The sequence below is a fragment of the Micromys minutus genome (assembly GCF_963924665.1).
Source record: "Micromys minutus genome assembly, chromosome: 22".
Taxonomy (NCBI): domain Eukaryota; kingdom Metazoa; phylum Chordata; class Mammalia; order Rodentia; family Muridae; genus Micromys; species Micromys minutus.
In genome coordinates, this window is record NC_137957.1 from 26701548 (window position 1) to 26845726 (window position 144179).

Genomic DNA, 144179 nt, shown 5'->3' on the forward strand with positions numbered 1-144179 from the left:
AGAGCTCACCTTGAGTCTCAGAAGAGATGTTGGAATTTTGACTTTTAAAATGTGTTTAGCCTAATATATTTTGAGAACTTTTGTGTTTGCATTATGATATGACTGTAAGAATATGGGTGCCAGGAAAATGGAATGTGGTTTCTGATTAGAAGGTCTTACATATGCTTGAATACTTGGTCTGCAGTTGGTAGAACTGTTTGAGAAGAATTAGAAACTGTTGGAGAAGGCATGTCACTGAGTTTTGAGGTTTCAAAAGCCTATACTATTTTCAGTTAGTTCTCTACCTCCCTCCCCCACTCTCTTTCTCCAACTTGCAAAATAAAATATAAGCTCTCAGCTGTTTTTCCAGGATCATGTCTGCCCTCATACCTACCATGTTATCTTCCCTGTCATGATAATTATAGATTACCCCAACTGAAACTATGACCCCCCCCAATTTAAATCTTTCTTTATTTTGAAGTTGCCTTGGGAATGGTGTTTATTATGGCAATAAAAAAAAAAACAGGACTGAACATCTTCAACTCATTCTGTATGTAGTCTTCTTGGATCAAAATCCTTGGACAGACTCATCTCCAGTTCTGCCATCTGTAGCATGTAAATCTTCTCTCTTAGACTAGCTCTATTCTCTATAAGAAATTCACCTTGGAAGATACTCCAAGTCCTAACTTCTCTAGTAGCCTGAGGTATCTGGTTGGACTGCATCTTTCCCTTCACCAATGGCTCCTGCTAATCTCTCCATAGGCATGTTGACCTAACTATACTATTCCTTAGCTTTTCTCTGGGACGTCTTCATGCATTCAAAAACCATTCCTAATTACCAAATTCTGTTGCAAGCTTGTAATGTAACCTGGTAATCTTGGACTATAGCTGTATCAGCTCATATGTGCTGTTGTTGAGTAAATATATTCAGTTGTACCAATGATGCACAGGTTGTTTCAGCTCAGTTTTGTTGGTCTCTTATCAATCACAAATGATTCTTTAGCCACAGTCTTATGATACATACCAACTATGGTGGTTTGCCTATGCTTGGCCCAGGGGTGGCACTATTAAACTGTGTAATCTTGTTGCAGTAGGTGTTGGCCTTTGTAAAGCAAGTGCTCACTGTAGCGGTAGGCTTTGAGGTTCCTGTGTTCAAGCTTCACCCAGTGCAGAAGAGATCCTTCTCCTAGCTGCCTTCAGATCAAGATGTAGAAACATAAGCTCTTCCAGTACAATGGCTACTAACATGCTGCCATTCTTCCTGTCAGGTGAATAATGGGCAAAATCTCTGAAACTTAAGCCTGCCTCAAGGCTTCTTTATAATTGTTGCCTTGATCATGGTATCTCTTCACAATGATAAAATCCTTTAAAAAGGACACCAACTCTTAAATTCCTGACAAAAATCTCTCTTTTTCACTAACGAAATTTGGGCATCTATTTACTGTGTAACTCCCTCAATCCTTATCTACTCAATACCCATCACACTTTGAGCAGTCAACGGCTTTTACAGCCACAAATTCTGAACTCCTCTATTTAGATAGATTCTCCAAAAGCAACCTGGCTGACTATCCTCGGAACAAACTCACTTCCTCAATGTCAGTTCTGTTCTAATTTCTTTCAATGTCTGTGACAAAATACCATGACATAAAAGGTGGCATGGGCAGGAAAAGAATTGCTGATCATTATTTCAGAAAGTCAAGGCAGACATGTATAGTACTATACTCACAGTCAAGATCAGAGATTAAATACATAACCATGTGTGGGTGCTCTCAGCTAGATTCTCCTCTGTTGTATTGTTTAGGACACCCTTCCCAGGGAATGGTATAGTTTACAATGGACTGGCCCCTTGTACATCAATAGAGATATCTACCACAGGCATCTCCACAAGCCAACCTGCTCAAATTAATGCCTCATTGAGACTCTCTTCCCAGGAGGCTCTGCATTATATCAAGTTGATAGTTTAAACAACACACAGAGCAACCCTTATTCTTCAAATTTCAGCCCTGATACCAACCTCTCTACAAATGATTAAATATCCCCAATTGAGTTTTATGTTTTTCAAGTTTATTGAAGGTGTAACAAATGTGTTTCCAGTGTGAAGGAATACTTCATCATTATACTATGAATTAAACTGTAACAATAAAATATATTTTTATACATAGCTCACCCATTAAATATTTAATTCATATGGCTTGTTCATCTGCTTTGACTCTTAAACAAGAGCCATATGTTTCTTAATCATTTTAATATAAAAGTTTACTTTTATTTGTGATTGGTTTAAAAATAACCCTCAGATGATTTTAGTTATATTTTCTGTTGGGTCTACATTTTAGTGATTTCTTTTGTCTGGGATAAAAGACTTGCCAGGTAGCAACTTACGGAAGAAAGAGGTGCTTCGGCTTATAATTTGAAGCAATAAACCCCAACATAGTTGGAAGCACTGTGGCTAGAGGCACCATGGCGTGCAGCTACAACTCCCTGCCTCCTCACATTCAGACAGACTGGGAGGCAGAAAAGGACAGAATTTAACAGGTTATTAAGCGTCAGTTCTGTCCTCCAGTGACCCATTTCAGACTGGGGCTTTGCATCAGCTAAAGGTACCACAGCCCTCCAAACAGTACCATCATCTAGGTACCAACTATTTAAACCAGTGGTTCTCAACCTTCCTAATTCTGCAACCCTTTAATACAACTTCCTCATTTTGTGGTGACCCCACCCATAAAATTATTTTTTTCTGCTACTTCATAAGTTAAATTATGCCACTGTTATGAATCATATTATAAACATTTTTGGAGATAGAGATATGTGAAATGGGTTATGATCCAGACGTTGAGAATTCTTGAATTAAACACACAAATTCTTTCTATGGGGGCTATTATACATTCAAAAAACAGAAGGCTACCACTGGTTAGTTTTCAATATAATTGTATGGTTAATAATTGTAGATTTATTCCATTTAATCTCTATTTAATGTTTAAAATTTAAAATATTTGTATATATTTTAAAGGACAAATATTCAAATAAGTAAGTTTTATAATAAATATCAAAATAAAACTTGAGACAGTATTTTTTCTTGTAACCCAAGAGGTAAATAAAACAGATATCATATAGTTATTTTCTTAGTAGAGGGTTTTGTTATGTCAGTGGAAATGATTAGTATTTATTTCTTTTCTCCCTTGTCTTATTTGTCTCGATATGTTTTTTTTTTCTTTTCTTGGCTTTCAAGCAACAGTTAGCATTCTGTCAGGAGGCGGTGATACAACATAGCTATGGACTGAGACGGATAGGCTCACCCAGTCTGTCCTCCAAACTTAATTAAACTCAAAGTAATAATAAGAGTTTCCAAAGTCCAGGCTAAGTTTGATCTGTCAACTGGCTGGTCCTTCCCACTGACGTATGTTTTTGATACTTTTCTTTCATCACCAGCAGATCCAATATTCCCAAAATACTCAGTAGCATCAATCTTGGCTTGTTCTCTTAGGAGTTCCTCTCATTCTGAATGTTCTATAAACTTGGTAAAGCTGTACATCTTACAGTGCTTCTGCTGTCTTAGAGTTTCTAAATCTCTTTCAGATTGTAGCACTACATAGACTTCTCTATATACTGACACATCTTGACTCTAGGCTCTGACACACTACCATTTCCACCAGGATATACCAGGACTCTCTGGAACATTTGCCAGGAATCAAGTGATAGCTAAATGCTATGTATTAAAAGACATAAGTATCTATTAAGCGCATTATAGAATTATAGCATTATATATAACAAATTTGTGCTCACTACTTTATGTCAATTTGACACAAGCTAGGATCATCTGCAAGAAGGAAACTTAACTGAGAACATGCCTCCATAAGAACAAAGGTTCTAACCATTATTAATTACTGAATAATGGAGGCCTGGATGATTGTGAGTAGTGCCATCCCTGAACTTGTGGCCCAGTGTTGTACAAGAAAGTGGTATGAACAAGCCATGAGGAACAACCTAGTAAGCATCACCCATCCAGGCCCCTGCATCACAAACAGGTAAGAAAAACAGACCATACATGCAACCAATTTAGGAGCTAAAGAAAGGACTGAAGGAGTTGAAAGGATCTGTAACCCCATGGGAAGAACAAAATTATTAACTAACTAAACCTACCACAGCTCCCAGGGACTAGAACACCAACCATGAATTCTCTTTGATGAGAGGAGAGACTTTTGGTCCAGGGGAGGCTCATTTTTCCAGTTTAGGGGAATGCCAAGGTGCTGAGGTGGGAGAGGGAGGTTCGGAGAGAGAACACCTTCATGGAGGTAATGGCATGGGGAGGGGGAATGGGATTGGTGGAAAGGAGATAACATCTGAAAGGTAAATACACAGAATATCCAATAAACCCCCCAAAGAAATAAATTTAATAATCATCGTTGCAATAAACTCCACTTGTGAACCATTTTATTTTCAAACTTGACATATATATACTCTGCCCCTTTTTTAAAGTTGGAAGGATTCCCTTTTATATAACAAATTGCTGATGCTCTTTCGTTTTAGGCATGTGGGATTCTTATATAATAAACTATTGTTTATATAAAAATCCAAACAGTGCAATTTTGCATTTATTGGATGTTGGATTTAGCTCATTAACTAAGATATATGATTCTGATGTTGTTGGACCAAAGACAGCAGAAAATTGGTTTTGATACAATTACCTAGTGTATTATAAATACAGTTTAAAAATTAGAAAATTACCATTTGTGAACTATAAAACTACTTCTCACATTCTACACTGTGCATATTTGTTATGTATTGTAATAAGTGAAAATATAAAATTTTATGTTTATTTGCATATGCCTACATTTAAATTAAATATACTTAGGTATTTCTTCTTTTTCTTCATATTTTATTGTGTTTTTTTCTCAGTAAGTTGTATTATTTATAAAATAGGTTATTTGTATGACTCTTAGCAATATTTTTAAATACATTTCTCACATACTAAATACAACTAGTATCATAAAATAAAGATAGATGCTCTTAGCAATTACCCTCCTCTGATAGCCAAAGCTCAGAGTTAGTAGAATAACCACATGCTCCATTCATTCTTATATCATTTAATCAGAACAGCACCATTAGTAATTACTTATCTTTATTTCACCATGACGTATAAACACAAGTGGGAAATATATGCATTCCACTGCCTACCATTGACTCTCAAACTCTGTCAGCTGAGAGGCATTCACACAGCAGTTACTTATTTAATATCATGTTGTATAAGGTACAGGGCCTTTAATATCACAGTGCCAAATTTGTGGATTGTGATCCTGAATAATGGTACTTTGATATTCAACTACTAATTTATATAATCAGTAAAATGGCTGTTATACATTGTGGGGCAAGTAGAAACAATACCACCAGACAGAAAACTTGGTAAGCTCAAAGCAGATTCAAAAAGTCCTGGTAAATCTTATAATTGGAATGGTAAGTGTTAGAATCAGCTCCTGGCCATTCTGCTTGTCCTGGACCATCTGACCATGACATTTCACTAAGAGGACCATGGCAACTGGTCATATAGCATAAAATCCTAGAGTTCTCCATGCTAATGAGGTAGATAGATGAGCTTTCTTTACTGGGCACTCCTTCCTGCAAAAGGTTCACCCTGCCTCTCTGTTTCTCCCTGAATAAGACATAGGAAACCTTATCTGCTATGCATAAAACAATTTGTATGAGCAAGAACTGTCTCCTTCATCAAGGACAAGGATGGGGCTATTGTGGGGATGCGATCCCTATCTTAGACTGCTTTTCACCTGCCCCGAGCAGCATACTGGTAGCCCAGTACACTAGCAGTTAGGAAAAATTGTAGCCTAATGCTCCTGCATTTTGCCTCCCCTGAACAACATATCAGAAGTATTCTGACACCCCATCAGCAAAGCAGAAATGCAGACAAACAACACATTACCTAGGAAGTTACTTTTAATGATCTCTTGTGGAATATTTTGATTATGAATACATATGAGACTTGATTTTGGCACCTATATTATAAGCAGATTAAATAATTAATTTGTTTTCTATTATCCCTCTCATTTGAAACAGTCTTACTTTATCATAGTGGCTGACCTAGAATTTGCTACATAGACCAAACTCACAGAAATGTGACTCCACAATATGTGTGAATCCAAATATCAGTAGAAATATTAATTGATCTATGTTAATACTGAAATTAATAGTAGCTTCATAGGAAATCAGTGTTTCTGTTAAAATAAATTTCTTCTAATTTAGGAACGCTACAGAAGTCCATGACTTTCCATTTATCAAGTGACCTTAGGTGAGTCAATACATGTCAATTTCCTTATGTTGTGAATGCAGACAGTGACAGCATCATTATTCCTACTGTTATTTTATGTTCCAATGGTAACATTTAATATATTAATCAAACAACCTAGAGAGTTACTTTGTTTTAATAAACATTTTAGTGGTATAAAAAAGTTTAAGAATTGGTAATAAATCCAGAACACCACCATTAAATTCTATACCAGACGATGGGGCTGTTTGAGTTTTATTGTGGCATCTCTAAAGCCCCCAAGGTGCTTTACACTTGAGGTAGGAAAGTAGGTATATAGGTAGACAGACAGATAGGCAGGCAGGCAGACAGATAGATACAGAGATAGATACACTGATAGAATAATGAGCCAATAATTCAGGCTACTTGATCAGGTTGTTGGGGAGGGGCTCCAGTTTGCTTTAGTTGGGATAATGTTTGTTCCCTCACATTAACTGTTTTTGAGTTAAATCAAAACTGAAAACATAATTTTTCTAGTTGGCTTTTCAGACTGCTAAAAGTGATGACTTCATTTTTTGTTGAATAGCAGCTGGCAACTTCACAAAACATGCAAATCAGCTGGGCCACTGTTATTACTTTTCTTCTCTCCTTTCAGTGGACATGCAGCCTTCCTGTTGGTTGGAAATAGAGTTCTGGTCATTAGTATACAGAGTCAACATAGGGGTTATCACGGGTTATCATAATCAAGTAGATTATGCTTACAAAAAGACAGAATTCTTAGCTGGAAGAGTAAGAACTTGGCACTTATTTATTATAGAAATTTGAGTTTGCGTTGTAACTTGGCATAATGTTTTTTTAACGTGATAGATTGTTTTAATATTGCATGGCCTGACATTTGTCATCTGAGATCAGTATATTACTCTAAAGATAAAATTTAGTTATATTTCATACCCCAGAAAAGAGTAACAGAGATTTTATACTTGGTGATGCCTTTAGTATGAACCAAAAGACTGCCCCTATCTTTACATTTTAAGTTCAAACCTACTTTTTATAATTTTTTATTAGATACTCTCTGTATTTACATTTGAAATGTAATCCCCTTCTCCCATCCCACTCCCATCCCCCCTTCCTCTCTATTTGTATTACTAGTGCATTAGCTCCCAATCACCCTCTCTACCTCAGTGCCTTGGCATTCCCTACATTGGGAAAATATGCCCTCACTGGACCAGAGGACACTTCTCACATTGATGCCAGACACTGCTCTTCTCTGGTATATATGTAACTGGAGCCATGGGCCTCTCAATGCGTGTTCAGTGGTTGGTGTTCCAGTTCATGGGAGTTGTGGAGGATTTGGTTAGTTGACAATGTTGTTCTTTCCATGAGGCTGGAACACCCTTCAGCTCTTTCATTTCCCTACCAGCACCCTCATCGGGATCTCCATGTTCAGTGTGATGGTTAGCTGCAAGAATGCTTAGCTGCACAACTCTAGCAGAGCCACTGAGGAAGCACGCCTATCTGGTTCCTGCCAGCAAGCACCTCCCAGCATCAGCTATAGTATGCTTGGGCTGGGTGGCTGCACATGGGGTGGATGCTCAGGTGAGGCAGCCCCTGAAGAATCTCCTCTTTAATCCCTGCTCTTTCACTTGATCCTGAACCTCCTCCCTTGGGTGTTTTGTTCTCCTTTCTAAGAAGGACTGAGGCTTTCACATTTTGACCTTCCTTCTTTTTGAGCTTCATAAGGTCTGTGAATTGGTTCATAGGTATTCAGAGCATTCTGGAGCTAGAATCCTATTATCTGTGACTGCATATCATGTGTGTTCTTTTGTGACTGGGTTATCTCACTCAGGATAATATTTTCTAGTTCCATCTATTTGCCTAGAAATTTTTTAAAGTCCCTGTTTCTAATAGCTGAGTAGAACTCCATTGTGTAAATGTACCACATTTTCTGTACCCATTTCTCCATCGAAGGATATCTGGGTTCTTTCCAGCTTCTGGGTATTATATAAAAGGCTGCTATGAACATGGTGGAGCATTTGACTTTATTATATGTTGGTTCATCTTTGGGGTATATGCCCAGGAGCAGAATAACTGGGTCTTCAGGTAATACTATGTTCAATTTTCTAAGGAACCACAGGCTGATTTCCAGAGTGGTTGTACCAGCTTACAACCCCACCAACAGTGGAGGAGTGTTCCTCTTTCTCCACATACTCTCCAGCATCTGCTGTCATCTGAGTTTTTGAACTTAGCCATTCTGAATGGTGTGAGGTAAAATCTCAGGGTTGTTTTGATTTGCCTTTCCCTGATGATTAGGGATGTTGAGCATTTCTTTAGGTGCTTCTCAGCCATTCCATATTTCTCAATTGAGAACTCTTTGTTTAGCTCTGTACCCCATTTTTAATAGGATTGTTTCATTCTCCAGAGTCTAATTTCTTGATTTCTTTGTATAATTTGGATATTATCCCTCTATCAGATGTGGGATCTATTCTCAACAACAAAAAACTTTTGTGGGAATCACTATCTCTGACCTCAAGCTATATTACAAAGCAATTGTGATAAAAACCAACACTGGTACAGAGATAGGCAGGTAGATCAATGGAACAGAAGTGAAGACCCAGAAATGAACCCTCACACATATGGTCACTTGATCATTCACAAAGGAGCTAAAAACATTCAATGGAAAAAGGGCAGGCTCTTCAACAAATGGTGCTGGTTTAACTGCCAGTCAGCATGCAGAAGAATGCAAATTTATCCTTTCCTTTCTCCTTGTACAAAGCTCAAGTACAAGTGGATGGAAGATCTCCACATAAAACCAGGTACACTGAGACTATTAGAACAGAAAGTTGGGAAAAGCATAGTACACACAAACATGGGAAAATTTCCTGAACACCAATGGCCTATGCTCTAAGATCAAGAATCACAAATGGGACCTCATGAAATTGCAAAGTTTCTGTAAGGCTAAGGACACTGTCGAAAAAACAAAATGGCAGCCAACAGACTGGGAACAGACCACAACATATTTTTTTAAGTAGTTGTCTAAGACAAGACAAGACATCAAAATGTGAAATTATATTTAATAAAGTTCTTATCATATCCAAATTTGGCAACTTTAATCATTTTAGCTTTTTTGGGGGGTAAGCATTTCTTTAGAGAAATATATCAGCAAATATTCATGGAGAGAAATTTGTTTGTAATGAGAAAATTGATATGAAAACAATTGTTTATTTTATCAGCAAAGACAGGTTTTGTAAATCTAAACCTTATAACTTAGTGCCATTTGGTGAAATTCCTGACTTAAGAATATATGATGAAAAAGGTTACAGTACCCTTGTAGTATCAAGTTCTATAAATGTACTCAACAGAATTTGGGAGTCAGCATGACAGAACATACCAGCAACAACACTCCATAAGAGAGAATTCAAGACTTAGAGGAGTTAGTACAGGCTCTGTGTCCAAGAGTATTAGTACTTTAAGTAGATACACAGTAGCATAATCCAAGAAGGACTTTAAGGCTCTGTTTCATCCAATCATGCAGCAATGTTATTCAATGCTAAATATAGGCAATCTTTCATGTGGGAATTTATACTTTTGAAAAAATAAATATAATTTAAATACATTACTCATAGATTGACTATAGAACAAAAATATTTCCTACAAAAATGTTGTGTGCATATGTGTGTGTGTGTGTGTGTGTGTGTGTGTGTGTGTGTATGTGTGTGTGTGTGACCATAAAGGCCAGAAAATTGTGTTAGTGTCCCTGGATCTAGAATTACAATCAGTTATAAATAACCAAACATGAGCCCTGGGAATTGAAGTCAGGTCCATTGGAAGAACAATACGATTTCTAACCATGAAGCTATTTTTTCTATTTCCACAAAAGTAATTGTTAAATATACAGTAGTATATCTAAAAATTAAATCACCCTGTAATAAATTTATGAAGACTGGCCTTACATGTGGCAAGTAAATATGATAAACATTATCTAAAAATATTTTCCCTGAGTTATCATTAAACTTTTCCTTAAATAATTTATAGATGTGTTAGTATAGTGCTTACTCTTACAATTGAAGTCATGTATGTGTGTAGAAGAAAATGGTTACTGTGTAAATCTACAAATGAAACACATAACTATTCATGCTCATTGGTTCAGTGTTTAATTACAAATTATATGGTGCTGGAAATATCTGTATCATATGGTAAAATTGCCTTTGATATGGTATGATTTTAATATTAGCTATTTTATTCTTTAGGGAATGATGGCATAATATTAGTACACTTGTAATATAAACTCAAATCATACTAGTCTTTTTATAACAGTGGTACTTAAGAAAATCATTATAATTTGCTAGTTCTTTTCCTCAAACTACTGAAATATGTAAGGAAAATATTTATTATTTGACATAATAAAATATTCCTGGAAAAAGGTATAAATATATACATTAATTTTATGTATGTATAAATCATATATTCTCAGTTTAGAAAAATGTAGCAATGAAAAACAAATGTATTTTTCCTTAACCTTACCCATTGCACAACGATAGTGGTGTTTTACTCCATGGGAGATTTGGAAGGTTTGGTTGGTTGATAATGTTGTTATATTCCCATGAGGTTGTAACCCCTTTCAGCTTCTTAGGTCCTTTCTTTAGCAACCTCATTGTGATCCTCGAGTTATCTTAGCCTTTCTGACTGAGTTTTTTACTGGGTGAGTTGTCTTAAGATCATGTCCTACTTTGTATTTTGAGGTCTATCTTTCCCTGGAACCTGGAACTTGGCAAACAGTTTAGGCAGTGTCTTGTTTACTGTTCTATTACTGTGAAGGAACACCAGGTCTAAGGCCTTTTGCAAGGGTAAGCATTTAATTAGAGTTTTGTTTTGAGTTGTAGAGGCTTAACACATGATCATCACAGCAGGGAGCATGGTACCAGAGCAGTAGAGAGCTTTCCTTCCTGATCTATAGTGGGCAGGCAGAAAGTGAGAGAGAACCAGACACACACACACACACACACACACACACACACACACAGAGAGAGAGAGAGAGAGAGAGAGAGAGAGAGAGACAGAGACAGAGACAGAGACAGAGAGACAGAGAGACAAAGAGACAGAGAGACAGAGACCGAGAGAGACAGACACAGAGACACAGAGACAGAAACAGCAGAAACAGTGAGGCAGAGAGAGACAGAGACTGCAATAGGTATAGGATTTTGAAACCTCAAACCATCTTCAATGATATTCCTGCTCCAGCAAAGCCACACTTTCTAATCCTTCCCAAATAGTTTCTCCTACTGGGAACCAAACTTTCAAACATATGAGCCAATGGAGACCATTTCCCTTCAAACTAGCACATCCAGCAAGCCTGAAGGACCTACCTGCCTCTGTTCTCCAAGCTCTGATATTGTAAGCATTGCTGCCATGTCTTTACTTATATATAAATATTAGAGATCAGAATGATGTCTTTATGTTTCTTTTATGTTTTAGTTTGGTTAGGGGTATTTTTATTTGTTTTCATGGTAAGCTGTTTAGCAAATGATTTTTTTACATTGAAAAAATATATTTCTTTAGGATAACCATAAAATATATTTTTAAATTTAATTTTTCAGTCTTTTTTAGATTTTTAATGTAAATTTTACTTCATTGAAATAAACTCAGAAGAAAACATTATTGTGAGATGTTTTTATCCAGGATTTTTTGGTCTACAGTATATGCATTTTATTTCATTTCATTATTATCAAATACTAATAAAATATATAACTGTAGTTTAGGTTGCTAGGTTTCATACATCTAAATCAATCAGTCAGTCTTTGGCTGAAATTAAGTTAACTTTACCTTCTGATCATATTTTTAATGGTTATTTGATTTATTTACATATCAAATGTTGTCCCACTTCCCAGCTACCCCTCCACAACCCCCATCCCAGTTGTCCTCTATTCCCTCCCTTTTGCCTTTATGAGAGAGATTCCCCCATCCACTCACTCCCTCTACACTGGGGTATCAAACATCCACAGGACCAAGGGTCTCCTCTCCCACTGATGTTAGATAAGAACATCTTCTGCTCCATATGCAGCTGGAGCCATGGACACATCCATGTATGCTCTTTCATTGGTTGTTTAGTTCCTGGCAGCGCTGGAGGATTGTGGGTAATTGATATTATTGTTCTTCCTAGGGGTTTTTACCCCCTTCAGCTCCCATTGGGGTCCCTGGGTTCAGTCTCATGGTTGACTGCGAGTATCTGCATCTGTATTAGTCAGGTGCTGGCAGAGCCTCTCAGGAACAGCTATACCAGGCTCCTGTAGGCATGCACTTTTTGACATCAGCAATAGTGTCAGGGTTTAGTGTCTGCAGATGGGATGAATCCCTAGGAGGGGTAATCTCTAGTTGGCCTCTCTTTGGTATCAGCTACATTTTTTGTCCCTGTGTTTTCATGTGTGTCATTTTGTGTCTGGTTTACCTTACTCAGGATAGTATTTTCTACTTCCATCTATGTTCTGAAGAATTTCATAAATTGGTTGTTTTTAATAGCTGAGTGTTACTCAATTGTATAAATGCACCACATTTTTTGTCTCCATTCTTTCATTGAGAGCATGTGGGTTCTTTCCACCTTCTGACTATAATAAATAGGCTGCTATGAACATAGTGGAGCATGTGTTCTTGTTATATATTAGATCATCTTTTGGATATATGCCCAGTAGTGGTACAGCTGGTCTTCAGGTAGTACTATGTTCAATTTTCTGAGGAACCCTTAAACTGATTTCCAGAGTGGATATACCCTCTTGAAATACCACCAGAAATGGAGAAATGCCCCATCTTTACCAGCATCTGAGCCATTTAAATTGGTGTGAGGTGGAATCTTGGGGTCATTTTGATTTTCATTTCCCTGTTGACTAACTGATGTTAAACATTTTTAAGTACATCTCAGCTATTCTACATTCCTCAGTTGAAAGTTCTTTGTTTAGCTCTGCACCCCATTTTTAATAGAGTTATTTGCTTCCCTGGAGTCTAACTTCTTGATTTCTTTCTGTATTTTGGTTATTAGTCCTCTATCAGATGTAGGGCTAGTATTGATCTGTTCCCAATCTTCATGTTGTCATTTCAGACAACATATGCTGTCCAGTAAGCATGTAAACAAACTAATGCCAACAGTTAATTCATGCAATTTTTATTTAATGAATATCCTGTTTCAAAAGAATAGACAAGAGATTTTTGGATAAGCTTGTTCAGTAGGAAGTTTGAGTTTCCAAGATGGCAAAGCGGGTTGATCCTTAGGATCCACATGGTAGATGGAGAAAAACAACTCCTAAGAGTTAACTCTATACAGGCTTCATATATTAACACACATACATGTATACATACCTACATGTATACACATATATATATACATGCTAAATTAGTACATAGTAAATAAGTAAATTACAACAAGAATTTTCTGTCTCTCATCATCATAAGCAAGTCATAGATCCTAAAATTAAAAAAAAACATTATAAATGAAGAAAATTATGATTTTATCTTAATATCCTAGGAAATATAAAAGCTATAAAAACAAAATTATATCAACTGCACTTTGTGTTAATCACCTGCCTAGCACATGGGCATTGGAGGATACATTCCTCAAACAACAGAATCTTTCAGTGTATGTAACAAATGAAATAACATTAATAAGACAGTCTCCTATAATATTTTACATTATTTCATGAGTGAAATAATTTATACTATCTTGGCTCAAATAGTACCTGTACATGAAGAAACGGTCATTTTTGTTTTCTCTTTTAAAATATTTATTCCTATGTGATATATTTTTATAAATTTTATGTGCAATAAGATAGGATATTTTGACTATTATTAAGCTTGAAAATGAAAGGAAAAAGTATTTGTCAGGTTCTGTGCCAGAATCCCTAAAATCATTTCATCATTTATAATAGATACTACTTTCCCCATCTGGCACGTAGAAAAACTGGTGCCAAGAACAGCCAGGATAATATAGTACACAAAAGCCACCTTCTAAAGAGATGAGGTGTCCTTGTGTTTCTCTAAAAATGGGTGTATTTGCAGCTAACCAACAGATTGAGCACAGGGACCACAAAGGAAGGGTTAGAGATAGGACTGGAGGAGCTGAAGGAATTTGCAACACCATAGGAAGAACAACAATATCAACCAATCAGACCCCACAGAGTTCCCAGGGACTAAACCACCAACCAAAGAGTACACATAGAGAGACCCATGACTCCAGCCATATATGTAGCAGATGATGGCATTTCCTGGTATCAATAGGAGTAGAAGCTCTTGGTCCTGTGAATGCTTGTTTCCCCAGTGTAGGGAAATGCCAGGGTGTTGAGGTGGTCATGGGTGGGTGTGAGAGAGGATCCTCATAGATGCAGGGGGAGGTATGGTAGAGGGGAGAACCTGGAAAGGGATAACATTTGAAATGTAAATATATAAACTATCCAATAAAAAGGATAAAAATGTGTATAATTATAAACCTTGGAACTTTTCTGTAGGCTTTAAGCTTATCCTAAAAGATTTTTGCTGATATTCTTCTTAAGACTTTAAGCATATACTTGACCACAACCTTATGATTTATTTTTTCAGTTTTTATCATTTTTGGCATTATTAGTCATATATTCATATAAATAATTTTAGTTAGTTTTACTCTCTAGCAAAATCTCCTAACTCTGCCTCCCACTGAAACCTTTTCAATAAGGCCTTTCCTACTTTTGTGGCTTCTCTTTCCATATACCCTGTTGAGTTTAATTGGTATTTCTTGCCAAAACATAGGTGAAAGTTTATCTACTGGTGCATGGACTGTTTCTCAGTGGGCACACTTATAAAGAAAACAGCACTCTCTTCTAAAACAATTATCTTCTCCATAGGACCCAAGGGAGGAATTGAGTCTCTTAGGAACCCTTACAACCCAAGATAAAATGCTAGGCCTGACTTACTTTTCTTAAATTTATTTATATATTCACTTTACATCTTCATCAAAATCTCCCTCACTCCATTACTTCCTGTCCCACCCTCATGCCTTTCCCCATATTCTTCCATCTTCTTCTCCAGAGAGAAAAAGGTCTCCCACCCTCTCCAGTTAACAACCTACCCTGACACATCAAGTATCATCTAAACAGATCCTTTCCCAATAAGGTCAGACATGGTAGCCCAGCTATAGGAAACAAATCCAAAGGCAGGCAACAGACTCAGAGACAGCTTCTGCTCAAATTGTTAGGGGACCTACAGGAAGACCAAGCTGAAGATTTGTTACAAATGTGCAGGATTCCTATGTCCAGCCCATGCATGCTCTTTGGTTCGTAGTTTAGTCTTGTGAGCCCTATGGGCCCTTGTTAGTTGACTTTGTAGGGCTTCTTGTGTCCTTGACCCCTGATGCTCACATATTTCTATCCCTGACTCTTCATCAAGACTCCTTGACATCAGCCTGATGTTTGGCTGTGGATTTCTGCGTCTATCCATATGCTGCTGGATGAAGCCTCTCAGAAAACAGTTATGCTAAGCTCCTGTTTGCAAGCATAGCAGAGTATAACTAACAGTGTCAGGGGTTGGCTCTCTCCTATGGGATGGGTCTCAACTTAAACCAGTCACTGGTTGACCATTCCCTCAATCTCTGCTCTATCATCATCCCTGTGTATCTTGTAGGCAGGACTACTTTGAGTTGAAGGTTATGTGGGTGGGATGCTATCTTCTTCTTCCAGTGGAAGTTCTGCATGGCTACAGGAGACTTCCTTTCTTTTGGTGTTGTAGGGATTATAGACCATTATGCCAGTAAAAACATATATTGTTCAGCTTTATTTGGTTTCAAAAGCTATCAGGAATCCTCTAGCATTAATTTATGTATTAATTAAAATATTCAATTATACTTACCAATTTAACAATTTGTTTCCCGTGACAAAAGTTCTGTCCCCCCACCTCAGATAATTCCACAAGAATCCCTACTTCCCTTCCAAAGGTTACCAGACATTTATTTCTGTTTCTCTTATTGAGCTATGCTTAGTGTCTTACACACTTCCACAGAAACAAAGAAAAATGACTATAAATTGTGATTAGATGATTTAAATTTAACAGCTTACATAATTATAAAAAAGGAACTCTGCTGTAAAGCAAGGATTAAATATTAAGCTTTGTTAAGATATTTTCACCTTGTCTCCTTTTCTCTTTCTGCAGTTTGCCTCACAATATACAATCTCCTAAGTATTAATATAATTCAATTTAAGATCAATAACTAATAGTCAGGCTATGTTGGTGATGGTTTACCATCATTAAACATGCTTTTTGTGTTATTTTGATAAATAGGGACAGTTTATTAGTTACCATAGCAACTTGAAATTCTATTTAAAAATGTGACATTACATTTTCTCAGAAAACATTTTAATTAAAGCATACTTGTTTTGACTGAAATGAATGTCTAATCTCACCATGATAGAAGATAGGAATGTCATGTAGCCATGTTTAATAATGTAAGAAATATATATCACAAAAGATGAATTAAACTGGAAACTTTTTATTCATGAGTTTGGGTGTTTCAATAATTGGGCTAGCTTTTCTTTAGTTTAGCCATCATTACCAATAATTCAACATTTCTATAAAATTGTTCACTAAATCTATTAAATATATTACCATTTGACTAAAATGAACCATTTCTTAAATCTCAACCTACATCTTAAAAATACAACAGATAAACATTTTTTCTCAACTCACACACATAACTCAAATCAAATTGTTTAAGAAAGTTTGCCCATTCTAACTCTAGGAAGTACTGTTCATTTCTCTCTATAAACCTGATGGCTTCTATATAAGCTACCAGCATGTGAAATTCTGTCTGACAGGCTACATCTATTTCTGTTAACTTTTTTAGCACACATAATGAATCTTCCATAGTAGAATTAATGTTAAAAGTTTGAGAATGGATGAATGGAAAGCAACCAAAAAATAGGTAATAATAAGTTATACAATGAGAAACTCGGAAGTGCTCATGAAGGATTTTTTTAAAAAATCTCTTCTACCTGTATTCCCAATATATCTCAGCTATTACATTGTGGTTAATTTGTGTTACAGTTTTTCCTGAAGTGATTATTAAAATGTTCTCTATATAGTTTAGAACATAATGTTGAATAGAAATGTAGTGGAGTAGCAATATAACATATTATGACATAGAAATTCTGTGTGTGTTTCTGTAAATTAGATATCTCAAAATGGTTCATCAAAATATTAAAATAGTTATTATGAGGATATTAATTTTCAGGATGTCTTTACTCCATTTGTAACTATTATTTGATCATTCAAATATGTTAAATACTTTAAATTATACTTCATGAATGAAAGTATGTTACAAATATGTATACTAAAAATATACTGGTTGGCTATAAATACTAACATTTAAAAATTTTAAATAGCGGCATTTTTCTGGGCAATCAAAGGATTGTAAAGTATTTTATTTTTTTATGTAATGACAAATAATTGTTCAAGTATGACAATTTTCCACCATGAGAAAGGTATAACCTTTAAAATGTATGTGATGCCTTTGAAATGCAATTTCTTTTCATTTTTGAAAATCTTATGCCAAAAAACTTCCAATATTTTATAAAAGACAAAGAATAACTACAGATAAAGTGAGCAGCACAGCATAGGAGTGTTCCAGATGCTTTTGATAGTCTAACTAAGATTCTGGTAGAAAATAAGAATAAATATATTAATACAGTTAATACAGCTTTCTTTTTCCCAAATGATAAGTGTATCTTTCTATAAAGTACACATTTTAAGAGGTATTAAAATTATTCTCATTATCACAAAATGGAAGATTTGTTTCTTCAACAGTGCAAGGATTTCAGTGAGTGGTTTGCCAATGATCCTATGGCTAGGTTACAGGAGGATGAAACATGAGTTGAGTCTGAAATTACCCATTGCATATGAACAACAGGAGACTAAGGAAAACTCAGTGGAGATTTTAACAAATGCAGGAAACAATCCTTCCCAGAAGAAAGATTTCTGAATTAATGCTTGCACTGGGTTAGATGGAAGGGCCCCAAATCTGCCATTGTGCTCACAAAATCACAGACTGTCCCAGGGAATTACTGATTGCATTTCTACATGGGCCATCCATAAAAATATTAAATATATATTCAACATTCAATATTATCATATATATTCTATATTATAATATTTTAATAAGGCCTCAGGAAATATGACTGAAGAGAATGTAGAAAGCTCTTTACATATGGCTGTGCCAGGTTCTTTAGTGGCACAGCCACAGAGAGACTAGTTGGGATGTAGAAATGTATAGGGAAAAGAAGGTGAAAGTGATGATAGTGAGGAATAAATGAAAGTACTATCTATTTACCTATCCATCTATGTATCTATATATGTATCTATCTATCTATCTATCTATCTATCTATCTATCTATCTATCTATCTATGTTTGTATGTATGTATGTATGTATGTATGTATGTATGTATGTATCTATCTATCTATCTATCTATCTATCTATGTATTTATCTACCTACCTATCTATGTATCATCTATCTATCATCTATATATCTGTCTATCTATCTATCTATCTATCTATCTATCTATCTATCTATCTATCTCTGTGTGTATGGGTGTATAAAACTCTCAAAAAAAGCCTGAAGTACCCATTTAAAAATCAGAGTCAAACAAAATGATTATATCGCAAGCATAATGACTAGGATTGTAGACTAAGAACCACTGCATAGAAAAAGTATTTTAGAGAATGTTTTTCTGCAATACAATAATCAAAACTCAACATCTCAGAATTACCATATGGAACTTTGAAGAAAAAGAAACATTTGGGTAGATTAGGACTGAAGGAGCTGAAGGGGTCTGCAACCTCATAGGAGGAACACAATATCAACCAACCAGACCCCACAGAACTCCCAGGAACTAAACCACCAATCAAAGAGTACACATGAAAGGACACATGACTCCAGCCACATATGTAGCAGAGGATGGTATTGTCTTGTATCAATAGGAGGAGAATCCCTTGGTCCTGTGAAAGCTTGTTTCTCCAGTGTAGGGGAATGCCAGGGTGATGAAGTAGGCATGGGTGGGTGGGAAGGGGACCATCCTCTTAGAAGCAGAGGAAAGGGAGATTGGAGAGTGGGTAACTGCAAAAGGGAATAACATTTGAAATGTAAATACATAAACTATCTAAGAAAAAAGAAGAAAGTTCAAAAAAAGAAAGAAGAAAATTAGATTAGCAAAAACAAAAATAAATGTATAAATAAATAGGAAAATTTATTTACATATAACTTGAAGATATCACAAAGGTAAGGTGAGAGACCTACTCAAAGAAATTCAAAAGACAGGGAGAAAGAAAATAAAATATCTAGTGGTAATCACTAGATATTTAAAAATCAATAAAATAATGATATCTTAAACATCATCTAAAAGCATATTTGAAAAATATTTTAGAATAGATAATATTTGGAAATATATATTGAGAGTAAAATAGCTGAAATAATATGTGCCTATAATGAATGTTACTTAGGAAAAAATGCCTCATTATAGCCAATGTAACTGGATAGAAGTTAACTGAGATTTATAGAGCTTGGAGCTGAGCAGGTATATGCATGGTATGCTTATTCATATGTTAATTAAAATAAAAATGATGGCAATTTTTGGTATTTAAAAATCATTATGTTTAATCTATACATAGCAAGAAAACTTTGTCTATTTCCATGTTACATTTTGTTTTACTTGTACTTTATGCTTATGAAAAATAGTAAGATTCCAGTGTATACTATCAAACCTTTAAAAAGTCAAGTACTGACAAAATATGTTCATATAGTTCTATCCAAAAATGCTTTTAAAATCTGTATAGTTATCTCTCTCTTTTTAAAATAAAGGTGTAAGAAAAAAAGACAAAAATAAATAAATAAATGATTTTAAGTATTAAAGATAAATAAAAATATGCTTCATATTAAAACAATGTCTCACAAATATATTTTGTTGCTGTTTTGAATTCCTATTAGTGCTAACTATATCACAAATATAAAATACTTTCTTAGCCAGACTCATTACCTGATACATTTTTCCTCTATATAAACTTCTACTACAGTCCAATAGCAAGCATTTCTACAAATATATTATGATTGCTCCACAAATTCTGCTGTCTTAAGGCAATTTTGCTACATATCAAGGAAATTACATCAACTCCACATTCTATCTTAATTATTTCAGGGTGTCATCAATGCTTAGTTCATATAACTTTAAACATATTTTCTAAAATCTTGCATACTTCTATCTACAGGTCATTTGTGGATAAATTGTGTTGCCTCTTTCACCCCATTTAGCATCAACTCTAGACAAATCTCTTCTTTTTGTCTTCTAAAATGTCTGCCTCCCAACCAAAAGTCAGGTTCAAACAAAAAAACTAGCGCTAAACAATGGTAATGTAAATTTGCCCCAAGGAGCTCAGAGTAAGTGCCCTAATAGTCAGGCCACCCAGGTGATGTGCCTTATTGTTATTGCCTGGATTATGTGAAGTACTACTGTTTTACCAAAGCTAGCTTCTTCTTAATTGTGGCTTAAACAAGTTGTCAAGATCTTATCATGTGCAGTTTCCTTATATTATCACTGAGCTTTAGTCTCCAGTGTATTGCCAAAAAAAACTCAGGAAAATTTCACATTTTGATGGTATAGTAATTTATAAATCTAGTCAAAATATCATTTATATTTTCTGCAAATATAAAGGTTAACTCTGAAAATAGTCAATGGTCTCCTCTCTTATTTGTTGTCAGCACAACACATGATAAACTCTCCTGATTAGTTGTTAATTACCACCTATGTCACTAGAAAATAAACAAGCAACCAAGCAACAATACATATCATCAACAGACAGGAAAAGTGAGAGTATGCTCTTTGTCACATGGTTGTGTGTTAAAAATATTTTGGGGAAGTGAGGACTTAAGATTCTGACATCACAAAAATAAACAGAAAGGAAAAAAATCCACATTATTTATAATTTTCAAAGACAACTTTATTTCAGAATTGCAATCCATGTTTACTGCCTCACAGATAAAGTTTTTATAGTAAGATACATGTATGTACATATGTGTATGAATGTCTAAACAATCAAGTTTGAAATAGTCCTAGCAATTTGACTATCTCTACATATAACTGTATTCAAAGTGACTAGAAGCTGAGTAGGACTTCAGAAGGCATTTCTCATATTACATCTCAAATTCTAGCATAGGCTCAATTAAAATACTCAATGGTTCTGCTTTTGCTTCTTCTTTGCTAAGATAAATTAATGCCAGCTTCGCATCAATGTATCCAGTGTAATGATTAGATATGCATGATGAAAAAAGACAACATGGTTGCTGTTCTCACTTCTTAATCATTAGTATCTTAGCAACTAAAATTGGCTGTTAAGCTTAGAAGATAAGACTTCAACAAAGGTTTGTAAAAATGATTGAAAGGAAAATAAATTGTAGCATAGGATACATGGGTACATAAATCTATATACACACACGCATACAACTAGTGCTTCTATTATCATAGCAAGTGAGTGAATAAAAGAGAAATGAAAATGTATTATTTTGTCATTGAATAGAATATAAGCCCTTAACAACTAGCTGGAAATATCATCCCTGCTCAGTATTAAGTATCAGCCAGGTATTTTCTTTGAATCACCTTTTAAAGCCACTTGCCAACGTTGAAAGATGACACCTCATCTGTGTGAAGCAGGATCCCTGATAAGTTCCGACCAGCTGAGAAACACTGAAATCTTTAGTCAGTGGTGGAAAGAAACTTCTAGTAATGTTAGCAACATTCCATATCATTGCTACTCCTGACATTAACTTAAAAATTCATAAGTATGTTTGAATTCATAAGTAAGTAATATACTTATAAATATAAATATATTTAAATTCCTATACTCTCAGTAAGAACTGACTTTTTTATTTAAATTTTTTATATTATCTGCATTTACATTTCAAATGTTATCCCTTCCCCCTACTCCTATCCCCCTACCCTTCACTTCCATGAAGCTGCTTCTTCTCCCAACTACCCTCTCCCACCTCAGTGCCTTTGTGTACCCCTACATTGGGAAAATGAGCCTTCACTAGACCAAAGGCCTCTCCTCCCATTGATGCCACATAATGCTAACCTCTGCTACATATGTAACTGGAGCCATGGGTCTTTCCATATGTACTCATTAGTTGGTGTTTTAGTCCTGGGAGCTTTGGAAAGTTTGTTTGGTTGATAATGTTCTTCTTCCGATGGAGTTGAAAACCCTTTCTGCTTATTCAGTCCTTCCCTTAGCTCTTTCATTGGGGGTCTCCCTGATCTGTCCAATGGTTACCTGCAAGCATCCTCAAATGTATCTGTATAACTCTGGCAGAGCTTCTGAAGAGGCATTCATATCTGGTTCGTGCCAGTATATACTTCTTGGCATCAGCAATAGTTTGTAGGTTTGGTAGCTGCATATGGGGTGGATCCCCAGGTGAAGCAGTCTCTGAATGATTTTTTATTCAATCCTTACTCCTCTATTTGACCCTGTATTTCCTCCTGTGAGTGATATGTTCTCTCTTCTAAGAAAAGTCAAGGCATCCACATTCTGGCCTTCCTTCTTTTTGAGTTTCATAAGATCTGTGAATTGTTTCTTGTGTATTCAGAACTTTCTGGGGCTATCATCTGCTTATCAGTGAGTGCATGCCATGTGTATTCTTTTGTGATGAGGTTACTTCACTCAGGATGATAGTCTCTAGTTCCATCCATTTGTCTACAAATTTCATGAAGTCATTGTTTCTAATAGTACTCCATTGTGTATATGTACCACAATTTCCTTATCCATTCATTTGTTGATGGACATCTGGTTTCTTTCCAGTTTCTGGCTATTATAAATAAGGCTGCTATAAACATAGTGGGGCATGTGTCCTTGTTATATGTTGGAGCAACTTTGGGGTATATGTCCAGGAGTGGAATAGCTGGGTACTCAGTTAGTACTATGCCCAATTTTCTGAGGAACTGCCAGAATGATTTACAAAGTGGTTGTTCCAACTTACAATCCCACCAACCGTGGAGGAGTGTTCCTCTTTCTCCACATCCTTGCCAGCATCTGCTGTCACTTGAGTTTTTGATCTTAACCATTCTGACTGGTGTGAGGTAGAATCTCAGGGTTGTTTTGATTTGTATTTCCCTGATGACTAGGGATGTTGAGCATTTCTTTAGGTGCTTCTCAGCCATTAGGTGTTCCTCAGCTGAGAATGCTTTTAATCTGCATTTTCCTGATGGGGCTGAGGATGTTAAACATTTCTTTAAGTGTTCCTAAACTATTTTTGTTCCATCTTTTGAGAACTCTCAGCTTAGTTCTGTTACCCATTGGGTGATTTGCATTCTTTATGTTAATATTAAGTGCTTTTGGTTCTTTTAATACTGTAAATAACAACCCTCTAGCATATGTATAATTGTTTATAAATATTTTCCATTCTGTAGGCCAGAGCTCTATTCAAATGTAGGTGTCATTTGCCATAAAGAAGATTTCCCACTTCATGAAGTCTCAATAATTGTTGGTCTTAGTCCCTCTTATTCAGAAGGTACTTTCTGTTAACACTGAGTTTAATTTCCTTTTTTATCAGATTAAGGGTATGTGGACTTATGTTAAGGTTCTTGATCTATTTTGAAGTTGAATTATGTACAAGATGGTAAGTATGGATCTCTTTGCATCTTTCTACACTGGCTATTCAGTACGATCAGCACCATTTCTTGAAAATGCTGTTTTTGCTCAAGTGTGTGTATGTACTTCTGGCATCTTTGTAAAAAAAAAAAATCAGTGTCATCATATGTGTGGAATTATGTATGGGCCTTAAATCTAATTCTATTGGTCAACATGTTTGTTTTTATGCCAGTACCATGCCTCTTTTTATTACTTTAGCTTCTGGGTACAACTTGAGATCAGTGATGGTGATACCTCCAGCATTGCTTTCATCATTTGAGATTGTATTAACAATTGTGATATTCTTGTGGGTGTTTCCATATGTGGGTCTTAATTGTGTTTTTAATTTGTGTGATAAGTTGTGTTAAGACAGTCCTACCAATCCATGAGCATAGGAGATCTTTCCACCTTCTTATGTCTTCATCAACATTTGAAAACTTTAATTACACAAGTCTTTAAATGGTACAGTTAGCTTGAGATAATTATTTCATTATCCATTATTTACTTAACTACCTATTTTAGGCTATAGTGCTATGTATTGTTTCCCTGATTTCTTTCTCAACATGTTTCCCACTTTTATATAAAAGCACTATTGATTTCTGTGAGTTAATTTTGTAACCTGCTAATTTACTGAAGTGTTTATCAACTGCAAATAAAGATGCATTGGCTTCTTCCTTTCCTATCTAAACCTCTTGAACTCCTTTGGTGTCAGAAGCTGACTTCTCCATTTTTGCCTTCACTGTTGATGTTAATATGGATTGTATAATAACAGGGACTCCATTCTTCCTATTGTTCAGTTTTTAGACTTCTTACGAACGTCTTGGTTTATGCCTCTATTATACAGACTGCTTTCAAAGCAACAGACCAAGGGGAACTTCTGAAAACCAGGTTTATTTCATTTGAAAAATGAGCCTTTCTACAGTATCTGATCACAATGACATTAAAGACTTGTAACAACATGTGTTTTGCTAATGATAACAGAAAAGTTCTGGTTTTTTTTAAAGCTTTGCTTGCTTGAAAAGGCCATGAAAGACCTACATAAGTATGCCCTTGCTGCAGCTTAACCACTGCTTTGTCTGTTATTACCATAGAATAGGAGAACAAGTTGGTCTGGACATAATTATGATATTTGCTTTGCAACATTACTGTCTCCAAATTGTTCGGATCAATTCTTCAACACTCAACATTCTGTTGTCTGATTGTTTCAGTTAAAATTTTGAGTACTATAGACCAGCTATGGTGTGAGTGGGCATCCTAATCATGTTCCTGATTTTACTGGAACTGTTTTGAGTTTCTGTTTGGTTGATATTATGTTATATTATATTCTTTGTAACCCTTATGACTCTAGAACTTTTATCATGATGGGTGGGACATGGGATTTTTGAAAAGATCTTTTCTGCCTCTAGTTTGATGATCACATAGATTTTGTCTTTTTGTCTGTTTATATGATAGATTGCACTTACTAATTTAAGTATGTTTAACCATTTTTGCACTTGTCAGATAAAGCCAATAGTGGATATTTTAAGTGTTCTTGAATTTCGTTTGCAAATTACAGTATTGTGAGAAAATATTGCATCTATGTTAGTAAGGGAAATTGGTCTATCTGTTCTTTTTGATGTTTCTTAATATGGTTTTAGTATTTGGTAATAGTGACTTTGGAAAAAGAATAAGGAAGTGAACATCTGTATTATATAAAATAATTTAAAGGGTATTAGCACTAATTGTTTGAAGGTTTGGTATAATTTTGCACTGAATACATCTGGTTTGGGGGAAGAAGGAATTCTAATTTCTGTTTCTATTTCACTAAGGATTTGTTGGTTAGTCAAAATTGCTTCCTCAGTCTTTATTTAAATTTTATTGGTTGTATACATCAATTAATTTATCCATTTCATTTAGGTTTTCTAGTTCTCTGGAATATAGACTTTTAAAGTATGCTCATGATTATCTGGATTTCCTTGGTATCTATCATTATATCCTAATTTTCATTTATAATTTCAATAATTTGGATTTTTATTCTCTGTATTTTAATTAATTATACTTAGGGTTTATCAATCTTGTTTGTTTCCTCAAAGAACTAATCATCATTTTATCACTTTCTTGTATTGCTTCTTGTTGTTATTGCTATTTTATTGATTTAAGCCTGAAGATTGGCATCTGTTCTTACAGTGTATCTCTTCATGCTGTTCTAGAACTTGCAAGTGTGCCTCGATGTTGATAATGTGAGAATCCTCTGTGTTTTTATGTAGACACAATGGTGTGAAGTGCATTGTGGTTTAGTTACATAATATTTTCATATATGTTCACTTTTTAAATTTTTATTTTTTCTTGATTTTTGTCTTGACCCAGTTTTCAGTCACTACTGAGTTGTTCAAGTTCCATCACCTGTACACTCTCTACTATTTCTGGCGTGGTTGATACCAAGCTCTACCCCTGTGGTTAGATAGGATGCACAGTATTATTTCAGTTTCTTTGTATCAACTGAAACTTTATAGTGTTCTAGTTTGTGCTCAGGTTTGGAGAGAATTTCATAAACTTCAGATTAAAAATTTTAGTTTTTAGCATTTGGGCAGATATTTATTAAAGGTATTATTTAACTGTGGCATTTCTCTGCCTAAATTTATCTGGGTGGCTTATCTATTGTTAAGTATAGGGTATTAAAGTTACCAACTCTCATTGTGTGTGGAAAACAATATGTGGTTTTAGCTGCAGTAGTGTTTTGTTAGTGAACTAGGGCTCTCTTTCTTTGGTGTATAAATGTTTAAATTTGCAATGTCCTCTTGGTCATTTTTCCTTTGACAAATATGTAGTGTTCTCTATCTCTACAGATTAATTTTTTTGTTTGAAGTCTATATTCTTAGTTAATAAAATAGCCACATTTATTTACTTAGTAGAATCATTTGCTTAAAATATTTTTTGTCTTTTTATTCTGAAGTTGTGTTAAATCTTGATGTTAAGGTATATTTCTTGAATGCAACAGAAAGATGGTTACTATTTCTCAATCTAATATTTTACTTTGTGATTTGCCTACAGGGGACTTAATATTATTGATGTTGAAAGTATCAAAAAGCAGTGTTTACAGATTCCTTTTACTTGGTTGATATTGTTTGGATTATCATCACCCCATTTCATTTACTGTAGAGTGATGATTTATTTCTTCTATTCTGAGTGTAGTTAACCTCTTCATAATGAAGTTTTTCTTCTAGTGCCTTCTGTAGAGCCATGTAGGCAAATTTAAATTGCTTAACAGTAGCTTTATTGTAATAAGCCTTTTATTCACCATCAATTGTGGTTGATAATTTTGCTTGGTACAGCAGCCTTATATGGTATGTATGGTCTCTCAGAGTTTATAGAGCATCTCTCCAGGCCATTCTATCTTTTGGAGTCTCAAGTGAGAAGTCATGTTATATCCTAATGTGCCTGAGTTTATGTTACTTGGCCCTTTTCCCTTGAAGGTTTAATATCCTCTTTTGCTCTGTATAATTTATTTGTTTGTTTGTTTGTTTTTATCATGTTTTTTTAAAAATATTTTTCTGTCCCTGTCTATTTGGTGTTCTGTATGGTTCTTGTACCTTGTTTTGTATCTAATTCTTTTGAAAAAATATTTTTGTGTATTTGAACTGGCTTTCTTCTGTTCCCCCTATCCTTATCATTTCTTGATATGGTCTTTTCATAGCAGCCTGACTTTCTTGAATGCTTGGTAATTATAAACTTTTAGATTTCGCCTTCTTTCTTTTTAGTTGGGTATCCATTCTTCTACCTTAGTTTCAAGACTTATTATTATCTCTTCAAATATTTGTAATTTGTTGGTAAGCCTCACCAACAAACAGATTTTCTTTTGTTGGTGAGGCTTAGCACCAAACAGATTTTTCTTGGACCTCCTACATCTTTCATTTCTGGCATTATTATACTTTGGTTTTCTGTATTGAATATATTTCTAGTTTCATGCATTAAAAGGTTTTTATTAGTTTATTCAACGCTTGTGTTTCCATGGTTTTCACATGGGGCATTCATTTATATTCTTTTTAAAGTCCTTGAACATATTCACAATGTCTATTTGAAATCTTGCCTTTTGCTTCAGCTGAATTGCATTTTAGGGCTGTTTACTGGCTTTCAGAAGAGGTCTGTGGCCTTGACCTTTCATATTTGTGTTTTGTACTGGATTTATACAGCCCAAGTTATGATGTTTGTGGTGTTTCTTGCTATAGTTATCTGGCCTTTACATTATTTGATGGGCATTTTGTTCTTTGTTTGCTGCTGTTCATTCTTTGTCCTAGACAAGTGTGATCCCTGGTCCCAAAAGTACTTTTCTGGTTTCTTAGGTCACAAAAAGTAACAGAGATAAGCTAGGGGAGAACTCTTGAGTAGGCTACATTCCTGAAAGAGCCAGGGAACTGATGTTAAATGAAGAGATGGACTACCATCCCCAGGGAGTGGAGGTAGGATGGGAGAAAATGTTCCTCTAAGAAATGTTGCTAAGTGACTAAGTATAACTGTGAGAGGTAAGAAGAAAATCCAGTTCAGCATGATTTAAATTAGCTGGGCTGGTTCAAATTTCTTGAATCTGACACAAAGCAAGCTTAAGACATGATCATGTAGAAACTCCTTTGCAAAGTACATGAATTATATAAAGTACATAAGACCTGTTTCATAAGAACAGGTTCTTTTTTTTTCCCATGAATACTGTTTACTTGGTTACTTTGCATAGATTGCTCTGTCCCTTTTATTATACAACAAAGGATCACATGCAGCACCTGCTAAGCTCTGGGTCATCTTAAACATTTATTTATTTATTTATTTATTTATTTATTAGACTTTATTTTAAAAAACAAAGATGAAAAAAATTTTAAACATTTTTGCATAAATGTATACAAATACAACTGTGTCAGTGCTTGGCTTTTTTTTCTTTTTTTTTTACAATGAGCAAAAAGTACATGTAATACAGGGTGTAACCTGGAATTTGAAATGTGTTCTTGGTGTGTAAGGATTGAGCATGACTTTTTGTTTGTTTGGTTGGTTTTTTTTTTTTCTTTTCTTTTTTTCTTGGACTTCACACAGTCTGTGAGTTGTTTTCGGGGCAGTGCGAGCCTCTGGGGTTAGCATCCCACTATCAATGAGTGCATATTATGACTGGGTTATCTCACTCAGAATGATATTCTCTAGATGCATCCATTTTCTTAAGAATTTGGTTAAGTCATTGTTTTTGGTGGCTGAGTAGTATTTCATTGTATAAATGTACCACAATTTTTGTATCCATTCATCTACTGAAGGACATCTGGGTTCTTTTTAGCTCTGGCTATTATAAATAGAGCTGGTATGAACATTGTGGTGCATGTATCTTTGTTGTATATTAAAGTGTCTCTGGGGTATATGCCTAGAAGTGGAATAGCTGGGTCTTCAGGTAGTACTATGTCCAATTTTCTGAGGTATCGCCAGACTGATTTCCAGAGTGGTTGTATCAGTTTACAACCCCACCAACAGTGGAGAAGTGTTCCTCTTTCTCTGCAACCTCACCAGCATCTGTTGTCATCTGAGTTTTGGATCTTGGCCAATCTGACTGGTGTGAGGTGGAATCTCAGGGTTGTTTTGATTTGCATTTCCCTGATGGCTAAGGATGTCGAGTACTTCCTCACATGTTTCTCAGCCATTCGATATTCCTCAATTGAGAACGTTTTGTTTAGCTCTGTACCCCATTTTTTAATAGGGTTGTTTGATTCTTTGGTGTCTAGCTTTTTGAGTTCTTTATATACCTTGGATATTAGGCCTCTATCTGATGTGGAGCTGGTAAAGATCTTTTCCCATGTGTTGACTGCCGTTTTGTTTTCTTGACAATGATAAGAACAGGTTCTATTGACTGAGAAACAATGTTCCGGCTATGTAGGAAGGGTAAACATAATAGTAAGTCTCTTTTTCGAAGTCCATAGAACATCTTTTTTAAAAAATGGGTTGTACTGACTGAAAAACAATGCTCAGGATTCTGGGAGAGTCATGTCCCTTGACGAGAAAACCTTACATGTTCAATATCTCTGACTTCTTTGGTGCTGTTCTGTGACCATGGGGACTTGGTGTCCTTCAACAAAGTGTAGGTTTAAAGAACAGAGGACAGGAGTGACAGTGAAAATTGCCTACCTGCATCTCAGCCTGGTGTGACCACTGGCGGTTTCTGGTAGAAAGTGTTTCTGTAAATTGCAAGCTAACACACAGGAATGGAGTTATACTAGAAGGGAAGGCTAAGGTCCCTGTACCACACCAAGAGTAGAAAAAATGTATGAGAAAATGAAAATAATAATTGACAAAAGATATTTTAAAAGGAAAGAGAAATCGCAAACTAGTCAACAATGAATATCTTTAATATAGCATCATATTTTAAATACTGATATCATCTATGAGCAATGAATTTCATATTAAGTAGATAAAATGGCATTCCTTATCTGCTCTATAAAGAAGTCAATACATTCTACAGAACTGTATGAATTAAATTATAGCTTTAGCATAGCATACAAAACAATGTAGAAAAAAGTCTGAATAGACAAAGAATTTGGCAAAGATGTGAATTAGGGGTTATCAACAGAGTAACATTTTAAAAACTATGTATTATTAAACTATGAGTCCATTCTTTATTATATATATAAGCATATAGTTTATATATATATTGATATATATTGAGAGAGAGAGAGAGAGAGAGAGAGAGAGAGAGAGAGAGAGAGAGAGAGAGAGAGAGAGAGAGAGAACATTGACTAATGATTGGAGAAGAAATACAACAGCCTCTGAATCCAGTAGCAGCCTCTGTAATGAAATGTTTTAATATGCCTATTTCAGCAGGTATCTCAAATCATATTGCTTGCTAGACATATAAGGTGTAGTATCTAGGAAGACATGAAATTTAAAGAGTAATTTAGTCCCAGTATTTAAGCAGGCTAGCACTACAAAGATCACCTCTGCAGTTTGCTTTTTCTTCAAAAAATACATTTGATTTATCTCTTCCCTGGACAAAAACATAAAGACACTGGCCTAAGAGCAGTGCAGTACAGAGGCACACAGAGTTACCTCAGAAATATAAAAACATGTCTTCAATTCTGCTGATTGGCATTGATATCAGAAATCAAATTCTATATTTTAAATATGCTGTGATTAATATCTGTTATTGGTAAGAGGACTTTTTTTTAGATTATCTCTAAAAGCATTTTCAAATTCACTATTTTAAAAACTCATAAATTTAGTTTATCTTCTATTTAAAAATAATTATCTAATAATGCTGTGAGTCTTCATAAACCCAACTAGATTAGACAAGTTAAGGTGAATACCTATTATAATCAAGATAATGAGTTTTATTTTGCTATACAATAAGAACTGTTGAGAATGGAATTCTAAGAAGCTATGTAAGAATTTTTATTATCCTGTGTGATCTGAAACACACTGATGTACTGATGAGTATTTTCATTCTGAACTGAGCAACTATAACTTTCCTTCCTTGAAGATTCTTTTATTGTGTAATTTTTGGGAGACAGGCATATTTCAAGCCTTTGTAGTTATTAACATATTTTAGTTTCACAATATTAAGCATGCTACTTTTTTATTCTTGAAGATTTATTTTGTCTTAGTTATGTGTATGTATGTGTGACTGTGAATACTTTCGTATGATGGCAAGTGCAAAAGTTGGCAAGAAATATCAGGTATCCCTGGAAGAAAACAGGTATAAGCCACTCGATCTGAGTGATGGGAAAAAAGCACAGGCCCACTCTAAGAATGATATATGTCCTTAACCCTGAGCTGTTTGTTCAGCCCTTTATGCGCATTCTTATTACAGCATTTTTTACAGGGCTTTATTTCTTTTTCCTGCCATTTTACAGGAAAATTCTGCTGCACTACTTAAACGCCGCAATCACTGGCTTCAGAACCCTCAAATATGGATAGAAGCCCGAGACTAAAGTGAAGGGCTACTATATTCACTGAGTAAGGAGATGTTTGGAGACTAATTAAATATAAATCAGAAAAGCCAAATACCATGGACTATTGGACACAGAGGAATCTGACTTAAAACAATTCATGAAATACAGAAGCTCCTCTATCTGTTGAAGTCACAGTGGGCACAAATGAGGAAAAGCCAAACTTACTAAAGAATACTCAGATATTATTTGAAGAAACATGAGGCCTTTAACCTTTGTTTGCTATCATGCACTTTGGACTATTGAAAAAGTTACTTTTGTAGTTAATAAAATATAATTACTTATTATTCACCTTTAAAATGATAATTATATTATAGTTTGAAGTAAATTATTTCTGTAAGAGAAATGGACTTACTTTTCTTAACTTTGTAGCCCAGCCAAAGGTTCTTTTGACTTTGATTTTCCTTCCACCTTCTCTGGCTCTCATGTGGTCATCTTTTCTTGGTAACCCTGGTCAGTTCCATTAAGAAACTCCTGGGACCATGAGGGGTCATTATAGCGATTATGTCAAGATGAGGTGTGAATTTAGCAGTGTGCTGGAACAAAAGGTGACAAGGCAGGTTTAAGTTCCACTGGAGAATTTTTTCTCATGTCATTGATAACATCTTGTAAACTTGCCTTTCAAAAATATACCCACAGACAGTCATTGAACAGAACAGAAACCAAAGCGTATGTTTAAATTAATTGTTGAACACCCCACAGCTTTGGAATTGGTCATTTATATTCTGTGAACATGTGCTATTTCCTTTTGATGAAGCATAGGGAGCCGGCAGGTAATCACTGGATATTTTTAGAAACCTAGCTCTATGATTTATCTTCTTGTGTGCATCATATATTGAGCTCTGTTTGAACTGCATTATTGTACACAGAGGAGTCACCCAGATGACACAAAACAAAGCAAATTTATTTCTGCTTCTGTAGCAGCATTTGAGGGTATACTTGAATTTTTATAAAATGACAATAAATTAATCATAACAGCCCAATACATAGCAAAGTTAGAAAACCACTTACTTTCTGATTATTGTTAAAATGGTTGATCCTGGAAAAGGGTGACTGAATTTAGTAAAATATACTTACATACCATGGTATTTATTAGAATAGGATGTTGTATGCATGATTCCACATAAAATTCTATTAAAAGGCTAGCATTAAGAATGCATAAGCTCAGGAAAATACTTTAATATTTTATACACCTGGTTTTCTTACAATATAGCTTATTAGCCGTGTTTTATTTGCATGGCCTACTACTGGATGCCTACTATATCTGCCAGGATTCCAGCCAGTGAGAAATAGTCTCACGTCCAAATGGAAAAGTGAGGATGCTTTCACAAAAGGAACATAGTTCTCCCCTTATTCATGTGATATTGGTTCCAAGGCAAAGCCTCACTACCTCAGACCAAGACAAGCAGGTAAACTAGACTATTATAAAAATGGGTAGTGTTTACATAATAGTTGCAATGCATATGTCCTGCCAGATGCCCAAAATTATCTCTCCATTCAATGTACTTCCTTACACAACATGAATGCTATGCAGATTGGTGCTGTATATGTTATTTAGTGTATAATGACAAGAAAAACATATGTACATGTTTCTTCTGTAACTAGCTTAACTCGTGACAGGAGAACCTGGGGATACAGAGCAGCAACTTGCAAGACCCAAGAATTGCTGGAGGAATGTAAAGAGGTGGATGGGATTCAGGGATGTAACTTAACAATGGAGGCTTTCTCCAGTGCAGTGCCAGTAGAAGAAATAAAGTCCCAGTTATCAGATATTAGCTTCCCTCACACTCAAGGAAGGAACAGGGAAACAATTGCCCCCCCCCAAAGAAATATTCAGCTATTACTGTGAGGGTTACAGGCAGTTCTAACCAGTGTAACTTCCTTTCCTCCATGACATGCTAAAGCAGAAAACTAATGTATAAGGGACTCCCCTAAGCAATCTAGAAGATGGCCACTGGGACTTGAGACAGGAAGGAGAACTGGAAATAGTCCTATTGCAGCACCGGAGAACAGCCAGTACTGTAACACATATGTGCTTGGGCTGTACAATATTAACAGTAAATGTAATGACATCCCTGCAGGAGGCAGTTTACATTCTAACAGCGTAGTGAAGAAATCAAGCAAAGCAAATAAAATACATCGTATGTACAAATTATAAACCAAGTGTATAGAAATAAGATGTGAGTTAGAAAGCTTGCACCAAGACACTGATATTTGAGCAAAACTGTGAAGTTGGAGGGGATGGGGCTCTGTGACTATGTAGTGAGAAAAGCTTTAATAGAGTAGGACCAGCAAACATGGCTCTGTAGATGAAGACACAACAGACAGTAAGTACTTAGTGACTTAATAAATGAGAAAAGATACTGTGAAAGCCATGAATGAAATAACTTGCCCAGGTAAAATGAACCCAACCAATGCAAACCCCTGTATGTCTTATAAAAACTTATGCTGTGTTTCAAAAGCACAGACATGGTGCCACAAAGTTGAAATAAGAGATAAGACATTGATATTATCATCCAATTACATTTTCAAAAAGGTCTCTACTTCTGTAGGAGTATTTTGATATTTTGATGTGTTTGAGGCTTGGCTGAGTAAATGAAGTGGGGAAAGACATAAACAGTCTACCTACCAGGTAGTGATAGTCATGTCTATGTGAAGGTGTAGCATTCCAAAGAGAGGAAAGAAAGGACACATGAATACAAGTGGAAGAGTTCAGAAGATGTGCAAGACATTAATATACCATGCCTCAGTAAATCAGTGGAGGTGAACAGTGTAGAGAGAAAGGGAAAAGATCAGAAGTCTGCAACCAGCTGCAAAGAGGATAGTTTGCCCACCATGTTTATTTGATCATCAAAATGTCAGGACTCTCTTTTGACATCCAGAAGATGGTAGGCAATATGCTCATGCTTGACATAAAACTTAGAGATCAGAGCTCTGTAAAATAGTCATCTGTTAAGTAGCCAAGCATCTTGCATCATGGAGTAAATGCAGTATGAATGAGAATTCCTGAGAAGGAGCTGTTGGCAATTGCTCACAGACTGGTCAGAACTTCATTGCTTTGAAGAGGTTGGGATGCTGCATGTTCATAGGCAGATTATCTTGGGGTATCTGTAAACGTTTATTGCTGTCCTCTGTACATGCTCTAACATCCTTTTTGACTATTAGGTTAATACAATGGTTCTCAACCCGTGGGTGGTGACCTCTTTGGGAAACTTCTATCTCCAAGGAAATTCACATTATGATTCATAATCATAGCAAAGTTGCAGTTATGAAGTAGCAATAAAAATAACTTTATTGGTGATCACCACAACATAAAGAACTGTATTAAAGGGCCATAGCATTAGGAAAGTTGAGAACAACTGGTTTAGAAAGGTTTTTTGTTGTTGTTGTTTATTTATTTATTTATTTGGATTATTGTGTTGCTATTTCTATTTTACTGATTTCATTCCTGAATTGAATTATTTTTTGCCGTCTGCTCTTTTCGGGTGTTATCACTCTCCTCTTTCCTAGAGCTTTCATGTGTGTGTTTTTGTGTTCAATTCACTAAATGAGACCTTGCCATTTTTTTTTAATATTCGAACTATTATCTTGACTCTTAGAAGCATTTTCATTGTGAGCTATAAAATTGAGTATGTTGCCTTTTCGTTTACATTCAATTCTAAACGTTTTAGTTTCCATCCTGAGTTTTGTCTTGAACCATTTTTTTTTTTTTTTTTTTTTTTTTTGTTCAGTAGTGAGGTGTTCACTTTCCATGACTTTGTAAGCTTTTCGTTCTGTTGTTATGCAGCTGTAATTCAGAGTGGTCAAATAGAATTCAGGGTGCTATTTCAATATTCATGTGTCCATTGAGACTTGCTTTGTGTCTTAGTTTGTTGTTAATTTTAGAGAACATTCCATGAGCTACTGAGAAGAAGGTATGTCTTTTTTGTGTGTTTGGGTGAATTTTTTTCTTTAAATATCCATTAGGTTAATTTGGTTTATTATATCATTTAGAACATATAGGACATATAGAAATGTCCATCGATTCTATATTTTGTTTTTGTTTGGCTGATCTGCTATTGGTGGTGGTGGAAAATTGCCAATAATAGGAGAGATGGACTTCCAAGTGCATATCTCTTATCACCAAATGAAGCATATCTAGTGAGTTCTTGGCCAAAGAAGTCACATAAGAACTCATGAACACTATAAGCCTGTTGGTTGATAGCCACAACTATTTTAGACAAGGTCTATACTCTCACTCTGCAAAAGAAAGTAAGCTGGTGCCTACCTCAAGCTTTTACCCCTATGTACTATAATGTTTATGTTTGTGGTACTAGAAGATACTTTGCATGATACCAGTAAAGAAAAGTAAACACCACTTCAGCCATAAACTCAACTATAATACTGACCTGCTTGTAAGATACAGAAATGCAATAGCGGTACATGGCTAATGGGCATAACTAAACACTGTCTGCTTTGATGTAAGGCACATTCAACGATGGAACATATACCTGACACTACTTATAAGATTGACAAAATAAATAGGCCATAGACCTGTGAGAAAACCAAATAATTGGGCTAAAGAAAAGTAGTCATAAAGTGACTCCTAAGGATATTTTGTTTTACTAATAGATCAGTATCTTAGTCAGCCATCACCTGAGATACTTCCTCCTACAGTAGATTAAAATCAATACAGAAACCCACAGCCTGACAAGGTGCAGAGACTGAGATCTTGGACCACTCAATCCTAAATGGGATGCAATTATAAAATTCTTCTTTTCAGAGTTCAATGAATCCTGTGGAAAATTAAGCTTAATGATTACAAGAGCCAGAGATAGTGGGAGACAGAAAGGAAACAAGTCCCTATAAACAGATGCACCAACACACATATGAATTTATCAACATTGTGAAATTCTGAACAGCAGTTACATGGATCTGCACAAGATGGGGTCTCAGAAACGGACACCTGCACCACCCCTATCTCCAGTTGATATTCACTGACAAATTTAAACTTAGGTTTCTCTAACAGAGCCTCACTAAGGATAAACTCAATAGAACATTTGGAGGTTTTTTTGTCCAATAATGATTTTTCAGGGCATTCTTTTAGCCTTGCAGGTCCTCTGAGTGTAAATTGTGGCTTCAGGATTTTCTTTAATGGGATTCCTGTGAACAGGAATATATGTGTTAGGTGTATATTTGGTTTCTTTACGCTTTTCTTTAGCTCTTTTCCTTCTGTTTGTTTGGCCTTGCTCTAATTTCTTTGTTTTTGTTTTCTTTTCTTTTATTATTGTTATTAGATGCCTGCTTGTTTTCTAAAGGCAGCAAGTTGTATGCATTCAGAGGAGGGATGGGGAAGATCTTGGAAAAGTTGCAGGAGAAAAAAAATCTGTGAAAAATATAAAATATGTGGAGAGTTTTAAAAGACCTCTAAATGTGTCCACATCCAGACCTGGACTAGGAATGTTGTCATAGCATTTCAGGCATTTAGTGGGGTTTTCATTTTGTAGTAGCCTGCCTAAAAGATTTACCAAACTATGGTTAGAAAAGTGTGTATTTTTTTTAATTTGAACATTTCTAACTATTTCATTTGTTCTACATTTCTGCATATGAACATCTTAGAACAAATACATTTTAGTCTTTAGAGGGGAGTAATTAATTAGTGATCTATGTTTTATGAAGCGTGCCATCGCAAATAGTGTATGAGAAGACTTGGTGCCATATAGAATGTCATTTTATTTATGGGCTTGATTTCCTTACAGATGAAATCTTGAGATGCATTTGAAGAATAAATTCTTTTGTTCATGGGTGAAAATAGTACCAAAATCCACTTTTTCCTGGTTTCATTGGTGCCTCCTACAAATAGCAACTTTTTTACAATCATGGCTTCTTGAGCAACTGTTCTCTGACAATATTTTGTGAACTTGTTAGTTGCTCTGAAGAACACCTTCTTTGAACAGCTGCCTATAGTTTACAGAAGAACTCACTGTGCTTGACACATGAAATCCAACAGGTGTATGGAATGATGCCCCGTTACCATAGTTCTTGAGGATGTGGAGAATCTACCCATGATACTCAGATAACATTTCTTTGACTATGGAATCCCTCTTGTTCCCTTAGAGCAGGGTATTTAAAGTGGCCTAAATCTGTGAACAAAAGCCTGTATGTCTCATACTGGTTCCAGAATAAACCATCTCTGTATCATCTGAGGTGAAAGTATTTCTTTTGTGAACAGTCTACATAAATGTAATTGAGTGTGTCAGTGTGGAGAGGAAGCGGAGTGAGGAAGGGTCAAGCTTTGAACTACTTTGGACAGCTTCATGTTTGATAGCAGGTAAAGATAAATGACCTACACAGGTGTCTGTATGTGTGTGTGTGTGTGTATACAAATGTATATGTGCAATGTATGAAATACCAGCATTTTCAAATACAGTTTATAATATTTGTCAACTAATAGGATAATGGGCTGTTATTAGGGTGATAACTAATATTAGCACAAATAGCTGTAAAATTTAGAAAAACTTACAGATGAGCACTGATAAAAATGGTCTATTTTTCTCTCTGAGGTGTTGCCTAGAATTTAGAATAGCAGGAGACAGCTTCTCTCTCCCATGTTTCTACCACTTTTGCCATAATCTTTCACATCATTTTGTCCTCACCTTTTGGTACTTAAGTATTTTTAGAAGTGTGTTTTTTAAATACCTTCAATTCTAACATTGCCGTCATATCAAAACAAATATAAATATAACCTTAGATGTTTGTCTGTTTTGCTCAAGAAATGAAACACATATTTTGTTGCTTTCCTTTTTCATAGAGTCTCAGAGATATAATTCCTTAAATATTTTGTGAAGAATTTCTCCTATGTGCTTTTTTTTTAATTTATCTTAAAAAACATAATCAAGTCAAAGCAGCAGCTATAAAGTTTATAGGCAAGAAATATTGGAGTCATTGGAATGCGAGGGGATTTAGTAAGAAAACAGAGAGGTGGGGTTCAAACCAATCAAGTCATCTTGTTTCACAACAAAATGCCGAATGTTTTTTTTTCTCACACAAAAAAAATGCCTGTTGAAGCCTTAAATTTCAATAATTTATGTTCATGACTAAGATCCCACAAACAACCTCAATAATATTTATGATCTTTTTACAAGATTTATTTGTTATGTATGTGATTACACTATCTTTGTCTTCAGACACACTAGAAGAGGGCATCAGGTCTTATTACAGATGGTTGTGAACCACCATGTGGTTGCTGGGAATTGAACTCAAGATCTCTGGAAGAGTAGTCAGTGCTCTTACCCACTGAGCCATCTCTCCAACCATAGTTGATCTTTTAACAGTTGGGTAGTGCTTGTTCTTTTGTCTATGATACTAGACAAAATATGTTTTTTCACCCTGGAATAATGAGCAATCTAATTATATGGCATTCTTAGATTAATGGAAACATGATGTCCTAAAGCAAGATAAGTTATAAAATAATCCAAGTAGATAAATTTGAACCAGGGGCTTTTATTTATCAACAAGGGTATGTAGAGTGAAAGCAGCAAAACATATTATTTTATAAAATACTTGTTTGGGACAATAATACAACAATTAATTTAAATTAGTGTAATTTAAAAAATAATGATATGATTGATATAATTATGCATCTTAACACTTCCTCAAGTTAACACAAATTTAGGCAGATGTTTCATCCTTTGGAACCTGAAATGTCCCTTCTGAATATATTTGCTTTAGAACATTGACACTTTTAAATTCTTTCACTGTTCCTTGAGATGTACAACTTGAACAAAAGAGGAATGTATTTCTCTAGTACCTGGCCATCATCCTTTATTTTTTTAATTCAAATAACTTTTACCTTCTCTTTTACTTTGGTACTCTAAAAATGTTAGGAATTGCACAAGTTATATTCAGTGAAGGATACTGCATTACTTTAAGATAAATGTCAATTATAAGAATCATGATAAAAAGAGAAGGGGGATTATATAAATTTCAAAACTAAAATGTATTAAAAAATGAAAAAATTAAAAATAATAAAACTTTAATATATCTATATGTTCACTCAGAAAATTTCTGGAAAATATAAAATAATATAAACAATTAAATAAATATTCCTTCAGTGAATTACCTTAATGTACTACATAATGTTCCTTACAGTCATCATTTTAAAATGCAATCATCTTGGAAATTTGAGCCTCTTTGTCTCTCCTCGAGGAAAAGACTCTAATTGCTGAAAATCACAATGAAATACAGTTAGCACACTGTAATGGCCTAAATCACATTGATTTTCCCCTTTATGCAACTAGGTTTTAGGTATTTTTCTTCTCTTTCTTTTTTTTTAAGGTAAATTTTCTTCTGTCTTCTTTCCATTTGTAATTGGTTCTCTCACTGATTGTAATGAGGTTAAATTAAGTCAATCTTCACTTTTCAGATTGATGCAATTTTGATTTAACATGGCAGAAACTATGTAACTATCTGAGTCAGATAGAGAAAAAGTCATTACTGGTTATAATGTCACTTGCATTCAATTAAGAAATGCACATACAAAATTGAAAAAGGCTTTGAAACTGGAAGGTTTTTAATCATATTCATTATTTTTTTATTATCTTATTATAGAGTTAAAAGCAAGAGAATGGTTATGAATTCCATCCATATGTAACTGACACAATACTAGTTTGCGACAGAATTCCTTAAGGAAAAAATAGTTAATTTCTGATCAAGAGAATGAACTATCTGGCCTAGATTGTGACTTAACATTTCTGTTCAGTAGGATCAAAAACATGGCTAAGGGACCAATCTCTTTAGGAAGACAAGCACTTCCTCTGCGAAGGTGGTTTTATTTTAAAGGATGCTAAAAAGCTCAGAGGAATACTTAGCTTTTGAATGAGATACTATACTTTTCTTCCCAGAGTGTATGCTCCCTAGTTCAGTTCCTACAAGATAAGATATGGTTTTTTGTTTTATTCTTTTTTGGTTTTTTCAACTTTCCCAGAATGTGCAACTTTCCCTTTCATCGTTTTTCACTTGCCTCTGTTTCAGAAGTTGGCCAGACTGCAAGTGTGGCTGTTATGAAACTCAGGGTTCCCTTACATTCGTAAATGATTCCCTCCTTATCAAGTAGTAGTCTTCAGCTATATGACTTACCTCCTGCTCACTTGTCTCAAACTGTGTCAGCTGTGCTTCTGTTACAAGACAAAACAGTGTAGAGGTTCCTCCCTTTTGTATTCTTGCTAAGGCTATTTTAATTTGATTATAATTTCACCTCCTTGATGAGAAAATCTCATGGAAATTATCCAACACCATTCTAGAAACCTGATGTCAAGATAACCCAACTAATTTATTTTGCCCTCTTGTAAAGAGTCTCCTTGTCAAACCTCACTAGTCAGCTAACTGCTTATCTTAGCTTCTGTTAAGCTGTTTGCTTGTGCATAACCTCCCACTGCTGCTGGTGAGCAGTATAACAGGACACAGGTTTTTGCCACTATAAGCCCCTCACTCTAAACACGAGGGCCTACACTTGGGTCCCAAACAGCTGAATAATAATCAGCTGGTTGGAAAAAATTTTCAATTAGTAATAGACTATGTCTGAGTACTCTTTGTTGGGCTCCCCATAATGCCTTCTCTTTCTTATTCTCCTTTGGGAAGCTGCTGAGATTTATAGCTTCTCTCTTCTGTGATTTGTATTTTAAACTCTAATAAAACTCTTTTCTAACTTCCATCTGACTTTTCTAATAAAATCATTTATAAGTGAGACTAAGAATCCCACAAGCGAATTACAATTTTCCTCATATCATAAGGCAACCATGAAGGTACTTCTACAAAATTCCAGCAATACAACCCAAGACTCTTTACTTTAAATTTTCATGTTCAAAATCTTCCACCATTTATGATTCTACTCTAAAATCATCAGGTTCAATTTTGTTGAAAACACAATTATAAATTTTGTATATTATAAATTCAACTAAAAAGAATAGTGAGCAGAATTATTAATGGTAAGCATCTATAATTCTACTTTATAGGAGGCTCAGGCAAGAAGCTATAAAGTACAGGCTAGATTACCCAAAAAGTAATAATCTTTTTCCACAAAATACTTATTTTTACTTCTAGCAGCTTGTTTTCCAAATAACCACCTCTATTAGAAACAGAAATGAAAATGTCTTTAATTAGACTGAAAGAAAGCCATCCAGAGATTGCACCACCTGGGGACCCATCCCATAAACAGTCACCAAACCAAGACAATATTGTGGATGCCAAGAAGTACATGCTGACAGGAGCCTGATCTAGCTGTCTCCTGAGAGGCTACCAGAGCCTGACAAATACAGAGGCAGATGCTCTCAGCCAACCATTGGACTGAAAATGGGGTCCCCATTGGAGGAGTTAGAGAAAGGACTGAAGGAGCTGAAGGGGTTTGCAACCTCATAGGAAGAACAACAATATCAACCAACAAAACACCCCAGAGCTCTCAGAGACTAAACTACCAAGCAAAGAGTCCCATGGCTCCAGACACATACATAGCAGAGAATGGCTTTATGAGTCCTCCATGGGAGGAAAGGCCCTTGGTCCTGGGAAGACAAGAGATGCACCCGTGTAGGGGAATGCCAGGGCAGGAAACTGGAAGGAAGTGTGTGGTTGGGTGATTGAGCACTCTCTTAGAGGCAGGAGGAGGGGCAATAAGGGGGTTCTAGAGAGAAAACCTGGAAAGGGGATAACATTTGAAATGTAAGTAAAGAAAATATCCAATAAAAAATAAAGAGGAATAAAAGGACAATAGTAACTCAAAAAAAAAAAAAAACATGGCACCGACTTCATAAAGCATCACAGGGATTAAAAAAATGGAAAACATAGACAATAAAGTCATGAGTATGCCTTAAAATACAGAGGGAAGATCAAATACTTTAAAATTTTAACATACTAGCAATCCCTCTAAATGAAATAGTTTCTGATTTCTAAAACCACAACCTTGAAAACAACTTAGGTAAATTATAAAATTACTAAGAACCTTCTAAAACTTTGCTTTAAGGTACCTTAATTTATTGAAAACCATTTCCAGAGTTTTTGTGAAATGGGTGTTCATATTGATAATTTTTCCATGGTGCACATTCTTCTCTACGCAGATCATCATTCATTCTGCCTGCCTCTGTTTTATTTTCTGTACCTACAGCCTGAAGTCTGTGGGCTGCTGACACTATCTGATTCTCACCTGAGCTTCAGCAAGGCACACACAAGCAATTATATATGTGATTGTCTTTTTTATATGTGAACTGTCTCCTCAGCCCAACTCCTCATTGCTGGTATTTTCTCAGGACACTGGCTATCTCAAATTCACCATACTTATCTGGCAAGATAGACAAAATATGTGTATTACAGTTTCTTTGTATAGAAGATTATATGGAAGTCTGAGGCACACAAGGGACAGAACATTTAAAGTGAAATGAGGAATATCTGAATTTATAAATAGAGATGTATAGGCTTATATTTATCAAAATGTACTATAATAAGGGTCCTTAAACATATCAACCTCCTTTATAGCCCCCTGAACAGAGGTAGAGGAGGAAGCTGGGTAATAGGACAAAGAGGGCATGGATCTCCTTAAAAGAAGTTCTTTGGGGGTGATCCCCATTTTCACTGTCAGCAATCCAGTCCACTAGCAACAAACCAAGCACAAATCAGCAGCATCTGGTGGATTCAGAGAAAACTGTTAGGTTTTGCAGATCAGCATAAGTCTGCCAAAGATACAAGGGGCAGCTGTAACATCACCAGAAGTTCTTTGGTGTGGTTCTCTCTATGAGGTCACAACAAGTGAAGATCAGCAAAAAATAAATAAATAAATAAAAAGCAGTGTGAACCAATGCCAGAATGTCGTCCACTGTCTGTTGGGTTTAGTTATACCCTTTTCAGACAGACATCAAATGTCCTGTCAAGCATCCCTTTTCAGTAAAGCATCACATGCCCTTTCATGTGCAGGCATTCCAGGCAGCCTCCAAAATACAACCATGTCTGTTCTCAGCAAAACAAAACAACCTTTCCTATGTCTGCTTCAGCAGAACATCTTCTTATGTGTCTACTATCAAACCATCCTCTCATAAACAGCTTCCAGAAAAACTTTACATTACAAAACAAAACTAGAAATTCCCACTTCAGGAATGCTCATGAGTCCTTGATTGTCTGGGCTGCAATTCTAATTCTAAGGGCTATATTCATGTATACATGTAGGGAAAACACCCATATGCATAATATAACTTTAAAAAACTGTAAAAGAAAAGATGCAAAGGGCAGGATGAAGGGATACTGTCAGAATAGACTAGCTCATCCTGACCAGGATGAAGACAGGTGAGAGCTCAAACCTTAATAGTCAGGACCATGGAGAGAGCAAAGACTCATCCTAGCAGTTGAATAAATGGCCCAACAAAGAATAAAATGTTATCAGGCCATTTATTCTACTACAAAGATGAGTCTGAAGGAGCTGAAGGTCTTTCCAACCCCATCAATAATATCAACAATATCAACTAACCAGATGCCCTAGAGGTCCAGGGAATTAAACCACCAACTAAAGAGCACACATGGAGCGAGCCATGCCTTCAGCTGCATATGTAGCAGAAGATGGCCATATCTGCCACCAATTGGAGGAGAGGCCCTTGGTCCTAGAAAAGTTCGATGTCGCAGTGTAGGGGAATATCAAGGTGGTGATGTAGGAGTGTGTGGGTGGGGGGGAGCACCCTCATAAAAGCACAAGGAGGGGACCTAGGGTAGGGGGGTTATGGAGGGGAAACTGGGAAAGGGGATAACATTTAAAATGTTAATAAATAAAATATCTCATTAAAAAAGAATAAAACTTTAGTAACAACATTCTCTGCATACCTACTTGCAAGAATAAAACTCAATATTCTTTTTTTCACTTTTGAGCTCAACATGATACAGTCCTTCTATGAAGTATTATCCATAGGTTGTGCAAAGCACATATCAAAAATCATTCAAAATACTTATAACTGTGATGGCAAATGCCATACAAATTTATTTCATATATTAAATGGTGTCACTCTTTGAAAATGTTCTTGCTAGCAATGCTAATATTTATTAACGGGTTCAAAGCCCTCTTCAAACTTGACGATTTCTTCTAATTGTTAGAAAAAAATGAGGAAATTATGCAGTAGTTATATATAATTATAATAGGCTTTTGCAGTACTTGTATTTATTTCTGATGATAAATATTCAATGAACTAAGTTTGTATAATGTTTCTTTTCAAAGTGAAATATTTCCAATTTTTAAATTATTTTCTTTGAGTAGCTGGAGAAACATCTCAGTCAGGAAAGTGTTTGCTCTTTATACATAGTTACCTAGGTTTGATTCCTAGCAATGATGCGAAAGGGCTGAGTGTAGTAGAGTAAAAATAAAAGAGCAGCCCCGAGGAGGCAGAAACTGGAAGATGCCTGGGTTTGCTCACCGGGCAGTGTAGTTTTATTAATGAGCTCCAGGGTCAGTAAGGGAACTTGTCTAAAAATATAAGGTAGGGATGAAGACATCCCACTTTGTCCTCTGGCTACTTCAAATATCCATCCACAAATCCATATGCATGGTGTGTGCTTTCTCTCTCTCTCTCTCTCTCCCACCCTTTCCCCCAGCCCCTTCTCTCTCTGTCAAACTGATCTATTACTGGTAATGAAACAAAGTATGGTTTATAAATTGTCGTGAATGTCTTATATATGAGTAGCATTAAATATTAACCTAAAAACACTGCAACGGTAAGAAAACCTTATTTTGTCATATGCTTGAGGAAAAAAAGTCATATGCAGCCCATAACTTTTGATAAGTCTAATGTATTTATTAGCAAATAGCCATAAGTTCTAATAAAGTGAAATGACATAAGGTACCAGTGACTTCCCTGCTGCAAGGATCACAGGCACTCAATGCCATTTATATTACTTTTTATATACCAACTTGGCTCTTTTATATTTTTATTGATTCATACATTATATTTTTATGTTAGGGAATATGGGGATAAATTTTGACACTCCCCAAGAGTGTACAAAATGTAGAATACGTTCTGAAAACACAGCCTTTCATGCTATTCTTCTGTTCAACTCTTTTAAAAAATTCATTCAAATGTCAAATGTCTTCAGAAATTCAGGACAACAAAATACACACAGCTTGTATTAGGACTTGTCCATTCTCTCCATGGTTCACATCAGCACAATGCACACTCTAGCGTCTGCTTTACCACCATTTAGGACATAAGTATTCTTTTCTATCTGATATTTATCTCTATCACACATGCTTTTTCATAGTCTAGACTTTTGGTCTGACAATTTCCCAGCTAGGTTTCAATTTCACACAAAATTATCTTCTTTGATAAAGAACGGTGCTGTATTTGGTTTTATCTTAAAAAACAAAACCAATTTTTCATGTCTACACTATCCTTCCTCATTAATTCTATTTTTTTGATAGAGAAAAATATACAACTTTTCTGTTTACAATCTATAGTAACTATATTCTATTTACAAACTTCAAACAATGCAGGACTTTCTTTAAAAGAGATTTTTTTATGTGTATGAGTACACTGTACCTGTCTTCAGAAGAGGTTGTCAGATGGCATTAGAGATGGTTGTAAGCTACTGTGTATTTGCTGGGAATTGAACTCTGGGAGAACAATCAGTGTTACCAACTGGTGAACCATGCAAAGCTCTAATGTAGAACCTTTTACATGTCTATATATCTGTATATGTCTATATATCATTTACATGTCTATATATCTATATATGCCTATATATCTTTTACACGTCTATATATCTTTTACATGTCTATATATCTATGTATGTTTATATATCTTTTACATGTCTATATATCTATATATGTCTATATATATTTTACATGTCTATATAACCTTTATATATCTAGCCATCATTTCACTGTCATGGAGATCAAGCTGGTTGTAGTGTTGGGTTATAGGTTACCAGTCAGACGTAGTAGTCAGTACCTATAATCTATGAGAAGACCTGTGGTTTCGAGGCGAAGAGAACTACACAGTAAATTCCAGGACATCCTGGACAACAGAATGAGACTTTATCCCAAAACAATAATAAAGCAAGAAAATATATTTGATAAAGTCACCAAATAATCATCTTTTTTAATAATCTATTCTACTGTCTCTCTGTGTCTTCAAAGACTCTGTCATATTTCCCTTTCGGAATAATACCTTTAAACATTTTCAATGTTTTTATGGTTGCACTACTTTTCATAGAAAATAATATGGTAAATTTTAAGAGATTATTTTTCTTCCCCAAGTGTAGGATGAGGCTAACTTCTCTCTTCTTCTGAGGCTGGATGAGATACCAATCTGATTACCAGTATAGTGGCTGATCCCAGGTGTCTACAGGAGTCATTTTAAAATATCCCTACCAAAGAACTCACTGTAATTTTCCTATCTCCATGGCTAGCATGTGAACTAGACTACAGCAGCCACTCAGCACATTGTGTCTTGTCTGATCATTAAGACTGGCTAACGGATAGTCACACAAGCATGAAAAATCCAAAGTCTAATTGTAAAAACAGAATACCTGAAGAAGAGAGTCTGGTCTTTGCTAACATGAGGCTTCTGAAATCCCAAGGAGGGGAGTACTAATGGAAAATGTGATTAGACCATGAGAAAGCCGGAGTGGAAAAATGAAGCATTGGAACTCAAAACAGAATTATTTTTGAGTCCGTCGGTTCACAAGCACCTGAACTGTCCCTGGAGTTTCAATTTATATGAGTTAAGATCTCCTTAAATTGGGTTTCTGCAAATTAAATATGAGAGTCATATATATCACAATAGTACAATAGCGATTCCTGGTTGTTTTCTTCTTTTCTTTTCCTTTCTCCTTCTAGCATGTGGCAAGACTATGAATTTGACTGCAAATGATAGATAATAACAAGAAATAACTTAATCATCCAGTTTGTGGGCTTTCTATGTACTTTTAAGTGTCATCTATTATCCATCAGTATTCACCAAAAGAAACAAAACCAGAAGGATGGAGACACACACACACCCACATACACACAGTGTAACTTGCTCAAACTTGTTTTCTTGTGCAAGAAATGGTAAGGAATAAATGAAAACTATAGGGCAGACCATTTTGAAAGTAAAGAGGGCTCTAGGATATTGTGTACCAACTAAAGCTACCCTGCTAAGTGGGGTGTTTCCATCCTCAGTAAAACCTTAGTTATTAGTTGCAATCTAAGAGATTTTCAGTGTTCCAAATCAATCTCAATTTTGTTTGCTAGGTAAGCAGTTTTACTAAAAGGCATCAAAACTTGCAATTACAGCAATAACTTCAGTTCATATAACTGAAGACTGCAAGTCAACCACTATGATATGTGTGTGCAATCATTGCATCAGCTTTAGAACTTCCAAAGTTGAGAACCTCAGGTCTCTGATTTGTCCTTCACATATACAAATCTAATTCTCAAATCATATATAATATATACATATCTATCATCTCAGAACTCAGAAAGCTGATACAGGAGAATGGCTACAAGTCTGAAGACAACCTGGGATGCTGTTTGTGATCCTCCTTCAAAAATCTAATTTTAAAAATGTCCAAATTTTCACAAACCAATTTCTCTTCCAAGTTTCCCTGATGAATCTGAGTCTGAAATATGTCCCAGCATCCTCTTTACCTTTCTTTCTAAACACCCATATCAACAATATTCCACCTGTTCTCATTTTAAAATGTTATGGAATATGAAGACAATAATTTCACATGGTAGCGTAAAAATGATACTTTAGGTATGTGGTTTAACAATATCACAAAGATCCACTCAGCACTTAAAATACATTTCCAGCAAATGCACATGAATAACATAAACTGTTAGTGAAAAAAAATCTCTACTCATAAAAGAAGAAGCTAAGTGTTTGTTTTAAATAATATCTAAACTTACAATATTGGCTATTATTTTACAAAATAAATTATTTTACAAAATATTCATTTTAGAATGAGAAAAGATTATTGAGTAAATTTTGAGAACAATATAAATGGCCGATATGATATATCAAGAAACCCCACATTAGCTTATGGTGCTTTTTTTTCAGTCAATTTAAATTCTTGTCTGCTAGAGTGGAAGTGAGTCTGAATTTAATGACACCATTTCAGTCCATTCTCTTAGTGCCTGCATTATGCCTATAATAGCTTTAATATTGTATTTCTATTGTTCTACTTGGATGGAGAACAAAAGAGAACTCAAGTAAAAACATAAATATAAAGCTAAGCTTCCCACTTCATCCAAATAAGAATGTGAGTATGTTTGAGTAACAGTGAGAACACATATATTATATTTTCCTTATGCTATGATGTCGGAACTGGCAAAATGTGTCAGTAGATACTCTGTTAACTTGAGTCTGATTCCCTACATCCATGTAGAGATGCATGGAGAACTCTGCAAAGTTCTCATGTGACCCCCACCACTGTGATGTGCATGCTCACAAATATGTCACACTAATACACACAAACTAATAATTTAAAATATGTTGAAAGAAATAATTCTTAGAAAATTGTAATAAATAGAGTTATGACCATGATCAGTGCTAGACTGAGAAAAGATAAAAGAATACTTTGCTAGAAAGTATATTTGTAGCACTAAAACCAGCAAATGCTTTTTTTCCAATGACTCATCTGTCCATAGACCAATATGTACCCTAATAACCACTCTCACTTAAGTGCACAAACCTTCACGTTTTCTTTCTCTTCCACGTCCAAATTTGGCCAAACACTGAATAGTCTAAAAATTAGTATTGCAGGATGACTAAGTCTACCAAGTTTATATTAGTCTGTTCAAAGTAGTAAAATAGTGTTCAATAATGTGGGTGTTATGAAGCAAAAATTAACACATATATTCAAATATTAGCAATGCAAAGACAAGGTACAAAAAATGTTCTTGCACAGAGTTTGTCAGTTCTTACTAAGGAGCTTATTACTTATGAAAAGTACATACTATTCCTTATTTGAAGGATTAAAAGCAGAAGAGATGACCCAACTTGTGATTACAGGTTCATTCTGAAGTACAAAATGTTCATTTTGTTGATGTTAATGAGAACTCAAGTAAAAAAAATAAATAAATATAAAGCTAGGCTTCCCACTTCATCCAAATAAGAATGTGAAAATTTTTGAATAATAATGATAGCACATATATTGTATTTTCTTTATGCTATGCTGTAGGAGGTGAATTATGCACACAATTCAGCACAGAAGCAATACACATGGTCAGTTCAGGTTGAATTTAAACACATAACACCACTGTGTTCTAAACCCTCCAATGGTAATTCATTAATCAATGCACAATCAAGACATCCTTTCTAGGGTCAGAAAAACTACATGTGGTGCTTCCTTCATGAGGACAGTAATTACCTTCTAGTCTACTCTTTGAATCCACTCAGGACAGTTCTTGATGATACTAGTTCATGCTTACTGCTTATCTGCACTTACCAAGATTTGTTGGGGGAAGAGTTGAGTCCCTTGACATTTTCCTCATTGGTGGTACATTTTTCTTTTTGCAGATATCATCCCTCAAAAATATCACAGTTGCACAATAACATCACGAGTATTTTGAATTCCTCAAGAATCAAGTTCTGTGTCTACCATTTTGGATGTGTCCTCATGCAATCTATCAAGTAGAATACCATCACCATGTGGGACATAAACACACTGGCTATTCATTTTGTTTTAGTCCTCAGAAAGCGTGGTGTCCCCAGTCATCCCTGCTGTTCAACATAAGATTTCTGCTATCCATTTCATTTGCTCATAGCTATGATCCCCCAGAATGTTGGTAATATTATTATTATGAGAAATTACAAGTAGATCAATAAATTAATAACAAAACTATATATTTTATATTTATTTTTTTCTGTAATTCTCTTTCTTTATGTGTGCATCAACCTCTCCTCTATGCCATTTTCCCTCCCTTTTTTCTCCTGAAGAGTTACTTCTTGATTTGGGGTGATAAGTTAAGCAATATGTGCCTGACATAGGAAGTATTTATTTTCATTTTTGAAGAGTAATTACATTAGGTATAGAAAAGGAGACTGGTGGCAGCTTTTTCTTGCTGCTTTTTTTTTTTTTTTTTTTCTCCTTTGGATCAGTCTGGTGCAATTCTTAACTGTATCACTCTTAAGTAAATCTTTTCTCTCTCTTCTCTGTCTTTTTAAACAAGGTTTCTGCCTTTGCTTTTATTAAATTCAGATACATGTACACCTACATATATATTCTAAGTGGTCACCTTTGTACTCTAGATCTGTGATTTATTTGTGTCCTGAATGTGGGAAAATCTCAGGCATTTTTATCTCAAATATGCTTCCTTCCTTCCTTCCTTCCTTCTTTCCTTCCTTCCTTCCTTTCCTTCCTTCTTCCTTCCTCTCTCTCTCTCTCTCTCTCTCTCTCTCTCTCTCTCTCTCTCTCTCTCTCTCTCTCTCTCTCTTCCTTTCTGTTTCTCTGGCTTCCCCATTGCCCATATAAAATTTCTTCTGTAATCCCTTATAGTTGTAGGCTCTATTCCAGTTTTTCATTTCTTGAAAATTTCTGGTATTTTTTTAAATTCCAAGATCATTATGTTTCCCTAAGACATAAAATGTCTGTTGATGAGTCCTCGAAAGAAATGTTTTATGTTTCATTTTCTCCTCTCAGTTCACATTCCCTAGAAGCTATTGAATATGTCCCATAATAATGTTTTTTATAATTTTTGCTCTAAAACCTAAATACATAATATCTCTATGCACCACATGAGCCTTGTTGTGATTTATCCTTCATGTTCTCAGACTGAGATTGTTACTCCTTGCATTTCTAGAAATATTTTTCATTTTTTTTGGTGCAAGCTTAAAAGGCACTGGCATAGTCACTTTTGGTATACTTTACTAAAAGTTTGACTATGCTTACCATTTTCTGTGACTTTAATACCAAAGCTAACATTCCTTTGGGAGTTCTTGCATTTGCCTCTTCTATTGCCTTGAGTTACTACAGAGATCTCGGAAACAGGATGTAAGGCTTTCAATTTTCCACTTGTAATATCCTTTTATTATACTGAAATAGAATTATGATAAGGTTAAACATAGAATTAAGGGAGCATTTGCTAATACTGTGACTACCTCTGCCTTCACTGAACTCTGTCTGTGGAGTGTAACCTTTATTTGTGGTTCTCAGGTAATCTCATCTTCTGAACATGGGCGAAGACTAAACATATACTAAACATGGGCTTAAACTATGCATATCTGTGCCTGTCCCACAACTCTCTCCAACAGTGTGCTATGGTTTAATCCAGTTTGATGGGCCTATTATAAAATGATTTCCCTTTTGTATGGGGTCTTTGTTAAAGAGCACAAGGAGCTCTCGATGTATTGTAGAATCATGCCCTCCTCTCCTCAAAGAAAAAAAAGGGGGGGGGGTTCTTTCCTGAGAACATGACACAGTAATATACATAAAAGTGTAACTTCCCCTGAGAAACTTTTAACTCTGCCGGCAGTCCATGATCAGTGTTCAGCATTCAGTTGCCCTTCAAGTCTGACCTTCTGTTCTCAGTACACTGTGGCTTTTCTTTGCTTGTGTGTCTCTACAGCTTTGGTGAAGAGATTTGCCCTGTAAGCTATTTTCTCTGCAGTTCCCAGATGAATAGCGGTTCCCATTTCTGTGTTTCCCTCCCTGTGAGGATGTGCAAAATGACTTCTATCTCATTCACATATCTAGCCAAATGCCTGCTCTAAGAGGAAAGGAAAAGATAAACATATGGGAATCTATTTGATGGTTTGATATTTCATAGGAATAACTTACTGACATTAATTTATTATTAATTTAATTTAGTCAACTCTTCTTCAAACAACAGGATGAAGAATACATACATTCATTATCCATGGCTCATTATCTCCTTCATGGACCATACTCAAATAAATTTGCTAATTGAGCTAATATATATTGGAAACAAGATTAAATTGACATTTTCACAATTTTGCTAGAAAGAAGGGAGAGAATAGCAAATCAATCCTAATAACCTAGAAATCAATCCCAACAACCTAAGTAACCTAGGAACACATAAGATCCTGGCAATAAACACAACACACACACACACACACAAACACACACACACACACACACACACACACACACACACAATTTCAAAATAATACAACAAAAGAAAAATTTCAAGCCAGACACAGTAGACCAGTTGTACTTCTGAGGATGAGCAGCAGAGTGAATCACAGCTGTCTCGATGCATGATTGTTCCTCTGATGTCAATGACTATCAACTACCATGTACTCAGTGCTCTACTTGTAGGAAATACTGCTAAGGAAGTTATCGACAAGTCATCTAATTTTAGGAAATTTGCCATTTTTCTCACCTGCTTTTGAAATCCTGACCACCATACATTTTTGCTTGCTTAGGGAAATAGGAGTGTAATAATAAATTCAAACCACAGTAGATATTATCTGAGAATTTGAATATTGTGAGTTTAGAGAATTTGTCTAGAATATACAAATAGCACATTTCTATTCTTGATTCTTTCTAGAACATAATATTAACTTTGTCTTTGATCAGTCATCATTTTGTTTTCTTAAAACATTATGGCTTTCTGGGCTACAATTTTTAAAACAATTCTATTTGAATACACTTTTAATGCCTACCCAAGAAAACTTCAATCTGAGTATCATTTTGGAAACTATATATCTATTCTTGCTCTTCCTAAAATAAATGGTGATTAAACTTAATTCATAATTGTAGTAGAATTACTTTCTTCTTCGTATTATACATTAATATATACTGTGCTTATTTTTATTCTTTTCACATTAAACAAATATAGACAGTAAATATTAGTACTTATACAAATTTTATTACATATGACATGAAACAGTTGGCCAACTGCTAGGAAAACTTAATAATAAACAGATATATTTCAACTACAAATTTAAACAACCAAATAATAACATCTCATAAAATATAATATGCTAAGTTGCTTAGGGAAAAGTACACTGATTATCCTGACAAATTTTATCCAAATCCTGTGTGACAAACAATATGTCACAGAGTATCTTGTAGAAAATTAATTTGGCTTCAGTAAAAACATCTCTTCAGGAGAAGAAAAAAGATTCCAACAACAATTTTGTTAGCAGTTTTTGTAGATAATATTAAGTCACTATGAAGAATAAAACAGTTGCACATACAACTGAGAATGTGTCTTTCTTCTGATACAGAGCGTTAGTGATGATGTTCTCAATCTATTTTCAGTTACTTTTAAAAATAATTTTCACAGAATATAGAAATGGAAGCCATGCATGATGAGTTTAAGCACTGTAATAATAATGTATGATTCCCAAAGCTGACTTTGCTAACATTCTAATAAATGTTTAACTGGCAAAATAGAAATTGCCTATTATTACTTATTCCTGTATAAATTGACCTATTTGTATACTATATTGCATATCATGATTAAATGGTATGAGAAATGCCAAATAGCCTTTGGGACACATAGAAAAAAGTTCCTGTAACTTGAACATATTTACATTGTGTGTTTTTATTTTAATTAAGCAGTTTAGTCAATCCAAACATCTACCCAGCCATTGAAAAAGAGAAGAAGCCAAATGCTGGACTTCGGACATCTTCACGAGTGGCAACAAAAAATTTCAAGTCAGAACTTGAATCATTGTTCTGAAATTGTTTAGAAATTTTAGTACAGTGTCTAGCATGCTTTTAGTGTGTGTATGTGTGTGTGTGTGTGTGTGTGTGTGTGTGTGTGTGTGTGTGTGTGTGTGTGTGTTCTCTAAACCCTTGGAAACTGCAAGATGTTTTTCATTTTTTCTTATAGCCTTTCATTCATTGAAAACTGTACTAAGTAATAGTTTAAAGAATGGATAAGCCTGAATTCTTTAAATAATCAATTCACAGAGTATGTTTTTGCTGCTTTCCAATTTGCAAGTCTGAGCAGAACCACCATAAACATAAATGCTTACGAGTTTGTGCAATTATAAACTTTTAGCCAGTTTGGAAAATTCAGGAGTTTAAGAAAGGCTGAGTCACTGTGGTATTTGAGTTTTTATTGCTGAAAAATGACAGCACGTTTTACTCCCTGCCCCCACAGGCTTGTTCAAATACATGAGTCTATGAGGGCCATTCTCAGCTATAGCATGAAGTAAACATACATTTACTTCAACTTTAAAAGTCCCCAATGTCTATGGAAGTCTCAACCATGATAAAAGTCAATCTATTCTGAGATTCTTGTTATCTCTTAACTCTAATCCTTTATAAAATCAAAATAAAAAAGATTACATTCTTCCACAGTGTACACACACACATACACACACACACACACACACACACATATATATATATATATATATATATTCCATAACATTATAGTGAATAAATATTGGAACAAGACAAGACTAAAAAACCAGCTGCGTAAACCTCAAATTCTGCAACTTTATGTCTGAATTCTACCCATCTTTGTTGCCTTCAACACAACTCTTTCCCTTGGGCTGATTCTACTCTCTGCTAGCAGCTTTCCATGGCAGATATCTCACAACTCTGACATCTCTAACGTCCAAAGCTACTTCAACTTCAAAGCTTCTTGTTTCAGTGTCTAGGATCTGCACATGATCTTCATTATCTCCCACTCTGCTCTCTAAGCTCTGGCTGACTTTATTCCAGCTGCTACTCTATTATCCCATAAAACTGGCGTCTACTAGAGGCTGAGGTCTTCCAATGACAGTATGTTTCACGTTCATCAATAGTCTCTCATATGCTCTCTTAGTGGTGTTTAACCTCAAATTCTTTGCATGATCCCTTTAGTCCTGGGTCTTCAGCTGCCATGGAATGGCCTTCCCTAGGGTCTCACAGTACAAAGTCTCAGCTACTTTCCATGACTACTTTCAAAACCAGTACCACCTGGGTGCTTCACAGCACGTTACCAAGTCTGGCTGCCAGCAAGATCTGTCTCTCAAACCCAGCCTCTTGGAGTTCTCAGAAAACACATCTCAAAAGATTTCACCTCAGTGATGCTGTTCTGTTCTTAATTTTCAATTTCTTAGCTCCATCGAATCAGCATCAATTGCTCTCAGTAACCACTTCCTTTTATATTTTTTCTTGATTTTTATTGGATATTCTCTGTATTTACATTTCAGATGTTATGCCCTTCCCCCAATCCCCTCCCTCTCCCCCTCCCATTGCCTCCATGAAGGTGTTCCCTCTCCAAACTTTTCTCTCTTACCTCAACACATTGGCATTCCCCTACACTAGGAAAATGAGCCTTTGCTGGACCATCAAAGTCTTCTCCTCCCATTGATGTCAGACAATGCTATCCTCTGCTGCACATGCACCTGATGCCATGGGTCTTTCCATGAAAACTCATTGGTTGGTGTTTTAGTCCCTGGGAGCTGTGGTGGGTTTGGTTGGTTGATCATTTTGTTCTTCCCATTGGGTTGCAGAACCTTTCAGCTCCTTCAGTCCTTTCTCTAGCTTCTCTTTTGGGGTCCTTGTGCTCAGTCTGCTGGTTAACTGCAGGCATCCTCCTCTGTATCAGTATGGTTTTGGCAGAGCCTCTGAGGAGGCATCCATATCATGTTCCTGCCAGTAAGCACTTCAGTAACCACTTCTATTCTAAATTCAAAAGCCACATGGCCAAAGATACCAGGTTCTGCTGCTTTCTGGAATGAGAACATGACTCCATTCTCCCTTTTAATTACATCTTTATCAGCTTTCTGTTTTCAATACTTTCCTTTACTACCTAAGCTTGGCTATCATGGAACTTGCTTCATGCTAGATTGGCGTTGAATGCAGAGATCTGCTTGTGTCTGTTCCCTGGGGTTAAAGGTATGTACCACTATACCTAGACTTGTGCTTTTCTTTAATTCCTTTTTGCAAGTTCTTTATAAATTCCATAGTATATATCATTCCATATATAGTTAAGGTGACAACCAAGACTAGATATCACAATCTATTCCTTGTCAATTTGACACAAAATTATATCTCCTTATTTCCAAATGAAACAATACCAGGTCAAAATAATGCCTAATATGACATAACTATCCCTCATTCAATAATAAGCTTAGCTGGATGGAATCTTGCCCCAAGGTCACCACTACCTTAACTCCATTTAATATACTTGAACACAGGATTTAGATCCATTCTCCTTCCTGCTTCCTGGTGCTCTTTGAATTTTTGAATCATAATTTTTTATCTTTCCTTTCTTAGTTTGCTAATCCTGATCAAAAGATTCCTCATAACAATGAACCACAGGATAGAGTCTATGCTAGTTGTTTTACTTTTTCATTCATTTTGTTTTGTTTTTGAGATTCCCTTTGCCAGTACAATTAATTCAAATCTTTTCAAACTTAGCCTCAGGCAGAATCTACAGAGAAGGTCAAAAATCAGGTACATTTTCTACCAAACTCTCAGAAGAACAGTACCAAGGCAACATACTAAAATTCTTCTCCTCTGAAGCCTTTTGAGCCATAACCCCAGAGTTCAAATCAAGCTCAGCACCACTGTCCTCTATGTTTTTTTTTAAAATGCCCATAAGCCCCACTTAAATTACTCTACTGCTTCCCAAAGTCCAAATATCCAGTCTACCAAACAAAAGAATGATTAAGCGTATCCCCGAAATATTCTAGTCCCTGGTACCAACTTCTGTCTTATTGCTGTGAAAAGATACCTTGGCCAAAGTAGCTCTTATACATAACAACAATTGATTTAGTGGGAGCAGCTTGCAGTTTTAGAGGTTGAGCCCATTATCATTTTGTCAGGAAGCATGGCAGCATTCATGTAGACAAGGTTCTGAATGAACAGCGTCATCTACATCTTGATCTGAAGACAGCCAGGAGGAGAGTGTCTTCCACACTAGACAGAGTTTGAGCATAGGAGCTCAACACCTCCATAGTGAGGCACTTCCTCCAACAGGCCATATGTCTTAATACTGCCGCTTCCCATTGTCTAACCATATTCAAACTACCATGGTAATGTAGAATGTGGCTTTTACAGAAGCAATAAATTACTGTTCTTATGCCTTCCCATTCACCTTGATGTTTTCTTTGTATTGTTTTAATATATGTATAGTGATAAAATGAGTTTTGATAACTCCACTGTTGATAATATATCCCAATGATATCTCTTCTCTTAAAAATTTAAATTAGTTGATTCTGCCAATGTCTTATAGCCCTGACATGTGTCTTTTTCTTTAAACCTAGGAAAATCCTTTATCTCACTGCAACTTTTAATTTTAAGACCAAAACCAAAATAAGCAATGACAGAGAGTGTAAACATGTGTGTTCTAATTCCATTTTCTTTCTTTCTTTTTTAACTGATAGAAGTTCTGTTTACCTTTAGACTTTATTTTAGAACACAAATTCACCAAATACTATATTAATCTATTTTCTATAAATTAGTATATGTTATCATTTCATAATATAGACTATTCTATGGGTCTATCCAATGGCTAAGTGAATAGCATACTCATATGACTGTGTGTGTGTATGTATGTATATATGCATGTGTTTTTTGGAAGTTTTACATTATTTTCTAAATCTTTCTCTCCATCTGTGCAAAGAATTTAATTGTTAATGAATTCCTCCACCCATTCTCATCATCTCAAGTATGGTACAGTTTCTGTTATTTGGAGCATATTATGCTAGTCATTGGGGATACAATAATCCTAGAGAACATGTTAAGGAAACAGAAAAATCAACTTTGGCATGGGGTTTAAGTATGAATATCAGTATGGTGATTTAGCAAAACCAAAGTAAAATATTTACACTGCAAATGAAATTGTCATACATCCTTCATATTCGGTAAAGGAGTGGTTATGAACTGTTCCAATGCTTTATGGTTCTCAACTTTAAATGCTTTAAAAGTAGCCCTTTAATATAGTTCTTCATGTTGTGCCCCCCCAAACTATAAATTATTTTTGTTGCTACTTCATAACTGTAACTTTGCTACTGCTGTGCACCATTATGTAAATACCAATATTTTTCAATGATCTCAGGTGATCCCTCCAAAGGGTCATTTGGCCCCGAAGGGAGCATAATCCATTAGCTGTGAATCATTGCTGTAGAGAAATTAAGATATGCACCGTATCTTATTCATCGTGATTGGGTCAAAATGCTGATTTGCAGTGTAATGTATCAGGATGGCATTCTCCATTCCAAATGTTTTTCTCAAACTGGGGGATGAAGCTTTTACTGGGGAAAGGAGAAGTAACAAGAAGTGAATGGAGTCATAAAAATAAAAGCACATGGCTTTGGCTGTCTTTTTAATATATTTCCAGCCTTAATTTCTAGGGCAGAATAGAAAGGTTGTAGTGGGACAGCCACTGACCTGGAAGCCATGGCCACAGCTCTATCTTGGCGTCACCTGCACTCTAGTTTCTAAACCAAATGGACGATCACTGTCAGATAATGCCAAACTGTATGCTACAATGGTTGGATTTAGACCTGAGGTAAACTCCTGGAGAGTGGATAGGAAGATAGACCAGTGCAGAGCTATTTTGACTGACTGCATTATAAAATAACCATACCATTTTAGAATCAAATTTGTAAGTGCCCCTTTTTCATCTTGCTTGGCAGATTGCAAAGGAAAAAAAAGTACTACAAATACTGATATTTCCTATATTTGATGTTGAGGAACTGAAGAACTTTCTGTCTAACAAACACATTTTATTTCCATAAGGAGGCAAGTTCATGTGATGAGAAGAGGTAGGTCATACATTCAGACATATTAAAATCAATAAGACCTTAGAAATAAATAAAAACCCAGTCACAAAAGAACAGATATAATATGCAGTCACTGATAGTGGGATGCTAACCCCCAGAGGCTCGCACTGCCCCAGAAACAACTCACAGACTGTAGGAAGTCCAAGAAATAAAGAAAACAAAACAAAACAAAAAAATCTTTACACAACAAGAAAACTTTGACTATTTTCATGTTACATTTTGTTTTGCATGTACTTTGTGCTCATTGTAACTATTGGGTTTTCGATGCATACTGTCAAACCTTTAAAAAGATCAAGTACTGACTATTCATATAGATGTATGTAAAAATTATTTTAAAATCTGAAAAAAAGTACTGACAAAAATGTATTATATAATTTTATGCAAAAATGCTTGAAATCTGTACATTTATCTTTGTTTTGTAAAATAAAGATGTTAAAAAAAAGAAATAAATAAAAAGTAAAATTATCCCTACCTTCCTAAACTAACTCCTCAGCAGACACTCTCAGTCTCCTTCCTGCTGCTTAGACATTTTAAATGGCTCTACTTCCTGACTGGTATGGTTCTATCTTTGTGTACTATACTCATTCACTTTGAGTATGCCCTCAGGGTATTGTTTCAATCCCTTTCCATTCTAAAATGCAGTTTCTTAGAAATGAGTATCTAATGGGACTTGTTTGGCTCAATTAGAGCCACCTGAAGCAGTTGGCTGTCACAAGAAGTCAGCGTCACAATACGCAGATGACCAGTTGTAAGGAAAAGGGCTCTTTATAGAAAGGAAGAAATTGTTATAAATAAGAGAGCCAAGCAAAATATTTCCAAGTCAAACAGCCTTCTTGCCTTTTTGCTCTTGACACCTTTCATTTCCAGATGGCTCCTCTTTTTATTCTAGCATTTATCCAAAGTCCTTTTCATACTCCTGGACTTCCCTCTAGAAATTCCTCTTCTTCCCCCAAGAATAAGACTTCTGATGATGGCTCTTGCATCTCTCACTCTCTCACAGTGAGAGATGACTTTTGTGTCTCTTATTCCACAGCTCTAGGCTTGGCAAGTGCCAGACAACTTGAGGACAGAAAAAAATAAATAAAAATTTGTGATGGCATCTGAAGTGTCAAATTGCTGGATGTAGGTGGCCTGAAACAGATCTGCTCTAGGAGGTTCCCTAATAAAAATTCTTGTATTTCAGCCAGATAAAACTGTTTTTTTTAATTGAACAAATTTATTTAAAAAAACAAAGATAAATGTACAGAATTTAACCATTTTCGCATAAAAGTATGTGAATACATTTTTATCAGTACTTGATTCTTTTTTAATGGTTTGATAGTATGCATTAAAATGTTACTAGTTACAATGAGCATAAAGTACATGTAAAACAAGATGTAACCTGAAATAGTCAAAGTTTTCTTGGTGTGTAAAGATTAAGCATAATGTTTTGTTTATTAAGGATTATTTCCTGTTTTTCTGAGATCTGTTTGATGTCACTCCAGAAGCAATTTTCAGTCTTCTTCAGAAATAGTCTCATAATACTCACACTATCACTCTTTTTTTCTCAACCCCACCCCAACATACATACTGAAAATTGAACTCAGGGTGTTATCGTTTGACAATTAACAGTTTAGTTAAGGGCATAGAGATCAGAATTAGCCTCAGCATGGTCATTTGATTTCTGGACAGAGACTACAGATGACGTACTGTGAAACAAATCAAATTAAATGAGCTCAAGCCCTACCTATGTTTACAAGAATACTATGTAGAAACACACAGTTTTAATAATTCTACCTTTGTATATCCTTAAAAATTAATATCTGCTCATCTTATCATCACTTCTAAAACTCATTAGTAAGAGGTTTTTCTGTGGGGTAGCCACCAGAGATTATTACTCATATATGGGTTCAAACCAATGGAAATTCATTATGACGCTGACTAGCAACTACACTGGTTATTTGGGACTCATGTGCAGTCTCAAGACTCTCTTGGGGTGAGCTTTTAGGCATTTACCTATGCACAAAACCCATACATCCTGGCATTCTATGCCAACATACAATGCATGTGTAAGTACTTGCTTGCTCATCACGACAGACACTGTATAGCAGTATTCTTGTTTCCATAAACCAATGGTTTGTAATTATGCTTTGCAGGTTCTTTTCAAGTTGACATGCAAAGCAAAATAAATGGGACAGCTCATAGATAATATGACACCTTGGTACATACACAAATGATGTAATTTAAAGACAAGATAACCCGGAAAGTGTTCAATACAATTCAGACATATTTGTGTCTTGAGTGCATGAGTATTGATCTAGCTCAAAATGCAAACTTAGAGTATTCATAAACATGCTTCTCTTGTTTGTTGATTTATAATAAGGACTGTGTACAACTTAATAATATGTTGTCATTAGGTCTAGGAGAGTGTTTTGGAATATGTGTCAGCAATTCCCAAGGCAAAGTTTAATTTAAGTACTAATTACACATGGATCGCATTCTTCTCTTTTAACATAGATCTTTCTTCCTGCACCTTGTCTGCTGAAAGCATTTGTCAGCTTCTCAAGAGCACGTTCCTCCATGCAATCCAGCGTAGCCTGAGCAAGGTATTGTGTATGTTAAATCAAAAGAAGACCTCATAAAATTTGATCAGATGATTGTCATACAAGTATAAATGTGTTCAAAATCAATCTAGTTGAGCTAAAAAGAACCCTCAACGTTCTTTTAATATTCAAATAACTTTAAAACAACTGCTTACAAATCAGGCAAAGAAGAGGTTGGAGAGAGGGCTCAGGAGGTACACTTGTTTACTCCTATTGCTAAAGGTTTCTATTCACTTCACAGACCAAGATAATGCAGCTCACAACAGCCTTTAATTCTAGATACAGGGGATCTGACACCATCTTCTAGATTCTGGGGCCATCAACACTCATTTGTAAAATACATGCACACACATACATACACATAATTAAATTATAATAATGTCAAATCTTTAAAACTAACATAAAAGCAACAAAAAAACATGATATGCCAGTGTGACAATTTTAGCATTAAGATTATGTAAGTGGAGTCCTGCACATGCAGGGAAAGCATTCAATGTTTTGCCATGGTTTAGGAGTTGTTGTTTTGTAAAATTATTATTATTTGATAATGTATGACCTGACATGGCTCTCTGATTTACCAGAGCTTCTGTTGCTCATCCGACTACAGAGAGCATTATATTTTACCAAGCAGATGCTTCTTGTTCTTCAGGTGCGTTTTCAGTACGCCAGTGATGATTTAGTTCCATAAGGAAAGAAATGAACATAAACACTGTCAAAAGCATATGCTCAACTTCCAGCAACATTACAGTGAAAAGCAAAGAGGACAGGATTTTTAGAGAAAGTACATTCACTCTTAAAATTATCAAAGGTATCTATGAAAAGATATATTTAATTTATATATATAAAATAATATATTTTACTTATTCACAGCTTGTATTTTATCACTTTCTACTGTGTTATTTTTAAGTAGATCATTTGCTTTATGTCATTCTTACCCTAAAGAGTTAACAATTTATAAAATTAAGATGTATTGCAAAAGCATACAAAGGCAGTAGGTGACCTAAAATTGTTTAGAATGCATTTGTGTTCCATTTTAAGAAACATAGTAAGTCAGAGAAGAGTAACTAATGGCTTGCCTGGGGACAATTTAACTTATGCACCAATGGCACTTAAAAAATTCACATGACATTTGGTATAGTTATTATTTTTCTATTTCTATCCAAAAGCAAACATAGCAAGATCCACTTAAAATTTAGGTCTGTCGAATCAATAAAGGATTTCTCTTTACTCCTGAAGGCCATTATACTAACACAATATTATCATTATTATGGGAGAAACTGGGGCTGATTCTGGGCTCAAAGATTCCCAGTTAATTTTCTCACTGCCAAACAAATCATTTAGCATTTTACAAGCATGGCCTTATTTGGATGAGCCCTGTCTTTTGAGACTGTTCAGAATTAAAACATAAGCCACCTGCTCAATCAACAAAAGCGATCAGAGAGAAATGAAGTCAAGCTTCACTGCAAATAAAGGTTAGGACAATATCATCTGGGAAGGAAGTAACACCAAGGTCTCTCTTGAGAATTATTTTGAGAACAAAGGAAAGCAATTTAGCACTTTTAGAGGAAGAAAACCCTAATACAACTTTAATAATGGAAGAAATGAATGTCTTCAGGCTTAAGTGAGGTACTCCATCAAAGTCCTGGCAGCAAATGTTAAAGCTACAATGTTTTCAACACTTAGATTCATACTCAACTCACATAATAATTACAAAGCATATTTCTCATGTCAGGCACTCCTAGACATAAAACATAAAAACCAAAAGTCTGCTCTGTAGGTTAAAAATTGTGAGAAAAGATACACAGAACCTGCTTAAAGAACAGAGAGTAATAGTTGACCAGTTCCACAAGCATCAAGGACAAATTTCAGAAAAGATGATTAGTAACCAAAGCCTTAGCAGGTTAAATATTAAGAGAAAAAAAATTGTCTTTAATTAAAGCAAGATAAATCCAGAAACCCATGAGGAAAAAAATAAAATGTATCTATCAAGCAAGAAAGAGAGCTCAAGTTACAGAGCCAACATTAGATTTTTCGAGGCACTATAGAGTAGGCTGGTCTCTCACAGAAGTCCCTGGAGAACTATAAAGGAGACAAAAGATTTGTATTGTCCAATATTTTCCTTTTATTCAATTGATAACTCAACAAAAGTTTATTGCACAACTGCTTCAAGCAATGTACTATACTATAAAATTAGAATACAACTGTAATTAATAAATGTTGGGTCGTTGTTTTCATGGAGATTATACTTCCTTTAAGGACAGAAATAACTATTCATTGGGAGATTGTTTATTCATGAGAATGCAAACAGGTTAAATTAAGAATGCTCCCTCCAGAATGGTTCTACCAGTTTGCAATTTCACCAACAGTGGGGGAGTGTTCCTTTCTCCACATCCTCACCAACATGTGCAGCCACCTGAGTTTTTGATATTAACCATTCCGATTAGTGTAAAGTGAAATCTCATGGTCATTTTGAATTGCATTTCCCTGTTTACTAAGAAATGGAACATTTCTATAAGTGATCTTATCCATTTGAGATTCCTCTGTTGTGAATTCTCTGTTTAGTTCTATATCCCATTTTTGATTGGGTTGTAAAATTGGTAATAGATCTAAAGACCCAGCTATACCATTCTTGGGCCTAGACCCAAATATGTTCCACTGCACTGCAGGGGCACATATTCCACTATGTTCACATCAGCTTTCTCTGTGATAACAATAAGCTAGAAGCAGTCAAGGTATCCCACAACAGAAGAATAGATACAGAAAAAGTGGTTCATTTATACAATGGAATGCTATTCAAATGAAGAACAGGACATTATGAGTTTTGCAAGCAAATGGATGAAATGGATGAGTGAAGTAACTCAGACCCAAAAGGACATGTGTGGTATATACTCCCTAATAAATAGATATTAGCCAAAAAGTACAGAATACCTAGCATACAATCCACAGAACACAAGAGGGTTAACAAGCAGAAAGGCCAAAGTGACAATGCTTAGATCCCACTTCAGAGGGAAAAAAAAATCAAGAGAGACAAAGGGGGGGGACAGACCTTGGTGGGGGAGTGGAGAAAGAGTGAAAAAAGGGAAACACAATCAGGTATGGAGTGGAGAAAATAGTAGAAAAACCCTGAAGGCCAGTAGAATGAGTTTAAATAAGCAACCTCAGGGGATGGGAGGTGGAGAGATCCTCTAGAAAGTATCAGAGACCTAGGAAATGAGAGACTCTTGGGACTCAAAAGGAGGGACCTTAGATGAAATACCCAACAGTGGGGAGAGGGAGTACAGAGTCCACTTCCAGTAGGAAGACTAGGCATTAAGTGGAGGGATAGGATTGTCATCCCACAGTACAAATACTCTGACCCAGAACTGTTTCTGTCTAGAAGAATTGGAGGGAGAAGAGACTGAGAGAAAGGTAGTCCAGTGACTGGCCCAACTTGGGATCCATCTCAAGGAGAGGCTCCAAGACCTAACATTATTACTGATGCTATGATGTGCTTACAGACAGGAGCCTGGCATGACTATCCTTCAGGAGTCAAAATAAGCAGCTGTCTGACACAGAGAAAGATACTTATATCCAACCCATGGAGTGAATTTGGGGACCCCTGTGGTTGAATTAGGGAAAGGTTGAGAATGGGGATCACCCCATAGGAAGACCAGCAGTCTCAAATAACCTGAATTTCTGAGATCTCTCAGACACTGAACTACCATTCAAGCAGCATACATGAGCTGCTCCAAGGCCCTGACACATGTACAGCAGAGGACTCACTGTTCTAGCTTCAGTGAGAGAAGAGGTGCTTAGCTATTGAGAGACTTATGGCCCCAGGGACTTAAGAGGCCTGGCAAGGAGATGGGGACGGGGACGGTGGGGATATCCTCTTGGAAAGGCAGGGGAGGTAGAATGGGATGTAGAACTGCAGGGGGTAGGGTGTATTAGAAGGTGGGTGGACTAGAAGATGGGTAATTACTGGGATGTAAAATAATAATGTAATTTTAAGAAGAAAGACAGAATGCCACCTCGGATATAGACAAGAAGAAATGCTATTAATGATTAAGAGTGGATGAAACAAGATTTAGTAATCCTGATGGTCTGACCCCAGGTATTATTTTCTAACAATAACCATGAACCAGATAAGGAGATCTACTCAGTCATACACACTGAAGCCAGAGAAAAATTCCAGTATGAAAAATAAGAAATGATCATGAAATCTCTCTATTGACTGAGAAAAAAATCGGCCTTTGAGTAATAGCGAAAGAGGGAAAGTCAGGTTTTTTAATAGTATGATACCTGATATACTGATCACACTCCAAAGCATGTTCAATACCCAAAAGAAGTTCTCCAGCACATGCTGGACTGGGAGGTGGTGAGAGACAACTAGAGATAAATAGAGAGATATAGATATATACATAGACATACACCTATACAGAGAGATGCACATAGACATAGGACAGACATAGACAAACACAGAGAGATATACATAGACATAGGACAGACATAGACAAACACAGAGAGATATACATAGACATAGGACAGACATAGGCATACACATAGAAATATACATAAACATAGAATAGACATATACATAATCATAGACATTGCATAGATATAGATGTAGAGGCAGAGATAAACATAAACATAGACTTAGAGACAGATAGAAAAAAAATGCAGTCATAGACATAAGACTGACAATGGAGATAGAGAAAATATGAAGTTTGTATGGCAGACAAGTAGAGATGGTTCTAGCAGTAATTGGGGGAAGGGATGCTTATGAACAAAATACATTAATGAAGTTCTTAAAGAATTAATGAAAATGTTAAATATAGAATACAAGGTTTCAAAGGCTTGTAGAAAGTTACACAGAATACCTAAAATAGACATTAATACAAACAATTAATAATACAACAAGAACAGCAGACAGCTGGTAAATCACTGTAAATATTATATCGATTGTTTTGGACAAAACCTGTCTCACTCATATTCCAAAACTGGATGATGAAGGTGTGGTAAGGATGCTATGAAATGTGTGTCTTTCTACAAACACAGCTGATGTGGAGAGACATAAATATATATTTCCTGACCAGATAATATTTTCATATGACTCCTAGAAATTTACTTTTGGAGATCAAGGGACCAAGCTCAGTGTTGGTGTTGGTTCTCGAAGAGATGGTGCGCTTTTAGTGTGTTAGAGTAACTGCAATCGAGAGCTAAAGTTCTAGAGACTCACTGATAAATCCAACTGGCCTTTAAGAAGAAAAAGACAATGAGGTATAATATAACCTTTAGGGTTCTAGAGAATGAACTAAGTTGATGGAGAAATAGAATGGAAGAGAGAAAGAATCTGAAAGAATGAGGAGGATTATGAACTCTTCAACATGTATGAAACTGCCCATTTCCAAGAATAGCTACTTGTGACTACTCTTGGTTCATAAATGCTTTACAGAGGTATATCAGTTGCCAAATATACAAAACTGACAAACTAGATCCTTAATTTGGAGACAATTGAAAGATTTGTTGAGAAACTTAAATGACAGCAGCAGTCAGTTATAATTAATGATCAACCTTATATTGGAGAAAGGCCAACTGGAAATAAGTCATTCCAAATATTATTAACTTTACCTGCACCATCAAAAACCAAGATGGATAAGTGGAAGTCTCACCTGCAAAGACCATCTTCCTAAAAAAAAAAAAAAAAAATGAATGAAAGAAAGAAAGAAAGAAAGAAAGAAAGAAAGAAAGAAAGAAAGAAAGAATCTTAGCATGAAGGCAAAGCCAATACACACCTCTACAGCCAGGCAAATTTTAAATGATGGCAAAAAGAAATGAATGTCCTACCTCCATCAGGTAATCCTCCAAATCACAAAAGTAAAGGAGCCTCCTTCTTTCATAGGCCAAGACTCATGCCAGCTCTTCTTAATTCCCTTCTGTGCTGCTCTGTCTTGGGGATTTTGGAAAATGACCTGCTGTGTTTCCTTGTGGAACCAACAATAGTGTCCTCCAGTGCAGGCTTTTGCTAGGGAAGGAGGAATTGCAGTCATTCTCTACCCTTTGTGAGCTCACCTGTAGGTCTGAGATCTCTCACCTAAGGTAATTCTAAGTTTTGAATTGCTCAGGTAATTATGTCAGGGCTCTTGTGAGGAAAACCACACCTCTAACTCTAAAGTAGTCACTAGAAAAAATGCCATTTGTTTCCTTCTGGAGAATACCATGGCCATGGCAAGCACTTACTTAGCTCTTTCCAGCCCCAGGAGAATGGATGTTCTTTAATTCCTCAGAAGTTTTTAAATATACTGTTTTTGGAGCAGTTTTAAGGTTATACAGGTGAATAGGATAAATAGTTTCCACGTGCTTCTTCAATATTCTCCTCCTCTGATAGCTCTGCCAGCTGTGAATAACTTGCACTTATCTGTTTATTTGGTAGAATGTTGGCAGAGTTATTCACTGATATCTATAGTAATGTTGGAGTTCCTTCATTCTTTGGGTTGTACATTAGATGGAGTTTCGACATATGCGTTCATCACTGTTTGTCACTGTTGTGTCACGTGGAATCCTTTATTGATCTATGCTACAGATACTCATCTATTTCCTCACACAGAGCCTTGGCCATCCTTGACTTGTCTACTGTCTCATCGCTGATTCAGAAGATGTTTCCTAGTCAGATTGAGACAATACTCAGCCTTCTAAGGTTAGCTTCTTTGGGGTACCTCAATTTATTCCAGATTCCTCCAAGTCATTTGCAGTTTGAAAACACATTCCTCACTATTGCTAAGTAATGTTCTCACACATGACTACATCAGCCTAATTATTCACTCACCTGTCGAGGCATCTTTATCCAGGATATCTGCATGTCTAACTAAAGTCAAAAATACATGCCAAAGACCATATGTTAAGAGGGGTTCTGGTATTTATGGGAACCACAGTGATGTGAAATGCCCCCAGTGATGATATATATTTAAACATGCAGAAGCGAACCACATCGGGAGAAAGTTCTCAATGAGAAGTTAATAACTGTCAATAAAACAAGTTTTTTAAGAAAGAAAAACAGCTGCTTGTGCTGGTGTCTCAGACCGACAGCTGAGCGACTCTTGCCTTCTTGTGAAGCTTAGAATTTTAAACTGCTAACAGCTCTATTCACCATATGCTGTCTTACTCCTACCCAACGAAGATTCTAAATTTGATTTAATCTGTGCTAATTCTATTTAACTTTTGACTCTGATTTTTACACCTTCCTGTGTAGAAGCATTTTACCGCTGTGCTTCAGATCCGCCATTTAATAAGGTTAACCTTAAAGAATTTTTAAATATATATAGCACTGAAAATTTTCTCCTAGTTATTTAATTTATTTCAATTGGACAAAATCTCTCAGCATATTTCTAAAGCAAAATTACATTGTATTTTCCCTATAATTTCTTGCACTACTGACCTAAAATTGACCTATTTCTTCTGTATGCTTCTCACATAACTTGTCTTGCTCTGATTTGGATATAACTTAGGAACTGTATAACAGTTTCTTTCTTCTTGTCTTTTTTAATCACAATATTTATTAAGATAGAAATTTTGTAATTAAATTAAAATCTCTAAAATAATAAAAATAGTCTAATTGAGATAAAATTGACCTACCTTAAAACTCACTCGTTTTTATATACTTACATTTGACAACATTTTTAGTACTTAAGCACTGTATATATTGCAACAAAATTTTTGAATATTTGGACCACTTAAAAGCAGTTGTTCATATATAGTAAAAGAGTAACCAACATCAAACTAAATGGAGAAAAACTTGAAGCAAACCCGCTAAAATGAGAGACTAGACAAGGCTGCCCACTCTCTGCCTACCTATTCAATATAGTGCTAGAAGTCCTAGCCAGAGCAATTAAACAGCAAAAGGAAGTCAAGGGATACAAATTGGAAAGGAAGAAGTCAAAATATCACTATTTGCAGATGATATTATAGTACACTAAAGTGACCCCAAAAAATTCTACCAGAGAACTCCTATAGCTGATAAGCAACTTCAGCAAGTGGCTGGATATAAAATTAACTCAAACAAATTAGTAGCTTTCCTCTACTCAAAGGATAAACAGGCAAGGGAGAAATTATGGTAATGACATCCTTCATAATAGTGACAAACAATATAAAATACATTGTTGTAACCCTAAGCAAGCAAGTGAGATATCTGTGTGACAAGAATTTCAAGTCTCTGAAGAAAGATAACAAAGAAGATCTCAGGAACTGGAAAGATCTCCCATTCTCATGAATGGGCAGGATTAATATAGTAACAATGGCTATCTCACCAAAAGCAATTAACAGGTTCAATGCAATCCCCATGAAAATTTCAACTCAATTCTTCATAGCTCTAGAAAAAGCAATTTGCAAATTTGGAATAACAAAAAGCCCAGGATAGCAGAAACTATTCTCAACAATAAAATAGCTTCTGGGGTAATTACCATTCTGAACCTCAAGCTGTACTACAGAGCAATAGTGATTTTAAAAAATGTGTGGTATTGGTACAGAGACCCATAGGTAGATAAGTGGAATAGAATTGAAGACCCAGAGATGAACCAACACACCTATGGTCACTTAATCTTTGATAAAGGAGATAAAACCATCCAGTGGGGAAAATATAGCATTTTCACAAATGGTTCTGGTCTAACTGGTGGTCAACATGTAGAAAAATGCAAATCAATCCATTTTTATCACCCTGTACAAGCTCAAGTACAAGTGGATCAAGGACCTCCACAGAAAACCAGATTCACTCAAACTAATAGAAGAGAAAGTAGGGAAGGGCCTTGAACACATCGATGCTGGGGAGAATTTCCTGAACACAACGCCAATTGTCTATGCTCTAAGATCAAGAATCAACAATTGATTGGGCCCTCATAAAATTGCAAAGCTTCTGTAAGGCTAAGGACAAGAAAACAAAACAGCAACCAATAGATGGTGAAAAGATCTTTACCAATCCTAAATCCGATAAAGGGATAATATCCTATATATACAAAAAACTCAAAAATTTAAGCACCATAGAATCAAATAACCCTATTTAAAACTGGGAGACAGAGCAAAACAAAAGATAGCAGTGTCTGGCATCAAGGTGAAAAGAGGCCTTTGCTTCAAGGAGAGCACATTTTTCCAATGCAGAGGAATGCTAAGGCAATGTGGTAGGTAGACAGGGTGATTAAGAGCTAGTACACCTTCCTGAAGACAAGTGGAGGGGGGAGATGGGAGTGATGTGGAGGAAAGGGATAACATTTCATATGTAAATACAGAGAATATCTAATAAAAATTTCTAAAAAGTAAAAAAAAAAAAAAAAAAACTCAACTGAGTAATATTAATGGCTGAGAATCACCTAAAGAAATGTACAAAATCCTTAGTCATCAGAGAAATGCAAATCAAAACAACCATGAGTTTTTACCTCATAAGAGTCAGAATGGCTAATACCAAGAACTCAGGCTACAGCAAATGCTTGCAAGGATGTGGAGAGAGAGTGATGGTGGGTTGCAAGGTGGTAAAAACACTCTGGAAATCAGTCTGGAGTTTCCTCAGAAAATTGGACATAGTACTACCTGAAGACCCAGCTATACAACTCCTGGGTATAAACCCAAAAGATACTCTCACATATAACAAGGATACATGCTTCAATATGTACATAGCATTTCGTACAATAGCCAGAAGCTAGAAAGAACCCAGATATCTTTCAACAGAGGAATGGATAGAGAAATTTTGGTACACTTACACAATGGAGTACTATTCAACTATAAAAACAATGACTTCATGCAATTCTTAGGCAGATGGATGTAACTAGAAATATCATCCTGGGTGAGGCAACCTAATCACAAAAATATTGCGAAGAATGCACTCACTGTTAAGTGGATATTAGCCTAAAAGCTTGGATTGCCCAGGATACAATTCACAGTCCACATAAAGCTCAAGAAGAAGGAAGACCAAAGATCAGATGCTTCAATCTTTCTCAGAAGACAGAATAAAAATATTTACACGAGAAAATGTGGAGAAAAAAATGTAAAGCAGAGACTGGAGCAATGGCCTTCCAAAGACTGCCCCACCTGGAGATCTACCCCATATATAGCCACCAAACCCAGACAATATTGCTGATGCCAAAAAGTGCTTGCTGACAGGAGCCTGATTTCACTGTTTCCTGAGAGATTCTGCCAGATCATGACAAATACAGAGGCAGATGCTCAGAAGCAACCATTGAACTGAGAATGGAGTCCCCAAGGGAGGAGTTAGAGAAAAGACTGAAGGAACTGAAGGTGTTTACAATCCTGTAAGAACAACAATATCAACCAACCATGGATGGACCCATGGCCCAGCTGCACATGTAGGAGAGGATGGACTTGTTGGGGCATCAATGGGAGGAGAAGCCCTTGGTCCTACCAAGGCTTGATGCCCAGTGTAGGGGAATATCAGGGCACGGAGGAGGGAGGGGTGGGTGGCTGGATTCATGCTTAGGTGGGTTGGGGAGCACCCTCATAGAATCACCAGGAGGGGAGATAGGATAGAGTTTTATGGAGGGGAAAGTGAGAAAGGGGATAACATTTGAAATGTAAATAAAATATATCCAATTTTTAAAAGAGAAGGAAAAAAAGTACTTGTTCTCATTGACAGGCAATTATCAATCTGTTTTTTCTCTAGACTTTTCTCCATGAACGCACACTTTGTTTTTATATATCTTCTTATCCCTATAACTTCATATTAATGGAGATTTCCAGTAGTCTATTATACACTTCTGTGATTGGTTTCTGTGATTCAGACTGATGCTTTCAAGACCCACCAGAATGCACCAGAGACCTGGGATTTGAAAGACCCTCAGGACCCAAAGGGAGGCCCTAAATGAAATACACTACAGAGGGGAGAGGGAACTTGTAGAACCCACCTCCAGCAGAAAGACAAGGTGTCAAGTGAGGGATGGGATTTATATCCCAGAGTCAAAACTCTGACCCATAATTGTTGTCTGAAAGAACAACAGAGATAAAAATGAAGAAGAGCCTGAGGAAAAAAGGTCCAGGGAAGGCCCAAAGTGATCCAGCTCAAGGGGAGTCCCAAAGGCTATGGAGTGCTCACAAAAAGGGACCCATCATGACTGCCCTCTGAAAGACAAAACAAGCAGCTGAAAGAGTCAGATTCAGATATTTGCACACAACCAATCAACAGAAGCTGCTGACTCCTGTGTTGAATTAGGAAAACGTTGGAAGAAGCTGAGTAGGGGAACCTTGTAAAAAGATCAGCAGTCTCAATTTACCTGGACCCTTGAGATTTCTCAGACACTGGATCATCAACCAGGCAGCATACATCAGCTGATGTGAGGCCCTCAACACATATACAGCAGAGGACTCTTGGGTTTGGGTTCAGTCAAAAAAGAAGCCCCTAACCCTCAAGAAACTGGAGGCCCCAGTGTTTTTAGAGTTCTAGTAGAGACACCCTTGTGGAGGCAGGGGTGGTGGGGAGGAGGTAATGGGATGTTGAACAGTAAGGGGGTGAACCTGGAGGGAAGTAAAAATCTTGAGTGTACTATTATATATATATATATATATATATATATATATATATATATATATATATATATATATATATCATTTATATATATATATAAATGATCACTATGTATAAGGTAGTACTTCATTAATTTGTAATGACAAACACTAATTTCTAATGATAAATAAAACTTCAGTGGTTTAGATACACAAAGAATTATTCAAATACGCAGCAGCTGATGAACCTGGATTTCAATTCCTGACTTATTATGAATATTCATCCACAAGCCTTTTTTTTAACATGTGTAGACTACATTTACATTTTATCTAGATATCCACATTTGTGTGGAATTAAGGGTTATATGACAACATTATGCTTTTATTTAGAACACTGTTTTTCAACGTGCAGACCACAACCCCTTGGTGCTTAAATAACTGTTTCAGAGGGGTTGCTTAAAACCATCAAAAATAGACATTTTGCTAGTGACGTGCTTTTGGCAGCCATGTGGTGGGTCAACTGAACAAGGCAGCCATTTGGGGGTCATTGATTATTTATGCTGATGGGGTTGGATTCAGATACTTACAGGGGCTGCTGCCAAAAGAAGCCAGTGTTTAGAGAAGTCAATTAGCATACTTTACTTTGAGGGAGCAAGGTTTAATTTACTGGTTGCTACTTCCTGTGGCTAGTGGAAAAAGTATGAACTATTTAAGTCCTTGGGACCAGTGAGAAAGAGAAGAGAGAAAATTCACACACACACACACACACACACACACACACACACACACACACACACACACACTACTTAGTTGATAAAACAAAAGGCAGTACAATAACTTCATACACACAAAAATATATATACACATGATTGGTGGGTGGAGCAAGCTTTAACACACACTCATACAAACTTTACATATATACATACATACATATAGTTAATAGGTGGAGGAACCATGTGACAACCCCCAGTCATACAAACCTTATACATGGACATACATATAGCTGATGAATGAAAGAATGTTCCAACACACTATCACACAAACCTTACACATATAGACACATACACATTGGTGGATGGAAGGACCGGTATTCCAGCTGTCCACTCATGCAAGCCTCACATATACCCGTAGTTGATGGATGGCCCAACCCCATCCTTTATTCTTTCTTCCATAAATTATATATTCCAGCAAAATCATCCAAGCAGTATAAAATTACAATGTGATTATATTTTAGGTTTTTTTCTAGTTAATTGTTATGAAAAAGCAATGTTCTGTGATGCCTTTACAAGAAATAACATTGGGTAGTACAGGTAAAGAAAACAAATTATTTCTAAAAACCCACATACATTTTCAACTACACAACTTGTTATAGATTAAGAAAGTGTAAGCAAGCAAGGTAGTTTTCTCAACCAGTTACTCTTAATGTCAAGCAGCAAATTGTGGTTACAAAGAAAGGAGTAATTATTTTATTATTTATTCTTAAAGGTAATATTATAAGAATCTTAAGAATCACAAATCTAAGTTTTTATATAAAAAATCAGTCATATCTACTTTAAGTCCTCAGAATCTACTCATCCGCAATTCTTAATAAATCACGTCAGAAAACTGAGAGCAAAAAAAGGGGTATATAAAATCAGTCACCACTAGTCAGCCTCAGTGAGAGTCACATTAGCCATTGCTGACATTGTTCTTATTCCCTGACCATAAAAGGTTTCTAGCTTAACTAGTAAGCATGTGCCTCTCTGAACTTAAAAAATTTTCCTGAAGATTTTCTACATTGAAGCAAATAACAAAACATTTCAACCTAGCACACTTCATTTTTCCAAATGTTTTCTGATGGTTATAGTCATTGGTGATAATATATATCACATACATACATATATATATACACATACATACATATATACATATATACACATACATACATATATGTACCAGTACCAGAGATCCTGCCCATTGAGGGACTGAAAGCTCCCTTAAAGTTTGTATACCTGTCTTAGATTAAGACGGATATGAGGGCAGCAAGCAGAGCTGAAATCTGTAACAGCATAAAGTCCTCAGGACATGTGGTCCTCAGGGTCATGCCGTACACAAGGCTCACCCATGTGGCTACTTTAACCCATGGGCAGTATTACATGAATTCTAAAGCCTTTTGTTCTTCCTTCTGCAGGGCCCTTGGCAACATTTACAGTTCATAACAGCAGCAGCAAAATTACAGTTGTGAAGTAGCAATGAAAATAATACTATGGTTAGGGGTCACCACACTAGTCATGGCATTGGTAATGTTAAGAACCGCTGATTTAAAGGTAATACCAAACTGTTTCCCAAAGCACCTGCATCCTTTTCTGTTCCCATCAACAATGCATGTGAGCCAGTTTCTCCATATCTTTGTCAAACTTGCTGTTGCATTTCTGATAGTCATTCCATTCAGGGTATAAAGTGACTCAGGCTTAAAGCTTGAAACTGAGTTTGAACTAATAATTGTTTTTGATGTGCTTATTGGCCATATATACTCTTAGAGAAACAGACTGCTAATGTGTTTCTCATTTTAATACCATTATTTAGCATTTTATTATCATATGGCAAAGTTGTTTAGATATCTAGGCAGAAGCCACTTCCCAGAAATGATTTGCTGTTATGCTTGGCCATTCTACTATTTTATTTTCCTTCAAATCTCAAACATTTTAAATGATGTAATCCACATATGGTTTTGTTATTGTTGTTGTGGTGGTGGTGGTGGCTGTGGTTGTGGTTGTTGTTTCCTTTATTCTTATGGTTCAGTATGTTTCTGAGACTGTCATCTATCTAAGGGTCACAAGGACTTTATGCATATTTTCTTCCAAAAATTATATAGACTCTGTTTTTGTATACAGGACTGTGATCCATTCCAACTTTTGTTGGGGTTTGCCTTGTTTTCTGTTTATGTTTGTTTGGTTTGTGTTTTGTATGTATGAGCTGAGGTGAGGCTCTAACTTTATTCATTTGCGTACAGTCATAGTTGTTCAGTTTCTCCTGCACCATTTGTTGAAATGACTATTTTTCACCAGTCAGTTTTCTTGGCACTCTTTTCAAAAATAAATTGAACATATGTTTGTAATTATTCCAGTACCGCCCTATCTTGATTACCGTAGCTTTGCTGCAATGGTTGAAATCAGAGACTTGTAGGCAAGATTGTTTGGCTATTCTTGGTCCTTAGCAGTTCCGCTTCGGATTTAACTTCAGCTTTCCAATTTCTTCCTGAACTCCTCCAGAGACTTTGCTATAACTTACACTGAATCCTCAGATCACGTTACAGAGTCTTGCCATATCTACAGTGTTGAGACTTCCAGTGCACAAGCACACAGTATCTTCTTAGATTTGAAGTCCTTTTGGTCTCCCATCACATTAGCTTTTATATTACAAATCTCACAGTACTCTATTTAAGTTTATACTTAAGCATTTTATTTTTATAGTGCTATTATAAACAGAACTGTCTTAGAAATGTAATGCAATTAATTAATTTTCCTTTATGGTCTCAAGTGTTGCCAATTTAGTAATCTTGTTTTCAGTGTGTGTGTGTGTGTGTGTTCTTTAGACACAGGTTCACATAATCCATGAATAGAACTTATTTACTTTGTTCCAAATGTCATATATTCTAATCTCTTTCTTGCTTAATTCTGTAAGCTGGAAACCCAGTAAAATCTTAAGACAAGTAGTGATATTGGACATTCTTGTCTCCTGTTTTTTTTTTTTCCCCCCACTGGATATTTTATGTATTTACATTTCAAAAGATATCCCCTTTTCTGCTTCCCCTACTCCCATCCTCTCCCCTGCTTTTATGAGGATGCTCCTCCTCCCAACAACCCATTCCCACCTTACCACCCAGACATTTCCCTACACTGGGCTAATGAGCCTTCACAGAACCAAGGGCTTCTCTTCCTACTGATAGCAGACAATGCCATCCTCTTCGACATACATGGCTGGAGCCATGGGTCCCTCTTTGGTTGGTGGTCTTCTCACCTTCTTAACCTTAGGTTGAAGTATGCATTCTTTTGTCATGAATCTTAACTATTTTAGATAGGTAGATGTTATCTAATTGTGGAAGCCTGTTTACATTACTCATTCAGTAAATTATTTTTATCATAAAATACACTCAGATTGTCAAATGATTATAAAATAATGTTTTTTGTCTTTTATTCTATGAGTGGTCTATATAAACAATGAATTGGGGGATGTTAAAACCACCAGGAATTAAGTAAATACATCCTGCCTCACATTTATATACAAACATTTTAATATGCATTTGTATTTGATGTGCTAATATTTTATTGAATAGTTTTGGAAATGTAGTCAAAAGGAAAATTAAGCTCTCTCTCTGTCTCTCTCTCTCTGTCTCTCTCTCTCTCTCTGTCTCTGTCTCTTTCCCTCCCTCCCTTCCTTGATTCCTCTCTCTCCCTCCCTCCCTTCCTCCCTCCTTCTTCCCTTCTTCTCTCTCTCTCTCTCTCTCTCTCTCTCTCTCTCTCTCTCTCTCTCTCTCTCTCTCTCTCTCTGTGTGTGTGTGTGTGTGATGTTTTATCTACTTCTAATACCCAGCTACAGATAATTCTGACCTTATATAATATAGAAGACTACATTTGGATCCCTCTATTTTGAAAAGGTTTGTAGTAGTTTTCCTTGAATGCTGGGTAAATTTTACCAGTATAACATTTATTTGTGTTTGAAGAGGTTGTACTATGATACCTTCTATCATTTTAAGCACAATTGGTTTGCTCTGAATTCTGGGTAGATGTCAATTAAATTCAGAAATGGTTGTCTTTTTATTTTTAATGCTTATTTTTGAGATTGCAGTTTAATTACAATATCTTGTCTTTCCCTTGACTCCCTGCAAACCCTCCTCTACACTCTTCCCAGGTGTCCTTGAAATCTATGACCTCTTTTTGTCATTTATTATTATGACATATATACAATGTATATGTACACATGCAACATACACACTATGTGTATGTAGATGTGGTTTTCCAAGGGTTCTTTCATTCAGCTTATCTAACTGCTGCTGGTATCCACAATAGTATCCTGATATTCCTCCCAATGATCATACAGTCAACAGCAATGCCCCTTCATCCTTCATCCCAGTAATCAAATTTTTTCTTTCTTGTACACTCATTATGATTAAAAGCTTAGCAATACCATCATCATTTTCAAATTAGCCAATATTCCTCCCAGTTTTCCTTCATTCCCAGCTTCCAGCTATAGCTGTCTCTTCCCCATTACCAGAGACCTTTTATATCTCTGACTCTAAAATATATAATGCTTTTCAACATTTTGTAGATGATGCTTTTACTGATATAGCATAATTAAAACTGATATTTGGACTTTGGATTTCCCTGCCTTATGCATTTTCTTTCAGTATTAAAATACTATAAATGGTGCAGATTATATATATAATATATATAGTACAACACTTTAAATGTATTTGAATTGTATTAGTGGTTGTTCTAAGAGGTTTAATGCATATTATAACTTAGAATCTATCTCAGTCCCATCCAACCTTAAATTCCAAAATTATAGTAAACCTGTTTAGTGTGGTTACATTTTCCCTATTAGTTATTGTAACACACGCTACATGTAGTCTACACAGTGAGATATTAAGTTGTCATGAACACAACTTCATGTACTCTTACTGTTTTAAAGAGTGAAGAAATAAGAACAAATATATGTATAAAATGTGTTGTTATATGAGCTTCCCTAGTTACTCTTTCTGATTCAATGCTTTCTTGTCTGTTGAGTTTAATTTATTTAGTGGTTTCCTTAATACAATATGACTATGTTCCTGCTTACGTTGTGTTCATACTCACAAATATATTATATTTCTGCTTGCAATGTGCCCATTTGCTATTATTTGCAATTAACTTCTCAGTAGTTCAAAGGGGAACACACACTTATTCTGCTGTTGTACATAACTATTTTAAAGTTACCCCATTTCTCAGAATTTTCAGTTATTGTGTAGTGCTATTTACTTTTAATCCAAAGAACTTTAATAATTATTTTAAAGATGATCTATTAGACATAATTTTTCTTCATTTACTTCAATCATTCTGAAACACGCATTCCTAGATATTAATCTTTTGACAATTTTGCCATTAATGCTCTGATTATGTCACTTTACTGCCTTTTTGACTTCTTTATTTCCAAGGAGCAGTCACTTTTGTGAAACTATTCTTTTAACTGTTGACTTTCCAAGATTTTTTTTCTTGTCTTTATTTGGCATTTTACTGTGTTGTGTCTGCTGGCTTCATAAGAGTCACTCTGATTAGAGCAACTTAAGTTTCTCTAAGTTCAGCCATAAGTTGTATTTAAGCCTATTTTCTAGAAAAGCTTTGAGAATGTAATAATTTGTGTGAGGTCTGGGAAAGGCTTTCATGCCTACCCCTCCTCTTACAGTGAATGTTTCTTAGAAGGAGCAGCCTTCTCTCAGGTACACAGTCACAGCTTTTCCAAACACTACATTGTCTATGATCAAAGGGTTCTCTCTAACTGCTGCATATTTCTATTACATGTCTGCCAACTTTTTTTTTTCCTTGTGTGTGTGTATATATATGAATGCTTCAAACTTCTTAGGTCTTGAGATAACATCTTGTGTCTTTTCTACTATGATAACCCTCAAAGAAAATTACTATTTTTAGAGAAGAGTATCTCTTGTTTTTATTTTACCATAACATGTACACTTCTTTAGAAAATGGAGTGGTAAACCACAGATATTTAAACTAACTTTCTGAGTTTGCTGATTAGAAAATAAAAGTCTTGACCTTAGTCTTACTGTATCCAGGGTTTGTGCTGATGTCTGACACACATGCTGCCACCTAAAGCCATTTGAATATTTATGGTCTATGCTGCAACCTGAAGGATATTGGTGTTCAAGGCAGTGCTACCATATTGATATTAGTGGCCTATGTTGTGACCCAAGGACATGGTGATGTCCTGGTTGTATTGCCATAAAGAAGCATGTCTAGGTTACAGGTTCCTACTGAAAGAAAAAGCTGTATTGATGTCTGTGATCTGTACTGACACCGGAGACCATACTGATGTCCATGTGCTCATGCACGAGACTATGTGGATGTGTGTGGTCCATTCCATCTCCAGAAACCATGTGTAAGTCCATGGCTCATGCATGCTCCTGTCGACTGTAAAACATATGGATGCTACCTTTGCCATGTTATTGATGACTACTCACTTTCATTTGAGAAAGAAATACAGAGATATTCTGTTAAAACCTCTACCAAGAGCCTACTCCACCACACCTATAAAATGTAGCAGCGTAAACAGAAGTCTATCTAAGATCATTTTGAAAAAATAAAATGTAATAAGGATGCTGAAGTGTAGCTTTTCACAACAGATGTCTTCTTACTAGCATACAGGTGGAGAAGACTCAGATTTTTATTTAAGGATCTGGAAATCAGGAGTTTGACCATGCTCCAGTGAGTATATAAGCAACAAATTAGACTTTCTTCTCTTTCTTCTTCTTCTCTTTCTTGTTCTTGTTCTTGTTCTCGTTCTCCTTCTCCTTCTCTTCCTACTTCTTTTTCTTTTTCATCTTCTCCTCCTCTTCTTTCTACTTCCTCCTCCTCCTTACTCATCTTTTTCTTCTTCACCTCCTTTTTTCTCTTCCTCCTTCCTCCTCTTTGTCCTACCTCTTTCCACTCCTCTCTTCCTCTTCCTCTTCCTTCTCCTCCCCTCTTTCTTCCGGCCTACTCCTGCTCTTTGTATTCCTTTTTCTCCTCCCCCTCCTCTACTCTTCCTATTTCTCCTCCAACTCTCCTCCTTTAATCCTTCTCCCTTTCTTCTTCCTCCCCTCCTCTCCTCTTCTCCTTTTCCTTTTCTCCTCCCCTCTTTCTCTCTTCCTCCTTTTCTTCTCCCTTCTTTCTCCTCCTTCTCTTTCTCCTTATTTTCCATGGGAGGAGAGAGTTCACAAAGTAGAATGTCCCTGTGAGGACTTGGAAAAGATTATGTTAAGGATTCATAATATGAAACACCCAAATAATTAATAAAAATATTAAAAAAGTTTTGACAGAAGACTCTTTACTTGGAGGCATTCTGTCTGTCTTGATACATGACATTAACTATTTTAATTATGAAGAAAGTTTATTTTGTAGTATTTGAACCTCACTTGTCTTTGTTGACAGAAGACTAAACCACAGCCTGTAGATTCAGCCAAGAAAAAATAATTTAAGCATTGAAAAATAATTTCTTGCCTAATATCTAAAAGCCTTCCCAAGGAAGACTTCACAGGGTAGACAGTAACTAGTTTTTTCTCTTACATTTTTGAATACACTTTCTTTGAGTTATAAAGACGAAAAATGTGTGCAACTTTGGGTGGCTTTCTGAGACATAATTCAAATTTTTAATCACATGGCAATTCACCTCTGACACCTTAGGAAACTTCTTAAAAAATAAAAATAAAATAGAAGAATTAACTTTTTCTTGAATAGTGAGTAACATCACATCTTAAGTATGAAATATATTTTCTTTAACATCATCCTTCAGTGGGCAATTGGGCTGTTTCTGTATCATAGGTACTATGAATAGTACCAGATTATACCAAAAATTTAAATTTTTAATCAATATTAAATTGAGTGTTATACAATATAAGGATTAGATTTCATTATGTTATATGTAAATATCTAGTTTTCTCAATGCTATGATACAGTGTGGATGATGCTGAAAAATACTAAGAGTTTGATTTGCAAGTCATAGAAGTACAGACAACATTGCATGATAATTTATTTGAAGTCTTAAAACAGTCAAAATCAGAATTAGTGGCTACAGTGTGTGTTCTGAAGCTGCTGAGAAGAATAAATGAGGGGGCTCACTTACTGGTATATATGAAACTTAAGGTAAATGAAATGGAAAGGTTATTAAAATCTACCAGCAACATGTATACAATTAACGATACTATAGTGTGAGTATAAACCCTTATCATTTGGTAAATTACTTGTTAATTATTCATAGCAAAATTAAATATGTAGGTTAATAACTCTGTAAACAAAAATAACAATAGCAAACTTTTCAATAAAGTATAAAGTGCCTGGCCGAGGAACACTTGCTTTCATCAGTTTGCTATCTGCAAACATTTGAATTTTGTCAACTCTGAATAAGATTGGAATAGATCCTCCAGCTTTTGTGAGAATAGACACCCACTGATACACCGATGTTATTTGATATGTAGGCAGAAAATTATCCAATCCTTGTGCTCAGTTCTGACTCAAGGAAATCGTGAGATTATATATTTGTATTATTTCAAGCTGGTAAGGTTGTAGAAATCTGTTATATGTCACAGAACAAATTAACTTTTTTTACATATAAACAGAATATCACAATGCTAATGGCAGTCCTTTTCATGTGCATTTTTCTAGATCTTGGGTAATCTTATCTATTAAAAATAACCATTACCATGAATAAAAGGTACTCACATGAATGAAAATTTCTAGAAGCCTGTAAGTAAGGTGTAACACCTTGGGTAGTTTATAAGCTCATATAGACAACTCTTATTAAAACCCATGTACAATATTATCTCCCTAGGCTGTACAACACAGACAATAAGAATAGATGAAACTAAAACTTCCAGAAAAGTAAGGAAGACAATTAATGGTGAGAGAAAAACCACTGAGTAAGAAAAACTTTCCAAATCAAAGGCAGTGTGGTATGCACCTCCTTCTACATCCTATGTTCACAAAGATAAAATATGAACAATTAATTTTTAAACATACATTTTTGTATTTTTATAACAACATAGTTATGAAACTATGGAGGACTGAAAGATACATTTTAATTTTAAAAGTAAAATAATATATCACAGTATCATAAATGTAGAAAAGTTATTTATATGAACTTGCTCTTGATTTATGTGGAAACTAGACTGTTCACACCTATAATTTTTCATAGGTCTCAAGGAAGAATTTCATACTGTGAAATAACTGAAACCAGGATCCAACAAAAAATAAGAAGCCTCCTCTCTTACAGTTCTCTTCTACATTATAAACTTCTGAATTATGGTTTCTCATAATATAGATACATTATTTACCAATAGTAGCAAAGAGCAGAAATTCATAATTTATTATTTTAAATACAAATTAGTACACAAAGTTTATCTAAGAACTATAAAATTTAAAATATAAACCATAAATTAAAATTTTAAATATGGTAAAGTAATTTAATAAATTTAGAGTATAGTAGCAATAAATATATAGTATAGTATTCCAATTTAATATAATAAAAGACCTTCAAAATATGGTATAGTAATTAACTTCCATGTCTCTGTTATAAAATACCCGAGAAAAACAACCTGATTGAATATTGTTTAATTTTGTTCACGTTTTCATGGGAGTCAGTTGAGGGCCATTTTGTTACATGCTCCCAGATCCATTATAAGGCAAGAATCATGACAGCAGCAGAATATGGTGAAATAGCTTCTTCATATTAGAAATGTCCCACACCTACAATGACCTGCATGGCAAGATGGGCCTATGGTTATAGTGGCATTAGTGTACTTGGAGAAATGGTGGTTGTTTGAATGAGAAAAGTTGCCCATGGTCTCAGATATATTCTTTAAAAGATTTATTCATTTATTATATGTAAGTATACTGTAGCTGTCTTCTGACACACCAGAAAAGAGCATCAGATCTCATTACAGGTTATTATGAGCCACCATGTGGTTGCTGGGAATTGAGCTCAGGACCTCTGGAAGAGCAGTCAGTGCTCTTAACCACTTAGCCATCTCTCCCGACCAGTCTCAGATATTTTACTTAACACATATTATTCAGTTGTTGGTACTGTTTGAAAAGATTTAAGAAAAGTGGCCATGATAGAAAAGTAGAATGTTGTACCAGACCTTAAAAATATGTAGCATCTGCCTACCTCCATCTTGCTTTTGCTGCTTTGTGTTTACAGTTGAGATGTGATCTCACAGATTCAGGATCCTGTCACCACATACCCCAGCTATGATGGACTGTCAAGGACCAGCCTTAGCTTGGAGAGGGGTTCTGAGGATGAGGTTTCTAGAAGCAGAGCATCAAAGGACAATTGTGGGTCCAAGCTGACAGCCTAAGTTCTGCTAGAGACAGGTTCACAGTTTGCTTCCTGTTCTGCCTCCCACCCTGTTCTCTCTCTCTCTCTCTCTCTCTCTCTCTCTCTCTCTCTCTCTCTCTCTCTCTCTCTCTCTCTCTCTCTCTCTCTCTCTTGTTTCTCTCTGTCTCTCTCACTTTCCCTCTCTCCCATCCCTCCCTCTCCCTGTCTCCTCTCTCTCTGGAGATCTGGAGATCGCCAGAGAGCTCTCTCTCTCTCTCTATGTTCTGCTCATGACAGTTCTTCAAGCAGTTCTATTTTGCTCTTCTAAAAAATTCTCTCAATAGCTCATTCCTTGCAGATAGTAAACCCAGTATTTTATTTAACATATCTATCCAGAAATTTTATCCAGGTTCACTTTTGATTATCTTATGAATCAGCATCTCAAGAAAAACCAGCTCTTTGATTCTTAGGAGCCCGCAAGCACTTTTTTTTTGTTTGTTTGTTTGAATTTACATTGCAAAAGAATGCAGAGATCTGTCTGCCTCTGTTAAGCAAAGACAGTAAGCTGAAATTACCATGTCTACCACACCCCTGCCTAGACTCTGTGTCCCAGGCCAATCCTGAACTCAGAAAACTGCCTGCTCTAGTAAGCATAAACAAAGATGGAGAGAAACTTGAAGCCATCTCACTAAAATCAGGGACTATAAAAAATAACCTCACTCTCTCCTTACCTATTCAGTATATTACTGGAAATCCTAGCTAAAGCAATTAGAAAGCAAAAATAAATAAATAAATAAATAAATAAATAAATAAATAAATAAATAAATAAAAGGACAAAAGGATACATATTGAAAAGAAAGAAGCCTAAGTATCACTATTTGCAGATGATATGATAGTATACATAAGCGACCCCAAAATATTCTACTAGAGAACTCCTACAGCTGAGGAACAACTTCAGCAAACTTCAGCAAAGTGGCTAGATATAATTTCAACTCAAATTAGTAGCCTTTCTCTACTCAAAGGATAAACAGGCTGAGAAAGAAATTAGGGAAACAAAACACTTCACAATAGTCACAAATAATACAAAATACCTTGGTGTGAGTCTAACCAAACTAGTGAAAGATCTGTATGACAAAACCTCCAGGTCTCTGAAGAAAGAAATTGAAGATCTCAGAAAATGGAAAGATCTCCCATGCTCATGGTTTGTCAGGATTAATATATTAAAAATGGCCATCTTGCCAAAAGCAATCTAGAGGTTCAATGCAATCCCCATCAAAGTTCCCACTCAATTCTTCATAGAGCTAGAAAGAGCAATTTGTGTGTTCTTCTTTCTTCTTTCTTCCAACCTTCTTCACCCCTCTTCTTCCACCCTTTCAAACCCATAAAACTAAACAAGGAAAGAAAAGAGATCCTTGAATAAAGTGAAGGGTTCACTTGATTGTTTGATGACTACCTGCTGATTAGGAACATCAGAGCTCCTTGGAGGAAATCTGATTTTCACTACCAGGATATATAATTTTTCTTCTTGTTGTTTTTCTTTTGTTAGCCCATGACCATTTAACAAATCGTGACCAACAACCAATCAACATGCCCTGCCCTAGCTTCCTGTGGCCCTAGCATTTATATACCTTCTAAAAAAGCCCCAGGAATTTCAAAGATCCCACAATCGCAGAAACTATCTGCAGCTGGCAAAATCCCACCCCTGATAAAGCACAAGGCATATATTATAGTCAGCTGCTGGGGAAAATCTGAACCAGCCCCATATCTCAAACCAGGGATTGAAATGAAAATATTCTCATAAATTGTCTGTGTTTTTCTAAGGAACCAAAACCCCCAAATTGTCACTACAGTAACCACCTTTTTCCTTATTGGATTTAATAAGCACACCATTGGAGAAATTGCAGGACTGGCACTGAAAACGTTGCCCATGACTGGGAACATCATCACAAGCTCTGGGAATGAGTGTATTACATTTCTTATTATTTCTATATTTATAATAATTTCTATATTGTTTTCTTAAATTAGCATAGTAGCAAACTTATTTCTAAATTCATTTCTACTATACTCATGGATTAGGACAGTTCTCACACCTCATCAGAGAATTTTCTTTGTTCAGTGACTTTTCAGTTAATTCAGAAACTCACAACTCATCAAAGTTCAAATATGTCAATGGAGTACTCAGTCACATAAGGCACATCTATTCATTCTTCTCCTGACAAGGCTCATAAACCATTATGGAAAAGGAGACAAAAAAATGTAAAACCCAGAGATCAAAAAGTACTGGCAAAAGGACTTGTCTTCTGATAAAAAACCACTGCATTCCTGAACTCACAAGTGTGATTATCTGCACAAAACCTACACAAGACTAAACCAGTTAACATTCTTACAGGGAAAAAGAAAGAACTCATGAGCTCTCACCTCTTCTCCTGAATCTATACAAAATGATTCCACTTCATGAGCCAATGAAATTTTTCCTGGTTTTGCAAAGATGCATTAATACAGCTCCCCCAAATTTAATGAAAGTAATCTATCACATTAATAATACAAGGCTATTATGCAAAGACTTAGCATTATCCTTAGAATATAAAGTAGAAGCAGAATCTATACTGTAATTGATATTGTAAACTATAGAAAGTTTTTCTAGACATAAAGTATTATTAACAATATGAGTTGGAGAAAGAGCACAATTCTGATTCCAAAAAAAAATCAAACAACTGAACAAAATATGAGCTAACCCATATTTTCAGTAGGGATATTCAATTTTAGCAAGTTAGTTGTTTTTCTTAACATAAAAGTGAAATACAGTCACTATTAATATTCCAGGAATTATTCTGTAGTTGTATCATAAAATTAAGTGTAATGTTGTAATATTTTAGATGATTACATAGAAAATTATACATGGTTTGAAACAATGGGTAATCTAACTTTATGAAAATTGAGATCTCTGCTCTGTAAAAGATACAGCTAAAAGAGTGAAAAGTCAAACCAAAGAATTCCATGAAATAACTTCAGAAGACCTGTTTAATAAAAGATTATTATCCACCAGACTTGAAGAACTAGTAATGTTTAATAATAAAAAAATTAAGCTAGATATTGGACCAAAACTTTTAACACTTCTTGGAAAGATTCAAGTAAGTATACAGATTACAAATTGTCTTCAGGGAACTGTAAATTAAAGCAATTATGAGAGAGCACAATGGAATTATTCAAAAGGAAAAATGCAGAGCTATATCATCTTCAATGGCTGATGAAATGGTGAAGTCACAGCAACTCTCATTTGCACTGAGAATGAAAAATGGAATAGACAATTTGACATATGGGTTATTGGGTTTTTATGAGGTTAAGCAAACTTTTAACATATAATCTACCCAGCAGCTGAACTTCCTTGTATTTATTAAAATAATTTAAAATTTATATTCATATAAAACCTAGGAAAGGAATGTTTGTAGCAGTTTTACTGATAAATGACAAACATAAGAAAAATCAACTTTAGTATGTAAGTTGAAAACAAGTGCTATGTGATCAAAACAACAGGATATTGTTCATCACTAATAAGTGATCTTCCATTCATGAAAAGACACAGAGTAAACATAAGTGCATATTATTAAGTGAAAAAAACTATTAGGTTAAAAATGCTAATAACAAAAGGTTACATAATATATTATTGAAACCCAAAAACATTAGACAAAAGGCAAAACTACTTTAAAAAGAGTTTTAAAAAAAAAGAAAAGTGCTAGTTGCCACTGGTTAGTAATGAGGGGAGGTTGGGAATGAGTAGAGAGAAAATAGAGGAACATTAGGGGAGTGAAAATAGGAAGAGACTGCAGTGGAAAATTTATACCATTATAACTTTTCTCAACATTCTATGTCAGGCATCATGAGTAAACTGTGAGTAGAGCAAACAATGAGTGTGGGTGATGAGAACATGCCAGTGTAGACAAATGTAGTGTAGGTATTGTATCATTCTGAGAGCCAATGTTAATAAGGCATCAATCTATGTGTATGTCAGACAAAGGCAACCCAAACACCTCTGTAATTTTTGCTTGGTTTTGTTTTGAAACCAAGTAATAGATAAAGCCTAATTGTAAGATTAATAATTCCTGCCCACAAGGAAATGGTAGCTATCAAAATAACTACACAGTAGAGAAACAAATCACTTATACTACTTTCTCAGACCCTGTTCTCATCTCTTTGCAATTCCTGTAAAGTAAAATAATAACTATTGATTATATTAAAATTAAGGTTATTAGTTGCCTGTGGGTGGAGAAGAAGAAAAAGGAGGATAAACCATGAAGCATCATTAGAAGGAAGTGAATTGAGTTGATAAAGTTTTCAATATCTTGATTGTGACAGATCTCATACAAATGCTGACACAGTAAGTTTAATCACTTTAGAATGTACAGTTTATTTTTTAATAATTACATCTAAAATATTAAATAAGCAAATTTTACAAAGCAGATCAATATTGTTAATAGGCTTTTAATATGACAGACAGAAAGGGAAATTTCTGTTTGGTTCCATGGTAACAAATGGTAACTTCATATCATGTAAGGAACCAAAATGATAACTATATCCCTGCAGACCTGTAAATTTGTATTGAAAATGGTTGTGCCATATGCAATTTGTCTCTCTCTGGTCTCTAAACTAGAACCTCTGTCAGATATTATTCTTGAAGTTAAGATGGTAGCAAGGACACTATCTCAGCTAAATTGTAGATTCAGAAAGAAACCATATTCTATAGTATTAGAATATTATAAACAATATCAACTAACCAGATTCTCCAGAGCTCCCAGGAACTAAACCACCAACAAAAGAGTACACATGATACCAATGAAAAAACACTTGTAAAAAAACTATTATAAATAAAATCAATTTGCAATTTGAATTAATATAGTCATGCCTAAATATTCTCAGAATTTGACATTAATATGAACATACAGAAATATTTTGGCATGGATGAGACAAAGAGTAACCTCTCCTATATCCATTTCTGGTTCTCTCCAGTTCTACATTACTTCCTTGTAACCGATCACTGAGATCAGTACAACAAGTGATCAAGGGATCTTTGTTTATGCTCAAATCTGACCAAGTAGCCAGGCATGGTGACTTATGCCATTCATCCCCAAAACTGGGAGGCAGAAGAAAGTAGGTCTCTGTGAGATCAAAGCTAGCCTGGTCTACATAATGAGTTCCAGGACCTCCAGAGATCCAGAAGTATGTAGCAAGAACATTCTGAAAAAGAAAAGAAGAAAAATAAATAAACAAATAACAGTAAAAGACACCACACCACATGCCTCTAAATCACATCCTCCTTTGAGTGTGGTAGATACATATGTTGTAAGAATAAAACATAATGGGGAATCCTGAATACCCTTCTTCCTTCTGGTTCTCCTCATTCTCTAAGATTAGGTATGTGCAGCTACACTTGTTCCAATAGAAACAAACACTGAAGAGACAACACTATATTCACAATAAAAAATAGAGTAAAAATTTAGGAATGAATACTAGTGTCAACTAATGAATGAATAGATATTAATCAGTCTGATGAAGAAGCAGAGGGAGAACCTAGAGAGTCATGCTATTTATAGCAAAGAGCAGAAGCTGGGCTGTTCTGTTCTATTAGGTAACAACATTACTAGTACAGAAGTACTTTGTAGGATCTATATGACACTTGGCCAGAAGAAGGAATTGATTCCAAGCCAAGGAACTGACAACATAGTAGAGCTGCTGCTCAATGGAAGGAAGGCAAAAAGAACTGGGTCATGATAGATGCACCTGGGGTGGGGGAAGTGTGATGAGCTCACACTAATTGCAAGTCCAAATCCTGTGCCAGAGACAAGTTCCAAAAGTGACGGGAGGAGTGGCAGGCACATCCTCATTGATATGCACATAAGTAAGATTAAATCTTTATAAATTGGTAACTTGTCTTAGGATTTCTATTGCTGTGAAGAGACAGAATGACCACCGCAAGTCCAATAAAAGAAAACATTTAATTGGGGCTGGCTTATAGGTCCAGAGGGTTAGTTCATTATCATCATGGTGGGAAGCATGGTGACAGGTAGGCAGCCATGATGCTGGAGAAAGAGCTAGCTGGGATTTCTACATCTGGACTGGCAGGCAGCAAGAAGACAGAGATATTGGACTTGGCTTGAGTATCTGAAACATCAAACCCCTCCCCTAATAACACACTTCCTCCAAAAATGCCATACCTGCTTCAAAAGGTCTGCAATAATGCCAGCCCCCATGAGTCTATGGAGGTCAATTGTATTCAAACAACAACATAAATATAAGTTTAAGATACACATTTCTAAGATTGTATTCTTCCCAGCAGTTACAGAGCAGCATATTCTTCAGGAGAAGGGTAAATATAGGAAGTTAAGAACAAAATATCATGGAAAAAAAACACATAAAAGACTAAAAAATTAAATGACAAGACTTTTTAAGAGTGAGCAATTTATGTAAAGCAATACATATATCAATTACAAAGACAGAATATGCTATTGCCCAATACAATTTGTAAATTTTACAAAATATATTCTGAGTGGCAATTGGAAGGCACAGATGTTGATTGAAGCAACTGAAAATCATTTTTGTATGCTTGGTAGAAACAACAGGAAAAGAAGTACAGTATAGCATAGTAACTTAGGGCTACTATTGCTGTGATGAAATACCATGACCAATAGCAACCTGGGGAGGAAAAAGTATATTTTGCTCATGATTCCACATCACCAAAAGCAGTGAAGACTGAAACCTAAAAGCAGGTGCCAACGCCGAAGACATAGAGGGGTGGTGCCTACTGGCTTTCTCCCATTGCTTGCTCAGTCTGATTTCTTATAGAATCGAGGACCACTACCCCTGTAATGGCACCACACACAATGGGAAGGTCACTCTACTATCAATCACTAATTTAAAGAATGTTCCACTGGCCAGCCTACAGACTAACCGTATGGAGGCTTTTCTAAAATCAATTTCCCACCTCTCACATGACTTGAGCTTGTGTCAAGTTGACATAAAATTATCTAGTACAGGAGGTATCTATACAAAAATGATTAAAATAAAAAGAACTGCCTTGATTTATAAAATTTATAAAATTATAATATAAAAAGACAATACTTGAAAAAATGTAATGCATATAGATGACTACTCCAGATATTATGATTATTACTATTATTAATATATTTACCTTGGTACATATTTATGAATTGCCTGTCATATAGAATTCACTCCTAGATTTCAAGGTACTCAAAGATAAATAAACTATATATCTGATTTTTTACGGAACACAAACAACAGTGTAGCTTATTAAATATGTACAAAACTTCAACATCAAGCAGAATTTATCAAGTCCCTATGAAAAATGCATGGGCACCTTGTTTACCATGTTTGAGTGATTTAAATATTAAGTTCTTACTTAATCTTCTTTTCTTAACTCATTATAAAAAAACAAAGGACTACATTTTAATCTGTCTTTTCTGAAAAGATTAGCTCACATAGGTAAAAGAGTAGCTCACTTAAGGTTTTGGACATAAGTTGGATATTACCTTAAACAACTGAACAAGCAGACCACAGAATGGGTGACTTCTTTTTATTAATGTCTTAAATAAAGAGACTCAAATATCTCAACAAACAATGTGATTTTCAAGGTGTTAAAATGATTGTATCTTAAACAAAACACAAGACTGCTACGTTTTCAGTGAGAAATGAAAGTCAAGAGTATTTGGTTTCTCTTCTACAAAAAGCTTTGCAGCTTAGAAATAGCTTTGAAATTAAATGACCAGATTGTTGCTAAGCAACATTGTAATGCAATTTTTAAATATGAAGATATCCTTACAGTGTGAGCATGGTAGGCAATGCATCTGACGTTTTCAGAGACGTCCATGGCTTACAAAAATATTATTCTTAAATTACTTTTGAATGATTATGTAAATGTGTGAATGTGTGAATATTCAGAAAAAGTAGAGAGTTTAATATGAAAAATAAGCAAATCTAAATCACGATTGTGTTACTACTAATTAAAATTTCAGCTTTGCTTTATCTGTGTTAGTGTGCCAGTGCATAACCTGTTTCAAGTTAGTTTTAGTTATAACTCTTGCAACATTCTAAACAAAAAGCCAACCAGATGTTCTGGGTCAATGAACTTGCTCTGGATACAGAGCATTCTCCAGATGTTACAGAAGCATGATCCTTTGTGGTTACAGGAAAAGACTTGAATTATTTGTCTGTGAACACTTCAATATTGTATTTCATCAGAGATAAAATGGTAAACCTGGTAAATGCTACAGCAATCACTGTGAGGAGATGGGTTAATAATAACATCTTCTTCAAGACTCACTGTTGTCTGGTGGCATGTCTTCAATACACTGTGACGTCCTAACCTAGATATATTGAACTCAGCTGATACACAGGCAGATATGGTCTTGGATATAATGTAGGTGACTTTGTTGTTTGTAATCATTTTGTCTACAAAATGTTTTGAATTGATATTTGGATTAATTATTTAGGATAAAAGTGAGTTGTCATATAAAGCACACTGTAAATCACAGGCAATTATGCTTTATTCCAATGTGTTTTGTAGTTTTTGCATCTTTGAGATGTGGGTCACTATTCAAATCAAATGAAACTCATATTAACTTTAACTACATAATTATGTAGTTCTCTATGTTAGAATAACATGAAGATATTGCTTTATAACAATAATATAAGTGCATCTTAAAAAAGCAATAAGTGTATAGCACCCTCTCAGAGTGGGGTACACCTAGACCTTAAATCATTAATAACTCAATAGCTAAAAGGAAAGCCTTGTGGCAATTCTTGGTATTTAAAAATCATTATGTCTAATCTATACACACCAAGAAAACTTTGAGTATTTCCATGTTACATTTTGTTTTATATGTACTTTATTCTCATTGTAATTAGTAAGATTTCAATACATTTTATGAAACCTTTAAAGAAGTCAAGTACTGATAAATATATATTCTTATAGTTTTATGCCAAAATGTTTTTAAAATCTATACACGTGTCTCTGTTTTTTTAAAAATAAAATTGTAAAAAAATAAGAAAAATTTACAAAATGTGATGCAGCTGAAGTAGTTTTTAGGGAATAAGAATAAAAGACGAATTTGTAAGACCTTTGGCAAAAAAGCAATAAAGAATAAACTGCATTTATGCTGATCTAGAAATACAAAACAGGTTAATAACATGTGTCCTGCTAATACCTTCCCTGAGACTGAGGGTCCCTTTGTTTCTGACCAAATATTTTCTCCAGCAGAAAGTATGGGTTGTAAACAAGACTATTTTGATTAATAAGACTTTGCCATCAACATTACATTTAAAATAGAAGTTAAAGCATAAAAATTAATAAGGAGAATAAAAGATGTCATTGGGCTGCTACCTTAGCTGTCATGTGGTCATGAAGCATATACTGTGAGCTATTCAGTATCCCTTCCATCACACATTAGAATGAATGAAGTGATTTTCCAATATTTTAGCACATATGACTAATCATAAAAATCAAAAGAAAACTGAGTTATATTTATATTTCTCAATATATCTGACAGTGTATTTTTAATCTGGATAGATTGTTATGCAACCTATTAAGTTACCTCACTTTGTTGCAATACGGCAATTGGATTATATAACCTCTTTTAAACAGCACATGTATAATAATAAAATCATTTTGTCTTCAAATACTTAACTTTATACCACCATTGCTCACATTCCTTTATATTGCACAGATTTTAAACTATAGTACCTTTAGAGAAGATTGACACAGTATATTTTGAAAGGAAGTCAGCGTATACTGACTGAATGAATAAGGTGAATAAATGTTCCTTTTTAATTCAATTCCACTGTGGCTTCTGGAAACATTTTTTTTTTTAATATAAAGTGTTTCCAGGCAACTGAAACAGAAGAATTGCATGCATTTAATTTTGGAAGACATATGAAATCATCCAAGTGCTGTAATCCTTGAGCTTGATGGTAGAAAAAACTGATGGTGCTCATACTTGCATGTGTTTCTTGAAGGAAGCTAAGGGACTTGAGAACAGGCTTGCATATGAGCACAACTGTCTCCGGTAGGAAATGGCATTTCCTCATGAAGATTAGCAATTTAATATAGCATAAGCTTTAGTGTGTGTAGTTTAAAAGCTGAACTAAATTATATACTAAGAATCATAATGACTATAATCAATGGTGTACACATAGACACACACAGAAAGAGATTCATGAAGAAAGACATATACTTGATACTCAGTGGTTTCCTATAAAAGTTTATTCAGTGAAAAAGAGTACTAATACCTTGAAACAATAAAATGTTGCTCTTAAGTATTGACGATGATTTTATCGTACTATTATTGTTTTTAATGAAGTTAAATTTTAATTTTGTATTACACAAATTTTTCTTTTTTATCTTTATTAGATACTCTGTATCTACATTTCAGATGTTATCCTTTTACCCAGCCCTGCTCCCATCCTCCATCCCCCTCCAGTTGCCTTCACAAAGGTACACTCCCTTCTGATCCCCCTCTCCACCCAATTGCCTTGTCATTCCCCTGGTTTGAGACAATGCATATGCAACTGGATCAATAGGTCTCTCAAAGTGTGCACAGAGGTTAGTGTTTTACTTCATCAGAGTTTTGGGGGTTTGGTTGGTTGATAATGTTGTTATCTTTCTGTGATGTTGCAAACCCTTTCAGCTTCTTAGGTTCTTTCTTTAGCAACCTCGTTAGGATTCCCGAGTTCAGACCGATGGTTAGCTGCAAGCATGTTTAGCTGTATCTATATGACTCTAGCATAGTCCCTGAGGGGGCGTCTCTGTCTGATTCCTGCCAGTAATTACCTTTTGGCACCAACGATAGTGCTTGGATTTTGTTACTGCATATGTGGTGGATCCCCAGGTGAGGCAGCTTCTGAGAGACTTTTTCTTCAATTCCTGTTCCACTATTTGACCTTGCATTTCGTTCCATGAGAGTTTTGTTCTCTTTTCTAAGAAGTACTGAGGCATCCCCATTTTGGCCTTCCTTCTTCCTGAGTTTCATAATATCTGTTAATTGTTTCTTGGGTATTGGGTATTCCGAGCTTTGGGGCTAGTATCCACTTATCAGTGAGTACATACCATGAGTGCTCTTTTGTGACTGGGTTACCTCACTCAGAATGATAGTTTCAAGTTCCATCCATTTGCCTAGGAATTTCATTAACTCATTGTTTTTAATAGCTGAGTAGTACTCCATTGTGTATATGTATCACAATTTCTGTATCTATTCCTGTTGAAGGACATCTGGGTTCTTTCTAGCTTCTGGCTATTATAAATAAGACTGCTATGAACATTGTTGAGCATGTGTCCTTGTTAGATGTTGGAGCTTCTTTTGGGTATATTTTCAGGAGTGGTATAGATGGGTCCTCAGATAGTATGATGTCCAATTTTCTGAGGAAACACCAGACTGATTTCCAGAGTGGTTGTACCAACAGTGGAGGAGTGTTCCTCTACTCCACATCCTTAGTAGCATCTGCTGTCACCTGCGTTTTTGATCTTTGCCATTCTGACTGGTGTGAGGTTGAATCTTAGGGTTGTTTTATTTTGCATTTCCCTGATGACTAGGGATTTTGAGCACCTGATATAAATTCTTTTTCTTACCATATATCCTGATTAAAGTTTTTCCTCTCCCCACTCTATCTATCCTTCCAGTGCCTCTCTATCTCCCCTTCTCTTCAGATTAACTCTATTTCTGTCTCACATTATAAAAGAACAGACTTCCAAAAGATAACAACCAAATAGTTCAAGATAAAATGTAATAGGAGGAAGCAAAAATTCTATCAAAGTTGGACATAGCAACCTAACTGGAGGAAAAGAGTCAGAAAATCAGACAGAATAGTCAAAGCCCACCTGTTATCACAGTCAGGCATCCCAGAAATGTTTGTTTTTAAGCTAATAACTATGATAAACATGCAAAGGACCAGGTGCAGACCCTGTGCTTTATGATTCAGTCTCTGTGAATTCATATGCATCCTGCTTAATTCATTAATTCAAAGGGCCTTGTAGTCCTGGTGTGCTCCATTCAAGTTTATCGCAGCTTATGGAAGAACAAATGGAGTTATTCAATAATAATTATATTACATTTAAAATTAATTAAGGAAATAACAAGTAAAGTGGTTTTTTGATATGTCATTCATCTCTGAAATGTTTTAAACCTAAGAAGTGAAGTGAAAACTACTAGGTTCCTAACAGCTGTTGAGGTAGAAGAGCAACAAGGAGTGTCTATGTTAAAATGCCTAAGACTTGAAGCCCCCAGGGATGGGGAGGCCTGGGAGTAACATTCTTTTGCAGACAAGGGGGATGAGGAAAGGGATGAGGAACTGTGGGAGGGCATAGCAGGAGAGGGATAATGACCAGACTTTAAAAAAAATTAAAAGAAAATATAATAAAAATAATAAAGATCATTAAAAGATACTAAAGAAAACCAAACCTTTTTATCAAGTGGCATTTCACAGGACTCCTCTGACTCTGTTAGACACAGAAATTTGAGAAGGGCATCAGCATTTGTATGTTTCAAGTTTTCTGGTAATAGAACAACTAAATGTCACTATATACGTGAATTCAGCACGGCACTTTGTATGAGTGCTACCACGTACATAAAAACCAATTTTGAACTTAATGCTAACTATGATAATGTCAAATGAAAGATTTCTGTGAAATGTTTCCCAATATGTAAATCTTGTAGTCTATCTCTGTCAGTTAAACTGTCATAGTTTAATATTTAATTTCTATATTTCTTTTGTCTACAATGGACTTAAGAATATACAAAGGGAAAATGATGTATCATTTAGAAAATAATAGTGAGAAGATAAAGTGGAGCCAAAACAAGGTTAAAACTTATGAACCATTCACAACTTGACCCAAAGCTTTGAGAGAATTGCTTTGATTCAGTTATATATAGCTTGGTGTCCTCAGATAAAAATAATCATTTTCTCAATGAATGAAATACTCTTCATAACGTTTGATACCAGACTAAAAGTTGCCTTTCTGCCTCTCCTAAAATACTTTCTTCAATGCACTATCCTCAGTAGCATTACAGTTAATATAAGCTAAATCTTGGCATTATTTTCTGTAAGGAAATGGATGAATAAATCTTTAATTTCCAAATATGCTTCAAGAGTGGTATTTTTTGTTCTTATTTTAAACTGCTTTTGACACAAAGAAAAAATAAATAAATAGTTGTGAATGTGGTTGCAAAGGCTTGAAAAATGGTATCAATAAAGTCTCCAGCCCCTCAAAGGTCATCACTACCATTTATATTCAAGCAAAGAAACAGAAATGATAATATATTAATATCACTAACTCTGTGGAAGAAAAGATCATATGAATATATGCAATAGGTAAGACTATTTCTGTTATAACTACTACTATTTCTATTATTACTAAATGGTGAAATTATGATTCTGAAATAGCACAGAAAATATTCCACCTTTATACATAGCCAACCATGACCCCTGCTAAAACGATTACCAATCAGTGTTAAAACAAGCAAAGGTGTCAAATTTCTTCCTATTTTCTGGGTCAAGAATTCCTTTGCAAGTAATTTGAAAACTAGGGCAATATAAGTCTTAAAGAGCAAACCTCAGATTGTAGCCAAACCTAGATTAAAAAAATAAAAAGTTTACTGAGGGGAAAGGGGAATATTGGTCATAGGGAATGGAAAACAGAATAATGGGAGCAGTTCCAACTGGATCAGAGAGAGGGATGTCAGTACAGGAGATGCGGGGGCTGAGGACTGAATATAACAATGTTGTTTTATAAAGCCTCAAATATTCATATAATATACACATTAGATATATGATAGATAGATAGATAGATAGATAGATACATAGATACATAGATAGATATATAGATAGATACATAGCTGGTACTAGGTTAATAGGTAGAGATAGATAGATACATACATACATACATACATAGATAAATACATAAATACATAGATAGATACATAGCTGGTGTTAGGGGAAGGATGAAGAGAGTGGGGGGCATATGGCCCATGAAGGTGCGGCAAGGCCTGAGGGCAAGGGAGATGCCTCTGAGGGACCCATGTTGGGAATCCCTTCCCTGAGGGACCAGCCACACTATGGTATAGTACAGAATAGAGTTTATTTAGGTCATGGGAGAGTTAAGAGGGCGGTAGAGGCAGAGAGAAAGAGAAAGAGAGAGAGAGAGAGAGAGAGAGAGAGAGAGAGAGAGAGAGAGAGAGAGAGAGAGAGAGAAGTAGAGGAGTAGAGGCTGGCCATGAGCACCTGGGAGAGAGGGGGGAAGGGAAAGGGAAGAAGGGGGGTAGGAGTAGGAGAGCAAGGCTGCAAGAGCACAAGAGCAAGAGAGGCCAAGAGTGTGAGGAGGGGGCAAGCAGCCCCTTTTATAGTGTCAGGTCACTGGGGCGGAGCATACCTGGCCACTGCTAGGTAATTGAGGGGTGGGGTATACCTGGCTGTTGCTAGGTAACTGAGGAGTGGGGTTTACAGAATCCCAACAGCTGGTACTAGGTTGGTAGGTAGAGATAGATAGATGATAGATAGATAGATAGATAGATAGATAGATAGATAGATAGATAGATGATAGATAGACAGATAGGAAGTTAAGCAATTTGGGCTAACAATACTCTCCCCAACAATCAGAGACTAATAAAAATTCTAGTATAACCACAACACACCCCCTTTCAAATGGGCAAACAAGGTACTACAGGTGGCCCACAGTATAGACTATCCATGTAGTTCTTGGTAGCCTCTCAAGAGTTAAGGGTTGGTCTTTATTGCTGAGGACACTGCACATTTAGAATACAATACTTGTATTCTGGAAACATCAGTAATGATATATGTCCAAGAAAACAATGAGTCATATTTTTAAATTAGGAGCTATACCCCATTTAAATTCTGCCTGCACATGCCAAATTGAAGTTCGCCATGCTTACTTAGTTTGATCTCATGAAGGTAATTAAGACCAGGTGCAAGGTGTCATTGAAAAGTTTACTATTCCAGCAGCAGGCAGCTACACAGTTTTAATGGCTTAAAGAGCATTCAAATTTCAAGGACAGTTTCTCTGTTTCCAGAGTGAAAAGTGGGCAAAATCTCTACAGAGAGGTAAGAAATCATAGAATCACAGCAATGGAGGCTCTTAGGTCAAGGATGAAAAAAAAAATGGCAAATGCATGGATTGTATACAGAACATTCTCACACACCATGAAAGATAAAATTTTCTTTCCAAATTCCCCAGTATACTTGTATTATCCATAATTCTCATTTGCATAAAGAAAATTTCACCACTTAAAACGTTAGCATTTTCTTTTTTTACCATATTTCTTTTTATTTATTTATTTTTTAAACTATATTTTAAAAAACAAAGATAAAAGAAAAGAATTTTCAAACATTTTTGCATAAATATATACAAATACAATTCTGTCAGTGCTTGGCTTTTTTCTTTTTTTTTTTTTTTTTCTTTTTTTTAAGGTTTGATACTCTGCATTAAGGTCTTACTATTTACAATGAACAAAAAGTACATGTAAAACAGGGTCTAACCCAGAATTAGTCAATGTGTTCTTGGTGTGTAAGGATTGAGCATGACATTCTTTTTTGTTTGTTTGTTTGTTTTGTTTTGTTTTGTTTTTTTCTTGAACCTCACACAGTCTATGAGTTGTTTCTGGTGCAGTCCGAGCCTCTGGAGTTAGCATCCCAATATCAGTGACTGCATATTATGTCTGTTCTTTTGTGACTGGGTTATCTCACTCACGATGATATTCTCTAGATGCAACCATTTTCTTAAGAATTTGGTTAAGTCATTGTTTCTGATGGCTGAGTAGTATTCCATTGTGTAAATGTACCACAATTTTTGTATCCCTTCATCTACTGAAGGACATCTGGGTTCTTTCCAGCTTCTGGCTATTATAAATAGAGCTGCTATGAACATTGTGGTGCATATATCTTTGTTGTGTATTAAAGTGTCTCTGGGGTATATGCCTAGAAGTGGAATAGCTGGATCTTCAGGTAGTACTATGTCCAATATTCTGAGGAATTGCCAGACTGATTTCCAGAGTGGTTGTATCAGTTTACAACCCCACCAACAGTGGAGAAGTGTTCTTCTTTCTCCACAACCTCACTAGCATCTGCTGTCATCTGAGTTTTGTATCTTGGCCAATCTGACTGGTGTGAGGTGGAATCTCAGGGTTGTTTTGATTTGCATTTCCCTGATGGCTAAGGATGTTGAGCACTTCCTTAGATGTTTCTCAGCCATTCGATATTCCTCAATTGAGAACGTTTTGTTTAGCTCTGTACCCCATTTTTAAATAGGGTTGTTTGATTCTCTGGTGTCTAACTTTTTGAGTTCTTTGTATACCTTGGATATTAGGCCTCTATCTGATGTGGAGTTGGTAAAGATCTTTTCCCATTCTGTTGGCTGCCATTTTGTTTTCTTGACAATGTCCTTAGCCTTACAGAAACTTTGCAATCTCATTAAGTCCCATTTGTTAACCTTTGCCCTTAGAGCTTGAGCCATTAGTGTTTTGTTCAGAAAATTTTCTCCTGTGCCTATGTGTTCTATGGTTTTCCCTAATTTCTCATCTAGTAGTTTCAGTGTATCTGGTTTAATGTGGAGATCTTTGATCCACTTACACTTGAGCTTTGTACAAGGAGATAAGAACGGGTCTATTTTCATTCTTCTGCATGCTGAGTGCCAGTTGGACCAGCACCATTTGTTGAATAGGCTGTCATTTTTCCATTGAATGTTTAAGGCTCCTTTGTCAAAAATCAGGCGACCATATATGTGAGGGCTCATTTCTGGATCTTCTATTCTATTCCATTGATCCATTCTATTCCATTGAGCCCTGTTCTGCGCCCCTAGCATTTTCATTTTACCTCCTAAGTATTAATCTTTGCATTTTCCACTAACACAGACCCACAGACACACATGCACATTCATTCACTGAGAACGTTTTTATTGCAGGATACACTTGGGTTTTGAAGGAGAAAAAGTTTTCAACACCTTGAGCATCAAGTAGTTGAAATACACAGAGAGAGTGTAATGAGATGTTCTGCTGAAGGGTAATGGCATTAAGTCGAACCACATTTTTGAGTAATATTGGGTTTAAGGAGATGATTTATAGTCAGTAAGTTTCAGTTTTATTCGATGAGTGCTACATCGCTGGCTACCTCTGCTCAAATTCACATGTCTCTCTCTTCAGTCTTTGTTGGTGAATCTCCTCTGCTCATTGATTCTACCCTATAATTCCACTCTCCTACTGGAACTCCTCCTATTTCCTGCCTCAGCTCATTAGCTAATCAACTTTTTCTTGACAGGTGATTTTTCCATACAGTAGGAGATTCTCTCTACAGTGAAGTATTAGAATGGAATAAGAAAAAGAAGACAAAAGGCATGTTACACTGGAAAATGGCACAATCAGTTAGGATTGGAAATAGGGTGCTATACTTTGTACAGCAGATTACAAAGTCTGTTTCAAACCAAATTATACAAACTGGTTTAATTCAAGATGTGTACAGTGTACAACAATATAATATTCTTATCATTAATGTACACATTTATGAGTCTTGGGTTTTGATACCAGTTTTTCAGTAATATTCCAATTATAATGAATTGAGTATGAACACATTTGAAAGTATAACAACTTTAATAGATACTACTAATCACAGACTTACTTCTTTGGGATTAACAATATTTCATCAAATTTTATCTATATTATCTGTGGATTTATTATAGGTCTCTCTTGATCCTATACAAACTATTTGACATTCAAAAAGTAATATATATTCTCAGGGAAACAAAGAGTAGGAAGAGTACATCCCAATCAATGAAGCCATTTCATTTCAGGCAGAGAAATCCAAAAGAGGAAAATGAGTTGACTTGAGGAAAACCCTCACAGTGAGGTAGCATTGAAACTTTAACACTCATTAAACTCACAAAATTCCTCATCTTGGGTGTCTCTTTAAGAGATATTGATTCTGATAGAAATTTTTCAAAGTATTCTTTGAATCCAACATATCCTCTAAAATAGCTTGCAGACAAAGTATAGTGAAACAAATGCAGTAATTCTTCTTGTGATCTGCAAACAGACAAATCAATTACCCCATTAAATTCTTCTATGAGATCTTCTAATGCCAAAAATAAAGGATTTTCTTATAGGTGTAATTCTGCTATTGGGCAAAAGAAGGTCTACACTTTTATTAATGTCACTACTTTTAACAAGTATTTACATATTATTGATAAAGGAAGATTAAAATATGTAGGAAACTTAAGGCTGTAATGTCTTTACACCAAAAACAAATGAGAATATTATTTCAAGTTAAGTTACGATGTCAATTACATATATTGTTTGATCATGTGGTAATATGGATGGGGTGGGGGCTTAAGAAATTCCTAAACTAGCAGAGAGGCTCCTGGCAACTGAAAGTTGTTAGCAGAGAAGTGGGGGGTGGGGAGATGAGATAGAGCATTTACAGAGGGGTAACTGGGAAAGGGGATAACATTTGAAATGTTAATAAGTAAGATATCCAATAAAAAAAGTTAAAGAAATAGCACCAAGAGGACATATTTTGCTTTTGGAGAAAGAGCACATGAAGTTGAAAGGAGAAAGTTGCAGAAGCATGGGGTAAAGAATGCAGGATCATTTGATAAAAATGCATTATGAATGCATGAAATTGTGAAAAAGGGAGAAGAAACACAGTGTGAATATACACATTAGCAGTTGTGGGAGAAATTATCTAGGAGCTCATAACACAATTCAATATACTGTGATTGCACTATTTTAAAGGGATTTTAATGTCATTTTTATCAGTATTTTCCAGTTGTTATTTTTTACCAATTGTCCCATAAACCTTATGTATGAAGGGGTTCCTACATTAACCAGATAACCATTTAAATCTCTATATCAACACCGTATACCTTGGTTGCATGATGTAGTGAAGACAACCTGGAACTAAGCTAGAAGCTTGTTCCTTGGCAGCTTTCTTAAATGATGTTATTTCTTCCAATTATTTTTCCACAGATGGTCCATTGTCCTAGTCATGTTTCCTCACAGTTGTAAAACTATGGTAATCATTTAAGATGATAGTGTAAATATCTTTTTGAGTAGCTGCTGTCACTTGGTTCTAATGTGTGACTCTACACTTGATAATGGCTTCACGATTTTACACTCCCACCATAGTGAGCAAGATTTTCAATTTCTTGATCTTTCTACTCCTCACTTTACCAAAAGCCTTGTTTTTTATTTCTCCTGCTTTCATTTAATATGACTCATGCAGTCATATAAGTGCAAATTATTAAAAAAATGCCTATTTCAGTATCAGTATTTGCTATAGATGTATTGGACTTTCTAGGATGTACACCCCCATGTGTGAGGAGAGTCAGGCTCATAAAACATGCCTTGTACCTCCATAGAATCTTCTTCTGAGGAACCACATGAAGAGCAGATGCAATATTCACTGTAGGAGTAAACAGGACAACGCAATATGGACAATGTTTCAACAAAACACAGAGCTGCTACATGTGTTGTCTCTGTGAAGATTTCATATGATACAAAAGCTTTATCTTTTACTTTTAAGATAATATCCTGATTTTTCCCCAGACCAGACTTGTAACCCCAAGATCGAGAGAGATATAAGAGTCTTATAGGTACGGTGAGAATTTGTTTCTCTCTTATTAGGATTAGGAGTTTTTTCTCTATTCTCAAGTCTTCTTGGTTATACCAGTCACTTAGGGGCACTTTCTGATCTTGCTTTCCAATATCAGTAAGTGGAAAGGAAGTTGAGTATATATGAAGTAGTATACTCTAGACTACTATGGTCATAGATGTAAGATAAAAGCCTAAGAAAATAAAACGAGAATGGGTAGAATTGACTTTAAAAGAGCACAAGGAAATCTGTAATTGATTTCATACTTTTAAATGGTTTTCAATATCAGGATGAATATTGCCTATTTTTCAGGAAAATATCTAGGGTTGGTACATTGGTGCATTCAATGGTTTGCTTTCTTTATGGAAAACTGCAATCAGTAAATAATGTTTTTTTCATAATTTGTGACCTTGAGTGGATTAAACATTTAATAATATGTCTGATGAATGGACTCTGAACTAGACCACATTTCTATTGTATTAGTATGTAATAAGCACATGGATGATAATCAAAAAGTGGTAGTCTTCTCCTTCCAGCAGTTTATAACACGAATGAACAGAATGTAATAAACATTTTTAATTCAATTTTATTATATGTGCCCCCTCTCTGATATGAGCTTTTCTTTTTCGATTTCAAATTAATATACAGTTTGAACTCAACATACTGATATTTCATAGAGCTGTTTTTACTTTAATAATTTAAATTTCACCTGCACTTCATTTGTATACAAAGTCTTCAATGAGCTATTCAATCACTTCAGTATTAAAACACTAATACATTTATCATTTAGAAACATGTTGCAAAGTAGCCTAAAATAATTTAAATTTGACACCACCATGTCCATAAATTCGCAAGCACCAATGGTGAACATTTTCAAATAAGAAATTCAGTAAAGTTGATTTATTTTAAAACACTTCATGATTTCAGTTTCTCACTTATTCAAATTTCTGTTAAAAAGCAGTATCATAAATAAAATCAAATATGCAGTTTAATAAGTTTGATGAGGCCTATATTTGAGATTGGTAAACCAAAGACCAACTGGATCATATATAAGTAGGTATGTACATGATTTTCCTGACATACACTCATACTTACTATTTGAATGTTATGAAGTGGCATTCATTGTACTTCAGTTTGGTCATTATAATTTTTGTATCACTCATTTTCTTAAATATAAAAAGATTTTAATGCCACCTAAAACATTTTAAACATCACTTAATTAAATGTATAAGTTTACAAACTACAATCAAATATATAGGATGATGTGTAAGCTAGATAAGCATAATTCTATTAATGAGATATAAAATTGTCATAAGTGTTCATTTAAATGCTTCAAAAAGTATATCAAATATAGTAGAATTGAGTTTACAAAAATAAGCAAATATATATTAATGTTGCAATAACTCATCATTACTATTATACAAGGATTCTTCATGTTGTTACTACTTATGATTTTCACTGTTACCTTCTCAGTTAGCAGCAATCTATTTTGAGCTGAACTAAGATATCTTTGAACTATATAGGGAGTTAGTAGGCATATGATTTAATAAATCTACAGATGGATCTAGTTTATAGATAGATAGAGAGAGAGATAGATAGATAGATAGATAGATGGATGGATGGATGGATGGATGGATGGATGGATGGATGGATGGATGGATGGATGGATGGATGGATTGGTAGGTAGGTAGGTAGATAGATAGATAGATAGATAGATAGATAGATAGATAGATAGATAGATAGATAGACAGACAGACAGATTAATGATACAAAGAAGATCTATGATAGGACAAATATATGGTACATGAATCCACGATAGTTTTTTAAGTCATGCATCTTTCAAATAACTTACTAAAATCTAAAACAGTATCCCTAGTTAAAATTAATCTAAAACATAGTACCATATAGGATTATCTCATAGTTCATAATGTTCATAAAATGAATATTGATAGTTTTTAAGTTTTAATGTGAAAATAAAAGACATGAAGTGTGTCCAGTCTAATAAGAACTTAGTTGAATCACAAGGCAAATACTCTTCTGAAAGAATTATTAACAACATTCTACCTTCTCCTGGACCCATTTTTCTTTGTCTCTTAAGTAACTTTTTGCAATTATTTGCTGTGCATCATTCAATGACTCTGTAAGTTGCATCACAGAGCCTAAGCAGGTAGATATAAATATACATAGGCACTATTTTAGGGAAAAGTTAAAAGCTTTCCCAAATTATAAAATTTTGAAGTAAGTTTTTTTTCCTTTGCTGCATTGTTCAGTTTTTTCTATAAACAGACAACTAAAAACCGTGTATGAAAATATTTTCAGTCAACCACAAGTGGTTTTCAGACAAGATTAGCACCAAATTCTTGTTGAGGAAGATAATGTGAGGTGATGCATGCACCCTCTCCCAATCACCCTCTCCCCTCGTCAGTGCCTTGGCATTCCCCTACACTGGGAAAACAAGCCTTCACTGGACCAAAGGCCTCTCCTTCCATTGATGCCAGATAATAATGTCCTCTGCTGCATATGCAGCTGGGGCATGGGACCTCATTGGTTGGTGTTTTAGTCCCTGGGAGCTGTGGGGATCATACTAGTTGATCATTTTGTTCTTCCCATGGGGTTGCAGACCCTTTCAGCTCCTCCAGTCCTTTCTCTAGCTCCTTCATGAGGGTCCCCATATTCAGTCTGATGGTTAGTTGCAAGCATCCTCCTCTGTATCAGTATGGCTCTGGCAGAGCCTCTGAATATTAAGAGCCTTCCATATCAAGTTCCTGCCAGTAAGCACGACTTGGCATCAGCAATAGTGCATGGGTTTACTGGGTGCATATGGGGTGTATCCCCAGGTGAGGCAGTCTCTAATGACCTTCTCTCTAATTTCTGCTCTTCTATTTGTCCCTGTATTTCCTCCCATGACTGTTTTTTTTCTCCCTTCTAAGAAGGACTGAGGCATCCACATTCCTAGGGAAATGAATGAAACTAGAAGCTATCATTCTGGTGAGGTAACCCAGTCACAAAATAACACTCATGATAAGCTCAAAATACCCAAGAAACAATTCACAGAATTTATAAAGCTCAAAAATAAAAAGGAAAGCTAGAAGGTGGATGCCTCATGGCCTCTTTTTTTTTCATCAATTATATATATATAAATACATGTATTCTCCTATTTATAGCCTGTTATATCTATACAATGTCACTTTTATGTTTGTTTTCAAGGCCAAGCATTTGGCATTGGACAGCTGATTGGTGTACCCTTCCCTGAGGGAAACCACATCTCTTGGTTACTCATTTTGAATGAGGTTTGGTCCCAGAAGACCTAACATAACACTAAAGGATTTTTGTTCTGCTGAGAATGACAGGCAGGCCAGGATAGAGGCCAGAAAGAAGAGCACAATCAGTAACCAAGTGTCACAAATCTGAGGCCTGTAATAACAAGCGAGGCAGGAAGTCAATTTCAGATGGATGTACATGAGGCAGGAAAATTTGGTGCCATAACTCAAATAAACTCTGCACTCTGTGTGGCTGACAAGACAGCCTTTGTAGAAACTTTGAGAATTCTATTGGAAAGAGTTAGAAATGTCAGCGAAAAGAATTATGAAGACTGTAACAGGGTAAAATATATCTGTTAGTATTTGTTGAAAAGAAAAAGAAAGTTAAAAAGTTGAATATGTCATAATGTGAGTTTTCTCTAAAATCTATGTACTTGAATGTACTATTTTAGATTAATAGCACAAATGATCTTCTTGCTAGATACTGATAGCTAAGGTAGTAATTTAAGAATGTGATTATTTCTAAAATATAATAAATTAAAGTTATAAGTTAATTAATTATATAACTATATGCATAAAATCACATAGAAAAGTGTATGATAGACAATTACCACTCTAAAAACTCTATCCATTTTTATTATTATTATATTCACATGACGAATATATTAAGAAGTCCTATCAGTGAACTAAAAAGAATTGTGTATAATTTTAAATTTTTTAAAAAATAGACTATACAAAAACTCAGCTTGCTTTAAATAAACATACTTGAAATCTGTCAACTAACTAGTACTACTTAAATGAATAAATATGAATTACAAAACTTTCTTGAAATATTTCTCAAGCTATACACTTTAATTATTTTAAAGTGCATATATACATACCAAAAATTCATAGAAAATGTCAGGAAAAATACAGAAATCTGTCTGTCACTGATGTGCCTCTAAGTGGAAAAAAAGACATTTGTGTATATGTGCTAAAAAGAAATTCATTGTTCTTAGAATAGGTTAGAATTTTTGTGACATTCTGAAGATTGTTTCAAATAATATACAAAGCACTTTGTTTCCTTATGTATCTATAAATTTGTCTTAACTCCTAACATACATTTTGTTTTAGTATCATTTGCTATGCTAGACACAATCTGCAGAAATCAAAGATGTGTAATGAATTCTGTATGCACATTAGAAAGCTATTTAATTTTGACACTGATAGCCATGTGGTGAGGTAGGGCAGGAAAACACTCTGTTGTCTGATGACCTGCCAGAGAAAGATTAACAGAATGTGTCATGCCAAGAGGAGCTGTCTCAGTTCCAGGTAATTTTAAAGTATATAGTTTCCACATCCAGAAAGCTATATTGGGATCTTAGGATCATTGTTATCTCTGACATCAATGAGTCAAAGGATATGTTCAGCAAATAAATGTGGTGCACTGTCCTGAAGCTGTTTGTATTTTAATGTTAGTTACACTTCCCAAGAAGGGCTGCCTAGTCACATGACTCCAATGGAACCTGCCCATTTTAATTAGTAAAATAAAGGAAAGCCAGTGACTGGGCTGGGCAAGGGAGGTGGAGAGAGCTGAGGAGGTCAGAGGACTGAGGGGAAAGGTCGTGGCAACATGGAGTTTCCCAAGGACCAGCTTTGGTGTTTGCTGTTAAAAAGCTATGAACATTAAAGATTTTTACAAGTCTGATATCTCATATAGAAGTGCAGTTTGTATCTTTGTCTATTTGATGCAGTCTTGTTGTGTAGAGGGTTTGTGGATTGAGAGTTAAATATATACACCTGACTGAAAAGCAATCGGGCTGTAGAGTTGTATTTATGTGGGATTTTGGGGTACAGAAACATCCTGGGACAGAGGCAGAGAACAGGTGGTAGAAAACCATCAGGGAGGGGAGTTAAGCAGACAAGTTGGGCAGTGGTGGTGGCTCAGACCTGGTGCAAAAGGTGTGCATGGCTCCAAACTAAAATTAGCCTGAGGAGAGAGACCTCAGGGCCAATAGATAGATAAACCAATTTAATATTTTTTAATATTTATTGCAACAGTGTACCACATGCTTATAAGGGATATTTTTCATTCAAGGAACCACAGACCCTCAAAAATAAAGAATACAATTTTATTCAGAGGGAAAATAACAGAGAGCTGACAGCCTTTTGCTATTGTGATTTATAGCATAATTTAAAAAGTATTATTTTTATAAAGTCTTCACACTATTGACTGGGTATATTAAAAGACATATAATATAATTATATTTCTTATTCTTAACATTTTACCATCAATCATTATTGAGTTTTAACCTTGAGATGTAAACGTTCTTCAGAGTTATTTTAAGGCATTAGAGTTAGCAATAACATTGGGGAATAGTTCAACTTCTCTGACCTCTAAAACGTAGTTTAGAAAATATAAAGTGGATTTTTCAATTATTAGCCTAGACATTTTATAGAATCTGAATATAGAGTTATTTTGATTTTATTAGAATATTTGAGATATTCATGTTCATGAAAATATTGAAATGAGTTTATAATTATAATTATGAAAGAGAAATGATTTTGCCTTGTTTTTATAAAAGTTTAATAATCTAATCAACGTTTTCTTTACTTATAGGAAAATTAAATTTTCTTCAAAAAAAAACTAGTTTCAATAAGTTGAACAAATTAGCCCCACTGTAATATCTTACATGAAAAGTTTGGTCATTAATAACTCATTAATAACTTTTATCTAACAATGCATTTTGAAATATAGTTTGAAAACTTGTTTTTATTGGAATAGCATCCTTCACCATCACGGAAATAACAGAATACTTACTTCCAATAGAAACTCATTTTTTCCCTATCTTTTTAATATAAGTTAGGTTCTAAATGAAGTCTTTTTACAAGGACTCAGAGGAAAATAAACAAACTGTCACTGGTCCCTTTCAGTTTAATGTGGGACATAGAAGTCACATATTGCTGAAATAAAAACCACTGCGTTGACATGTTCTTCCTTTCTTCCCCATTAACCAGCGCATCATTTTCCAGAATCCAGGTCACCATTCCCCACCTCATATGTATTCTCCCCGGTTATACCCAGTGTGTCATAAATATTAGAAACGTAGATGCTTTACCTTTAGTTAATTCTGCTTTTTCTGATATAGTTTTCCTCTATGTCTTTGCAATGTTTTAGATGATGCTTGAAACATGCTTTGATTTCAATTTCTTTATCTGAAGCATCTTTACTGTACCTTGACCATTGTTATGACTGAATACCATCACAGCATGTCTTTCAGAATGGTAGGTATTTGCATTAAGCAGTTTAGAGATTTGCTCAGACTGCCTTTTCGCCTCTAATAGTGCTTTGGAGAAATGATCTCAATTTCTGTTCTGCATTTCAATATTTTCTATTGGTGACTGGGTTTACTTTTTTTTAAAAAAAATCATTTTAAGCTTACCTTGGCTTATTTTTTTATGCAGTATACTTCAAATCCCTTCTTTTGTTACCTTCTGTAAGCTTGGGAATGTTTTTTTAAGGAGCTTTCATATTAAATGATTAAATGCTATTATCAGCTCTCATCCTCTGTTTTCCTGGGAAATACAATTTCAAGGATTTACAATTAAATCAATGTTGACCTTTTGCCCATTTTACAGTTTATATTTTCTGTGTAGGCATCGTCTAACTATTTTTCTTTATTAACTCATTCTTCTACTTTTTCTAAAATTATTTCAGAACATACACTTTAGTTTCATAGTCAATCCTTCATATATCAATTTCTATGAATTTTATACATTTATTTTCCTTAATGTAATGAAATATTCACATGTCTTCAACTACATGTTAGGTAAAGATCTCTTAAAATGTTTTAGCACAAGTTTATGTTTATTTTCCTTCAAATTATGACATTTATAAGTTGTATTTGACTAATATTAATATTGTATCTGTAAAAAAAAAAGTGTAGAACTAGATTGAAATTCCTAGTAATATTTTGTTTCTTTAGCGTGAATTGACGTATGGTTTCATTGAACAACTAGCTGAGGTGCCTTCAGACATACTTGCATAGAGTGAAATATAAAATGGTATACATGCTGCCAGCACATCATACATGCTAAATAGTCAAGCCTACCATGCTCATGCAGTTCTACCTAAAGTCCTAAAATCTTTTCCAATTTCAGAAAAAAAAAACCTATTCCAAAACAATCTAGACATTGTCTTAAACAGTAAGTTTCTTCTTCTTCTTCTTCTTCTTCTTCTTCTTCTTCTTCTTCTTCTTCTTCTTCTTCTTCTTCTTCTTCTTCTTCTTCTTCTTCTTCTTCTTTTTCTCCTTCTCCTTCTCCTTCTTTCTTCTTCTTCTTCTTCTTCTTCTTCTTCTTCTTCTTCTTCTTCTTCTTCTTTTTCTTCTTCCTCTTCTTCTTCTTCTTCTTCTTCTTCTTCTTCTTCTTCTTCTTCTTCTTCTTCTTCTTCTTCTTCTTCATCTTCTTCTTCTTCTTCTTCTTCTTCTTCTTCTTCTTCTTCTTCTTCTTCTTCTTCTTCTTCTTTTTCTTCTTCTTCTTCTTCTTTTTCTTCTTAGAGTTTTAGATCAAAATACATGTCTAACACTTTGAAATCATGATTTAACCAATATATGTTTTTTTCTATTTTTTGGCCATAAAAATGAACTATTCTTCATTACAATGTGAAAAAAGCAAGCGCAATAGAGTTCTTTTAAATGCACACTGCGATGAAGGGAATGCAAATAGACAGAAACATATTCCTGAACAGAACAGACTGCTTACAAATTTGCTTCATATCTCAAGGAAAAAATTGGATAATTATATGGAAAATTGTAATTTTACAGTGGCTGTATTTTCTTTCTTTTCTTTTTTTTATTCTTTTTTATTTGTTTTTGTTTGGGGGGGTTGTAGAACTTCATGGTATGCACACATTTTCATCAATCCCACGTGCCACTCCCTCTCATCCTTTCCCCATTGTCTTCACTGCTTTTCCCTAACTCCATATGCCACCACCAGCACCACACAACTGACTCCACTTAGTGCATGCTTTCGGTGTGGGACAATCTCCTGATGCATAAGTAGCTTTCCAAAGCCTGAATATTTACATAAAGTTATGCAACCCTATCTTAGTATTCCTCATTTGTGCAATAGCTTCTCAGGTAAGAGTGGAATTTCTTGTCCTGCTCCCCATCTTTGTGAGGATTTTTAGCTGTAGAAGTTGTACGCATACAGTTATAGCCATTGTGAGTTTGTGTGTGCAATGGCCTGGTCATGTTCAGGAAATATTATTTCTCTGAAGATATCTACTACTTTTGACTGTAACATTTTTTTTCTCTTCCATAATAATCCATGAGTCCGAGAGGAAGGACTGTGATATGGATGTCCCACTTATAGATCATTATTCTATAATTTTTGTTCTTTGCACATTGACCAGTTATGGAACTTTACACCAATCATTATTTACTTCAAGAAAAATAAAGGCTCTCTGACAAATCTGTGGCTACAATGAACTCTGATAACCCATTTATTATGATGTCCATTTAGCAAAGTAATAGTATTGGGTTCACCCGAGGCTCTGGGTCCTTATTAGGATTTGGGACCCAGCTAACTGTATGAGGCATAAGTTCCACCTACCATGAGGTGATTGGTTATGTCCATAATATTTGTGTCACAACTCCAATAGTAAGTCTCTAGTGCCTGGCCAATTTTTATTGGAGTTTGCAGTGTTCACACCTGGTCAGAATTATTAAATTCTTTCCTAACTGTGTAAACAGAACCTCCCAGCACCATGAAAGCTATCTAGTAGAAATGAGGTTGCTAGATCAATACCTGCTTGATTTCTTTTTCGTGTGATGTCATCTTTAGAAATATGGTCTTACTGTAAAGTTCTGGAGAAGAATAAAGAGTAATAACAATTGACTGTCATGTCTGAGGGGCCTGTGGGTTTCCACCAACCACCAACCTCAAAAGAGGTAGCCAATACCTATCACTGGGGATTTTTATTTGATAGTCTGTAGTGTTTGGAAGAAGGATTAACTCTTCGTTATTGGGTGACTCCATTTAAGCATCTTTTATGTGTGTGTATTTGTGAGGAAAGTTCCCACAGTAATAAATTTCTATATGCCATTGTCAGAGATCTTTAGTGTTAATTATTGTTCCCTATACTCCTGCCCTCTCATCCTCCCATTCCTCACCCAATTTAGCTCTTCCTGTCCCATTATCCTCTTTTTTCTCTTCATGCCATCTGAGTCCCATACACTTCACCTTATGTACCTCCTTACTAGCTGCAGCTTTCTATATTTATTTCAATCTAGACACAGACAGCCAAAGTTTCAAATATATCAGGAACACATGAGGAAAAATATATAGCATTTATCTATCTGGGTTATGGTTACTTCCCTAAAAATAACTATTTCCAAATCCACTGATTTATCTTTACAGTTAAACAAAATTTTGTTTAGCATATTTACCACACTTTCATTATTCATTTAGCAGTTGATAGATTAAGGCTATTGTGAATAGAACAGCAATGGAAATGGAGGAGCAAACATCTAAGTTGTAGGATTTAAGTCCTGGAATGAATACAATTGAGAATACCAATCAATTAAGAACACTAAATGTAAATAATAAAAACTGCATATTTCAGATTCATTAATTATTAGTAAAGAATTTGTAAGGAATATATGCAGGTTTTCTTGGTGAGCTCTCTGTTGTAATAAGATCCAAAGAAAAATCAGTAAAACATTTTGACTTATTACTTCCCCTCTTTGCAAGATATTATTCTTCACCCAATTTTCTCTCTCTATGGTTCCAGAACAATATTTCTATATAATATACTTGTACTCGGGTATTTGTATCAGTCTCTGCTGTCTGAACTAAATCAAGACAAAGTATATTTCTTCATACTACTGGTGAATAAAAACTAATTTATTTAAGATTAGACTTTAATCTTGGAATGCTAGTCAGTTTTCACTTGGTGTTCTCTCCTAGTTCGAAGCCATCCAGAAGTTTGAGATCTAGACTTACTGGTTATCCTTATAGCTGATGGTGGTACTCACCCTCCAAGTCTCAGCTTTTGAACTGGCAAACCCTTCCATTCTTCAATTAGATGCATTTATCCAAGACTGTATTTAAAAATAATAAAATGAATTTACTTGTCCATTATTGTCCCACCTTTCTAATCTAAGAAAATTTGTGTCAAAATATTTTCCTTAACTATATCATCCAAAGCTAATATCATTAACATGCTTATCAGTAGATATAGATCTCATTAGGAAAGGGAAATGAAATATAAAGATATGGAAGGTTGGGTTGGGGTGGAAAAAAGAATTGGGTGGTGAGAGGGGGAAAACAGGAACAAGAAAGAGAATAAGGAGAGAGACAGCTAAATTAAGGCCCATCTGAGACATGGTAAGGAAACTGAATACAAAATAAGCTCCCTAAAATATGTAAATATGTGTGGATGATCTAAATAAAATCTTCAAATAACACAAGACACAGAATCCCAGCTGACCTTTTTTTTTTTTTTTTTTTTTTTTTTTTTTTTTGTCACAAACTGAATCCATTTGTAATAGACGTTGTTGGCCAAAAGGGTCCTATGGGAATTCTCCAGCAACCCAGGCTGTTGCTGAGACTATAGGTTGTAGAGTTTCTCTACAAATTAATGGTTTGATTGCATGCTAACGATACCATCCACACAAGTCCCTGAACATGGGAAGCTAGCGCCTGCCTAGAGCCTACCACTGTGTCCTAGTGTCCTTGGTACAGGAATGTACCCTGCATACTACCAAAAGAGAAACATAAACTCTAAGACAGCCACAAAAGTGAACTGCAATGATGTTTTGTCTACATGACATGCCAAGGTAATGGTGGCACAAAGTTTGTAGGAGTAACCATCAATATAGTTTAACTTAATGCCCACTCCACAGGATAGAAACCAAGCCTGACACTGCTTGGGTGACCAAGAATCTGAAACTAGATAACAATGGGACCTAAGGTAAAACCAAGCACTACAGTTCTAGAAAAGTTATGAAGCAACAAAGTGACATCTAATGACACTCTGTTATACACTAGATCAGTGCCTTGCTCAGGCACCATCAGAGATGATCCCTCCAAAAATTGATTAAAACAAAGACCCATAGCCAGAGATTATTCAGAAAGCGAGACCTTGGATACTCAGCCCATTCCTTTTCCCCCATAGATTATATTTTATACATCATATATTTTTTTTAAATTATAGCATGGTGAAATTAGAACTTATGGATACCATTTAGTTAGTGGACTCATTTAGCATGAAGTCTATGGGGTCATGTCCAGTCTTACATAAAAATAAGCATAATGGAGAACCCATATAAACACAGTACTTGGGTGGTAGAGAGAGGAGTATGAAGAGTTCAAGGTCATTCTCAGTTAGATGACAAGTGTGAAACCAGCTTATGCTATATGATATATGTTCCTGGGCAGAAACTATAACAAATTCTATACTATCTTGCAAACTGTGAATTGTTTTATGCCCTGTAAGTTGTAGGGCATGAAGCAGCTGAATGATAAATTCTATGCACACTTCCTCCTACATGGAAATCACTGGTTTTCCTTAAGTCCCATGGCATTAAACAGTGAAATTTCATACCTAGCTCTGGCTACTAGCAGCAAATTGTTCTCCTCTATTCAAAAACAGATGTAGCAAACCCTTTAATCATCAGTGTTTGAATATTGCTGACTGTTGGTGAAAAACAAATAGTTATGTCAGAAGGGAGAAATTGCTCAGTATTTTGGTAAGAAAGATGCAGCCATCTGAGATAACAAGCAAAGTAGTTGTTGGTTTTCTATAGATGGCAGAAGACATATCACATGTCTTCAGATTATGCTAGCTTTGAGTATTTGTTCCAGCAGAAACACAGATGGAATCATCTGTAAGTTGCACTAGGTACTTAGCACATTCTCTGGTAGATAAATGCCTGAGTCACAGCTTTTCTGGGTCTTGGCAGAATGTCTGCAAGAGAAGAGGATGAGAATCCTATAAGGAGCTGTTATAAGGACAGGTAATCATCTCTGTCTCTTTCAGAAGGCTAGGCAGAGACAGTTTGTCTTCCCTGGTTTTCATGAGGCATGGAGCTATCTGTCTCAATATCCTGGTAATTGTGTCTAAATATAAACTCTATAGTTTGATTATGACAGTTTTCTGACTTCTGTCACTTAATGTCATCCTTTTCAATTAGCGAGACAAAAAAAAAAAAAAAAAAAAAAAAAAAAAACGATGTTTTTTACCTCAATGCTTTCATTTTTTCTGATTCTTCAACCTTAAAAAATGGCATCTTTATCTCATAGTCTGGCCTTCCAATGTAATTTCTTTATTTTCATATTTCGTATGCTCTCACCAAAGTAAAATAATCTGTAAATCAAATATGAACATGAGACAGATAGCTTAGAGAAAACAGTGGGTGTACAGGAGAATTGAAATACTCAGAAGAGTTTGTAAGGGAGTCATGTACTACAGTCAGTTTAAGCTATTTTATCCCATTTTGTTATAAACATCACCAGGTAAATCATTTTGAAATCTCAGCAGCAGAAACAGTAAGATGGCAATCAGCTCTTGAGGGAATACTAATCTAGCATTTGTAAATCTGGTATATACTTGGCTGAGTTACAGCAAGGCTCTGCCTCTGTTGATCTCTACTGGATTCAATTACTTGACAGAGAGGTAGTTAATGTGGAGGCAACCTGATCAGGTTGGCTTTACAACACAGATCATTATTTTTCTTCCTACAGGACCAGAGCACAGTTTTGAAGCAGTATGTTCAATCTCAAAGACATAGAAAAGTAGGGTGGGCAATCCCATAGAAATGCTTTCAAGTCTCGGTCTACACTGTGTGTATATTATTACTCAGACAAGCCATGTTGTTTTCCAATGAAGAATCCAGGGTCAAGGTCTGTTTATTTCTCAGTGGTAAAAGAACATGCCAAAGGAATATGACAAGGTACATGACTATATAATCTTATTATTGTGGAGGCAGCAGAGTTGGAACAATATTGTAGTTGGAACAATATTGTAGCCTGCCAAATTCTCTTTGGCTGAAGTGTCTGTGTATAGATATGCTTTGATTGACTGAAAATTTATGTACTCAAAGGTCCATATCCAAATCAAAGTGCATAACTATCAGTATGTATTTGTGTGTGTGTGTGTGTGTGTGCATATGTGTGTGTACACACACACAAACATTTATATTGATTGAACTTCTGGAAAGGAAATGCGAAATTCACTAGCAATAAGAAAAGTTCTTTAATCACTTGTTCCTACAATTCAAATTTATTGTGTATTATGGTTATTGTCCCATACATTATTAAGTAAAATGTAGCTTCAAAACCTGGTAAAGGCTTTGGGGAGACTAGTTGAACTTAAAAGTACTACAAAAAATGTTATATGTTGGAAAACTTAGGGGTTATAAGCTGGATTGATAGGTGTAACAGAAAAACTGTAAAAGCTGACATGAATGTATGCAAGAGAATGGTTTCAATCAAGACTGAATGATTAATTCTGCAAACTTTTACCATGTTGCAAGAATATGGCATAATTTTTAAAGCAATGAGAATATTTTGTATAAGAGAGAGATGAGTCTAATCAGTCAAGAATGGTACTTATCATGATGTAGCCACAACAGAATATACTAAACATAGCCCAAAGTCTGGGGAGAGTGGGTAAATAGAGGAGAAAATGGAGCTGATGAAAACACTGAGTTTCAAAGGAAATATGAAATGGATCAAAATGACTGGGTAGGGCAAACCTGTACCTTGAATATGATTAATGGTGTCATTCATGAATTGAGAAATAGGATCAGTTTATCTTCCCAATAAACAACAGTAAACTTAGAGAAAATACTTTCAGTATAAAATAAGCATGTTGTCAAGACACTTTGTCATCTTACTTTTCAACACTGAACTAAAGAAAAACAGGAGATAGTTTATAACAAATCTTCAAGTAGCGTTAATGGGCCAATAACACATTGGCTGGAACAGACATAGGCTACTATCACTATACTAAATGAAGGTAGTAAGAAACCACCCTGTCATTTTTTTTTTATTGGATATGCTCTGTATTTACATTTCAAATGTTTCTCTCCCCCTCCCTTTGCTTCTATGCAGGTTCTCCCTCTCCCAACAACCCTCTTGCCCCTCAGCTCCTTGTCATTCCCTTACCCTGGGAAAACAAGTGTTTACTGGACCAAAAACCTCTCCCCCCATTGGTGCCAGTCAATGCTATCCTCTGCTACATATGCATTTGGAGCCATGGGTCTCTCCATGTGTGCTCATTGGTTGGTGTTTTAGTCCCTGGAAGCTCTGGATGGTTTGGTTGTTGATAATGTTGTTCTTCCCATGGGGTTGCAAACCCTTTCAGCTCCTTCAGTCCATTCTCTAGCTTCTTCATTGTGGTTCCCATGTTAAGTCTCATTGTTAGTTGCAAGCATCCTCAACGATATCTTCATGACTCTGCCAGAGCTTCTGAGGAGGCATCCAATTATAAACTCACAGGCAGGCTCTGTGAAGCATCTGGAAAGATAGGACTGTATGGATGGCAGTCGAATTCCTACACATGAGAACCATGAAAATCTGCTCTGTCACTTGATCTTAGACTAGTTTATTTTGCTCAACAGTGATGACAACTATCTTATCAACCTCGTTCTCCAACCACTTAGAACCCAATGTCGGGAGACAAGTAGCTATAATTTGTAAATTCTTTAAAAGTCTTAGTCAGTTAAATATATATATTTCTATACTATGGATTTTAAAGTGGTGATTCCTTAACTCCTTGTTTCTATTTGTTTTATAAATTACATAATATGGAAGGGGTAATTAAATGTGTACCATTGAATTTCCCCTAGATATAAACAATATTAAATGAACCCAAATTCAAGTGTTTATATCTGGAGATGAAATAAATATACATAACATATCATGTCTTAAAATGTCCAGTAAATTTAACTGATAGAAAAAGGAAATCTAAAATGAGCCACTTAACTTTGTGTCTGAAGGAACTAGAAAAAAAAAAAAAAAAAAACCTAACTCAAGCATGGTAAAAGAGAAAGCAGTAAATACATAAATAAAATTAAACATAGTAGAAAAGAAAGGAAACAAGTTGTTTTTAGAAGTGATGTACAAAATTGACAAATTTTGGGGAAAGAGAGGCTAAAATAAATAAAATTAGAGATAGAAGACAAATATGTAATGTCACATATATACAAAGGTTCATACAAGAATGTTAGGAGATTTTGCTTCTTTTAATTTTAGTGTTGATTTTGTATTTTTCACTCGGGGATGTCTACAGATTATACAACAAAAATAAAATATTTATGTGGTAATTTGAATCAGACCCAAGGCTTGGAAGGAATAAAGGAATAAATGATTAATTAGAAAATGAGATTGTGGGGATTTTATTACAGAATAGGGAACAATGCAGAATTCCACTGAAATCCACTGTATTAAAATTGTCATCATTATGTATCTTTCAAGTAAATCTGAATATAATAGCTCATTACTTTTGCCAACCTGTGTGCAGGGAATGAAGGACTGATGTTTGCCCCAGAAGGTTCAGCAGAGTAAATATTGCTTGTGAACAAAACCAAGCAAAGAGAAAATGTCAAAAATCTCCACAACCCATTTTTTATTTTGATTATAGCTGGTGGCTACCTCAATGTTTGATGAATTTTCTAGATTGTATCCTCAAATATTGTTTATAAAACATCTCATTTCTACCATATAACTTATGAAGAAATAACACCTATAATTATAATCATCTTTGCATTTATTAGGCTTCAATATTTTCTTCTAAAAATTATAGCTTCAGATCACATGTGGCTAGTCTTCAGTTGTTATCTGAGCTCCTGATCCTCAGCGCTCTTTTAATCACAAGGTTTTCCCAGTTCCTCCTCCTGCATTTGTCTCCAACCACAACACTGAGCTCTGAGCTTCTAATTTTATCACTAGTCTCAACCCAGAACATCCTCCAACGCATTTCTAAAGTGAATTGAGGCTTCCCACTCTCGCTAGAACTCCCCAGCTCCTACACATAGACTTTTAGACAGAATCCAGAAATTATCTTCTAAAGATGCATAACCGCTCCTTTTTACTCACTCCATTTTCCTATCACATCCTCCCTGGATTCCCACACAGACCAGTGTTTGCCTGCTCTGCCTCTGTCCTGTTTTTCTGAACCCCAGTATCTCTATACGTATAGTCTGCAGCTTTCAAATAGCTCTTCTCATATTTTGTCTCACCCATTCCTTATCCACTGGACATCAGCTGAGATGTCACATTCCAGGAATGTTGAGAACTGGACTGGATCTCTGCTTCTCTGACGTCACCTCGCTGTGTCCTATCCTCCTTTGGTCTTTTGTACCTTATCTCTACCCTAGTAGAGAAATACCCTAGTAGTCAGTTAGCAGGTGTGCGTTGGTTCCCTGGTACCCAGAAGATAGAAGCAAGAGTTTGAGACCAGCCTGGTCTATATATGTAGTTTTAGGAGAGCCAGGGTTATAAAATGCAAATAGACACGCAAGGATAGCCTGTGAGGAACTGAATATTTTAAACTCGAGATGGTATGCTTATAATTTTTGTACTTTGGAGTTTGAGGCAGAAGAAACGCTCTGTCTTTGATACCATCCTGGGCTACATTACTGGAGTCCTAGAACCTGAGCATAGACAATGTGAAAACAGTGACCACCTGTTGACATTCAAGCAAGTGGCTCCGAAGAGAGCCCCTTTATTTACACAGTCATAATCCTGACCACCTGAGGAGAGACATCATTTGTGGGGCATGTGGACCGCCAGGAGAAAAACTGGTGAGATAGAGCATGTCTAAATCCCCAAATCTCATCCTGTGACCCGCAGAAGTAGGGCCCTCCTTGTTACAGAGCTCCCTTGAACAGAACCTGGAGATTCTCAACCAGGTCAACACTCTGAGCACAGCACCTGGAATTCTTCCCCATGCAAATGAGGCATGTCAGTAGTCATAGCCAATGACCTTTCCCTTCCATGGATATTTTCACACACACCCTCACCAAAAAAACTATATAACCCTGATCCCTCCCCTCCAATAAAGAGTATGCATTTAAAGTCGCCCACAGTAAAGAAATACAAACGGGCAAAGATTAAATCAGAGATTGCAGATTCATTATAATCACCGGAGAAGAGCTTCACCTAAAAGAGCCATAACACTGAGATTGTCAGACCGGGATCTTGCTTGTCCAGGAATCAGCTTCACCTCTTCCTGGCCTGGGAGGCAGCAGTGTCTGACTTCTGGGATGGAAGAGGCAGACTGTGCACTCCACCCATTCCAGACATTGCACAGGCTTCTCCAAGCTGATGTATAGGTGGCATCTGGACACCCCAAGAAGAAAGGTGGAGCCTGGTTCCATAATTGTTGGTTATTTTATTAAAAAAAAAATCAAAACATCAGCGTTATAAAAACCCTCTCATTACAAAAAGTCCCCTATAGTTTTCTTTTCTTCTCCCTGTCCTCATACTGTGCCAATCAACTCCTCAATCCTGCTTTCTTTCTTTTCTTTTTATTAATTGAATATTTCCTTGACTTACATTTCCAATGACACCTCCTTTACCAGGTTCCCCTCTAGAATCCCCCTATACCACCTCCCTTGACCTGCCTCTATGACAGTGTTTCCCTACCCATTGACTCCCTCCCATCCCCCTGCCCTAGCATTCCCCTACACTGGTACACAGAGCCTTCACAGGAGCAAGCGCCTCTCCTCCCATTAATACCTGATAAGGCCATCTTCTGCTACATATGCGGCTGGAGCCATAAGTCCCTCCATGTATACTCTTTGGTTGGTGGTTTAGTCTCTGGGAGCTTTTGAGAAATCTGGTTGGTTGACATTGTTGTTCTTCCTATGGGTTGCAAACCCTTTCAGCTCCTTCAGTCCTTTTTCTAGCTCCTTCATTGGGGACTCCATCTCAGCCCAATCATTTGTAGAGAGCATCTGACTCTGTATTTGTCAGCCTTTGGCAGAGCCTTCCAGGAGACAGCAATATCAGGCTTCTGTCAGCATGCACTTCTTGGCATTCACAAGAATATGTGACTGTGTATGTAATAGATCACCAGGGGCAGTCTCTGGTTGGCTTTTCTTTCAGTCTCTGCTCCACATGTTGTCTCTGTATTTCCTTCTGTGAATGTTTTGTTCCCCCTTCTAAGAAGGACTGAAGCATCCACTTTTTGGTCTTCCACCTTCTTGAGCCTCATGTGCCATGTGGATTGTATCTTCGGTATTCTGAGCTTTTGGGCTAATATCCACTTATCAGTGAGTGCATATCATATGTGTTCTTTTGTGATTGGGTTACCTCACTCAGGATGATATTTTCTAGTTCCATTCTTTTGCCAAAAAATTTCATGAAGTCATTGTTTTTAACAGCCGAGTAGTACTCCATTGTGTAAATGTACCACATTTTCTGTTTCCATTTCTCTGTTGTAGAACATCTCGGTTCTTTCCAGCTTCTGGCTTTTATAAATTAGGCTGCTATAAACATAGTAGAACATGTGTCCTTGACAAATGTTGGAGCGTCTTTTGGGAATATGCCCAGGAGTGGTATAGCTGGGTCCTCAGGTAGTACTATGCCCTGTTTTCTGAGGAACAAACAGACTGATTTCCAGAGTAGTTGTAGCAGCTTGCAACCCCACCAAGAGTGGAGGAGTGTTCCCCTTTCTCCACATCCTTCCCAGCATCTGTTCTCATCTGAGTTTTTGATGTTAGACATTCTGACTGGTGTAAGGTGGACTCTCAGGGTAGTTTTGAATTGCATTTCCATGATGACTATATTGAACATTTCTTTAGGTGCTTCTTGGCCATTTGGTATACCTTAGTTGAGAATTCTTTGTTTAGCTCTGTACCCCATTTTTCAATAGGATTGTTTGATTCTCTGGAGTCTAACTTTGTGAAGTCTTTGTATGTATTGGATATTATCTCTCTATCAAATGTAGGATTGGTAATGATCTTTTCCCAATCTGTTGGTTCCCATTTTTCCCATTGACAGTGTCCTTTTTGTAATTTTATGAGTTCCTATTAGTTGATTCTTAATCTTAAAGCATAAGTCATTGATGTTCTGTCTGGAATATTTTCCTAGTGCCTATGTGTTTGAGCCTTTCCACAACTTTTTCTTCTATTAGTTTTAGTGTACCTGATTTTATGTGGAGGTCCTTGATCCACCTGGACTTGAGCTTTTTACAGGGAGATAAGAATGGATTGATTTGCATTCTCCTACATGCTGACTACCAGTTGAACAAACACCATTTGTTTAAAATGTTCTCTTTTCACCCCTAGATGGTTTTAGCTCATTGTAAAAGATCAAGTGACCATAGGTGTGTAAGTTCATTTCTATTTCTTCAATTCTATTCCATTTATCTACATGTCTATCTATGTACCAATGCCATGCAGTTCTTATCACTTTTACTCTGTAGTACATCTTGAGGTCAGGGATGATGATTTCCCCAAGATGTTCTTTTATTGTTGAAAATATCTTTATCTATCCTGAATGTTTTGTTATTCCAAATAAATTTGAGAATTTCTCTTTTAAACTCCATGAAGAATTGAGCTGAAATTTTGATGGGGATTTCATGGAATCTATAGATTGCTTTGGGAAGATAACCATTTTTTAGTATAATAATTCTGCCAATCCATGTGCATGGAGATCTTTCCACCTTCTGAGATCTTCTTAGATTTCTTTCTTTAGAGACTTGAAGTTCTTGTCATAAAGATATTTCACTTGTTTGGCTAGAGTCACAAGATATTTTATGACAATTGTGAAGGGTGTCATTTCCCTAATTTCTTTCTCAGCCAACTGAATCTTTGAGTAGAGGAAGGCTACTGATTTGTTTGCATTGATTTTATATCTAGCAACTAAACTCCCACAGCTGGTGAGCCTGTCTGTTTCTATACAAACCCCATGCATTTTTTTTCTTATTAGTGCTCTGTAGTAGAGCCTGAAGTCTTGGTGTCTTTCAACTAAAGAATTGATATAGAACATTGTATCACACAATACTACTTAGCTATTAAAAACAAAGACATCATAAAACTTGTAAGCAAATGGGTGGAATTAGAAAATTTCATCCTGAGAGGGACAATCAAACCAAGAAAGACAGACATGGTATGTACTCACTTTGAAGTGGATATTAGCCACAAAGGATAACCATGCTACAATTCACAGACCCAAAAAAATCTAAGTAACAAGGAGGAAGGAGGGGCCAAGTGAGGATGCTGAATGAATCTTACTCTGAAGAGGAAATGCAATAGTCATTACACTTGGAGGCAGGAGGAAACTAGATGGGAGATAGAGTCTGGAGGGGAACAGATGTGGGGGTTAATGTTGGAGAAACTAGGGCAGAGGACTCTAGAGGTCTGATCAAGAGAAAGAAATTATGGAACAAGCCTGAGATCCAAAAAGAAGGAGGCTCTCTATTGTCTATGGGGCTGACCCTAACTAAGACTCGTAGCAACTACAGATATGGAGACTGACATGACCACCTCCTCTAGCCAGACAAAAATCCCAGTAGGGAGAGGAAGACACCAAACAACACACTAAATCTTTGACCCAAAATTTGTCCTGCCTGCAGGACATACAGGGATAAAGGTGGAGCAGCATTTGAAGGGTTGGACCACCAATAAATGCCCCAACTTGAAATCCATACCATGGAAGAGACCCTACACCTGACACTATTAATGATTCTCTTCTATGCTTGCAGATAAGAGCCTAGCATAACTGTTTTCTTGGAGGCTTCATTGAAAAACTGATAAAAACAAATGCAGAAATCCATAGCCAAACATTAGGAGTTCAAGGAGAGTTATGGAAGAGTGGGGGGAAGGACTGAGGAAGCCAAAGGGCTCAGGGACACCAAAACAAGGCTAACAGTGTCAACTAACCATGGGGGCTATATGGACTGAATTACCTACCAAAGAGTGTGCAGAAGTTGGACCCAGGACCTCTACACATTTTTTTTACTAGATGTTAAGTTTTATCTTTATATCCTAACAACAAGACTGGAGCTGGTCCTGAGTCTGTTGCCTGCCGTTCAAGCTCTTTCCCCTCTCTGTGCTGGCTGCCTTGTCTGGTTACAATAGGAGAGTATGCATTTATCTCTGCTGCAATTTGATGTGCCAGGGTAGGTTGTTACCCATGGGAGATTTCACTTTCTCTGACAAGAAAGGAAGGGATAATGGGAAAGAGGGTTGTGAGGGTGGGGCTGGGAATAGAAGGAGTGAGGCTGCAATCAGGATGTAAAGGGAATAAATTCTTTTTTTTTTAAAAAAAGAAATTCTTGGAAAATTAAATGTTAAAATAAAACAGCTCTAAGATTAAAATAATCCTATTAGTTACTGAATACTCTGTGAAGGAAGTCTTGTGAGACTCAATTTCTTCATCTTAAAAAAAAATGGTGAATAGAGTACATCTGCCTATGGAAATTTTGACATGCTAATATTCCATTTTAAACACACAACAGGCTATCTGGTTCAAGGTATAAATATACTCAGTGGTAGTTAATGCTCCATGATATGATTTTAGAAATACCTTTATGAATTATTATACTAGAGAGGCTCTTATTCAACTGTTTCACAGGCATTGAAGGTGGTCATGAGACAATCAGTCAGGCTGTGTTTATCCTCCCTAACAGGGCATTTCCTTCAGACTTCTTTGTCCTATTTCCTTTGTAAGGAACAGATAGATACTCCTGATTTTCAAATTTCTAAAAGACAAAAATCAGCTCTGATAATTACTTGGCAACTAAGATATAGTAAATTCACAGTACTTTGTCGCTATCAGCTTTAAATATCTGTGTAGGTGGCTCTAAGAAAGGAGACTAATAATTAAAAGGAAAACTAATTTGGATAAAGCTCAGTTATGCAGAGCTTTTAAAACCAGACAAAGCAGGTATACCCAAATTTATTAAATATTTTACAGCAAATCCAAGTAACTAATGACTATAATAGGAAATTATCAACTCTTCTCAAAAAAGCATAAATCTATAGAAGTTATTCTGAATAGAACCCAACATGATTTCTGTAGAAAATAGGAAAGATCGTACCAAAGAAGAAAAATACAGGATTGGCAGTCATTTTTAAAAAGAAGACATAGTGAGCCATGCATATGAAACTAGATTATTAAAATTTAATACAAGCAAAATGATATCACAATGATAAACAGATAAATTAGATGAAGTTCAAACATGAATTGAAATTTGGGCTCTATTTGCCCCATCTTGGATGCCTACAAAAGTTGGACACTAAAGAAAATTGTTTCAGAGAGAAATATGTTAGCTATGTAGGTCATCAAGTACTTTGTCTGAAGAGATAGAATACTCAAGTGAAGGAGTCACACCAATTATAAGGCTCTTCATAATATTGATTGTGGACTTGGAAGAAATAGATTACATGGTAGCCCGGGAATCATAGAATATTAATGAACAAGAACTCAATGAAATACTACTACAATAGAATTTATTTTTAATAAACTGATGTATATGATCAACAGCTGTGAATGTCAGCTCACCTCCTTTTCAGCCCAATAGACTCAGAGCAAGTTGTGTGATCATAGTGGAGTATCCATAGACTATACAAGGATATGATACTGTAAAATTGTCTTCATTAAGACTTGTTTATCATAGGCACAAGGGAAAATTTACTGAACAGAATACCAGTGGCTTATTCTCTAAGATCAAGAATCAACAAATGGGACCTCAAGGAAACTGCAAAGTTTCTGTAAGGCTAAGGACACTGTCAAGAGGACAAAACAGCAGCCAACAGATTGGGAAAGGATGTTTGCCAGTCCTACATCTGATAGAAGGCTAATATCCATTATATACAAAGAACACAAAAAGTTAGACTCCAGAGTATCAAATAATACTATTTTAAAGTGGGGTACAGAGATAACCAACAAATTCTAAACTGAGGAACACTGAATGGCTGAAAAGCACCTAAAGAAATTCTCAACACACTTAGTCATCAGGAAAATGCAAATCAAAACAACCCTGAGATTTCACCTCACAAATGTCAGAATGGCTAAGATCAAAACTCAGGTGACAGCAGATACTGGAAAAGATGTGGAGAAAGAGGAAAATTTCTCCATTGTTAGTGGTATTGCAAGTTGGTACAACCATTCTGGAAATCAGTTTGTTTGTTTCTCAGAAAATTGGACATAGTACTATCTGAAGACGCAGCTATTCCATTCCTGGGCATATACCCAAAAGGCGCTCCAACATATAGCAGGGACATGTGCTCCATCATGTTTATAGCAGCCTTATTTATAATACCCAGAACCTGGTAAGAACCCAGATGTCCTTCAACAGAGGAATGGATACAAAAAATGTGGTACATTTACATGATGGAATATTACTGAGCTATTAAAAACAGTGACCTTTTGAAATTCCTAGGCAAATGGATAGAACTATAAGCAATCATCCTGAATGAGGTAACACAGTCACAAAAGAACACACATGATATGCACTCACTGATAAGTGAATACTAGCCCCCAAAAGCTCTAAATACTGAAAAAAACAATTCCCAGATCTAATGAAGTTCAAGAAGAAGGAAATCTAGAATGTGCATGCCTCACTCCTTCTTAGAAGGGAGAACAAAACACTCATGGGAGGAAAAACAATGAAAATAGAGGATCAGAGAAAAGAGAAAAATCATTCAGAGACTACCTCATCTCTGGATCTACCACATATGTGGCCACTAAACTCAAGCACTATTTCTAATGCCAAGAAGTATGTACTGGCAGGAACCAGATATGGATGCCTCCTCAGAGGCTTTGCCAGAGTCAAACAGATAAAGATGAGGATGCTTGTGGCTAATCAACAGACTGAACATAGGGACCCCAACGAAAGAGCTGAAGAAAGGACTGAAAGAGTTAAAAGTGTTTGCGGCCCCATGGGAAGAACAATATTATCAACCAAACCCTCCAGAACTCCCAATGAGCACACATGGAGAAACCCATGTTTCCAGTTGCATATGTATCAGAGGATAGCATTGTCTGGCATCAGTGGGAGAAGAGGCTTTTAGTCCAGTGTAGGAGAAGGCCAAGGCACTGAGGTAGAAAGGTTGGTTGAAAGAGGGAGCACCTTTATGGAAACAAGTGGAGGGGCAGGGGGAAGGGGAGTGGGGGGAAAGAGGATAAGATTTAAAATTTAAATATAGAAAATATCCAATAAAAATTAATTAAAAAGAAGACCTGTTTATCATCCCTTTCCAGTGTTTTGGACACAGTACCTAGCTCACGTTTTTCAGCATGCTTTCCTGCTTTGTTGATATAATACTGCCAGATAATGGAAAATTGATTACATCAGAGGATTCCATAGTGAAGAAGACCAGCAATTAAATAGTGTCATGAATATAGGTTTTTATCTTCTAGAATTTCTTTTCCTTGTTTATTATGAAAATTGCAGTCTGTGGCTTTCTTAAATGCACAATGCACCAACATATTAATCCAGGTAACAATACTTTTATCAAATGAATTTTAAAAAGACAATGGAAAGGGGCTTAATAGCCATAAGATGTATGGGTGTTATGACCCATAACACAGTGGAAGAGTTGAGCGAATGCTCATTTATGTTCTAAATAAAAAGACAATCCATTAAAAGATTTCTATTCTCACCACTTGTAGTGACTATTCACTCTGTACAACTATACTCTGTATAAATACCCCGTACATAAATTTAAGTTTATATCAGAGACAAAAACTATATTTGTTAATGTAGTTCCGGCCATAATAATGATGGAGATAGAAAAGAGCAACATCTGTTGAGCAAGTGTATAATAAGGTGCATAGCATGAAGTCTTTTTTACACATGATGAATCAGGGAAACAGACTCACGATGTTAGACAACAGAGATGATGTACGGTTGGATGCAGATCAGTATTCATGGTTGTTTTATCCCAGATCTCAAAATCCTCTAGTGTGCCTGTTGTAAGAAGGCTGAGCTGAAGATATTTCTGCAAAAATTTAAAGCATAATGAAGAATAATGGAATTTTCCCATGCTTCAAAGAAAATGTAGAATGCCATAGACTTGGAATATTGGAATGCTGAATGACTTTGAAAAAGAGTGTTTTCCAGTAAATACATTTCTGGTGTTGCTGTTCATTATCTGCTTATTCTCCACATCTTCTCTTAATATAAGATTTATAGGAAAAATAGCATTATTGACCTTGTACATAGTTTCTCAAGCAGTATATGACACCTAGAAAATGTTTCACAAATACCTACTATGTAAATGAATTATTTTATTAAACGCAACTCTAATAATTTAAGCTGATCCTCCACATACCTTTCCTCATCATTATTTGTGTAATTTGTGGCTAAAGAGTATGGTGTAAAGGGCTTTGTTATGATTAATATTCATTTGCATCTATCTGGTGAGAGATCCTATTGACAAGACTACTTGCTGGAAACAGTAACTATATCTAATTGTTTTGGGATACAAATAAGGAAAAGAATATTATGTTTCAATATGAACACTGTAATCCAAGTCCCAACTTTTCCTAGTTACCTGTGAGGCCTTGAGAAGAAACCCAATGTATTTCTTCATTTCCAAAATGAAGTTTAGAAATTAGTCTCTGGTCACCTCCATAATCCAAGCCACTTCTCATATTATTGATTCTTCTGTTGCTCTTGTTGTTTTAAAAACATAATATTTTCATTCACATGATAATTTAACATGGGGTTTTTGTTTTCTCTTATGACATGTAACAATAAAACACATGAATTATAAATGGAAATGGAAAATATAGTCATAAAGAATAGAATAATGCAAGTTGATTATTGTGGAGTAAACTTAATTTTCTCTTGCTTTTTAATTACACCCTTTAGGAACAGACTAGTTGTAGCTTCATTCCAAATTTTACTCCATGACAAAACTGCTGAAGTTATTCAAGCATTGATATGTATCATTTGTTATAAAATAACATCAGTCAAAGTCTTTTAAAAATACTCGGTAAATAATTAAATTGATAACATCTAAAAGATCCATGGTATTCAATTTTTTAAACTAATTAAAAATACATAAAAGATACTTTGTTTCACTCGATGTTTAAAACTCCCTGCTTAACATGCCAGATGCCACAACTCTTCAAACTTGATGAAGGCTCCCTGGAGTTAATGTCCTTTAGGCAGTTGTTGCCAGACAACTGAAGCAGATTGTGCAAAGCTGCACAATCATATGATTTCACTCACACTGGAGAGTCACTGCTACAAGAAAAAATTATACATATATGTATACACATACACACACACACACACACACACACACACACACACACACACACATATATATATATATACAATATTAAAATATCTACAAAATAACACATTTCAAATACAGGCTAGGGTTAGGATAGTCCTGACATTTTAGTTCTGAAGCTTCTATTTTGGATTGTTTTTATACATTTTACTGATAATGTAGTTTTAAAATAAAAAAAAATACTGTATTTCAGCCAGAGAGAGAAAGAGAGAGAGAGAGAGAGAAAGAGAGAGAGAGAGAGAGAGAGAGAGAGAGAGAGAGAGAGAGAGAGAGAGAGAGAGAGAGAGAGAATTGTTAGTGCTGGCAAGTTTTATTTTATTAAATAAAATTATGTAGGGAAGTTAAATAGCTCTAGCCATTTAATTTCTACATAATTTTAAACAACATATCCACTAAGCAAGATTATGAACAAGGGTAAGCTAATTGAACTGAATGTTCATTCACATATACGTAAGATGTGTTAGGACAGCTTTTTTAACTATACCATTTCAACTCACATGGTCAGTGATAAAAATACAGTATAGGAACTGGTTTCTGCTGTAATACACAAAACTTCTTGTAAAAGGTGTCCAAATACATAGTAATCCTTTTCAGTTATGACTGATTAAAATTTCAAACTGAAATTTTCTTTTTGGGACTTGAGTTTTAAAATTCAGTCTGCATCTGCTTAAAGGTAATGATTAGATTATTGATAAAAAGAAAGGGGAAATTTTCTTTAAGTCACATCTGTTCATCTTTTAATCTAAAACTTTGTATACTTTTCTACTTTCAAAAGTTTTTTTAAGTACAATAAGATTTATTTAAAACTGTCAAAAGTAAGAAGTATTATAATGAAATCATTAGAGTATTGCTGGGACAGATCCAGTTTCACTATTGACACAGTTATTAGGAATTGTTTGACTGGTTTAATAACTCAGAAGTTAAGTTTGTTAAGCGCCCTGTCAGAAGAGTCCTTTTCAGCATTACTGATTCCTGTGCTGTTGTGTTAAGATTTGCCTGTACTTTCAACCTTCAAGAAATTACATGATTTCTTTTGGAATGTATTTGATTAAAAAGAAAGTTTAAGCAATGTTTTCACCTCAATGTAGAAATACAGTGGTTTTGACTTTTTTCTTTTTAGTGCTGCCAAAATAAAAATACTTATTTTAGCATAAAAAATACAGTTCATCCTACCTAGTCTCTACTGTCTCCTCTTATTCTTTATGATAGAACCTTATTTTAATTTCCTAAACAATATGCGAGCCATCTTAGTTATTTTCTGTGTTTCTGGTACTTTAAATAGCTGGCAAAAACAAAACAAAACACCTAGGGAAAGAAAGAACACTCAGAGTGACAAGTTCCAGAAATTTGAGGCATTACATCCATAGTCTGAAAACCGAAAGTCTTGAATGATGATGCTCTGTTAGTTTTCTCCTTTGTCCCCAAATTCAGAACTGTGGCCAAAGGAATTTTGGTGCTAAGATGGCTGTTTTCCCCCCTCAGTTAGCCTAATCAGGATAACTCCACACAAAACTGGCCAAAAGTTAACCTTATGAAGATTATCCCTTCATAGGTTTGCCTGAGGACTTGTCTCAGGTGATTCTTGATCACGTGAAATTGGCAATAAGTGTTGACTACCTCAAAATCCTAGTGATAAATACTGATAATCAATTATTATCTCAATTTCCCCTTCTTTGCCATTGTTCCTTAGTCTGAACTAGGTAAGGAGCCTTGCCTTCTCTGACAAAAAGGAAGAAGAAGAAGAAAACAGATGAAGGGATTTCTACCAAAGAGTTTGTTTCTTGGCAGTGGTCTATTGACTTGTATCTTTTATCTTCATTTCTGTCATTCACTAAGAAGACAGATTTTCTAGAGAACCACAGATACTTTTCAAAACAATCTCTAGAGTCTTTGAACCAGTGATTGTCATACCAACCTCCAAAATTATTGTATAAAAATACAGAGTAGGTGTTGACTAGTAAAACTTATATTCTCTGCTTTTTGAAGTCATAGGACTCCCCATTATTTACTAATTACTTAGAATTAAGCTCACTTTAGCAATTTTTACGAGATAATCAGCATATGTCACCTAAATAGTAAACTTATCAATTTTGCCATCTTTGGGTTAATTCACTTACCACAGTAAAATTTTTTTTATCATTCTAGATTCATCAATTCATGCCTGTGGTGATTAATATTATCACCTGGACAGGATCTAGAAGATCAATAAAACACATTGATCACCAGGTTTTTATCTCTGCTTCTGGACTTGAAACATAATGTGACCAGCTGTCCTACCTTCTCTTACAGAAAGAATTCTATTTCCTTTATCGGTAAGCAAAGGCAAGCCCTTTCTCCTTTCAGCTGGTTTTATCGAGCACTTTATCACAGCAAGAGAAAAAGTAACCACACAAAAATTCAGTGCCGAATAGTGGTGCCATTGAGACAATGAACCTGAGCAAGTGGTTTCTAGCTTTTGGAACTGATTTGTGGGAGGAAAGTGCAAGCAATTGAAGCTGTGAGCTAGAGAAGCTGAGGAAGGCTGCACACAGAGTTTAATGGGCCTTTCCGATAAGATTGGCAAAGCCCAAATCCAGGAAAAATGCAAAAATGGAAAAGGCAGCTCATCAGGTTTCAGAGAGAGTAGGACTCTGGCTGTATTGTGTCAATGCCTTTAGAATTTGATAGAGACAGAATTCAAAAGTAATGGACTGGTTTGATTGGCATATTTTGAAGACAAGATAGCATTCAGGCTGTGATGCTGTCCATTTCTCTTATCTGGGTAAACACTGAAAGAGGATATGAATGAGTCACAAATGTCACAGAAAGATATAAATACAGAGGGTGGGGTAAAGTAGACAAGGGAAATAGTAATGAAGAATTTGTAATTATTAAAGAAATCCATGGCAGAAACTGTAGGCACAGAACAGAGCCAGACAAATAAATAGTAGGGCGATATATGGTGTAGGAAGAGCTGGAGGGAGAGAGATCCCCATGTCTTTTGGTGCCCTGACAGTGCCATCATGACCCACAGATGACAGACAGGATGGTACTGAATTTGGTGTGTGCCCTAATGGAGTTCCTTCTTGCTATGACCTTATCTTTTCTTGCTTGTTGAACCTATTCCTCCCTTCTACTGGAGGTGTATAAGTTAGACTTTATATAGGGTCAGAGCTTACATATTGCCTTGAGTCTCAGAAAAGGTTTGAGACTTTTAAATAGTGTTGAGATGAATTTCAGTTTGTGAGTTGTCCAGAGCCCAGGCAGATAGGAAGAAGAATATTGTGGGTTAAATGTGACATGTTTAGATGTCAGGCTGACAAAAGATTGACTTGTCCAGAGTAATATTGAATGCCAAAATCAAACAATCTGGAATTTCATAAGACCATTTCTCTCAGCCTATTTGTAAGGGGTTTCTAGATAGAATTAATTGAAGTTGGAAGACACACCTTAAATGAGACAAGTCCTATTCTATGGGCAGGGTTATGAACTGAATTTTAAAAAGGCAAGAATATAGAATACCACCTTTCATCTCCCCCCTCCTCTGTTTTCTGGTTACAAAACTAATTTTACCATATCTTCCACCTTCTTTGAAGAGCTATATCTCCCAAATTAGAAACTTAAATAGATATTCCCCCTTTAGGCTGAAGTTGTCAGGTATTTGATCATAAAAATGAGAGTATAAATTAGTACAGCCTGTCATTTATAATACCTTTCTCTTGACCTAAAAATTTGTTAGAATAAAGTTTAAAAGTCTTCCCATAATGTAAATAACAGGTATAGTTTCTGTACATCAAGTTTCATTAATTCATTAATTTAAATATCCTTAGTTCAGCATTCGTTTGTTAAGGGTCTATTCAGTATTTAGACAGCAAAACCTTAACCTGCATAGTCTCCATTTTATTACAGTTTGGAATTTTCATACAGATTCCACAAGTATAAATGTGCTCTTGATCTCATTGTAGAAAATTTGATCAGTTTCCTTGGATTTTTTTTTTAATTCTTACATCATTCTATTAAGAAAAGAATACAAAATAAGTCACTGATTCTCAGATAGTGTAATTCAGAATGTTTTCAACAAGAATTATTCTTTGGCCACATGGAAGTAGCATGGGCTTTTAATTCCAGACTTGGGAGCCAGAGGTAGATGTATCTGTGAGTTTCAGGCCAGTCTGGTCTACAGAGCAAGTTCTAGTACAACCAGGGCTACCAAAAACCATACAAACAAAAAAAAAAAAAAAACCAATCTTAAAACACAAAACAACAATTATTCTTTTTTCATGACTTTTAAATACTGTTGAGACTATTACTTTTAGAAGTAATTCTATCATATAAGAGGATTCTAAAGTTAAAATGATTCCCGATTAAAATTGTATAAACAAGTACTAAGGATTAGACTTCAAATATTTTCTTGCTCAGTTGTTTGCTTCTCTGTAAAAAGTTAATAGACAGCATATGAAATTATTTAGTTATTCATTCACTTAAATATACATTTATTTAACAAGGAGCATAGTGAATACAACTGCCTGTAAACCTGATAATGAAGTAATAGCAAGCAAGAAAGATAGAAAAAGAAAGAGAAAAGGAGAAAGAAGGAGAGGAAGGGGCTAAATGAAGGAAGGAATGAAAAAAGGAAGGAAGAAAGGAATAAAGGAAAGAAAGAAGGAAGGGAGGGAGGGAAGAAATAACCACCAATATACTGAGTCAGGAAGGAAAACTGCAAATATATTTCAATATGTTTAATAAAAACCAACAGAAATACACATTAGTAATACCTCAGTAAATGTTAAGCAATCACAAAATTCCATTCATATTTAAAACAGTTTGTCATATTAAATTTAAAAATATAACTCAAGATGATATTAATGCATGTCTTCAACAATTTAACTTAAAGGCTTATCCACACTCGCATGCTTCAGATAGTGCCACAATAGGTACACTGTGGCTTGAAGATCAATCTTCCTTCACAAAGTTTACATAGAAGTATTTTAAAAATAAATCCAGTAGATGAATGGATACAAAACTTGTGGTATATTTACACAATGGAGTACTACTCAGCTATCAGAAACAATGACTTTATGAAATTCTTAAGAAAATGAATTCATCTAGAGAATATCATCCTGAGTGAGGTAACCCAGTCACAAAAGAACAGACATATATGCAGTCACTGATAGTTGGATACTAACCCCAGAAAGCTCTGAACATTCCAGAAACAACTCACAGACTTTGTGAAGTTCAAGAAAAAAAAAAAAAAAGAAAAGAAATGAAAAACCATTATGCTTAATCTTTACATACCAAGAAAACTTTGACTATTTCCAGGTTACATCTTGTTTTACGTGTACTTTATGCTCATTGTACCTAGTAAGATCTAAAGGAACCAGAACAAATTCCCATTTCATGACTTGGGTCAAATGTATTTATTTAGCATGTTTTGAGAAATAGTATTAAAGCCATGGGAACCAACAAACCCATGCTTGAGTTCCTACTTCAAAGTGTTTTTGTTACACAATGCAGGTTTTACTTCCTTCTACCTTTCTCAAACATGAGTGTGAGTTTAAAAAAATGAATTATGAAAAAATTTGAGATACCAATTATTTTCTATCTCATGGGGATAAATGTCAAGACTAAGTATTCCTGATATCACCCTAAGAATAAATTTCAATTACTAAAAAATATCACTCATAGAAGCCTTGGGATCTATTTTGAAAAACAAGACAAAATTAAGCAATTTGCCATTTACTCCTGCAAATTATGGTCTGCTCCTTTTATCATAACTGGAGTCATTTTGCATTAAGCCTTCATTTTGCTCATAAGGTGAAATCAATTTCCTCCACTTCCAAGAACCAAGCATTCCAGATGACACTGAAAAGGTGCTTCTAATAGGCCAAAAAGCTATGATTGTATTATTAATACTATGTTACCTCAATATTCTGCAAATCTTCTAGTTATCACCTTACTTACCTCACTTAGGACCAGTCAGCTTAAAGGTCATCTGATAATACTGTATAGTTAGCCAAAATATGACACTGCTTCCCTCTTTGCCTTTTGAGCTTTTGAACCTGTTTCTTTCCTATAAAAGTCCTGCCCTATAAAAAGATGAGCACCACAGTTTGGATCTCCAGTCCTTTCCATGCTCCTGATCCATCAGCCTGAATTAAGCATCCAGTAATTTTTCATCATGTCTGACTGGTCAGTTTCAGTCAATCCTGGATCCCAAACAGGAGTTTTAAGTTTTCATTGCTGCATGGAAATATACATAAAACATGCATTAACAAAGGCATATGTCTCTCACAATTTATGAGGGTGAGAAATTCAGTAGGGTAAAGGTTGCATTCAAGTCACAATAGTTACAGGATACTGAAGAGGATGAATGTAGAGGAATTTTAATCCAGAAACATGGATGCTCTGCCAAGAGAGTATATCCAAAGACCTTTTGAGTTTTCTCAAAGAACTAGTGACAAAAGTTTGTATTGTTTAACACACAGGTTTCACCAATAGATACACGGGCAACATGAAGAACTTACCTTACAATAATTCATTCAAGGGAGATCCAAACAGTGATCTGACCATTGATACTGGGTAATCAGCTGATGTGTTTTTCCATGGGGAAGAATTTCTTCCACTCTCAGCATGACTTCATTGTCTGTAGTTCTTCAGATGGGTCAAGGCCTTGTGTAGTTTTTCTTGGACAGTTCCTAGGTACTCTCCTTGTTGAGCTCATGTTTAGGCAGTTGTATTGATGAGACTTTTAGAGAGTAGCTGCTGATGTTGCTAGGAGGAATAATCTCACAGAAAAATCTGTGATCCTCTGGCCCTTTTACAGCTTCCCTAACCCCTCTTCCACAATGTTTCCTGAACCTTGGGAGTGGCAGTATGTGGTGGGTATATATGTTGGGATTGTTCTCCACAACTCTGAGTTTTAATTGGTTGTGATTTCCTGTAGTGGTCTCTGTAATGTTATTCAAGGTCATGATGCACCCTTTTCTATTGATCACATAGATAACCCATCACACTGGAGAACAATGTTTCTCAACCTTCCTAATGCTGCGACCCACTCATTCAGTTCATGGTGTGGTGACACACAATCAGAAAATTATTTTAGTTGCTACTTCATAATTGTAATTCTGCTTCTGCTATGAATCATAATGTAAATATCTGAGTTTTCCAAGGGTCTCGGGCAATGCCTGTGAAAGGGTCATCAGCTCCCTTAGGGGTCAGAACCTACAAGTTGAGAACCACTTTTATAGAAAGCGATCACACAAACATGTAGATATGACTAAACAAAAGTATCTGGGCTTTGACAGAAATGGGATATGTTACATCCACTTTGTTACTCAAACACTGGGAAAAAGGGAACTAAACTAATGTTTTGTGTTACTTGACACTTTCAGTTTTGTGACAGTGAAGCATTTAGATTGCTGTTGCTATTTTTGTATTGTAATGATAAGTGAGCACAAAATCCATGCCCCTGTAACTTCCTTCATGTTCAGCATATTGGGCCACTGAAATATGCATGTCTTATTCTTATGAATATCATTATACCAATTCCACTTTGATATCCAAACACCAAGACAGCAGAAAAAAATTCTGAAATACTTAAGCAAATACTTTACATGGGATCAAGTCTGTTGAAATCTTAATACTCTCAATACATCCTATTTTAAACATATTTATAGGCTGGAAGAACCCTCCTTTTCTTCCATAACTCTTGAAGCCACTCCCTACGTTCAGAATCCATCACAGCATCAGAAATACAGGAAAAAAAAAACAATGTTTCAAATCTACTGGTGGAATTTCCTCTCAGGGGTTATATTCAGTTAGCCACAGCTCTTCAAAGTAATAGAATCTAAATGGGTTTTTATTAGATTGGCTTCTGTAATGGAAAGCTGAAGAGTCCAACAAAAGCCATCTGTGCACTCAAGATCCAGGCAACCCAGTAGCATCTCAGTTCAAAAAGGTAGAAACCTCAGGAAAAGATGACAGAAAGCCCAGAGAATTACTGGTATGAGTACAATGGCTGAGGAACAGGGACTCTGACATCTTCTGACTGAATTCCACACTTTCTGCTTTTATTCGGCCAGGTACCTAATTTTGGGCCAGTGCAGCTTCCTTTCAGGACCAGTCTTTACCTCTCTGTTTCTCTCACATCTGAATTTTCTCAAGTTACAGCCTTAGAAACATATCCATAGATGCGTTTTAGTAATAACCTAGCCATTTCTGGATCCAATTAAGTTTAAAATCAAGATTAACCATATAGACACAACTGTGATAAATATGCCACTTCTTACCCCCCCCCACCAAAAAAGGCTAAGATAAAATTCTATGATATACTAGATATTTTCATTAATATTGAAAAATTCCTTGGAATCTTATTTTTTTGAACAACTTTATTTTAAAAAACAAAGATAAATGAACAAATTTTAAGCATTTTGCATAAAAGTATATGAATAATTTTTTGTCAGTACTTGGCATTTTTTTTTGTTGTTGTTCAAAAGTTTGATAGTGTGCATTAAGGTCTTACTAGTTGCAATGAGCATAAAGTACATGTAAAACAGGGTGTAACCCGGAATTAGTCAAAGTTTTCTTGGTATGTAAGGATTGAGCATAATGGTTTTTTCTTTTCTTTTCCTTTTTTTTTTCTTGAACTTCACACAGTCTGTGAGTTGTTTCTGGGCTGTTCTGAGCTTTCTGTGGTTAGTATCCCATTATCAGTGACTGCATATTATGTCTGTTCTTTTGTTACTGGGTTATCTCACTCAGGATGATATTCTCTAGATGCATCTATTTTCTTAGGAATTTCATAAACTCATTATTTCTGATAGCTGAGTAGTACTCCATTGTGTAAATGTACCACACTTTTGTATCCATTCATCTACTGAAGGACATCTGGGTTCTTTCCAGCTTCTGGCTATTATAAATAGAGCTGCTATGAACATTGTGGTGCATGTGTCTTTGTTGTATGTTGGAGCATCTCTGGGGTAAATATGCAGAAGTGGAATAGCTGGATCTTCAGGTAGTACTATGTCCAATTTTCTGAGGAATTGCCAGACCAATTTCCAGAGTGGTTGTATCACTTTACAACCCCACCAACAGTGGAGAAGTGTTCCTCTTTCTCCACATGCTCGCCAGCATCTGGGATCTTAAAGAAAGCAGAAATGTGTAAACTTGTGCAAGAGAAGAACAGTGTTTTGCCAAAGTAGAAACATGAGTTTCTGAATAACTACTTTTCAAAAGAAGAAATAGTTAGGTTTTCATTAAGGTCACCAAGTAATTGTAACATCAGCATAACTGCTTTCTCTCCACTAGAATATACTTACTCATATTCCACAAAGGATATCAGGGTTCGATGCTAGAAATGGGTGTAATTAAAGCCAGTTCAATCTTGTCATGACCTACTACTTTTCAGCCTTGTATCATAGGTTCATCACCAATCACTTGTAACAAAGGATTATAACATGAAAATGTGAAAGTAATTTGGAAAAATCATTTTAAAAGAAAATTTCTGATGACAGATTGTTTAAAGATATCATGAAAGGAGTTAAATATTCATAATTTTCTCTTTATGCTACTTAATAACCCTTCCTTTAACAATAATCTGAAACATTCTAATATGTTAAACATGTTTTATAAGAAACTACTTGAATGGAATTCTGAAACTAATGCATGTAATCAGTTGTTGCGATATACACCTTCAAGCCCAGAATTACAGAGACAGAAAGACTAGTGGTATTTGATTCTATAAAAAAACATGTACAATTCGATAGAACATTTAATAATAATTAGCAGAGAGCCCATTTTCTCTCTGGTTAGAAGGTTGTTCTATAAATGCTCATTCCTAATGTGTTTTCCTACCAGGCAAAGGTTAAAAGGAAAGATGGTAATCTCAGGAGCATATGATAAGCCATCTGTGTTTCATCTAATAAGTAATATGTATTTATGTTGAATAACATGTGTATTGATGTATGGAAATAGAATAGAATACAGATTCAATACATCCAAAATCAGTAAATAAAATAGTATGTACCCAAATAGAATACATGGAGGTCAACTGTGACACCAGCAAAGGGAAAGGAGAACAAGTTTAGAAGAAATTGTCTGTAAGTGAATAAATATTATTCCTAAGATATAATCCAGTTGTGCATACAGAAGGCATGCATTTCTGCAAAGTGTTGTGCCCACCTGATACATCACTGAAAGACAGTCAGGCAATAAGACCAGCAGCTGCAGCATGCAACTGATTCAGCAGCAGATGTGAGAGAGACAACACGCCCTGTTTCCAAATTTGCTAGAAGGATAAAACCTTGTTAAAAAGGAAGCTGAATCTGGGTTATTCAGTAATGAGGTAAACAACAGACAGCCAAACGGTACTGCAGAATAAATCAGGATTTCACTGTAGGAGAGGGAAAAGGGGGTCAAGGAGTTGGAAGTAAAATGGAAGGAAGCATCCTCACCACAGAGAAGGATATTTCCATATGAAATAGGCAGCGTTTAAAAGGTCAGTGTCAACATCTGCCAGTACCTTGTATATACATGTGTAAGTGTGTGTGTGTGTGTGTGTGTGTGTGTGTGTGTGTGTGTGCGCGCTCGCGCATGCACTTGTGCATGTACTTGTGTGCATGCATGTGTTTGAACCCAGTTCTGATAGTCTATATGATATAGGCACAGACAAACACCCTCACCAGTTCGCAAAGGCATGGCAGAGGAATTTGGTTGCAAAATGCCTCCAGTTCTAATCTCAGAAAATAAATTTCTGATGACAGAGTGATCTACTTTCTGAACTGTTCTGTTTTTCTACTGTGCAGTGTTTCTGCTGTGTTGTCTCTATTGTGCTGGGGTTTGAAGCGTTGCTCTAAAGCCCCAGGACATTCAGAAGTAAGTAGGATTTTTTTTTTTTTTTTACTCTAAGAATTTCTAACGGTTATTTTTCCTCAAATGAGGTTTCACATTTATATACCAATTTACTAATGACCTTTTATTTTTTAAAATGTAGCATTCTCTCCCCAAGAGCCAAATATGACCTATGGAAGAACTGGTTTGGGGCACTCATCTTTTCCCCAACATCCTTCTCATCAATAGGATGCTTGTACCTCCCCAATTTGAACATTTTCTTAGGAGTACAGCAAAAGATCATCCCTAACTGCTATGGCAAGTTTCCATGTGGAGGCTGAATTGTAAAATTACTTTCAGGAAATGGACTAACTCACTTATTTAACTGTCTTCTATTATTTCTGGTGGTAGCCATAGAATGAAGATGATCTCAACCTTTGCTCAGAGAAGGTTCTTTCTGATATGACTTGTTAAAAACCACAACCAGTTAAAGTGCTGCTTAAAAGTTACTTGGTATTGAGGGGCCAGTCCTAAATGTGACATTTATAAAATCTCTAAAACCTCAGGAAATGTCCTGAGAGAAAGGGTTGAAGCAATGTAATATTTTTAAAAATGGGGAAGATTGCTGGGGAATGGTGTCTTCTAAAGGTGTGGCTGCTGTACTCTCAAATTAGTAACAGCTCTAGGTACCTTCGAAAGACCTGCACAGGACCATTCCAGTCACTAATACCATCAGTAATGAGGTAGGATTTCCATTTCCACCTAAGTAAGGAACTATTGACAACTTGTTGGTGTAAGGTGGAGACATACTTCAGAGAGGTGACCACCAGTTGGTTGCTTCTGCACTTGCCGGCAAACTGACCAGAATAAGTCAGAAAGGAAAAAGATAAAGAAGGACATGAAACATATGTTGGTGGATACCTGAAGGGGAGGAAAGTTGGGAATGGGTATGAGCAATAAACATTTATGTTGTGTGTGTGTGTGTGTGTGTGTGTGTGTTTAAAATTTAAAAAAGAATTTATAAAACATCTGGTTTGTAGAGAACCTTGAAATATAACATACTCAGCCTGCCAATAAAACTCATAAAGAGATCCAAACATCCATAGAGTAAAAGATACTTTTAAGGCAATGACAAGAAATGCTTAAATTATTCATAAATGAAATTCTAAATAAATGAAATAAAATGAAAAAAAAACTAAGAAGAATGTAAAGGGCTACTCTAGTTGATCATAGCATCTTTGCAATGAAAATGATAATAATACTTGACATTAAATAAAATAGCATTTGTATACTACTTGGCACATGTAATTTTCTTGGCAAATCATTTTATCCAATACCCCCCAACATGTCCATACATACTACCATATAGCAGAAAACAAGTAAATGCAAAGGATCTACTGAATGGTACAGTTAATTCTAACTGTCAATGAGTCCAGAGACAGTAGATTTAACTATAATATTTAACACCTTCTGTATTTATTATGGCTAAAACGATAACCTATCCCCATGGTAGCAAAGACTTAATTTATTCACACCTTTTATCGGGTCAGTCAACGAAAGATAGTAAACCTGTTAAGACAAGTTTTATTGAGTGATTAACAAATTGTATCACTCTAATAAGTAAAGGTGATCTGAGACTCTTGGTAGCAGATGCCAAATAATCAAGGTTCATGCCTTATTTCAGGTGTGAGATGTAGACAGTTAGAAAACAAAACCAGGGAACAAATTAGGCATATTCAGTGGAGCAGTGCAAACCTATTACAAGCAGCAGTTAGGAGCACAGTTGGGTTAGAATAGAATTCATATAGTAACAGCTATGTGGAAATGCAGGTAGGTGACACCAACATAGGAGGGGATAACAGATGTTGTCAATGGTAAGTGCAGAAACAAACACAGGAACCCTAGTGGCAGGAAAGATTAAATTGTGATGAAATAAATTATAGAAAACACGGCAGTGTACTTCCACCAAATGCTATAGATACATTTAGAAGAAAATAATATTATCTTTTAAAAAACAACTTTATTTAAAAAAACAGAGATAAATGTACAAATTTTTTAAAGCATTTTTGCATGAAACTTATATGAATATATTTTGTCAGTACTTGATCTTTTTTAAAGGTTTGATAGTATGCATAGCCTTGTGGCACTTCTTGGACAATGATATCATCTTAGCAGGGTACAGATAGTGAAATGACCAGGGTGAGGGTGGGAAGAATGTTGGCTAGTTGTCAATCATATTCCATACAAATGTGTATTACTGCAGAGTACATTATTTCAATGCTCCCCTGTACTGAGTTCATACATTGGGAAACACACTGTTACTTATGATAAATCTGATTATCAACATCACACTCCTGTGGGTGTTATTTTCTTCCCAGATGCAAAGATGAGAAAACCAGTACAAAGCATTTTTGGGTTTTTTTTTTGTTTTTGTTTGTAATTTTTGGAAATCAAGCAAGCTATAAAGGGAAGAGCCAGAACAAAGACCGACTTGTAGAATCCAGCTTTGTAACCAATAGAGAAGTTATTGTTGGGTTTTTTTAATTGTAGTTCAAATTCATGCTGAAATTCCCAGTGCATGTGATAACAGGTAGGA